This window comes from Oryctolagus cuniculus, chromosome 6, assembly GCF_964237555.1.
Source record: "Oryctolagus cuniculus chromosome 6, mOryCun1.1, whole genome shotgun sequence".
In the NCBI taxonomy this organism is placed as follows: domain Eukaryota; kingdom Metazoa; phylum Chordata; class Mammalia; order Lagomorpha; family Leporidae; genus Oryctolagus; species Oryctolagus cuniculus.
In genome coordinates, this window is record NC_091437.1 from 14,622,462 (window position 1) to 14,766,640 (window position 144,179).

The following is a 144,179-nucleotide window of genomic DNA, read 5'->3' on the forward strand; positions in this document are numbered from 1 at the left end:
TCCGAGGCCATTATTAGAGAGCTGAATTGGAGGTGGAGAAGTTGGGGCAAAAACGGGCAATTCTATGTGATGCTGGCTCCACAGGGGGAGGCTTCACCATTTACAGCTCATGTTACTGGGTGTTTCTTGACAACTCTACATCCAGTGATGTCACGTTGGTAGCTTGAAAGTGGCCACTGGGAGTATCTTTAAGCCATGGAAAAACTCACAGGGAAACACTAGAAATCAGGAATTTTTCCCCTAACCCTGTTGAGCCCATTAAAAATTTAATGCTATCTTAGTCTACTTTTCCTGCTATAATGGAATATCTGAGACAGGCAATTATAAAAACACAAATAAGTTTTCATTTATTTTATTTTTTAACTTTTATTTAATAAATATAAATTTCCAAAGTACAGCTTTTGGATTACAGTGGCTATCCGCCCCTCCCCCCATAACCTTCCTCTACCTGCAACCCTCCCATCTCCCGCTCCCTCTCCCATCCCATTCACATCAAGATTCATTTTCAATTATCTTTATATACAGAAGATCGATTTAGTATATATTAAGTAAAGATTTCAACAGTTTGCACCCACACAGAAGCACAAATCGTAAAGTACTGTTTGAGTATTAGTTATAGCATTAATCCACATTGTACAACACATTAAGGACAGAGATCCTATAAGGGGAGTAAGTGCAGAGTGACTCCTGTTGCTGATTTAAAAATTGATATGCTTGTTTATGACATCAGTAATCACTCGAGGCTCTTGTCATGAGTTGCCAAGGCTATGGAAGCCTTTTGAGTTCACCAACTCTGATCTTATTTAGACCTAGGCCACTGATGGGGGAGACATGTGGATTTGTGTGTGTGTGTGCGTGTGTGTGTGTGTGGCTGTGGATGCTCTTCAGCCCTGCCTTCTTGGCCTTCATCGCCTTGGCTTTGGCTCTGGATTTGGGAGGGGCAAGTGCGTCCTTCTTGACCTTGGGTGCCGTCTTGGTGAACAAGCGCACCCTTCCTTGTGAGCCACTCTGGAGCTATAGCAAGCTGAGTGAACTTTGGAGCTGGCTGTATTGACACAGTCACCTCCCTGTGTAGTCATTGGCTTCCATGCTGTGGAATTTGGAGTAACAGAGCTGTTGCCCCGGGACATTGGGGCACTGACTGCTTTCTTTCCCACAGGAAATAGTTCTCTCTTAGGACCTTGGCTCTGTGAGCGAGTTCAGGAGCCAGGAGTGCCCAAGGTTGTAAATATCGCCTTAAATGGAAATGTTCATTGTGGAGAACACATAAAAGCCTTTGGAAGAATAAAGGTAGCACTATGAAATCTCTTATGACCTTCTTGGTACAGCTGATCTCACTGGCAGACAAACATGCCCCGTAAGAGATTTCCAGGAACCAAGGAAGTAGTCCGATGAGGGTGGCATGTCTCCTCATCCTTATGGCCACTCCCCTGGTCCAAGTCTGTATTTTCAGTCCCAGCAGTTTCTAGTGGAGTCTGGATCCACTTATACAGGTAGTCCTGCTCAACTGAATGTCTTGCTAGTTTTTTTTTTTTTTTTAAGATTTTATTTATTTATTTGAGAGGTAGAGTTATAGACAGTGAGAGGGGGAGACAGGAAGGTCTTCCTTCTGTTGATTCACTCCCCACACAGCCGCAATGTCCGGAGCTGCACCGATCCGAAGCCAGGAGCCAGGAGCTTCTTCTGGGTCTCCAATGTGGCTGCAGGGGCCCAAGGACTTGAGCCATCTTCTACTGCTTTTCCAGGCCATAGCAGAGAGCTGGATCCGAAGTGGAGCAGCCGAGACTAGAACCGGCACCCATATGGGATGCTGGCACCGCAGGTGGAGGATTAACCTGTGCCATAGTGCCCACCCCTCTTGCTTGATTTCTAAATGCAGTGGTGTGGGTATAAGCCGTGAAGCACCGAGTTGTTTTGCATGATAGATGTAGAAGTGTCTGACTGTGGGATCCAGTAGGAAGGGAGTGGAGGCTGGGGAACAGAAAACTCTGTCCTCCATAGCATTCTCCCCTAGGTAGTCCCATCAGTCTTGAGCAGCATTGATTAAAACTCTTGGAATGACTGGTGGGGGTGCCTGTTATTAGCTGGTAAGAGACGGCACTTCCTCTTTGGGCTGATCCAGTAGAGAGGAGAGAAAGCATCTGTCGAATGAGGAGATGAAAGCAGAGTTGTGGGGTTGGCAGCAAATCTAGGGCTGGAGCTGACCAGACTTGCACAGACATCCGAGTCCCAAGGGCTATGCATGTGGTGGCCGGCTATGCACATGGTGGCAGGCTATGCAGGCACCAATGCGCCCACTGTTTTATCTTTGTAAGTAGGTGCAGTGTTCTCTCTACGTCCTGTGAAGACTCTTAGCTTGCTTTAGGAACCGTGTCTGCAGAGATGAGCTTTGCTAATTCTGGAAAGAATCTGATGAAGTATTAAACACACTGAGATCAGTTCAGTCTCAGGAATTGTGGGGGGACTTCAGTGGAGGTGCAGTGGCCACTCTGAAAGTGTAAGTTCAAAAGCTGCTCTAGCACAACCACTCTGGAAAGCTGGTTGGCAGTATCTACCAGAAAAACATCAATGCAACCAACTGTTCTGCAGTTTCACTGCCAGGTGTGTGTCCAGCAGAAGTGTGTGCGTGTGAGCGGACTTGAAAAAAGAAGTTTGGGGCTGGCGCCGCGGCTCACTAGGCTAATCCTCTGCCTTGCGGCGCCGGCACACTGGGTTCTAGTCCCGGTCGGGGCACCAGATTTGTCCCGGTTGCCCCTCTTCCAGGCCAGCTCTCTGCTGTGGCCAGGGAGTGCAGTGGAGGATGGCCCAAGTCCTTGGGCCCTGCACCCCATAGGAGACCAGGATAAGTACCTGGCTCCTGGCTTCGGATCAGCGCGGTGCGCCGGCCACAGCGCGCCGGTTGTGGCAGCCATTGGAGGGTGAACCAGTGGCAAAAGGAAGACCTTTCTCTCTGTCTCTCTCTCTCACTGTCCACTCTGCCTGTTCAAAAAAAAAAAAAAAGTTTGTTGAAGATGGGAATTAAAGTCAGTGCCAATTTCCATGAACTTTTTGATGATGCTCTGTACATTTACCCAAAAACAGGAACGAAAACATTGAAAAGAGTTTTATTCTTCAATACCCAAAAACCTGGAAACAGCATGCCTGTCTTCACAGTAGTTGGGCAGATGGATTGTGGTATTGTTATACACTGAAACAGCACATAACAATGACCGTGAATGTTCAACATCTACATGAATCTCACACGGTGGTCGCACAGTGCTGCGGGAAAGACTGTGAATACCAGTGTCTTCCTTTGCATACATTTCCAAAGAGCAAAAGTAGCAGTCGTGGTTGTGGTCATGGTGGTGCTGGGAGGGGGTGCGAGGGAGCCTCTGGACTACTGCTAATGTCTTCACTTGGGAGATGGTGATTTCTGTATTTATTGTGATACACACCCCGTAATGGATGGACTGTTGAGCCCCTTAAATGTACGTCCACATCATAACTCGGAACCTGTGAACAGTACTTTCTTTGGGGAAAGAGCCTTTGCAAATGTAGTACTAAGGACTTTGACAGGAGGCTATCACTCTGGCTTGTTAGGGTGAGTCCCAAGTCGAATGGTATGTGTCCATGGAATCAGGGGAAATACTGTGAGGAGGGAGGCAGAGATGGGAGGGGGGTGGCATAACCAAAGGAACACTTGGAGCCACTCAAACAGGAGATAGACGTGGAGTGGCCGTAGCCTTGGAATACCTTAAGGCTCTGACAGTGCCAGCCCCTTCATTTAGAACTTCTGGCCTGCAGTGATGGGAGGGAATACATTTCTCTTGTCTTAAATCACCCTGTTTTGGGTAATGTGTTAAAAACAGCCCTGGGAAATGAATACATACGCTTTACCGTGTATGTCCTGTGTTTCAGTAAAAATGATCTTTAAAGCCTATCCTCCATTTAGCTTGTGGTTGACAGTGATGTTGAGATCATTTTGTCTTGACCAATTTCAGGTACTTTACCTGCTTCTAGTAGGTGGGCGTGTGAATTTCTACCTGTGCACGTGCGTAGCATCCTCGTCCTTCGGGGACGAATCCAGCCGCTGCCTATCCCAGAGCTGTGGGCAGGTGCTGTACCAGATTCTGGAGGGACCAGCTGGCTCTTGTCTTCCTTGGTCTCTATTGATGTTCTTAAAAACGAGTAAACTATGTACATGTACGTCTTTGCATGCCAGTTAGAGTTGATTTGATTATTCCTTCCTGTATCAAGGGCAGTCTCAATGTGTTCTTTCAGGAACTTTTTATGTAATTTGAAAAAAAGCCTGGAGCAATAGGACATTCAACTTTTGGGTCATGTTGCACATTAAGACGCATGTATCAGCATCTTAAAAAGGACTAAATGTTGCTCCATCTTTGCTAAAATGTGTTGGAAAACATTGAGACATCAGATTCATGGCTTACTCCGACAGCTTCAAAACCTCTTAGCTTTTTTTTCCCCCTATAACTGCCAATCACTTCACTTCTCAGGCACCCAAGTCTTGACATCCAGCATTCTTCATGAACTCTCTACTGAACCCTCTCTTAAATGGAGCTCAAATGACTCACTTTTTTTTCTTTAACCTCTGCTCTGTTTTCTAACCTTTGTTTTTCTCTGTTCTCCGATGAATGAACTTGGACTTACTCCTCTGCAGTTCTCTCCTGTTTTTGCTTTTGTCTAAACCGACACACTCAGGACCTGAGCTCATGGATTCTTTTTCCCTCTGAGAAGGTAGAGAAGAGGCCATGTGGACAAAGGAAGCTTTTATTTATTGATGTGGATAGAAGAGGTAGGAAGAAAAAGATTGCAAAGACTTGGAAACTAGAACTCTCATTTCATCCATATCCAGTTTGTATCCCTGAGCTTGTAGAGAAGGGACTGTGGTATCCAAGGCACTGAGTGGCTTTGGCTAACACTTTGATTGACTTAGCATCTTTTTTTCTCTAGAATGTCGGCAAAGTGAAATGTGTCTTCTATCTTAATGGTAATGACAAGGTAAGGCAAACGTGGTTTCTGAAGATCTAGGGAGATGTGGCCATGGATATTTGGCCTATGTAAACTTTATAGAGACCTGACGATGATAGGATTTTACTTTCAGTTTTGCAAGTGGATTCTAACAAAACGATATTTAAGTTTATGTGGGTAAAATTGACCAGGCTCAGATTCAAATGCAAGATTACTTTAAAAGCCCAGGACTGCTCAAAGCTTTGAACTCCCACTCAGAGTCACCAGGCAGTGTGCTTGGTGTCAAAATAGAGCAACAGATAACGCCATCCCTGGGACTTAAGGGGCTTTAGGGTGCATATATTTTGACTATACTTTCTAGATTCTATTCCATGGTCCTTTCAAATTCTGTTCTAAAATATTATGTTTGGAATTACATCCTTGTGTTTTGCTTGTTTTCTTTCATAACAGAAAGTATCCCATAAGAATATAAATTCTTGCTATAGGTGCTTGGCTTAACACAGAACACTTAAACACAACTGAATATTTTTTAAAAAGTGCCTTTTAACCAATTTCCATTGGATTGATCACTGGGTTAGGTAGCACCAAATGGCTACCAAGGAGAATAAGCCCTGCTCTGTCTGACCCTCAGGAAGCCAGCCATGGCAGAAGGTTTGAGAACCAAAGGCTGCCGCTAGGGAAGAGGGAAGATGTGCAAGGAGCAGTCAGACCACTGAATAGTTTTCTACATGCTCAGTTGCTAGCACATACAGGTAGTGGGTGGGTTACACTGCAATTACTTAGACAAATCTGGAGAGTAAGCAGGCACTCAGATCCACTGAGACTTGAGCAGTTTAATATTTTTCGGGTTGAAAAAAAAACTCATGAATTTTTATCTATTTTTATTGCATTATTCACCTGGAAAAGTCTGTTTTTCTCAGCTGCAGAACCTGGCTTTTCTTGAAACTGTTTTTTCATATCCAATTTTCCAGTTGAACTGATGGCTTGCGTTTCAGACCTTTTACACGAGTTTGGAAGAAAGCAATGATCATAAACAGAATACCGAGACAGAAACCATAAAGAGGTCATCCCAATAGCAGAAGCAGACTGCAGAGAGAGATGAGCTGATTCCTGTTTTATTTCCCCCCCAAACACCTGATGCACCCTTGCTTAGAGTTTCTGGAAACAAGCCTTGACTTTCTGAAAATGTGGTTGCAGTAAGGGTGATGTTGTGTGTGCGTATGAAATGTTTTGTGCATTAAGTACCTTATGCAGAATGCCTCCATGAATAGATAACATTTTTTTTTTTTTGATAGAAGTAGCGCATGGGTGAGCTCTTGATGAAAGTATTTGGCGGTTTGTTTGCTTTTCATAGCCTCCTCGCTAGCAATTTATTTTCTCTCTCCTCCCCACCATATCTCATTCTATCACTCAGCGATAACCAGAGGTAATAAATGGGCATTCTTCGGGGCCTTTTTCCTATGGATTTGCTTATTTATAGACACACCTACACATTTATTTTCACTTTATTTGAGAGAGGGAGGGAGGGAACACGCCAGCATGCATTCAATGACTGCCTCTTCACATACCTGCGATAGCCAGGGCTGGGCCAGGCTGAGGCCAGATGCCCAGAACTCAGTGCAGGTCTCTAGTGTTGGTGCCAGGGACCCTGGGCGTACAGGTGTGGAAAGCTAGGATCAGAAGTGGAGCCATGACTTGAACCCAGGCGCCCTGGCAGGGGGTGTAGGCATCCCAGGTGGCTTGTTAGTTACTTCACCGAATGCCTATTCCACACGAGTATATAATATGTAACCTTTAATTACTATTTTTGTAGAAATGGGATTGGACTGTGCTTACTGTTCAGTATTTTTTCATTCAGTGGTATAGCCTGAAAACTAGTCATTTTAGTGCATATGGATAGATAATCTCTCCTGCTTTAAGCTACTACGTCATGTGCTGTAGCCTGAAGATAACATAGTTATTTTTAACTATACCTTCACAGATGAAAAACTGAGTTTCTAATGTTTTGCTAGTACATGCTGTTGTGTCATGATTTTAGGAACAAGTGTAACTATGTTTTTCTAAGGTAGTACTTTAAAGTAAAATTTTGATAAACACTACCAAATTTTCTTCTGAAATGCCATGTTATGATTTTTACTCCTCGGTAGTATGTTATTGTTCTTGTTCCCTAGATCTTTGCTAACATTGTTTATGGTAATATTAAATGCCTTGGCAATGTGATGAATGAAAATAGAATCTTTTAAAAAAATTTTATTGATTCTTCCAATCCATGAGCATGGAAGATTTTTCCATTTTTTGGTATCCTCTTCTATTTCTTTCCTTAAGATTTTGTAGTTCTAATCGTAGAGATCTTTAATGTCCTTGGTTAAGTTTATTCCAAGGTATTTGATGGTTTTGTGGCTATTGTGAATGGGATTGATCTTAGAAGTTCTTTCTCAGCCATGGCATTGCCTGTGTATGCAAAGGCTGTTGATTTTTGTGCATTGATTTTATATCCTGCTACTTTGCCAAACCCTTCTATGAGTTCCAGTAGTCTCTTAGTACAGTTCTTTGGATCCCCTAAATAAAGAATCATATAGTCTGCAAAGAGGGATAGTTTGACTTCTTCCTTCCCAATTTGTATCCTTCTAATTTCTTTTTCTTGCCTAATGGCTCTGGCTAAAACTTCCAGAACTATATTGAATAGCAGTGGTGAGAGTGGGCATCCCTGTCTGGTACCAGATCTCAGTGGAAATGTTTCCAACTTTTCCCCATTCAATAGGATGCTGGCTGTGGGTTTTTCATGAATTGCTTTGATTGTGTTGAGGAATGTTCCCTCCATACCCAGTTTGCTTAGAGTTTTCATCATGAAAGGGTGTTTAATTTTATCAAATGCTTTCTCTGCATCTATTGAGATAATCATATGGTTTTTCTTCTGCAGTCTGTTAATGTGGTGTATCACATTGATTGATTTGTGAACGTTGAACCATCCCTGCATACCAGGGATAAATCCCACTTGGTCTGGGTGGATGCTTTTTCTGATGTGTTGTTGCATTCTATTGGCAAGAATTTTTATTGAGGATTTTTGCATCTATGTTCATCAGGGATATTGGTCTGTAATTCTCTTTCAGTGCTGCATCTTTCTCCAGCTTAGGGATTAAGGTGATGGTGGCTTCATAGAAAGAATTTGGAAGGGTTCCCTCTTTTTTGATTGTTCTGAATAGTTTGAGGAGAATTGGAGTCAGTTCTTCTTTAAATGTCTGGTAGAATTCAGCAGTGACTCGTTCTGGTCCTGGGCTTTTCTTTGTTGGGAGGGCCTTTATTACTGTTTCAATTTCTGTCAGTTATGGGTCTATTTAGGTTTTCTATGTCTTCCTGGTTCAATTTAGGTAGATTGCATGTGTCCAGGAATCTATCCATTTCTGATAGATTTCCCTGTTTGCTGGCATACAAGTCCTTGTAGTAATTTCTGATGATTCTTTTTATTTCTGTGGTGTCTGTTGTTATGTTTTCTTTTTCATCTCTGATTTTATTGATTTGGGTCTTTTCTCTTCTTTTTTTAATTAGTTGGGCCAATGGGGTGTCAATTTTGTTTATTTTTTCAAAAAACCAGCTGATTTTTTGTAATTTTTTTTTTCGGATTTAATTCTGTTGATTTCTTCTCTGATTTTATTTATTTCTCTTCTCCTACTAGATTTGGGTCTGGTTTACTGCAGTTTTTCTGGATCCTTGAGATGCATTGAAAGCTCATCTGTTTGGTGCCTTTCCAGTTTCTTGATGTAGGCACCTATTGCTATAAACTTTCCTCTCAAGATCTTTAGCATCTGACTGGGAATGGGGAGGAATTCCCTGCCTAGAGTTCTACATAGTACCATGAAGAAGACAATTTCCTACTTGTGGGAAAACTGCACACTGTTAGGAGTAACTTCCATCTCTCGGTAATTTTTTAATACTGAAATAAATTGTCTGTTAACATTCAAAACTGTTGGTCAGCGTTACTGCTTTTCTACTGGCTTGGAGGTTTCGGGGACCATTCTTAAATACTCACTTTGAAAAGTGAAGAATTTTTTAGCGCCTAGAGTCTGACTCCTTTGCAGTGAAAGACAGTCAGTGATAATTACCTGCTAGTTTGTAACCTGTGTCAAGCCCAGAACATTCCTTGCACAAATATAAGCAAGAGTTAGTTGTTCTTTTATTCCCTGCCACCTGCCCTGCTGCACCTGCTCCTACCCTCTTCCCTGGCTCCTGGTCTCACCTGTGGTCCTTTCTCAGATCTCTGTCACTCATGGTTACTCTACAACCGGTGCCGATATGGGATGCCGGCGCTTCAGGCCAGGCCTTTAACCAGCTATGCCACAGCACCAGCCCTGAGATTTTAGCTTTTCATCCATAGTTACTAAGAAGCTAGCACCAGCTGCTTGGGCTCTGCCTCTTTGCCTAGTCTCAGGGTCTCCGGCCAGTAGGCAGCCTTGCCTGAGTTGTGGTGAGCAGGTGCTGTGCAGTATCCCCTCCATCACCTACTGACGTTATGGTAGGCAGCCTCCAAGATGACACCTGCTGATTCTCCCCTCCTAGCAGTGCTGGCCTTCTGTACCCAGGAACTCTGTCTCCTCAAATTCAGCCAACGGCTGCATGGAAAATATAGAAGAAAACCACTTCGGTGCCTGACATGTAGAGTTTTTGCCCTTGTGATTATTCCCTAAACAATGAAATAACTATTTCTACAGCAGTGAGGTCATGCTGGGTATCAGAAGTCAGGTAGAGATGACGTCGAATAGATGGGAAGCTGCGTGCCGGTTATCTGACAATGTGACACCATGTTATATAAAGGACCTGAGCAATTGCAGGAAGGCTGGGGAGGGAGCGGTTAGGAGAGCGATGTCACGGAAGCAGTCATGTGCCGGTACCAAGCGACCACTGTGTTCTTGCCTTTCTGTGGTGTCCGCCACGGTGCAGGAGGGCTGGCGGAGCTGGTGTATGTGACCGACAGAATAGGATAGAAGGGACCATGTGACAGCTCGTCTAGATCAGGGCATTGCGACTCCCACTTTGCTTCTTCGGCTTGTTTTCTCGTAGGGAAGCCAGGGCACGGCACGAGAACACACACCCAGCTTGGGGGAGGGGCCCACGGGCTGGCAGGCAGCACCCAGGACCACCTTGAAGTAGTCTTCCAGTCCCACTCACACCTGTAGATGACTTCAGTCCGGTGATATTTGACATCTTGGGAGAGACCCTGGTGCAGAACCACCCAGCCAAGCTGGTTTCAACAAGCAGCTCATAGGCTTTTAGACATTTAGAGGATTTTTTAATGCAATACTAGGGCATCACCACAAGCTTCGTGGCCTTGAACAGAATCCGCATGTGTAAGATGTAACAATAGCAGCTACGTGGTAGAATTGTTGAAAGGATCAAATGAGTCAGACATGTCAGATTCATGTAGTAATGCCTGCATCTAGCAAATTCTCTGTATTTGCTACATATTAGCTATTTTGTTTCAATGTGCCCATCTGCACTCCAACCAACCCTTGTAGGAGCTTTAATTCCCAAGTCTGACCCAAGAGCTTGTTCCCATCTGTCACCTATGGCTCCTAGTAGCTCATTCCCTGCAGTTTGGATCATGGGGACGAGGGAATTACAGTAGTTACTATTTTGAAAAGAAATGTAATTATCCTTCAAGATGCTACGATGTAAATCTCTGTTTCCCTAGAGACGTTGATCCACGATGAATTCTCATCCTTCGCCTTCTTGTAGAAACTCAAAATACTGATCCACTCACTTAGCCGCTTACTGACTCCGGTGTGGTCCAAGAAGGCTGACATTGACTTTGCAAAGCAAGCAGCCAGCATAGTACCTGGACTCCTTGAAGGCTGCAGGGTAAAGAATCTGACAGGCTGAAGTTGGGGTTGAGAAGAGCATGTGCAGCTCCTGTGTAGGTGTCTGGGTGTGCGCCGTGCTTGTGGTCCTTTGTTGATTTGACAGCAATAAGATGGTGATGATAACCTTCTGGGAAATTTGATGATGGCCAACTGGGCTCCAGTCAGTTGGGAGCAACCTGCAAGTGGTTGTTACTTTTTTTCAGGGCCTGGAGTTACTTAAAATGTCTGAAGGATTAGGGCAAATATCAAGATGTTATTTCTAGAAGAGATAAAGGACCTCAAGATCTTGGGATCTGTGACCCCGTGGATCTGGCTTGACCCTAATGCGCCTCTCCCTTCCTTTAGTGAGTTACCTTGAATAAGAGGTTGACTGGCAATCGTCAAGGCAGGGCAAAGAAAGGTTAAGCCACAGGAGGGAGACAGGGAGACCGTGGGAGATGAGGGTCTGATAGTTCCTAAGATCTACATAAAGGCACTGCACATTACACATGGGCTTGGTTTCAGCCTTTGTCTGTGCATGCCCAATTCTCATTACTTGAATACAAGTGCTTTCCCAAACAGACCTTTCTATTTCTGATCCTGCCCCCTTGAAATCTGCCTCTGGATCTTTGAAGATGTGGAAGGAAGATGGGAAGCCCATAATCAAGGGACACCTGTTGTGGAGTGCTGGCCTTTGTGGTTTTCCATGTCCATTTGTCTGCTTTCCAGAGGCAGACACTGGGCACCTGCTTGACTGGCAGAAGACACGATTGTAAAGTCCAATTATCCTGACCTGTCATTTTAGAGATGTAACTCAAAGTCTGCGCTGATGGTGGCTGGTGACCATCAAGGCTGGGGCAGAAGGTTCTTGAGCTGGGTTTCCTTTTGTCATACCCTTAACCCTTCTTTTCACTAATACGCAGTGACTATAGGAAAAATCTTCACCAGCAATTGCACCTTGGCTGTCTTGCCTATTTATTTCATGACAGAACTTTTGTCTCTTCCATCCACAGACTCAGGAAAGAGCTAGGAAAGAGCGAGGCTGACATCTCAATCTGCTCTGGATCCCTGCAGGATTGTTAACTCCTAAGATGCTTTCCCAATGTACGTCCAGTGTGTTCCGAAATCTTTGAAAGCCAAAGAGACTTCTGTTGGCAGCTTGCTGCTGGAACAGTGCTTTGCGGTTGTGCAATGTTCCTTGGACTTGAAATCTGGCATTACTCAGACATGTTTTTCCTTCCATTTTGGAACGCTAATGGGAAAGGTGATTTGTTCTTATGACCCTGAACGTTCCACACGTTTTTGTCTGCCAACTTAGGGGTAAATTCTAAAAGTGGCTGATTAGTAGATTCTTCATCCAGCGGCTCCCTGTGCTATGTGAAAACATCAGGTGTTATTACCAGGCTCCAAATGGGATTTTTGCAATTGTTCAGGAAACTCTAAGGAAACACCAGTCTGAGTGAACTAGCAGAAACTTGTCTTTGCTGGAAATCAGAGTCAGCATCTGGCTCCAACATTTTGAGCCAAAGCTAAAAGATGGCCTAAAAATTATGTATTTACTTAATGTATTTGATCGGGAGAGATAGAGAAGGACAAAGCGAGGGAGTGTTCCCATCTGCTGGTTGACTTGGCAGAAACCCACAAAAGGGTCTTAAGCCAGAAGCCTGGTTCTTGATCTGGGTCTCCTCTGTGGGTGGCAGGGTCCCAGTCACTTGAACCATCACCTAGTGGCTTCCAGGATACATGTGAGCAGGAAGCTAGAGTGGGGAACGGAGGTGATGCTCAGAGCCAGAAGCTACTATGGAGATGTGGGCGTCCCAAGGGCATCCTCACTGCTAAGCCAAATGCCTGCCTGCCAAAAGGTAAAATTTTGATATGCACACACACAAAAAAAGGGGAAACATTTAGATTACCCCTTAACAATAGAACTGCAGTGCAAAAACAGGAGGTTTCCTTGGGTGTAGGGAAGCAGTAAATCTAAGAAGCATGAAACACATGAGCGCAGTAGCTCTCCTTTGTGGCATTGTTATGTAAAGTTCAAATGTCTTGCATGCGATTAAATTCATCTTTTTAGGATACTGCCACATTGGAAGAGCCACCCAAGGAGGCTGAATGAGCTGAGAGGAAAACACACATGGCTCAGCAAGATGACAGCTGCTACCCCGAAATCTGGGTTGTTAGATGTCACTTTCCAACCCGTCACACAGAATTCAGACAGGGACATAGCTTTCTGTCGGCCTCGTTATGAGTTCCCTCTGTCTGGTGAGGTTTGAGTCACATCTGTTGGCTGCATTCTTGTCTTCATGAGATCTGCATCGACTGATGGTGTAAACGCGGTGTTTATCTAGGTCTGCGGTTCTTACTTTTCTTCCAGGGAAGTCTCCCGAGAAGCGCGGTACCCTCTGATGTGGGTGTCTTGGTTTTATTAATCAACAGTTGGTACCCACATTCACGTAGTTGTACTGCCTGTTTCTGGCTGGGATATTGGATACATTGACAATGTACATCTCTTAACACTTAGTATCTTGGAAAAAGATAATTTGTTAGAATGCAAATGCGAGCTTATTTCCCGAATATCTCAAACTGATTTGAAACAGGACTGTGGACAACACAACAACGCGAGCTCTTTGTTTGACTTCTGCGTGTTTCCAACTAGGGGGTTATTCTGTCTCTCAGAAGGAAATGATTGAAAAACACTGCATCAGAGCTTGCAACTCAGCTCGTGTCTACATCAGGATTCAAACTTTAGCATGCGTGTCTATGCACGAGCCCAGGCGATCCTTGTGCGTTTCATCTGTTGCGAAGGTTTCACAACTGCACATTGGGTCCAAACCCTTGATTTCTTCTGTAGACATATGGAATCTGAAGGCATGCAGAATTTTGTAAACATTGGCCCATATTTTTATTTCATAAGGTCTTGTTTTGTCTGTTGACCAAGTTTTGATTCCTTCCATATTGCTCTTAATAGTGTTAATATCCCCAAAGACTTGGCTATTTTGTGCCTCCCTTTATCTTTGCTTCTTTTATCTGTTGCCGTGAGAGTCTGAATTGCTGACATAGTCAATGCATTTAAATCCTCACAGTTGCAGAAGAATATTCAAATCTGTTTCAATTTTCTGATACTCCGCTTAGGACCATTATGCATTCTGTTCAGTTAATCTGTTTTTAATCAGATCTACAAATGCTAAAGTTGTACATGAGAGAAATGGTGTGTAAAGTAAAAGCAGACCAAGTGCTCTTTAGCATTTGTAACGTTAAACTCTTAGCTGATTCTACCTCTTCGTTTTCTTACCCCCTGGTCGGATGATCTTGACCTTTGGCAGGATTTATTGATGAGTTTATTGATACTCCACTGAAAAAAGTTAGCTTTTCCACAATTAAAATGTTTTCTAAATAGCAGTCATCCCCTTGATTTAGCAATAGAACTGATGAATATGTGCTTTCAATTCTATTTTATAATATATTAAACTCAGGTATATTCAGCTGCAAATAACTAATGACTGTGGCGGCATTGGCACTGACAGTGAAGACAGTAGCTTACTCGCCAGGAATTCAAGGTCCAGGCTCCTGCCTGCCTTCGGTCCTTCCGTTTTCTCTCTGTTACTCTCCATGGAGTTCCCCTGCAGGCACTGCACCGTAATGCTACCATGTCTGTGTGGAAAGGGAGGGACTATGAGGATATTTTGAAAGTTCATGGAGAAGAGGTATTGCAGGAAAACTATGCATAGGTCTCAACTTTTTTTTTTTTGACACCCAAGTAGATCTTCTACTTCTGTTGTACCCACACACATTTTGAAGTGTACTTGTAGGTGCAAAATGACTGTCTCTCCTGCATAGCTGTTGCCCTTTATCAGTAGAATCTTTGGTAGGAGGCTTCTACAGTCTGCCCCATTGTCTGACATAAACTAGAATTGGCCACAGCATTAGCCTTGGTCTGATGCTGAGCAAGATGGCAAGAAGTCCTTATGACTGGCTTCCCAGAAACATGACTTTCCTGGCCTCAGGCTGCTCCTTCTCAGCCACTGAGTTGTGTTACTGAGGAATAATCGGGCTGGCTGGAGGACAGGAAGAGGGGCTAGTTGTCTGCCACATTTACTAACTGTTCGAGGCTTAAGCTATGTCCGCGCGGGTCTTGAGTGGTGCAGTTAAACCTATGAAGCCAATTGAAATGTCCTCAACAATCAGCTATGTATGCATTGTTCCTTGAATTTTAATAGAGCTTATTTGTTATAGTATTTCCTTTCTGTATACAGTGAGCACTATGAAATGTACACTTCTACACATACCACTGGGAAATCAGCAGAAGCTTAAATGTGGGGAGAAAAATTCAAAAGGGCAAGAAGGGAAAAGACAAAAACTGAATTGTAATGCATTTCACTTGCAAAAACCTGTTTCTCTCTCCCTCTCCCCCTCCCTCTCCCCTCCTCCCTTCCCCCTCCCCTCCTCCCTTCCCCCTCCCCTCCTCCCTTCCCCCTCCCCTTTCCCCTCCCCCCCATCTTCCTTCCCCTCCCCCCTACCTCTCTCCCTCTCCCTCTCTCGGAACAAATGCAGTGTTTTGTGTATGAGTCTACCAGCTGCACATGATTTCCTCAGAATAAAACTGTGGCGCTCAGTGGGTGAACGGTTACAGTCAGTAGAGTATAATTCTGCAGCAGAATCTCGCCAGTCATCCAAATGAATAAATGCGGAAATGTGGAGAGCTAGTATCTTCAGTCATTAATCTTCTCACTCCTCTCATTCTTTGTGGGAGTGCGGTCCTCTGTCGAAAAAGGTAATGTAGAGTAGTAACATTTTTATTCTTAGGGTAGACTCTGAGTTGACCATGAACTACTAGCTGCCTATTCGAGATTGGAGAAAATTATGGGCCAAGACAGTCTCTGGTTTTACTGTGAAATTTAAAGGAAATAGCAGCCCCTGTCTTAGGATTTTCTTGGGTAACAGAGACATTCATTTCAAGATAAGGTAAGCGAAACACAGGAGTGGTGAGAAACATAGTGAAACACCCCAAAGACTCAGTGGGGAAACCAACAGCCGAGACGTGGGAGCAGCGTTGCGGATCCTGGCCAGGGAGCCTGGGTGGAGCTGCCGGTCCCAGGTTCCTGATTCCTTGGGTGTATGCAGCTTTCTCTCAGAGCTCAGTCTTCTCCATACAGAAGGGTCAGGCTCGGGCAGCCTCTGCGTCACATCCTTAAAGCCGCAGGATCAGGGAGCAAGGCGCCCTGCCTGACCAGGTGAAGTCTTACGCATTCTGAGAAAGGATGCTCCGCTCTCGCTGGCCTGAGCCGTGTGCGCATGCTTGGAGCAACCGCTACCCCTGCAGGTGGAGGGACGGGAGACGCAAGACCGCAGGGTAGAAAGTCCCCGGATTCCTCTAGAGCCGATTCTGTTCTTCAGTGGCTGCCAGCACAGATGCTCCCTTACTGAGGATGGGGCCACCCCAGTAGGCTCATCGGAAGTCTGACGTGCGTTGAGTGCACCTGGCCAACGGAACCTCTGCCAGCCGCTCGGCACCTAGCCGAGTGTGGCTTATCTGCCTGTGCACTGTGCGGCTGCCACCCAGCAACCCCAGTGAGGACTCACCAACCCAGGAAAGATCAAAGTTGGAGATTCAAGGAGCAGTTTCCACCAGACGTGAACCTCTTCTGTACCATCGTGGAGGCCAAAAGTCTGCAATGGACCGTTACAAACTGGGGCCGTTGCATAGAATGGCACACTCCTGCCCCACCCCCACTACGTCCATGGCTTTGAAGAAGGGGAGTTATTCTCAATGGGAATTATCCACTATAACACAAGCTCTACTGACTTAATTAAATTTATTTAAATAATTTGAAAGCATAGGAGCTGGGACCAGGCCAGGTCGCCCGCATGACTGGCACAGACTCAAATCCTCTCTGCCTCTGAGAGTGAGCTTTGGGAGCAGAGCTGGGCCTTACACCCAGAACCCTGAAAGGTAACTTATGAATCCATAGTAGCATCTTGTTTTTAAAAGATTTATTTATTTATTCGAAAGTCAGAGTTACACAGAGAGGAGAGGTAGAGAGGTAGAGAGGTAGAGAGAGAGAGAGAGAGAGAGAGAGAGAGAGAGAGTTCTTCCATCTGCTGGTTCACTCCCCAGTTGGATGCAATGGCTGGAGCTGCACCAATCCAAAGCCAGGAGCCAGGAGCTTCTTCCAGGTCTCCCATGTGGGTACAGGCGCCCAAGGACTTGGGCCATCTTCCACTGCTTTCCCAGGACATAGCAGAGAGCTGGATCAGAAGTGGAGCAGCTGGGTCTTGAACCAGCGCCCATATGGGATGCCAATGCTTCAGGCCAGGGCATTAACCCACTGTGCCACAGCGCCAGCCCCCCAAAATAGCATCTTAACTGCTATGTCAAATACTCCTTCTGAGAATGGATAATCTAATTGCTCCTTATGGTAAGCACTATGACGGAAATAGGATACAGAGAATTAAAGTGTTTATGAAAGGTTGACATGAATAGACTTTATTTTTTGTGTTTTTGTTTTTTAAGATTTATTTACTTGAAAGAGTTACACGGAGAGAAGGGCAGCAGAGTGGGGGGGGGGGGCGGGGAGAGAGAGAGAAAGAAAGAAAGAAAAAGGGGAGGTCTTCCATCTACTAGTTCACTCCCCAAGTGGCTGCAACAGCCAGAGCTGCGCTGATCCAAAGCCGGGAGCCGGGAGCTTCCTCCAGGTCTCCCATGCGGGTTCATGGACCTAAGCACTTGGGCCATTTTCAGCTGCTCTCCCAGGCCATAGCAGACAGATGGATCAGAAAAGGAGCAGCCGAGACTTGAACCAGCGCCCACATGGGATGCCAGCACTGCAGGCAGTGGCTTTACCTGCTATGCCCCAATGCTGGCCCCTACTTTATTTGTTCATAACTCTGTCTCCTACTCTACATTCAGACTCTTTAACCCAGCTTCCTCTGGCTTTGCTTTCCTCTCCCTCTTTCTGGGACAAAAGCAAACTCCGAGACCAAATTAAAAGTCTTCAGTGCTCTGAATTCCCCACTGTGTACTCTGAGGATCCTCCTCATTTATCTCCTGTTTCCTATGATTTCTCTTGCTATGCATGGAATTACACTATTGATCTTCATCGAAGCTCCTTTGCCTAAATGAATGCCTAGGAGAGAGCAAAGATCCCTGCTAGAAGACAACCGGTTGGTGAGAAGGGGGCTGGTTGGGAAAGAGGTCGCCCCTATGTTGTCCATATTTTCAGATCAACAACTTAGTGCAGAGAAGCAGTACACTGGGATGAGACAGTCTAAGTGTTTCTCTTTGCATGCATTTTGTGTTTTTTAGTTTGCATCTAGCACACGTTCTTGGCTAGAAACGTACTGATGGGCTTATAAACACACATTATCGTTCAATTCCTTCAACGTAGAACAGCAGGTCAGTGATGGTATTAAGAGCATCTCTGAGCTGCTTGGACTTGAGATAATTTCCTCCCATAAGTAGATGTTTTTAATACTCTTTTGATAACTTTCCTTACCCTCCTGTGTGTGTTCGCTAGGCAACCAGAGTCCAGGACATGGGCCAAGTCCACTGCCTCTCGGTTGCCATGTTTTCTCACAGAATGCGTTGGTATTAGTCTCCTTGCCAAGCTGGTCCTCTGTTTTGTAAGGATGGCAATCTATCACCAACATCTTGGTTGGGCTTCCCAGAATCCAGGCTGTGGTGACATAAATTATGAGGCTGAAAGAAGTTTGTGGCTTGGCAGACATAACCTTTTATTTAACAGATTCTGGTAATGTTTATAAGGCACTGTAACCACTTTTTCAATATTTCAGAAATCAAGGAAAAATTACTTGGTGATAAAACATGTCTTCCAAGGAAATCCTGTTGAAACTTGTGTTCCTGCATTCCTAAAAAAGCGGATCATTAGGTTCCGAGCCTAACGTCCACAGTGGGATCAGCCTCTCCGGGAGTGAGCTTCAGCTAATCCCCCTCTTAGCTCTCCTCCTCGGGCTGTTCCTAATCCTTTGTTTTCCTTTCCACTATTTCCCATTCCCACAATGGGTTTTGCTTGCAGATTCGATTCTCCAAACTGTTGGCGAGTGGGTCTTCCTTTATCATGATGGACTTGCCTGGAATTCCTGGACTCCTGTGTCTCCTAGGGCTTTCCTGGAAGACAGCCCATCAAACAGACAGTAGAAGGAATTTGTGAATGTTCCCTGTGTGAACAGGAAAGGCCCATTAAGAGGCAGAATGACTTGCAGTCCAGCTGGGAGATGGCCCATAAACAGTGAAAGCGACCAAGGGACAAGGATGAGGTGAACAGTATCGGTAAGTGGGTGCAGTGTCCCAGAGGGGTGGCGGCGGGATGTCCACTTGGATCTGGTTCATCAGGCGAGAGATTGCAGAGTATAGCATTGAGTAGAGCATAGAGGATGGAGGGGAGAACTGGGGAACACAGGAACCGTATTGCTCTGCAGAGAGTTCAGTGAGACCGACCCATGGAGTTTGATTTCTAAGAGCCACATGAGTAGTTTTTATTTTACTTGGGCTCCTGGGTGCTGAATTGGTTTCTAGCCTCTTGGTATGAGTGTGAACCAGTGCTGTTTACTGTGTGCGCCTTCAGTAGTTCATCAAGTCTTGAGCTGTGCCCGTCTAGGGATATAGATGCAGACAGGGATGGGCTGATGGGTGGGTATCGCCTGGCCTGTGGTAGCCCGGTTCACGTAGGAGCCCAGCCTGCTCGGCAGCCTGGCCTGTGCCGTCCATGTCTCCAGTCCCCATCTCCCTGCTTCTGTGTGTCTGCCCAAACCCCTTTTCCATGCACTGCCTAATGCCCCGTTCTGTGTAGTGGAAAAGCACAGTGTCCAGGAGTTTCCCACTTAGAACAGGCGCCAACTCAAAGTATCCAACCTGGTTGCAGGCCACATCCCCACGGACACGTTCAGCTCACTATACTGTCGCTATAATACAATTACCACGGTTGACGCGCTCACTCCCATCACGTACCTGATGCCGTGACACTTCTGAGACCTCCAAAAAGGGGCAAAGAAATGGGTGATACTCAGTCTGTGCCCGAATCCCACTCTGTGGATATCGAAGTAAATCCCGCCCCAGACACAACCTCCTGTCCCCTCCAGATATAAAGGGACAGCCCTCACCCATGCTAATCACGGCTCATTCTCTCTGAGCTTGTCCACGCTTACTCCTGAATGTGTGCTTTTGCTTTAAGTACCTGCTTCCCATCCTTCCTTCCTTGGTTTCCTTGTTATGTGGAGACAGAACCTGGACCAAACCTAGCCAGGGGCCACTGACAACAAAACCAAGCAGTGCATACGGTACGTACATTCCTTTGCTAGCATATTTGGAAGGCGTAATATCTTTGTTTATTTGCTTTTAAATTTGAGAGGCAGAGGGACCGAGCTGTCATCTCCGGGTCCACTCTCCACATGCCCTCATTATCTGGGGCTGAAGTTGAGAGCCAGGAGTGGGATCCAGGTCTCTGAGTGGGGGGCAGGGACCCACGTCCCTGAGCCGTCACCTGCTACCTCCCAGAGTGTGCATCCGCAGGAAGCTGGCATTGGAAGTGGAGCTGGGATTTGAACGCAGGCACTCTGATACAGGATATGGGCGTCCCAATTGATGGCTTACTTGCTAGATCAAAAGTCCTCTCCCATAGTAGCTTTCGACTTGTTTTTCTTTGCCGAAAAGATTTTGCATCTGAAATTAATTCTCTGTGAAAAACATCACATTTCCCTGTTTGGAAAATCAAACTGAATGCAGGAAGTGGCAGCTTGCAGAAACATACACTCAACCTGTGTCTTGCTTTCTCAAGGTGATAAACAATAGTCGTTGAACTGCAGATCTCTGAATTACACGAGCTCTCTGTTCACCCAAGGGGGATTTTCAACAGATTTTAAAGCTTCTGTCTCTTAACTCTCTTTTTCTTCCCATGGAAAGCAGGTAGCAAGTACAGTGCCCCTCGCAATCAGCACACACTGGCTGGGAAGCTGCTAAGGTCCATACCACAGTTTGTAGGATGCACCAGGCACCCTCACGCCTTAGTGCTCTGCCTGTGCTGCAAAGGTGGTGGCCTTGAATTCCAGGCACACGCCTCCTGCTGATACTCCAAATGGCACCCCCCCCCCACCTTCTGACAACAGCCATTTCTCTCTCCTTCTGTGACCGCATGGCTTCCCGCCATGATCTGCAAACACACTGATCAGATCTCTAGAGACGTAGTCGACTATATCATCATTTGCGGAGGGTGTGCTTAAGTTTCTCCAGGCTAGACCTGTGTGTGTTGTTGTATTTACACCTCTCTGATGAAGCACCCCAAAGGGCAGAGAGCAGGTGCCACAACAAGTTGACTAAATGGGAGACAACAATTGACTTTTTATGTCCCTGCGTTCCCCTGGGCCATCAGCACACCTTTGGGGTTCTGGACAAGAGGGGAGTTTTCATCTAGGCGTGCATCACAATCGTTAGATTCTGGAAGGTCTGCTGAATTCGAGGTTACTGTTGATCCCAATTCTTTAGACACTTCTTTCATCTGATTTGTTTGGGGCTTTAAAATACACACTGATCTATGTTAATGATGCCTCGACTTCCAAAGACACACTATTTTTTTCTTTTGTATGTTCCTTAGAGTGTATACAAATACAAACGTTTGAAAGATATTTGAAGTAAAAATTGGTGAATGAGTTTGGTATTGCAAGGCAAAAATATATGAGAACATTTATATTTTTGTGAATTGCTTTCTAGGTAAACATCTATTTAATTCTTTATTTTCGCAACACACATGAAATCAATCCTATGCATTTCATCCCTTACCCTCATTTTGGATATTTTGTTTGCATTTTCTATTTATTTCCTAAAAGCCTGAAATGTAAATGTTCTTATAGTTTATTAGTGAGCTTATAGCAAGAATTAGAATGTAGATAATGTTTATACACATATATTTAGGTACAATTTACGGTTTATATAGAATGCTAATTCATGGTCAATCAGGATGTTTTAGAACTAAATATGATGAGTTCTGTTTTTAAGGATTTAGTTAAAAGTTGCTCATATGTTCATTGAAGGGGAAACAAACAAGAATGGTATGAGAGTGATCCAGGACAAGAATGAGATGGGAGGTCCGAGGGTGATGTTACTCTCTGTCTGGGAGCCTTGACACTCTGACTTGTACTTGAGAACATGAGGCCATGTCAAAAAAGAAAAGGACTTGAAGCCTCGCACCAGACAAGATACGTGTAGTCTGGTATGTAAATAATAGCAACCGTATTGACGATGGATTAAAACACAGGGAACAAAAAAACTCCAAAAAATTAGGGGGGGGGCACATGTTTCTGTGTATAGATGAATGCTAGATAATCAATATAGATGCAGGGATAGGATCAGTAAAACCTTCATTTTGTTTCCTCCCAATTGATAACCTTAATGGATGAATATTTATTGAGGAATAAGATAGCCACACAATCTCAAAACATTAGTTCTCAAATTACCTGTAAATTAGAAAGAAAATTGTGCCCTGCTACGGAGACATCTGGGAGTCACCAGTTTAACAAAACCATCCAATTTGCTTTGCTCGTAGCCGGACAGCCTGACCTGTGTGCCTCTGGAAGTGTTATAATAAAAAGAGCACTGTCTTTATGTCTAACATTCCAGAGAAAAGTCTTTAACCTGAGTCTAACCATGAGGAATCCATGACACTAATGGAAACTCTTGATACATTCCGTAAGATAACGGAAATCTTCAACAAAGCCGTTCTAAAAATCAGAGAAAGCAGGTGCACTACTAGATATGAGGATCAGTAAGCCTTTTCTGTAAAGGGTCGATTTCAAGTGTGTTCTGCATTGTGCATCCCATAGGATCTCTCTTGTGTATTCTTTTGGTTGTATTGCAGTGTAGTTGTCTTTTTATTTTATGGTGAAAAAACATATATTTAGAATTAGCCATGTGGACTTAGTTTAGGATATCTGAATTTTGACATCTGAAGTGTCATAGTTGGGAGCCAGAGGAACACATTCCTTCTTCTCCCCATCGGGTCTGCTCAGGGTGTTGACCTTGGCCACATCAGTGTCACAGAGCGTCTTCACAGCTTGTTTGATCTGGTGCTTGCTGGCCTTGGTGTCCACATCGAACACAAGTGTGTCGCTGTCATCTGTCTTCTTCATGGCAAACTTGGTTGTCTGGGAGACTTGATGATGGCATAGCAGTCAAGCTTGTTTCTCCTGGGGGCACTCTTAGGATATTTGGGCCACTGCTGGAGGCTAACAGCCTTGGGATGCTGGGCCGGGGTGACATGTGGGTCTTCTCTCTTTTTGTGGCTGTGGACGGCTTTCAGCACTGCCTTCTTAGTCTGCAAAGCCTTGGCTTTGGCTTCTGCTTTGGGAGGGGCAGGATCTTCCTTCACCTTCAGGGCCATCTTGGTAAAAAGACTCAGTGGAGTTTTTTTTTTTTTAATTTTTTAAAATTTTTTTTAATTTTTGACAGGCAGAGTAGACAGTGAGAGAGAGAGACGGAGAGAAAGGTCTTCCTTTTTCTGTTGGTTCACCCTCCAATGGCCGCAGCGGCCAGCGTGCTGCAGCCGGCGCACCGCGCTGATCCGATGGCAGGAGCCAGGTACTTACCCTGGTCTCCCACGGGGTGCAGGGCCCAAGCACTTGGGCCATCCTCCACTGTACTCCCTGGCCACAGCAGAGAGCTGGCCTGGAAGAGGGGCAGCCGGGACAGAATCCGGCGCCCTGACCGGGACTAGAACCCAGCGTGCCGGCGCCGCAAGGCGGAGGATTAGCCTAGTGAGCCGCGGCGCCAGCGATTCAGTGGAGTTTTAACATCTCTTGACATTTTTAAACATTATCCTTGAGATACAAGAGCAAACTGTGCAGGATTGGGTTGTGGCCCGTACTTTGATCTTTAGTACGTTTCTAGCTAGAAATGAAGGTACACAACAACCAAATGCAATTTGTGACCCTTATATCCTAGACCGAAAAACAAGGTGACCATTGAAGTCATTTTGAGAAGAACGGGGGAAAATAAAATGCGGTCGATGTATCAGAGGTTGTTTTTGAATTTTTGCTGCTTTCTTAAGTGCGATCATGGTGGAAGATAGCCTTCTTAGGTGTCATCTGCTAAAATACCCTGAAGTGACGCATCATGGTGACAACTTACTTTTCAATGTTTTTGGGGGAAAGTCATAATAAAAAGTAGTAGGAGTCAATAAGTGTTCTCAAGTGATTGAGTGGATTCCACTCAGTTCTCCCACTCTTCTGCAAATGTGCTTGGAGAGTTCAAAGAATATAAAAATCTGTTGCTGGAGTCCACGCAGGAGTGGGCGAAATCCTGCCTCTAGAACTGAGTATAGGTTAGATTCATCTGTGTTGGAAGAGTTGGGTTTTATGTGAGTCATCAGAGAGGAAAGAATGATTAACTCTGGTGTATAATGGAGGTATTTGTATTAAGGGAAATCATAGTGACAAATGATTTGTTGAGTTTCACATCAGAATACTGGATCTATAAGCGCACGGGAACTGTTAGTTGAATCTGCTCACCTTGCAGAAAAGGAAACTCCTGCCTAGACCGACGTTGTTCTGCCTATCCAGGGCGTGGTGCATCTGTCTTTGCTCTGTGCAGTAGTGTTTCTGTGGTTCAAAGTTACATGTTAGATGAAGTGCTTATTTACCTTAATTTATTTTTTTATTTATTTGACAGATAGAGTTATAGACAGTGAGAGAGAGAGAGAGAGACAGAGAGAAAGGTCTTCACTCCGTTGGTTCACTCCCCAAATGACCGCTAAGGACGGAGCTATGCCGATCTGAAGCCAGGATCCAGGTGCCTCCTCCCAGACTCCCATGCAGGTGCAGGGGTCCAAGCACCCAGGCCATCCTCCACTGCCTCCTGGGCCACAGCAGAGAGCTGGACTGGAAGAGGAGCAACCAGGACTAGAACCAGCACCCATATGGGATGCTGGCGCTACAGGCAGAGGATTAACCAAGTGACCCACGGCGCTGGCCCCCTATTTACCTTAATTTATAAGATTAGATTTCCTACCATTTCCTTCAAATAGGGAAGTATTTAATAGATTGTCTTAATTGTGACTATCAGTACGTTAATGACAACAGAATGAACAAGAAGTGGAATCAGTTTTTGAAAAATTTATTTATTTGAAATGCAGAGTTACAGAGAGAGAGGAAAAGTGACAGAGAGATTGATCTTCCATCTGCTGGTTCACTCCCCAGATGTCTGCAGCAGCCAGGCTGTGCCAGATTTTTCCGTTTGCCGATGCGCTCCGCAAATGGCCTCAATGGCCAGGGCTGTGCCAGGCCAAAGCCAGGAGCCAGTAGCTCCGTCTGGGTCTCCCATGTCGGGGGCAGGGGCCCAAGCGCTTGGAGCATCTTCTGCTGCTTCCCCAAGCACATTAGTAGGGAGGTGGATCAGAAGTGGCAGAGCTGAAACTTGTAACCAGTGCCCTCATGTGATGTTGGTGTCGCAGGTGGCAACTTTACTTGCTACGCCAGAATGTCAACCCCTAGAATAATTTTTTCATTGGAAGTTACATAGTAGATTCAGGCTATGTGTACAAACTTTTGGGTCAATGTGTTCTCAAATGTAAAGGCCCCTTCCTCTCACCTAAACAAAATGAACAAAGCACTACAGATCAAACTCCGTGAGCACTCTGAATTGTGAGGGCAGGCAAAGAGAACCTGGTGTTTCGCTTGTTTATTTGCTTGTAGTTTACATTAAAAGCACTGGAGTACGTGCAGAAGGGATCTATTTGCAAAAATCTGCACACCTTATTGAGCTTCTGCCTTGAATCAGACACGCTTTTCCCTCTTGTTGCAAAGAAAGTAGAACTTGATGGCACCCAGTGGCAGAATAAATATATCACACTCAAAGTAAAGGGAAATCAGAGGCAGGATCATGGGAGAGGGAGGCATTAGAGGAGTATAAAATACAGAACATCACAGTGAGAAGACACTGCAGAGAGGATATGAAGTGGGGGAGCTCCCCCCACTTCTAAGGCAACAAAAGGGATGATTCCATGGTTGGCTTTGAGGGAGGGGGGCGAATGAACAAACCCAGGAGCTTTGAAGACCCACTTGCATTTGATGGATGTGAATTCCCTCCAGTTTGATATTCAGAATTACTTCCTCATTTGAAAAAGGTGTTGCAGGCATTTGTGTGTTGATAGTATCCTTAAATCTCTGGTAGCTGCAATGATTGAAGTTCCAATTAGCTTCTATTGCGGTCTGACACTCAAGGACACCACTGGTGAAGAGAGGTTGCTGTGTGGTTTGTTGCGCAGATACTTTGATGTCTTCACTGAAAGCCCTCTCTTCAGTGTAGAAAGAACGGAGCAGTGGCCGTCCACAGCTGCCTTTAGTGCGAGAATGTGCTGGAATATTTTATTGTTGGGTTGGCATTGAAGTCTGCTGTGAACTGATTTTTATGAATGCTATTTCCTGGGAGGCTTACAGAACTGAGAATTGCATGTCACGAGGCCACGATCCCAGGGAGCAGAAATCAAATAAATAAAGGTCTTGGGGAATTATGGTCTATGGGATATATTTTCTTCTCAAAATGAGTCCATAGTTCACTTTGATGGTGAGTTTAAATGGATCATACAAGAGCCAAAAAATACATCTATCTTTAAGCGGTAACAAAGTTCCTTTTAAGAAATTCTCCCATAAAAATGCAATCTGAGATCTAAACAGTAAGAGACAAAGTAAGAAGAGATGGTACAATAGATAATTTTAAAGCATTTGATTTTATGATGCCATATTGATGAGACGGTCTTATATAAGGTTATCGGTATTTGCAATGAACATGTTAATTTTTGATCCAGGTTCTTGTCTTCCACAGCAATGGAAATACTAAGTGGAGACTGGTACCATGTGCAAATGGGAGCAGAGTTTATTTGGCAGAGAGGGAGTAAATATACTTTTCCATTCAAGTATGGGCCGCCCCACAAAGAGAAATACCTAACATGAATGGGCCAAAGAATTTCCCCTAAACAAAAGAAAATTAAAAACTGGAAATGGTACCTGCAGTCAGGAGGGTCCATTTGAGAGCAGGTTAGTGGGAGAGAGAGAGCTTTGTGGCGGAAGAGCACACACTTCAGGGGTACATCCTGCACCCCAGAGTGAAAATGAGAGCAGTATTTCTAAGAAGGGTCTATGGCAGAGAAGAGAGCAAACAAGAGTGCTATTTCTAACTCAAGTTAACGGTGAAGAGACTTGTCTCCCCTTTCCACCTCTATGTATAAGGAAGGGGATGGTACCCCAGTTGCATATGCAAACAGTGTGGGGTCTTAGCATGAACCCTGGTTCCACGAGCAACAGGCACATCCTGGGAAGTTGGCTGTATCAAATCCACAGTTAAAGAGGCAACATCATTTGCATGCATACAAGAGTTCCAGCTCACCACACCTAGGTACCTTCCAGCCTGTGTATCCCACACCAGTATATGCTTGATGGTTCTTGGCTAACAGCTATGTTCAAGAAAGTTTTCCTTAAGGAAATTAGGCTAATTTTAAGATGGAAAAAGCCCAAATCAGTTGCCTACAGCTGGAGAGGAAGGAATCAACTTTTCCTGGAACATCATGGAGAGAACTAGCTGTTACGTTCTGGGCTGGTGCAATCCCTCTGTTGAACAATGATTTGAGAAGATTTTTAAGAACATGGATACCCACACCCTGACTCCACGGAATCGCTGAGCAAATGTTCAGGAGGCCAAGGCGCTTCACAGGTGTTTTTGAGGTCATCTTAAGGAGGATGCATGCATGTTCTAGAGCAGAGAGAGAAGAATAACCAACACAGGTTTCCTCTTTGCATATGGGACACAGACTTCCGACAGACTCCTGGGGTGGCTTATTCATGGCCGATAACAATTGGAACATGGAACAATTGTGATATGGACTGAGACTTTAAATAATTGGCACCATGTATGGTCATAAGCTAAACTCAACTGGTTGAAGTCTGAGAGTTACAAATGCAGGTTTTTCATTCTGTAGTAAAAGGATAAAGTTCTAGAACAGTACTGTGAGAGCCACAGGATGAGTTTGATGAGAGAAGACTAATAAAGCCCATACAAACATTAAAAAAAATTCCAAGAACTAGTAAATGTGCAATATATGTGTTTTCGATGGGTGTTTAACATTTGGAATGATCAGTTTATATTTTCCTCTTCTACTTTATGGATACATTCCAAACCCACTGTTAAAATGCAGTGCATAATGGCAAACACAGACATTGCAGATACTAATGGTGGTGCCGGTATTCAAGTGCGTCATACAGCCCAGGGTTGAATTAACCACAAGGACAATGCTAACACACACACCAATATAGTTCTGTACATCCCTATTGAGGAACAATCCCATAGCATATATCCTAAATTGGGATTGTGAGAGCCTGTCCTGCATGCAAGGCTAGTATTTTGGAAGCTCCTATGTTAAAAAAAAATGAAAAAATCCATGATCTTGCTAAGAACCATAATGACCGTACGAGGACATAATGCAAATACTTTATCTGCTTTAACTCCTTTCATTCTCCCAGATCGGTGCAGTCATTTTTTTCTCATTAAAAGAAGGCTAAGTAACTTGCCCAGGGTCAGACAGATAATAGTGAACAGAGCTAACGCTAATTTTACTCAGACAGCTAACCACCACTCCAGTGTTGTAGTTCTCACTCAAGAAGACACAGGGCCCGGTTTCCTGTGAGCTGTGGGGGTAGTCCCTGCATTGCAACCATAACAATCCCCTAGTTCAGTGCTGCTCTAAGGGACAAGGAGTCTGGGTTGTGTGTTTTTTAAAGGTTTATACATTTGAAAGGCAGAGAGATTTTCCATCCACTGGTTCACTCTCTAAATAGCCTTAACGGTTAGGGCTGGGCCAGGCCGAAGCCAGGAGCTTCTTCCAGGTCTCCTACATGGGTGCAAGGGGCCCAAGGACTTAGACCATCTTCTGCTGCTTTCCCAGGCCCATTAGCAGGGAGCTGGATTGGAAGTGGAGTATCCAGGACTTGAATTGGTGCCCACGTGGAATCCCAGCACTGCAGGCAGTGGCTTTACCCATTACACCACAGTGCCAGCTTTGGAGCAGTGAATCTGTAGGTCCTGTTATATAATGGCAGGGACTTGGGTTTTATGGGACTGGTTTTGGAACTCTGTGTCAGTGGGCAAATATTGGAGGTGGTTAGAAAAGGAGAATGCAAGTCCTTGGAAAAGGTGGGTTTGTAGATGCCTCTACCCAGTCTGCCCACATTGGCTTCCCGAAGAATCTTCAGGGAGGCTGAGTGATTGTTACCCCTCCCCATGTCTTTTTGTCCAACTTGCTGAATTGTGTTCATCTTGAGAATAAATGAGGAGAAAAGAAATGTTCTTTTTCCTTGGATCAGACAAAGGCTTGATGCTAAGGAATGTTCTCATTTGGCTGTAATTGGATATTTTAGAATGAACCCAGACTCCTTTTTAAAAGTCTTCAGAATCAAAGACCACATAAAAAAACTTCCAAGTAATGATGCCAGTCGTGTTCCTGTCTACACAGTTCCCAGCTGAGCCGAATGGCGACCGAAAGTTTGGAGAGTGGAGATGTGGTTTTACTATTGTAGTTCCCAAAGAGCTTCTCTAAGTGGGGGTAGTAATAGAAACAGCCAAATGATCATCTGGAATTTCTATTGTGTATTGAAATTGAAGTAGAATACATAATTACTTTTTAATTACTGTGCTCCAAAAAGTCAAACAGGAAATGGTAAGAATGTAAGATTTCGGGGAAAAAAAAATCAACATTGTGTTTGACCTCTGCTCTACAATCTGGACAGAAAGCTCAAGTTCATCAGACCGAAGTCTACCCTACTCGTGTCGTCCCATCGCTCACCTCACTTACTGACTTGTAAAGTTTCCTCAAGTTCTCGTTCCATGTAGAAACGGTTTGAACATTCAGTTCAATTGGACAATTAAGATCCTTTGGCTTCTTACATCTCTTGGGATCGAAGATAGCATCCACTGGCCATTCCACATCCCAGAATCCTCTGAAATCCGTCTGTTCTCCATTCTTGTGGATGCTGGCTTATCCATGCCCCAGGTTCCGTTGAATAGGATTTTTACAAGTCTCTTACTTGCTCTTTCACATTGAATGGACCCCTAAACTGCTACCACAGGCACTTTCCCTGGAGCGCTGCTCTGATCACCGTATTCTTCAGTGAGACACTCCGGTGTCCACCCATGGTGAAGAGGACAGGCTGAGCTTTTTTTTTTTTTTTTAATTTTTTTTTTTTGACAGGCAGAGTGGACAGTGAGATAAAGAGACAGAGAGAAAGGTCTTCCTTTGCCGTTGGTTAGTGCGGCTAGTGCGCTGCAGCCGGCGCATCACGCTGATCTGAAAGCAGGAGCCAGGTGCTTCTCCTGGTCTCCCATGGGGTGCAGGGCCCAAGCACTTGGGCCATCCTCCACTGCACTCCCGGGCCACAGCAGAGAGCTGGCCTGGAAGAGGAGCATCCGGGACAGAATCCGGCGCCCCGACCGGGACTAGAACCTGGTGTGCCGGCGCCACAAGGCAGAGGATTAGCCTAGTGAGCCGCGGCGCCGGCCAGAGGCTGAACCTTTAAGTAAGTTACTTGTGGCCTCGGTCTACAAGCACATCTTCTGTGCACTAAGCTCTGAGCACAGGGAGAGGAGACCACAGACTCCAGAGCCCTGCCCCAGCACGAGTGCCTGATTCGGGAGGCCTGGGTTTCCGACCAGCGTACAGGTTGCTGCAGTTTAGATCTAGTTTGAGCTCGTCCCTCAACAGCTTGTGTGTGGGAGGTCTCCTCCCTGGGGTGGTGTTCACAGGAAGTGCTGTGAAGTCTGTAGGAGGTGCAGCCTGGTGGGAGAGCCTGCGATCCATGGGGAGGGGCGTCCTAACAGAGAGGTGAGAGCGCCATCTTCTTCACTCCCTGTCTGCCTCTGCGGCCCCTCCTTCCCATACCTTTTTTGGCCTTTGTTGTACCACCTGCTGCTTGGCCCTCACCGGAGCCTGCAGCATTGGTGCTGCCTGATGGCACACTTCCAGTCTCAGACGCTGTGAACTGAGTAGACGTCTCTTCCTGATAAAGCGAGCCTGCCGGGTAGTTTGTCACAGTCATGCAGAAAGCACTAGCGCTCGTGTGATGCTGATGACGCTGGCTGGAGGAGGACGCTTGGTCATCCCGCCTCTACAGCCTGCAGGGTGATGGAGCTCAAGTTACTCGGTGGTGGTTTTTGGTGCGGCCTCTTGAGCATTGTTAAAGTGTACGTACACCTTCTGCCTCTGAAAGCAGTATGTACAAAACAGACGTGTACTTAGTTCACCTTGCTGTCTTCTTCCTTATCAGCAGTCTCTTTAGGCGAGAAGTGTGTATTACATTCATTTTTCTATTACTAGACTTAGCTCAGTGGAGAGGGAGCCAATATTCTTTGCCAGAGGAATGAATATTGGCAGTATTATATCTACATTCTTGACCGGGCCATTTTCAAGTTGCAGAATCGGCCATGGTGTCTGCTAACATTGAAAGCTACTGGGTACATGTATTTCAGTGACCTTTCGGTAACATTTCACAGCTCTTAGCAATTCACCAAAGGGAATTTTAGAGCAATCCTAATCTTACATTGTAATGAACAAGAGAAACACGCATGACAGGTCGTCAGAAATCAGTCTTAGAAAATTCAGTGCAACATGAAACAAAAGACTGTAAAGTTGGTCTGGAAGTTTTATGGGCTCCTGTCTAACATAATTTCTTTCCTTGAGGTGTGGTTACTTGATGAAAACATAACTGGGATGTGTGTCAGCTGAGAGAGAAGCGTCCAGTGAATGAAAAGGCAGGCAGAGAGTGGCATGGCAGTGTGTTGATTAGGGCTGATTTGTTGTTTCTCCTCCAATTGGTGTTTCCTGTGTTGCGTTGAAGCAGCGTATAGGGAATACATGGATTCATGTGATCCACAGGGAAAGGATTCCTAGGGAAGGTGAACTCCTGGTGCTGTTGAATCCTGATGCACAGTCACTAATTAGGTCAGCTAAGTGCCAATTAAGAAGTTCAGAGCCGAAGTGTTCCACTTCCCCTTGATTGTACACCTAGTAATTGGGACTCTGGCTCTCGTCAGAAGAGCATTGTTGGCCAGCGCCGCAGCTCACTAGGCTAATCCCACCTGCGGCACCGGCACCCCGGGGTTCTAGTCCTGGTTGGGGCGCCGGATTCTGTCCCAGTTACTCCTCTTCCAGGCCAGCTCTCTACTGTGGCCCGGGAAGGCAGTGGAGGATGGCCCAAGTCCTTGGGCCCTGCACCCGCATGGGAGACCAGGAGGAGGCACCTGGCTTCTGGCTTTGGATCAGCGCAGCGCGCCAGCCATAGTGGCCATAAGGGGGTGAACCAACGGAAAAAGGAAGACCTTTCTCTCTGTCTCTTTCTCTCACTGTCTAACTGTCTAACTCTGCCTGAAAAAAAAAAAAAAAAAAAAAAAAAAAGGCTGTTGAATGCGTTTGGGGAAGGGACCCAGCAGATGGGTGATTTCTCTGTATGTCTCTTGGTGCCTTTCAAGAAAAAAATTACAGAATTAGTAGGTGAGAGTTTTCCAGAGAAAGAACCACCAGGGTGTGATTTTCTGTGTGGCTGCGAGTGTGTGTGTGTGTGTGTGTGTGTGAGTGAGAGAGAGAAAGAGAGAGAGAGAGATTCCTTTTAATGAATAGGTTCACTCCATTTTGGAGGCTGGCAAGGTCCCCATGTACAGGGCAGCCAGCTGGTTGGAGACGTAGGGAGGAGTCAGTGGTGCAGCTGTAGGTGACGGCTCTGTGCTGCGGAACTCCTCGGTGCCCCGAGGGAGGTCAGGCTGTGGTTCCATGATGCCTTTAACCGTATAGAGAAGCTCAGTGATGTTACGGAAGACAACTGGCGTTACTCGGAGTCCACCACTTCCAGTGTAATCTCATCAGAAAGACCCTGGAGAAACATGGAGAGTAACGCTTAGCCAGCTGTCTACGTGCTGTGGCTCATCCAAGTTGATGCATACAGTTCATCATCTTGGTGTTCAGTTGCATAGAGCTAAAAGGTGCCGATGATAAAAGATGGGTGTTTATGTGGCTGTTTGTACTCAGCATTTGAGTGAATGGTGATGCTTTTCACTAACACAGAATTCCCAGAAGATGGGAAAATTTCAGTTAGATATTTCTCCTTATTCAAAAACTATGTACTCATCATCAACCTTGCGCCAAGTATTAGACCAAATACTTCTTCATGGCGGTGTCTATGGAGAAAGGAATGAACTCACGATGACGTTTGCCCATTATGGGTGGACACACTGACGTTCCGTGACTTGAACCAGGTGCTTTATCTGTCCGAGTGTCATCTGTAAAATTAGATTTTCTGAGTAGGGATTACATGTATCTCCATCTCTCTCTCTCTCTACCTCTATGTCATCTGTCTACCTACCTACTACCTACCTTGTGCTGCACATAGTAGCTAATCGATTGATATCTGTAGGCAACTTAGCAGTGTTTTCATTGTATTGATTGTTGTAACCAATGTCAAATGTTAAACATATAGGAGCGGATTTTCCCCAGTGCCATGACAGCCTCAGGGGACATGGTTGCTGGGAGGGTACTGAGTGACTGTCTTCTGTGACAAATGCTGAATGGCTCCATTGTGCCTTGAAGCAGATAATGTAGATCCCCAGGGTGCTGTGTTAGAACCAAGGAGAAACTCAGGCCCTGGTCTCATTAGGATCAGCTATTCACTCGTAGAAATGTCTAGAGGACCCAGTAATGCATATATAATATTTTATTGAAGTTCATAAAGGTTACAAGTAAATCTCAGACCCATAAAACAATTTCATACTCATTTAAAATCATTTAATCAGAGTTGCTAACATGACTTGTTAATAGTCACAGTAGTAACTATACAGACTCCTTTGGTCTGGAAGTAGATTTTACCAGTTGGTATGATATCGTAGTCTACACTGACTGTTCCTTCTATGAACAGACGCAGCTGCAGTTGGTTCATAAGCAGAGGTGACATTCCGCAAGTGGGGTCAGGGAACCCCGGGCCTGAGGGTCAGACTTGCGTTGCCGCCTACTTTTGTAAATGAAGCCTAATGGCAACAGTGACATGTCCTTGTTCACTCTGGTCTGTGGCTCTCTTGCCCCCACAGTGGCAGAGCAGAGCGGTTGAGATAGAGACCGTATGGTTTGCAAAGCCTTTACAGAAAAAATGTACTGGTTTTTGGAAACTTGGCTTCATTGTAGAGATCAAAAATGCTCAAGTGCAACAAAAGCCAAGCATAAAGGGTGCTTATAAGGGCTCCATGCTGATGAGCTGGAGAGGAGGATTGGAGGAGCCGGAGACTTGGGAAAGGCAGAGTACAGAGAGCATCAAAGGCCTGGAGCTGGGAACCCACCGCTGTGCGGTGTTGCCAAAGAGAAACACAGTTCCCAGTGAAACATTTCTTCCAAATCTGGAAAGGAAGCTGGGTTTCCATTTCTTGAATTAAATTCCCAGGTTCGAAGTCATTGTCACAATAAACCAAAGAGGTCTGGCCACCTGTGTTTGCCACCTTTGGCTTGGAATCTAAGGAAAACCCAATTGTGCGACCATAGATGATGGGGTAAATACAGGACACAGATGGTTGTGCTTCTGCACGTGGCTTTCCCCTTGCGCCCAGGCCTCAGCCAACAGATCGAATCTGTGCGGTGCAAAGAATGACAGCATGGAAGGAAAAAGGTACCAGGCCCATCCATCAATTTCAACCTAAACCCCCTCACTTCCGAGGGGCTGAGGTCTGAAGAGACGTGGTGAAACCTGCGGGAGGCTGAGCCGCTGGGAGCAGCAGAAAATGCATTTACCTGCGCTGCCAACTCACAGCAGATGCTGAGCTCCGAGGGGAGATGAGCATGAAGCCCTGGAACACAAGCTCTCCATCCTGGCAGCGTTCAAGGGCTGCGACCACTGAAAAGATCAGCCCAGGAACCAGAGAGAAACGGCGACGGGGCAGTGTGTGATGGCAAGCGAACCTGCCGTCGCATGGGTGATGGAGAGGCAACCTGCTGAGGGGAGTGGAGTGCATGAGCAGTGGGAAGCAGTCCCAAAACCTCCTGGAGTTGGAAGAGCAGCAAGGAGGCAGGTGTGGGGCAATGGAAGGAAGCAGAGTGTGCTGGTAGACCAGGAAGCGGTAGCCGTCTTCGGGGGGAGATCAGGGGAGTGGGAGGGCCTTGGGCTAGGAGGGGTCTGTGCATTCTGAGCTGTTTGGTTTTAAAATTTCTAATTCCCAAGATGACACTGAAGATCTTTTTCTTTCCTTGAAAAATCATCTGAGAAGTTGAGAGACAAAAGGAGAGAGATGAGAAAGAGAGAAGGAGGGAGAGAGGGAGAAAGAGAGAGAGAGAGAGAGAATGAATCTCCTCCATTATTGTTGCAGTATGGCTCTGAGAGGCTACCACCGTCCCTGTATGAGTTTGCCATTCATTTATACATCATCAGTTCTCGCTTGTGATCATTTGCTGATGGCCAGCGCAGATGAGTGGCTTATGTGGTAGGCACTGTGCTTAGGGCTGCAGGAGCGCAGTGAGCAAGTTCAAGTCCCTTAGCTCCTGAAGCTTACATTCTCTTAGGGGAAATGCCTCTTTTATAGATGGAATATAATCATACTTGTAGTTACTGAAAGGCTGATGTGGGGATTATTGAGAAAATTTTTAAAGGTACAGAACCAACCCCGTCAGAGTTACTATAATTAACACTAGGAAGTCTGTTTCCCCTACTTGCCCTGTGTCATCTCGCTCATAAACGGATGGGATGATGCTACTCCCTTTATTGTGTATCAAAGGACTCAGGAAACTGTGTAAAGTAAACTTCTGTGGCTTTGTCTTTGGCGTAACTATCCCACATTGCAGTTGTGCAAGAAAGTGCCACAGCTGTGTGAGTGTGGCTGCTCGTGTTCCAACGCAGAATGCTGTCTTCACAAACAGAGGGTGGGCGTCAATGCTGAGCTCCGGCTGCTGGAGGCCAGCTCCTCATCGAGCCTAGGAGCAGACCAAACGTTCTAGGATATCACTCCTTCCATCGCGTCTTGCTCCACAAAAATAGACAGTTTAGTGTTTTGTAGCTGTTTCTGGAAATGTGTAATGGGCTTATTGTCAATGACTCAAATAATGCGAAGGTACTTAAAATGGAATGAGAGCCAACTATGCATAATATTGTATATCCCTTATTTTCCATTCATAAATATACATCATTTCTATTTTTAATGTTTATTTTAATATACTTGGAAGGCAGAGTTAAGGAGAGAGCGTGATCTTCCATCCGATGGTGTACTACCCCAAGTACCCCCAACAGTCTGGGCCAGATTGAAGTCACCATGCTGGAACTCTGTCCAGATCTCCCATATGGATGGCAGGGGCCCAAGAACTTGAGCCACCATCTGCTGCCTCCCAGGGTGCACAGCATCAGGAAGGTGGATCAGAAGCGGAGCGGCTGTGATGTGCACAAGGATTCTGATGTGGGGTGACCCAAACGGCAGCTTAGCCCCCAATGCCACAACGCCCTCCTCTATCCTGTTTTTAATGGCTGCTTATTAACTCTACAGATGAATCGCAGTTTCCTCAATGACGTATTCTGCCCTTCCAGCATCCTCAGTGTAGTGTATGCCCAGTCTATTTGACAATCTTCTTGAGTTCAAAAACCAGGCTTAAAGTAACTTTCCTGTAATATCTGTCGCTCTGTGGCTTCTCAGTTTATATTTAGCTGCATTGTAGCCCTTTTAAGAGTCTGGGGGTGGAGCGTGGGGTCATATGCTAGAAATAATAGAAGAGAAAATTGACTGAGGGTTACTGGACACAAAGTACTTTTTAAAGCACCTTCGTCTGTCTGCACCAGCTACCTAAGGAGTCTGGTTTCTTGCTGCTATTAACGAAGCGCTGATTATGATGTGTTTTGCTGTGGTCGTATACACATTAAATAAAGTAAGCAGACTTTGCCTGCTGCAGGAAAGGAAGGGGCTCCTACCTTACGCAGCATTCAGGACCGCTGAGCACTGTGTGTTGAACCCAGCAGGTGCAGTGGAAAAGCTGCCTTGTCTCTCCTTGCAAGCACAGTCCCCTGACCATGTTCACCAGACCTTAATCACTTCCTATCACCAGGGGCCAAGGTAGTAATTTGCTCATGGTGGAATCTCAGTAAATATCCGCCTGGCGAGTTAATGACTCTGCTGCCGAGGGGAGATAATTTACTCAATGGGAAAGGAATGGATGAACTAACACTTCCCTGAGCTCAGCTTCTTCATCTTCTAGGGGTGTGTTGTTCTGACTGCTGTGTTGCTCTAACAGACGAGGGGTAAAGGAGGTGGTGAGACCCCGAGTTGCGTGCTGATAACTCCATTGCTAGTTCTCCCATGGCTGAAGGTTTTCAGAACTCAAGCGCTTAAGAAGAGATCCTAATTGAAAGGACAATCATAGTCTGTACTGTATGAAACAGAAAAAGGACAGCGTCCTTTTAGGTTGTTTAAAAGAACTCGCGCACCAGGATGTCTGTAGGACATTTGTGAGTGATTGAGCGCTGCAGGGACCCGGTGTTCCGGCAGCTCATCCGTGCCTATAGGCATTGCTCTTTGACCCGCTTTACTCAAATGAACAAAGCTGGCATCTGCCACTCGTGACGTGGAGTGACTCCGGTCGAGCAGCACACGGCCTCACACATCTCCATGATGCTGACGGCAGAGCCCTCTGGGTTTGCTGGCAGCTCTGAGATTGGAGCTCAGGACAGGGGCTGAGTCAAGGCCAATGTTCTACTTGCAACATTGTATGTTAAGGCTTAACTGGAGTGATGGGAGAAGTCAGTGGTAATAACTATTACTCACACAACTAGGTGCTCTTCAGAGCGCCACAAGTATCTTCTACAACCTCTCTGAGAGCCCTGGGAAGTAGATATTTTCATCCCCTGTTTACAATCGACTAAACTGAGACTTAGGGTATGGTCATGCATATAGTGGTAGATTTGTCTATCACTCTGTTCTCTTTCACTAGGCACTGACCTTTGGAATTTGAGCAGAATTTGCCTTCCTGTTTTCTTGGGATAATCGGGATGCAGTTTCACGACATACATCATCATTTAGGAAGGGAAGCATAAGCTGCAGTTGGCTAATTCTGTATCCCTGAGTCCCCAAGGGGTTAATCACTGGACCTAGAGGACAGTACGAGCTATCTGCAAGCCCATGGGACCGCTCTGTCCTCAGCATCCCGATCTGTGGGTGATGACTGCTTCCCTGAGAAATTTCAGGAACGAGAGCATGCCCCTCCATGGCATCTGAGACTGTCTTGGTGTTGCATTTACAGAAGTACAGCCTAGCAGACAGTCTTATTCTTTTCTATGTCTTGATTAAACCTGTTTGGTTTTACTGGTCATAGTGAGAATACCTAACACCCAACAGATTTTATTGACACTCATTCTCATGCCCTTGAACACCACCTTGCAGCTCCTCATAGCTTCTCATCTTCTGAGAGCCAACAAGTGTTTTCTTAGCCATGTGCCATGTTAGGCACACCGGTCCCTGTCCTTGACCTTCACTCCCTATTCTGAAGGACATCTACCATTTCATCATGTTCCCAGGACAATCGGTCTCACTCTCGCCCCTTCCTGTACACACTGCAAGCATCCCCATGGAGTTTGCAGCCTCTCTTATGTTACATTGCTTTTTCTCTTGAGAATGGGGGCTTTGAATCATGAGCGCTTTCTCTCCTCTGAGATGCTAGGTTGGCTGTTCCCAAATGCTTTGTGCTAAGTGCAGAGAGGGGGCAGAGCCTGACCTCTTTGCACTTTTTTTTAAAAACTTCAGTGCCAGCCTAGTATTCAACTCTGCTAACTCTCAAACATCTTGTAACTGATGATGTTATCACCTGATACTTAAGGCCAACTGTGCCGTGTTTGGATTCTATATTTGGACCTACTCCCTAGCTCTGTTGGATGGAATTTCTTTTTCACAGCTTGCCTTCCCATGGAGTTTATACAAGCTTTCTCAGCTGGTTCCACAGGACAGTTAATTAGCACAGTCACCTCAATTGTGCTGACATTGGTGGCCAGTAGCAGCCTAGAACCAGACATACTTTGGAATGATAGGGCGTGTGGACGGATGCCGAGAGAGAGCTGCTGCCTGTTTCTCTTCCGTTCAGAATATGTTTAATTGTAGCTCTTCTTCTTCCAAAGTACAGATAATACTAGTGATTAAACACACACACACACACACACACACAACTGGTATTATAGCAAGCCAGATAGGAGATAATCACTGGCCATTAAACAAAATTTGTTTCCAGAGAGACAATATAGAGTTGTATGGGTTTGGAAGCAAACGAGAATGTTATTTTTATCTTGCAGCCAGTTCCACAGATGGCAATCCTGCTGAGCCCTGTGACCAGGCAAAGTTGAGGGACTTGTTACAGTGAGTTTATTAGCTGCAATGGGACCTTTTTCCATTTAATTTGTGCCAAGAGGCTGTTATATGCAAATCTCTAACATGGTGCAGAGTCGGTTACAAAAGAAATAGCAAGACAGAATGGGGAGCTGTGTCTCTAGTAGACTAGAAGAATCTTGATCTTCGTATATTCACGTGTGGACATACAGTGCAAAGGTAGCTGCCTCACTGGGCTCTGTCACTGGAAAAGGAAGTGTGTGTGTGTGTGTGTGTGTGTGTGTGTGTAATTCTAGAAACACATAAAGTGATTACATGAGCACGTTGGGGAATGAATTCGTGCGACTTTGACAATTGTCAGAAAGATAACCCTTTGTTAGTTAAGCAGAGGTGGTTCTGTATCCATAGCCTGGTTTGCACTGTAGGATTTGGCTTCAGGGAACAGACAGGTTCGCAGCTCTCCTGGGAGTGCATGACATTTGTGTTTTTCCACAAGGCACAAGGCACTTCTCTTGGTGGGGAGTACTTTCTGGTAGGAGATAGTTGGTCAAAGCAAGTCCGTGTTGTCTTTAGATTGTTGACTGTGACACACTTTTAAAGAATTAGCAGAGAAACTTGGAAAATACGAGATATACAGGAAGAACATGAAGTGGCAAAAGGTTGAAGTTAAAAAAAAAAAACGTAGAGATACGAGTGAGCAGGGCAGTGAGAGGACTGGGCTGAGGTACTGGGAACAGTGGATGCCTGGTCACAGCGCAGCTGACCCTCACCCTGGTGTGCTGTGAGCTGATTGGTCATGGGGTGGCTGCAGGCAGCCTCACTGTCCCTGTACTGTGCTCAGGAGCCGCAGTTGTGACTTCCAGTCCCCACCTGGTCCCAGAGGCTTCCTGCAGTGCTTGGCTCTGTTTTCCCTTCAGCCAGCACTCAACCACTTCAATATCCTTGAATGCTGGCCCCCGAGCGTGGCTCCCACGTTAGTAATCTGAGTGTCCGATGAACACAGACCTCGGTCTTCCAAAACCCTCCGCGGATTCTTAGCTTGACTGAAACAGTGGTTTTCTGAGCCATGTTGTCTAATCACCAAAACAGTCTCCATCAGCCCAAAACACAATGATTTGTCTCTACCTGGGGGACTGACGAGGCAGGGGGCTGTGTCCAATCAAATGGATGCCGCACAGTAGGGTCTGTGTTTTTCCTAGGTGTGAAGTTTATGCTCAGACTCACAAGTTTCCAGTCAGGTGTTCCCTGGCATCATTGAAAGATTCCGAAGGGCCATTCCTACACTTTAGCTAGAATCGCCATCTCTTCGGCCCAGCACGGGCCAAGCGCGAATGATCTGTTGGAGGACAGGGTGTGGCTGGCTGGCCACATTCAAGGACTGCCCAGATCTCTGAGGAAACACTGGTCCTCTTTGGGGGGGGAGGGGGAATGCTACTTCCCCACTGACCCGTGTCCATCTATGCCAAAAAGAAATAAGAGCAATCGTTTGAGCTGAGAAAGAGTTAATGATTTGTGACTTACATAAGACAACTAAGAGAATTGTGTGTGTGTGTGTGTGTGTGTGTGTAGATAGCAGACCTGGAAGATACAAGGGTATTTCAAAGAGTTGATGGAAAAATGGAATTAAAAGATAATCTGTGTTGCAGAAAACAATGACATCCATGCATATTTTTTTTCATGATAGGCATTTTCTGCAACCATTGTCAAGAGCTCCTGTCTCCGCAGGTAAGGGGTCAATTTCCACTTCCCAGGCCACAGACGCTTTGCAGAGCCAGTGAGATCTGCGTGTGATGAGGGTGTATCTCATAGCCCTGCATGTCTGCACGCTTTGAACCAGCTGAGCCACTCAGGCAAACATAGTGCAATGTGCAGAACATCTCGTTTCTCATAATTTTTTTTCCCCAAGTGTGACACTCGTGTGCACCTGGTAGCTTCATACCTAATAATGATTTAAAATTAGAAAGTAAACAAGATACCGATACAGCCTAAAACTAGGACTTCTGGCCTGCTTTGAAAAAATTATTCAATCTCCATCAATTGGATGCTTCCTACGTACCCGGCACTGTGCATGATGCCTTGTCACGGGACAATGCCACTAGAACAAAACCCAGGTGTGTGCGCACAGGTGGAGCAAGGCGCTTTGTGTCTACTTGTGAGTTGTCAATCCTCCGGTGAGGAATGTCCCTCTGACTCCCTGTGACACTGCTTTCTGGATCCATGTGGCACTAGGACTAGTGCAAAACGACTCGGGCACCAGCTCTGGCGGCATGCACCTTCTACCCTGTATGCTCTGTAACCGTGATGATGCTGTAGCACTGGTGGTAATGGTGATTTGGTCTTGGAACAAAGAGGACTGCTGACTAAGCCGGGGAGGAGAATGTTGGAACACGGAGCAGAGAAGAAATGCTTGGTGTAAGGCTCCCTTTGTCTGGCGAGAGGAATTAGCTGTATCCCATTGTGAATTGGGGTTTTCACAACCTCTTGGCTCCAAGCGCTATGTGTTAGCTTGTCAAAGACCACTTCGCATTTTCAGTGTCTGCCTGAAGATACAATTGGACTGACTTCCTGTTTAAATTTACTTCCCAACAAAATGTAACCCGACCGGATTGTGAACAATTCGGATTGATTTAAAATCAATTTAGGAGGCTGTCATAAATATATGACGAATGAACATCGCAACATAGACATTTTTTGAAAACTTTTCCTATTTGGATATGGCGAAGGAAGGTCACTATTAACCTGTAGTTTAATAGTAGCCTTGTGTGTATTTATCATGGAAGAGATACATACTTGTTTTTCTTTTAAATCTCATTTGCAAAGTGATTCATGTCCCAGAGGAAGGTTAAGTAGCGTCGCATTAAATTGTGACCTTTCGAGAAATATTTTGTTTAAAGCATCACATGGCTCCGTATAGCTCTCTATGAGAAGTGGCTGTTTGACAAATGCTGAGCGACTGAGTGAGACCGAGCCGAGGAGTAATTACCTAAGGTTCTGCACTTAGAGAATGTATTTTCTCCGGTGGACCCAAACTGTTCGATGACGTGACAGGTAATTTGGCCTGAAAGCAAAGCGGCAGACTTGTACAAGGGCCAGAGTGACGTGGGAGGGCTAATGTGCTACAGAGCTGGTGACAATCACTCACGCCATCTGTGACTATTGGAGACATGGATCTCCCAGTATTGCAAACATCTCGCTTCCCAAGTATTCATGTGTGTTTCTTGGCTGCGTTTTCATGGAATGAGGTGTATGACGCTGGTGCGTCAGATTGCCAGTTGTGAAAGGATGGGAGAAATCGTTTTGGGGAAGATGAGGGACAAAGATCCTATTAAGCCTTCTTCCCGCCTCTCCCCAACCCGCTCCGCGCTGCTGTCTTGCTTGCTCTGTGTGCGGTGCCTCTCCCATCCCCCTCCCCCTTTTCTTCCCACTTCCATGGAGGGGCCCCCTCTTTCCATTTGCACATGTTAAGCGCTGTGCCTGGGCCTCGGATTACAGGAAAGCTATATCTCTGTGAATGGCCCGAGGGAGGGACAGGCTCACATTTCATTCGCCTGGAAATTTAGAATTACAAATTAATCTACAGGAAACAATTGCTTGAGCAGTTAACACTGATAGGGCCAGCAGTCCACAGCCCCTTCCCGTGGGTGCCCCGGCCGAGTGGAGTGGCGAAGGGCTGGACACTGCCAGTGTGTTCCTTCTGCCCCAGCTCACTCAGAACGTTCCAGACGTAGCTTCTCAAAAGGGGTCAGCAAGGTAATGGAAGATGTTTCTAGCACTGTGATTCTTACACGGTGACGTTCATTCTCCGCTTGATGAAACTCAGCCCTTGAACAGCCTTTTGGTTCGTTCTGGCTGCAACATGTGCATTTATACCTTGGTGCAGGGATGCCAGCTGTAGACCTGCTGTTTGTTGAGAGGAAGGGTAGTGCAAAGGAGTTTAGACCATGCGTTTTTTTTTTTTTTCAAGAGTGTCTCTCTCCTTTTTTTTTTTTTTTTTTTTTTTTTGGACAGGCAGGGTGGACAGTGAGAGAGAGAGACAGAGAGAAAGGTTTTCCTTTTTGCCATTGGTTCACCCTTCAATGGCCGCTGATCCAAAGCCAGGAGCCAGGTGCTTCTCCTGGTCTCCCATGCGGGTGCAGGGCCCAAGCACCTGGGCCATCCTCCACTGCACTCCCAGGCCACAGCAGAGAGCTGGCCTAGAAGAGGGGAAACCAGGACAGAATCCAGCACCCCAAGTGGGACTAGAACCCAGTGTGCTGGTGCTGCAAGGCGGAGGATTAGCCTAGTGAGCTGCGGCGCAGGCCCAAGAGTGTCTCTCTTAAGACCACATGCGACTTGTGACTCTTGAAACTACTACAGCAGTAAGTCCCTCCCTCCCTTCTTTCTCTGTATTCTTCTTTCTTCCCTTTCCTTTCTTTCTCCAGTTTTTCACAGTTGCAGAAAATAATTGGTCCCATGAAAAGGCCCCTCGTTTCATTATTATGTTTAGCTCAGTACGTTATGTAAAATTGTCCACTGTGGTGGGATGAGATATTGTAGTTGATGGATGATGCTTTGAGGAACGCAACGGCCAGTGTGTGAAATAGTCATTCATTGGTTTGTCAGGTCAAACGGTGTTGAGGCTCCGCATGGGAGTGACACGGCACCTCCTGCTGGAGCGCACAGGCTCACGCTCTGTAGGAAGGGCAGAAGCACGAATGCCAGTGACTCGGATATTAACGAGGGCCCGAATGCAGTGGGAGCATTGAGTGGTCGGAGACTGTTCACGACAGAGAGACCCGGAAGTCCTTGTCATGGCACTGGACTGGAGGAAACCAACATGTCAGGGATAGGATTAGGGAAGAATATTTCCACCGCAGCCGGAACAAAGTAAAGGCACACAGGAAGCTGTGCGTGCGGCTGGGACCGGAGCCGAGCTGCTTGGGGTTCGCAGGCACCTCGGATGCAGGGCGGATAGAGTTGGTGCGGGCTGGGGAAGGTGGGATGTTTGAGACTTTGCTCCAGTTAACCAGGAGGCAAGGAGAACACTAGGACACAGTGCATCACGGCATGTTGTTCTAACCACATGAATTATCCCAGCCACAAAGAGCGAAATACTGCACAGAGAGCTTGCACAGGTTGGGCCAGCATGATGGACCCACGGTTGCTCCAAGCACCAAGCCTTCGGTTTAGATTTTTGTTCTACAGCATCATCACATGAGGGTCTCCATGTTGGTGTTTTTGTCTTTTTCCACGGAGTACTTCCTTCTCCTTAATCTCGTAGTGGTGTCACCATCACCGAACTCTTTGGAGCCCACTTCAGTGTATTTTTCTTAGATCTGAAAATGCTCTCATCTAGATGGGAGTGTGAGACAGTATAACCTAGCTGAAGTCCTTTATCGCCAAACAACTACTTGTGCCCCGTAGCTCTGCAGTTCTGCTCAGCTCATCCTTTCTGGGAATGGTGACCCCCAGCTGAAGGAGCACGGATCTGAGCTGATGGGACACTGACCCATTCAAGGAACCAATATTATTACGTGCCTCTGATAGGAAATTAGTAGCTGTCATCAGTGGAACTGGTGGCTTCCAGGAGTCAGCAGTTAACCAGCCCCCTTTAATGCCTGAAGGTTACCGAAGAGTACAGGGGATTTTCACTTGAAGCTCAAAGCCATGTTTCAAAAGAGCAGCGAGATGTTTGCAGGATTGGGTGCACGCGTCTCAGCCAGAGATAGATCTCTGCCTAGGAAATGTTCTTGCTTTTCTTGCGTTGTTATTTATGTGCTGACGAATTCCCGCTACACGCTGCTTTCCGTGGCCAACTCACCAGTATATTTAGTCTCTACCTGGAAAAGAACATAAAGTATAACATGACTTTTCTGCGGTATTTTTTATTTATAAAATTGACCTTTTGCTTGAATGGACAGTTTTCCTCTTTGTAGTGGATGCACACACCCGGGAACACAATCAGAAGATTCCTATTGATTGTTCTGAAGCAATTTAGTTCTGGTCATGGTTGTACTGGATTTGCAATTATACTGTGGATAGGTGTTATTGACTGGGTCTGGTAATTACCACACTGACATCAGATTCAGCCGGAGGTGAAACTAACCTACATCTCCATGTTGGTGTTCCTGTGATAAAAGATTTGCTCTGACCCTTCCATTCCCGGGCCGAACACAGCACGTGACGTTCAGTTTTAGTCACAGCAGTTTATTTCACTATGCAGTTCATGTACCTTTGGGTATAAGCAGCGTAAGGTCGTGGCTTAGGGAAGGTATACATTGAGGAAGTTAATTACCAAGACATGTCATAGGTACTTCCATCTGGGGAGTGGGGGAATCCAAAAAACGGAACCCGTCACCTTTTGTGTTGCAGCAGTGACTTCTAGACAGGTTTTAGAAGTAAATGCATTACTCTCTTGCGTGTGCTTATCAAATCAAATGACCTCTTAAAGATTGAACCTCTTTTTAATAAATTGACATTCTTAGATAATATGAAATATTTATGCAGTGTTAAAACAAAGACCCTGTTTATCCTTAGAAAACAAAAGTGTTTGGCACACAGTAACCTCAGGCATAATGGATACTTTTGGGTAAATTCAGTGGAACGTGTATGTAAATAGGGGTTACACGGAGCTGGTGTTGTCTTTTACTGAATTTTGAGCTTGAATAGAAAGAAAAAAAAAGTGCTGGTTGAACAACGCATCAGCCCCTCTGCAGAGTAGCTTGGCTTAATGACAGACTACAAGGTGTGCAGGCAGAAATCAAGATATGAAAAATGTATTGTTCATACTTGGCGTATAGTTAACAAAAATCTATTAAGTAATTACCTAATATGCATATCTGCTTTTGCATTTTTCATATTATAGTTACTTTCACTTCCTAATTGAAATGGATGGAACCAGAAATCCTTACAGCGTAAGACTATTTCAAGTGGGCGCCTTCCTGTGTGGAACACAGGATTTAAAGCAATTCTCCATTCAGCACTGGCTCTAGAGACCCTCTATGGAATTTGTTTGTTTGAAAGTATAAATTGTCCTGATTGTAATTGGGAACCTCAATAGGAAAGCATCATCATGTACTTCTGTCCTTGGAACAAGATTGTCATTGTCTCGAAACCCAGGTTTGTTTGGGTCTGTTGGTTAACATAGTGTTTAGATCTTTTGTACTCGTATCAGAAGATTCAATTTACACTGTGAAAGACTGCTGCTTTCTCATTGTCTCTTGGAGTGCAGTAATTCCAGGATCAATATAATACCCTTAAAGAGGTTGCATTCACATCTTTCTGGCCGTAACCGTTATTATTTTCGAGTTTAGATAGGGCACGAGTGCAGTGGGAGATGCATCCCGCGAGTCTGGATTCTCTCCTGGAATTAGGGATTTTGATCTCAGGACATTTCTGATTGGATATGTCCAGTCGCTCAAGCCGTAGGCTTCTTCCAGAATATGTAGCCCGACTGTCTGCAATTGTCGAAACTCTCACCTGAGCAAGACTGTAGAGAAGCCACCCTGAGACCACCTTGGAGGATGCTAGCTCTGAGGGGCCAACCCAGGTAGTCAGAGGTCAAGGTTGCTGCTCTGATTTCACTGTAGTCCAGGTCGCCCAGGGAAGAGTGGTGCTCAGCTCTGCAGTCATGGGAGGCTCAGACAGACTCAGCTTTGCAGTCAGTGGATGCACATCCGTCTCTCCACGGACACCTGTACCGAGCGAGCCTTGGTCTCCCAGGGTGCGTGCAGCAGAGTACAGATGTTGCGGTACAAACCCATCAGCACCGCTCAGAAATGGTGTGCATCAGGGGAGACATCAACAGCAGCTGCTGGAAACCCTGCAGCGGAAGAGGCAGGAACAGGCAGTGTCACTGCCTGTGCTGAGTCGGGAGAGGCACTAGCCAGGCTGGCTGTGCTGGTGCACAAAGTACCAAGCCCTGAGTAATGGGGGTAAGCAAAAGTGCACTCTGAAGTATTAGGAAAATGTGGCAAAAGCACATGCTTGGTTTCCATAGAGCGGGCAAGAGACTCATCTCTTTGTTTTGTTCCTGTAGGGAGGGCTGGGTGGATGAAGTAAAAAAACTGTTCTTGTGGCCTGTGTCTTGACATAGTGAGTTAAGCTACCGCCTGTGATGCCTGCATCCCATATGTGAGCGCGGGTTTGAGTATCTGAGTTAAACAAAACCAAACTTGGAGTGGAATCAAAAGTTCCATGTGAATTAAAAAGAGAGATGAGACTGGAGTGAGAGCAGAACGTGCTGAGTCATTGGAAAGGAAACGTACACCTGAAGTGAAGCTGCAGTGGGCACAGAGACCAGTGCCCCATGTCTTCCCACTTCATCTAAGCGTCTCTGAGATGTGCAAAGACCATGGCGGTATCGGGGGTACACACAGCTCTCTCAGCATTGCGGGTATGATCTCTTCCCGATGATCTGTTAGTGAGTAGCACTGTCCTGGGATAGCTCTGTGCCTTGTGACAGGTCCCTGATCCTGGAAGACAGTAAGCTTCAATCTGGAGCCAGAGCACAAAGGAGATGCAAACACGCAGTTTTAAAGATGTATTTATTTATTTGAAAGTCAGAGTTACACAGAGAGAGAGAGAGAGAGAGAGAGGGAGAGAGGTCTTCCATCTGCTGGTTCATTCCCCAATTGGCTGCAATGGCCGAAGCTGTGCCAGTCTGAATCCAGGAGCCAGGAGTTTTTTCCGGGTCTCCCACATGGGTGCAGGGGCCCAAGGACCCGGGCCATCTTCTACTGCTTTCCCAGGCCATAGCAGAGAGCTGGATCGGAAGAGGAGCAGCTGGGTCTTGAACCAGCACCCAAATGGGATGCCAGCACTGCAGGCAGCGGCTTTACCCGCTACTCCTCAGTGCTGGACCCAAATGCCCAGTTTTAAAACCAACAGTGAAATTTTCATTCTAGGAAAAGCATCAGATGTATTCCATGATAATACAGAAGTATAGAAATGAAAACACTGTACACCTCTCCCTCCCGCCTCCCTTTCTCTCATGTATTCCCATATCTGTATGGCTGTCTACCTATCATGTATCTAACCTCCCTATATAGAGATAAGATGCTACACTTTAGTTTTGAAGTACAGTTAACCGCCTGTCTGAAAGCATCAGGAATCTGACTTTGACTTTGCCCGAGTTTTGGGGAATGGGTAACTCTCACACTTGAAAACTGAGTTAGAATAAACATTGCAGTGAAATAGGAAGCTGAACCAGGTGAGCCTTTTCTTGATACGTTAGGTGCCTGGAAAACTCTGATTACTTTCGGGAGCGACGCCCTGTGAGTTTGCTCTGCCACACCTCTGCGAGTCCCCGTGGCATGCAAGGAGCCACGAGTTCCAGGAATGGTCACAGGACATGGCACAAAGAGCCTCCCTGTTCCTGCTGCCACATTTAGTCACTGAGACGGGAGCGAGCCCGAAGGGCCTGAGGAACGTGAACCGAACTCTTGCTCCTGTCATTACAAACTCAACGAGGCAGGAGGCTAGGAACCAAGCAGTTGACGAAGATAAAGCCGAGAGTGCGGCAGCTTATCCTTAATTAGATGTTGGCCTTGGCTCTCGTTAGAAGAGTGGAGAGACGGTTTGCTGCAGCACACGGCCGTGCACAGACAGCCCTGGTCACAGTGGCAGGGGACAACAAGTGCATTGTAAGGGATTTGGATAAGTACTTGAGGTAACAAAAATCGCAAGGGGTGGGCGACAGCAACGGAAGCTTTAGGTGACTTGCAACTGAGTGCACCTTTGTGGCAGCTTATCAGGCTCCAGCAGCCTTCCCAATGCATCTCTCCTGGTGTTCCCCTGCATGCAAGGTCAAAAGCATTCAAGTGTATACGTCCTGTCGCGCCGTCTCATATGTACGTACCACGTACATGCCGGGTTTGACACCCAGGCTAGCAGTGTCTACCACGCGAATGAAACAAAAGTCTTTCCTCATTCCGGAGGTTCCATTTATTTAACAAAATTGTGTCACAGGCAGGGGTTGCAAGTAGTGCAATAGTAAAAGGTCACAAAAATGGTAGTGGCATAAATACACATGCGGCGATATGCCGGCTCCAGGCTGTCTCGTCCCTATTTTGCTGGTTAGAGTTTGCATGCATTTGACATATTCCAATAGCTAATATTCTGTGTTATTAGAACCCTCTCTATATGTGTTCTCAACATACACAAAAGCTGTGTGTTTTCATAATATGTGTAAGCACTTCCGACGGTAAGCTGTGCACATTGCAGCTAGCAGATGGTTGCTCTTATCACAGATAAAAGCACATATAGATGTTGCTGTAGCTACACCCTCAGAGAGCGCGGCTAAGAGGAGGATTCTCTCCACCTCACAGCTTACATTACCCATCTTCTTTGGCAGCAAATAGCATATGGTTTTCTGTCGTGGAAAGGCAGTTCGTAAGGGAGATAGGATTGAGATAAGCTCAGCGATAACCTGACACTTAACTGAAAGTTAGTTTGAGGTCAGGAAGACTCAGAAAATGGGACAATAAAGCATGCAGCTTTTTAGGTTGCAGATGAACAAGGAATGATTTTTCAGTAGGATTTTTTAAAGATTTATTTTATTTATTTGAAAGAGTTACAGAGAGAGGTAGAGACAGACAGAGAGGTCTTCCATCCGCTGGTTCACTCCCCAGATGGCCGCAACGGTTGGAGCTGCGCCGATCTGAAGCCAAGAGCCAGGAGCTTCTGGGTCTCCCACATGGGTGCAGGGGCCCAAGGACTCGGGCCATCTTCTGCTGCTTTCCCAGGCCATAGCAGAGAGCTGGATCAGAAGAGGAGCAGCCGGGATTACAACTGGTGCTTCAGGCCAGGGCTTTAACCCGCTGCACCACAGCGCTGGCCCCCTCGGTAGGATTTTGTCCCTTAGTAGGATTTTATATGTCACATGAAATGTTTGGGACTTTGTAACAGTAGAATCAGGAGTTGTTTATCCGAAGTTCAAAATCATATGGAAGTGATACACACACACACACACACACTGCCAAAACTGGCAACCATAGTTTTCAACTGCTGTTTAAATGTTACGATTTTTTTAAACTTGAAAGAGAGAGAGACAGACAGAGAGTTCCCATCTCTTGGTTCATTTCACAAATGCCCACAACAGCAGGGAATGGGCCAGGCAGCAGGGAGCAGAGACCTCAATCCACATCTCCCACATGAGTGGCAGGGGTTCAACTCCCGGAGCCGTTACAGCTGCTTCCCGGGGTCTGCGCCCGCAGGAGGCTGGAGTCAGGAGCCAGAGCCGGGGATCTCACCCGGGCCAGGGATGTGGGAGGCAGTTTCTCACTGCCAGGTTAAACACCTGCCTCGTTGTTCCAGTTTTTAACCCATGCTCTCAGTGTGCTAGGTGGCAGGAAAGCTGTCACCAGGTATATGTGGTGGAAGAACAGGAAGGCAAGGCTGCTTCCAGGCAAAACCAGGCAGCGTCTGAATGGCGCAGTCAACCAAGGAGCCGGTGTGGATAACGGGGGTGCAGCACTCACCTCTTCCTCTTAGAGCTTTTGATTCTGGCTTATAGCTCTCTGGATAATTGTTTCACTTTGGAGACGTAAGCCTAGCTTTTTATTTTTTTTTTTTTCGTTTATGAATTTGGTTTATTATTTCAGACTAAGATCTATTTGCACTCATAAAAAGGAGACAGACTTTAAACACTCCACATGTACACATTTGTATTCGTAGGGTGAGATCAGCATTCAGCCCGGAGGTTAACTGGAGTTCAGATAATTTCTGTTTTTATTCTCCGCTCTGGCTTTTGTCTCACGTCTTTCAGCAAAACTGAATAAAGATGTCTCCATGTTACACCAGAAGATTCAATTACTTTGCGAACGCCAGCTAAGCATCTGCAGATGGATGTTCCTAATGCACGGATTTTGATTCCACACAAACTTAGGTGACACTTTTGTGTTTTCTCTCCCAGAGCAGGGAAGACATTGAAACGCGCCCTTCGGAGCTGTCGCTTCCAGGGCCACGAGCATTGGCTGAGCTTTTGGCCCAGAGCCAGCCAATCCTGCAGCCCTGCACAGGCCTGACTGCATCTGTTCCACTTCAGGTCAAAAGCGGGGAGCCGGCAGTATTAACATTACGCTAACCTGGAAAGACGTTTGCACTGGGCTAGATAGGCTAATGTTACACAGGCTTTCAAAGCGCCAAGGGGCAGGAGCAACAGAACCGTCACGGGAACAGAACACAGGCGGAGGTTTCTCAACCAGAATGTTCCAGGATAGGCTGGATGGACAGATGCAAAGGATGAGGAGATAAAGAGCTGCCTTTTCCAAGAGGGCAGTCATTTGTGCACCGCAGTGTTGCGGCTCGCACCCCCCTGGACTCCCCTGCGTCTCCACCCAACCTGTCTTTGTCATTTCATTGTCTAGGGAACGGGCTCAGTTTGGGAACACAGAACTCCTTCTGTAAACAGACCTGCCCAGAAACTTCTTACAGGCCCTCTCTGGCAAAGATGTTGCAAGCAGATTAATGGATACAATAGAACTGTAGCGCCAGTTCACAAATGTGATCCTTTGCATTTCTTTGGCTCTAGGTTGGGGGCACAAAGACAGGTTTTTTTTTGTTTGTTTGTTTGTTTTTTTTTTTGACAGGCAGAGTGGACAGTGAGAGAGACAGAGAGAGCAAAGACAGTTCAACCGTGCTGCCTTTAGGCCTATCAGAAACCATGCCGAGCGACATTTCAGGAAATTGGGGTGCATAAAAATTCCACTGAACCCCCTTGATGTTCTTGGAGCCAAAAAAGAAAAATGTTTAGTCGGAAAATCCACACATTTAGGAAGTATACGGCTAGGTTTTTGCTGTGATTTGAAGTTTTGCACAGTTGATGGAAAAAATTTCTTTTGTGCTCAAATAACGGATTGCCCTCTGCACAGAAATACGTTTTCCCTGTCGATTAAACAGTAATGGAACCTACACAACTTTTCAGTTTCCTTTCCATATGAAGTAAGTGAAAACACAGGGCTATGTATTTTAACATACTTTTTTTTAAAAAAAAAAAATAGGGAAGCTGCAAAGTGGCAGAAGCGCTGGACTTTTTCCGCTCAGACAGCCATCAAGAAAATTTGGCAGGCATTTTTATTACACGGGTGTAACACTTCCTGCTCTCCATTCCTTGTCAAAAAAATTTGATCTAAATGGAAAATTCACACAGGGCACAGGTTAATGAATATGCATGAGCCTTCCTGCATTGATATACATATGATTTCTCATCTACAAAGAGCCGTTTGGAAGACTTGTTATCTGACCAGAAAAGCCTGTAGTGAATTGAGATAAAGGAGCCGGACTCCAATCCCCTCAGCCTTTGCGATTGCTTTATATTCTCATCGCCACACTGAGCATCTGTCCCCGGCAGGCAGCTTGTTCAATCTAGCAGATAACGAATGCAGCCGATGGTGACGGCGCGGCCCCTCCCCACGCACGAGGAGCCAGCGTTCCAGTCCTCTGATTACACAGGCAGTGGGAAAGAGCCCTCAAAGCTGTAATTGCCTGCGTTATGAAACATCTTCACCTGTTAGCCAAAGCGAAGTTGAATCACAGCAGAAATTATTAACAGGGGCTGTTTTCAAGCCAGCTTAATTTGAGCTGATGCTGCTGCTCACTTAACACAGATGAATAGGTGTGCAGGACGAGCCTCTAAGTGGAGATGACACCCCAATGACTACGTGCTGGCAGCCCTACTGCGGGGAGCCGGCTTGGCCAACAACAGAGGATGGTTCACAAGCCAAACTGGGGGCTGGGCACTGGACGGGACCCGCGCCTCGCCTCGCCTCGCCTCGCCTCGCCAGGTACCCTCTGCTCATGACGACAGCCCTGCCCGGCACATGGCAGCTCTTGACGGCACGTTCATTCTTTCAATTAGTTTCTGCAAATGCTGGCAGACACACAGAGTGTGTGGGGGTGTTCACCACGGTGTGGGAAGCGCTGCCCTGCGCCGGACGAGGCCAGAGATGGCGTTAGTCAGGGAGCTGAATGGGCCTCTGGCTGTTGGATGGGGTGCTTTGCTCTCTGCTGTGATGATGATCCGTCACAGCGTTCGGCTGACTTTGGCCAGAGTAAGTCATGCATCGGCATTGGATTTAGAAGCAATGGGGGTCGGACACAGGAAATGTATCTGCAGGTGTAATTTATCACAGGGATCCCTGTTGGGTTTGTTTCAGGAGGAAATAGCTGTACAGGGGAGTCACAAGCAAGACAGGGAGAAGGAGGCCGGGACTAGGGGGTCACTGTGGGTTCAGATGGTTGAATCTTGAAAGTCCAAACCAAAGGGACACTTTGTTATTTTTCAAATGAGGAATCCTACTGTTTGTTCTTTTTATTTATTTATTTATTTTTGACAGGCAGAGTCGACAGTGAGAGAGAGAGACAGGGAGAAAGGTCTTCCTTTGCCGTTGGTTCACCCTCCAATGGCCGCCGCGGCCGGCGCACTGCGGCCGGCGCGCTGCGGCCGGCGCACCGCGCTGATCCGATGGCAGGAGCCAGGAGCCAGGTGCTTGTCCTGGTCTCCCATGGGGTGCAGGGCCCAAGCACTTGGGCCATCCTCCACTGCACTCCCTGGCCACAGCAGAGGGCTGGCCTGGAAGAGGGGCAACCGGGACAGAATCCGGCGCCCCAACCGGGACTAGAACCCGGTGTGCCGGTGCCGCTAGGCGGAGGATTAGCCTAGTGAGCCGCGGCGCCGGCCTGTTTGTTCTTTGAGGCTTAACATTATGGCCAAAGATCTCACCTTTTTTTTTTTTTTTTTTTAACTCTGCTGGATAAGCATGAGTGAAGCCTTACTAGACGTGGGAAGCATCTCCCTAAGCTGGATGGAGGGGGCGCACAACACCCACCCTTCTCCTGGGGCACCCCGGGAAGCCTCAGGGCTGCAGGGTCTCAGATGTGCTGTGACTGACCCAGGAGGGGGCTTCAGAGCACATAGGGGACTAGAGGGCTGGCACGTCCAGCCAGCACCCTGTTCCTCCATCACCTGGTATAGTTCTGGGCTTTTGCGGTTACACCTGCTGGCAAAATGAGCTAGGCCAGAGCCTGTCCATTCATCTCAGTATCTCTTTACAGTGCTGAATGCTGCCGCCATAACAATCGTGGGAGAACCCATACTGATCATTAAATGGCTTAACCTATGAGCTGGGCCACAGTCTATTTATCAAGACCAGTGACTAGCACAGGGCTGCAGACATTTCACGTGCAATTTCAAAACTGGGGTTTGCAGTGTAGCAGGGGCCCTGGAAGCCCGTGCACTGCCTGTTGCTCCATCCTGTTGCACCTTCCGTCACCTGCCCTACATAGCTTTCTCTGCACCTCCAGTTCGTCTTTGGACCTTTCATGTCTGCTGCTTGGGATGCTGTGACACAGTTATGCGTCGTTCTCCCTCCCCTCTCTCTCCTCGGTCGCCAACACCACCTTGCCTGGACCCCAGGAGGTCCTCATCCATGTTGCCATGTGAGTTGACCTTGGATGAAGGGAGAAAACTCATTCCACCTTGGTACATGGACTCTTGGAATGGAGACTGTGTTTCCCAGCCTGCCTCGTCACTGAGTGTGACCGCTTGCTGGATGTGCTTTGTTGGTGGAAATGGTATGCTAACTCAGGTAGTGCTCTTCTTCTTGGTTTTTGTGAATTTTTTTAGGATTTATTTATGTATTTGAAAGGCAGAACGACAGAGAGGGAGACCTTGCATTTGTTGTTCACTCCCCCTAAGTGCCCACAGCAGCTGGAGACGGGCCAGGCTGAAGTCAGAAGCCAGGAACTCCATCCCGGTCTCCTGCATGGTGGCAGGAACCCAAGGACTTGGGACGTTATTGAAGATGCTTTAGCTGGAAGCTGGGTTGGAGACACCAAGTAGCGGGGACTTGGAGGAGGAGCTCTGAGAAGGGTTGCACGTGTCCCACGTGGTAGCTGAATCTGCACCACTGGGCCCGCCTGCAGGCCCGGTTCTTGATCAAGACCAGAAAGGGCCTACAATAGCTGGTGCTCTCGCAGTCGCTTTGTACTCCGGAGTGCTTCTGGGACTGAAAAGTCCACACAGCAGATCAACAAGATAGAAGAAATTGAAGACTCTAACATCGATCGTAGACAGCCCCCCAGCCTGGGCCCGATTATTTCCAGGGGTCTTGAAGGTGGAGAGGGAAGAGAAAACCAAAGTCCAACATCATCCAAAGTGTGAACTGAAATAGTTGCTATGGCTTTCCAGTACGACTGGCTACACTGCTAGGGTCTGGTGTGGAGTGAAAACAATGAGTCCAGCGTTCAAAGGTTATTAACAGACCTGAAGACAGCAACAGCAGAGAGGCGAGCAGGTGCAGTCGTGACCCTGTTTGAGCACAGGATCCCGTGTGGGGGAACTGACCTTGTTTTCCTGGCCTGCTGTCATCTCTCACATTGTACCAATCCCAGAAGCACCTCCTGCTGTGGACTCCTTTCTGGTTCCGGGACGTACCAAATCCTTTCCCGTCTTAGACACTGGCCCTGGGCTTTCCCCATCAGGAGCACTCCATGACAGAGGCTTCCATTGCTTAAGCTCCCTGTGGGGGCTTCTGCACGGCTCTGGGAAAGAATGAATCAACGTTGTGTGGAGAAGAGCCCCTCTGGGCACTTCCTCTCCCCAGTAGGACAGTGTCTTCCTGTTCTCTCTGCAGTACAGCAATGCAGATTCCGGGGCTTCCTTTGTAAATTACCCCCCCACCCCGACCTGACAAGGATGTGTGCTCCCTAACCCTGCTGCTCTTTGAGTCTTTTTTTTTTTTTTTTTTTTTTTTTTTTTTTTTTTTGACAGGCAGAGTGGACAGTGAGAGAGAGAAAGACAGAGAGAAAGGTCTTCCTTTTTGCCGTTGGTTCACCCTCCAATGGCCGCCGCGGCCGATGCACCGCGCTGATCCAAAGGCAGGAGCCAGGTGCTTCTCCTGGTCTCCCATGGGGTGCAGGGCCCAAGCACTTGGGCCATCCTCCACTGCACTCCCGGGCCACAGCAGAGAGGCAGCCGGGATAGAATCCGGCGCCCCGACCAGGACTAGAACCTGGTGTGCCGGCACCGCAGGCGGAGGATTAGCCTAGTGAGCCGCGGCGCCGGCCAGCTCTTTGAGTCTTATAGCCTGGTCCTGTACTTACTGTTACCCGATGCATCACACTTCGGCAGCACGCTGCTGACTTAGAGCATTCTAGGAGGAGTATGGTCACTGATGACAACTTCAAGCATATGGGCATTTGACTGGGATTCGTTGGGTGTAAAGGTAGGATTCGTCACAGATTTTAAACACTTGGCCTGATCTTAGAAAGTTACCCCATTATTGGTTCTCTAAATTTGGTGATATGGAAGTGGCACCAAAGATAGAACTGAGTCGCATGAATACTTGCCAGACTTGTCAGATATGTGAAAAGAAGGATTCCCTCTGTGCGGTGTGTGTTTGCACTGCAGCTCACACACGTAATTCAGGAAATAAAGGACTTTGTTGAGTGCCCCTTCTTCTCATGAACACAACTTCACTACTGCAAGTGCGACCTTTCCCTGGTGAACACCTGGCTTGTGCACCACACAGAAAGCATCCACAGAGACCCCCCCTCCCCCCCGGATCGCTGAGGACCCTGCTGCCTGTCTGCCCCTCTAGCCCAAAACTGTGCCACCGTGATCCTAACCCAATCCAGGCACGGCTGTGACTTCGAAGAGCCCAGCCACCTCTCAGGGAAGTTCCAATTCTTAATACGGCTTGACTTCGCTTTCTCCTGTCCACGATGCTACTGACAGCTGGTAAACAGTCAGGTCGACCTTATCTTTCATGGCTGTATGGCTGGTATTTGAGAGTGTGTGATCAGTAGTCTCAATACAGTTCTTTTTTATGACAAAACACATCTGCTTATAAACTTGATTGTTGAGGAGGATTAGTTTGTGTTAGGAGACAAAAAAATCACATAGTATATCTCTCAAGAAGTGGTTTGTTTCTTCTTGTTTTTTAACAAAATTATTTTTAGTTGAAAGGCAGAAAGACAGATACAAACACAGAGATAGCTTCCATCAATTGGTTCAGCTCCCTAAAATACCCACCATAACTGGCACTGGGTCAGGCCAAAACCAGGAGCCTGAAATCGAACCTGGCTCTCTCACTTGTCTCAATCTGGGGGGTAGGGACCCAAGTATTGATCCTTACAAATGTAACCATCACCCACACTTGCAGTATGTAACGTGTGCTTAGCACACGGGCACTCTTGGTCTACTAGGTGTCAGTGATGGGGATTGCCCTTAAGAGTTGAGAAGTATCTCCAAGTTACTGCATTCAGAAATTGACTCTTCAAGGAAAATCTTCTGTAGCTGGCTTTGGCAGCGACATTTCAACTATCAGGGAATGCAGAAGGCAGCTCCAGCCTTAATCTTAGGGTGTGGCAAACGACAGGGGGATGTGCAATGGGACAGTGTCATTGGACAGTGCTGAGCGGTAGCAATGCTGTGAGTCTGTCCTAGGAATGGCTCCTCGGTCTGCTGCCAATCGCTGGTGGACACTTCATGGTGTGCTGTAGAGAGCACTGCACACCCACCTTGCGTGGCTGTTTGTGTAGATACCACAGTAGGGTTGCTGTTCAGTCTCTTCTTGGAACACACTTGGAGTGAGGGTGAGAGAGGTGACCATCGACCAGAGGCTGGGGCAAAGGTTCCTGATACTTGGGGGAAAGGAGAGAGTCTGTGCTGACCAGAGTACGTGAGTGACCGTGGAGGAGGTGACCTTGTTTGTTACCACTGAGGCTGAGAAGAGCCGAGTCCGTAGCCACTTGCCCCTCTGCAGCCTCAGACCCGGGCGGTAGGGCAGTGCCCTCGTGGCTGGGGGACGGAGGTGCTTTGTGGCCGTGTGTGCGTTGTGTCTCCTTTGGAAGCTGCTTGCCCTCTGAGGCCGTCCCCTGTGTCTGACAGGCTTGGCAGAACTTTGCAAAACGTTGACGTTCTCATGCCTTGCTGCTGTGCCATGAACCACAGTCTCAAAAACGTGGCATTTATCAGCTTCTACCTTTTTAAGCGGGATAATAGAAAATGTCTTGGGACCACGTGGTACAGCACCTTCGACCTTTAACGCCTCATTTCAGCCTTTGACCAAGTTGCCAGCTCTTTCCTTGATGAACTTTGCTCCATACTGCATCCTTGCCATGGACAATCAGGAAGAGAACATTCTAGTGTTCCGACTGACAGTCATTTCCCAAATTTTTCGAGAGGTGGAAACACTGGGCATTCTTTGGAAAGCTTTTCTTGAATTTTCTAGATGACTTCAACAGTGAACATAGAAGCTGAAAGAAAACTGAGATCTACATGATGACTAAATCATGAGATCTAAATAATGACTGAAATACCACGACCCAGTATGTAGAGTCGATCCTGTCTGAAAAGATGAGTAGCTGCTACTTCCTAATCGTCTGTGCCTAAAAGATCTAACAAAGGACCACATTGGGATTTTCACCTTCATCTAGGGATCGGGTTTTTGCATCACAAGAATTATGTGTCTACCAGAGGAGGTCCCTTGGCTATTTGTAGGGAGGAGAAATTAGGGTGCCGTGTTGATCTAAAAGACCTATTTTTTGTAATTCTAAAAGGAACGAAAAACCGTGGCTGGTCACACAACTCCGAAATCCTTGTTTTCAGCTTCCCTCGTACTTCTGGGTCCCAATGACTTTTGGCTTCTTGTTTGGAAGAAAGAAATGTTTCCATTGGTGCAATATTTGTATTTTGTCTGTTTTCTGTAAGTGTCTGGGGATCCTGATTTGTTTGAGATTTGAAGGGAGTGATATTTCAGTTGCTGGTATAGAAAAAATGCCAGCATTTAAAAAAAATATTTATTTACTTCAAAGGTAGAGTTACAGAGAGCGAGTGAGCTTCTATCAGCTGATTCACTCACCAAATGGCCACTACAGCTAGGTCTGAAGCCAGGAGTTATTTATTTTGAGTTCTCCCCTGGGGAAGCAGGGGCCCAAGGACTTGGGGCCTCCTTTGCTGCTTTCCCAGGCAAAGTAGCAAGGAGCGGGATTGAGAATGGAGTAGCTGGGACTTGAAGAGGAGCCGACAAAGGCTGCAGTGTTGCAGGTCATGGTGCTACACCACAGCACTGGCCCTGTACCCAGCATTTGTAGTCAAGTTCTGAGGGTCACTTTGATTGGACTGGCCTCCTTCCTGGGCCACCCCTGAGCCCTGTGACCAACAGCACTGAGTAAGTCTATCGGCCTCAGTCATTCTGGGCTTGTCCCCCTCTAAACCACAGGGCTGAGACTCAGGGAGAGGATTCTCCTGAGGAAACAGGGGTGATCCAGGCACCTGGCAACCATCTGCTGCCCACGAAGACACAATGGCTGCAGAGAGGAACTATGCCACGTGCCGGGCAGGCCTCGGTGTGGTCCCCGGGTGAGCCTGGTAGAGTAAACGGGGAATACTCTCAGGGTGAGGTCCATCCACAAACACAGGTTTTCCTTTCATCACATTGTGCTTTCCTTGGGGTGCTTGGGCCCTCCCTGTGTAGCTGGAGGGTGGAGACTTGGACGAGCAGTCAACCAGGAGTCACCCATGTACTGCAGCCCCTCTGGTGACAAGGGCCAGCCGCGGGGAGGGCACTGAAGGGCTGTGGGAGGAAATGGAGGAGATTTGCTGCCCACCAAATAGCAGACGCCTGAATGAAACTCCTCCCTGAGGGTCAGCGGGGCCTCTGCCCCCGGCCCTGGAAGGGGGCTCTTCCTGGGATTCCCACAGTGTGGGAGCCCTCCTTCCCTCACAGCACTGGTCCACCGTCAGCATCTGCATCTCTCTGGGCTGCTTTTCTTCTGTTGTCCCCTATGCTTGCCTGATTGCAGGACATTCAGCGTCGTATTGCTTCTCGTACCTGTTATCACTGACAACAGTGCCTGCAAGATAGAAGGCACAGGATAGATTCTCAGTGAACAAATGCCTTTGTCTTTCTACCTGAACTGTCTCTGCAGTAGTCATTCGGTCTCCTATGGACCTAGTGTCGAAGACGACAAATGTGTACGTGTAGCATACACATATGCGTATGTGAGCATGCTTGCACTCACACATTGTCTGTGATCCTATGAAATCCATCTCTCTTTTTTTTTTTTGTCATGCCCGCTGGCTGTGATCTTCCTCAAAGGCACTGTTGGACTTCCACCGTCTGTAAGTAGAACAGAATTTGAACATTGGTGAGAACATTGGGTTTTGCTTTTGTGGTTCAAATCCAAGTCCTTCTGCTGCACTGTACAATATCAATCAGCCATCCTCCACCCATAAGACATGGCCTGGTGCTGGTGCAGGTGCACTTCCTGGAACTCGTCTGGTGCTCGGGCCAGAATCGCTGATCGTGTCTGTCCTGTTTGAGGAGATGGGAATAAGCATGAAAAAGGTACAGCCAAGATTTCCTAATGAGATGCTGGAGAACTGGGCCATCCTGGGTCTCTCTGTTAGTGCTATACCACAACGGATGGCCACCACCATGTAAGGGTAAAGCCAGCATTCACAATTATCAGTACCTGTCACATTCTTGGAGGGCTCGGCAGCATTGCTGGATCAACTTGCCCAGTAGCCATGCCACCAGCTGCATCTCGTGTGCTGTCTGGAGACTGGGGGACCGCAGCAGAGCGAGCCTTGCTATTGGCACATGTGCACTGCCTGAACACTCCCCTCTCCTGAGAGCCCTACCACACTCCCCCAAGACTACCCTGCTCTTCTAAAACAATTTCTTGGTCATGGTTTCTTCTAAAAACAATTTTAAGACTAGTTGTTGTTTTAGTTTTCCATTGCCATGTAGGCAACTCTTAGCTCCACTGGCTAGCAAAAGACCTCATACCATGTTCACAGATGTAATTATTCCTTATGTCAATGAAGGAATCCTATATGGAGCTAGATTTATACAATGAATGAAACTGAAGCTACAATGCGAGTGCACACTTGACATTCATGAGGTTTGTGTATGTGGACGGTATCTCTACGCCCTGAGGTCAGATTTGTTGATACAAACCAGAGGAGACCGCAAATGTTGCAGGGATCCTTTATCCCAGGTGCAAACAACGCTAATCACACCAGGCATGGTAAAAATGACAACAGCAGCTACTTGTGTAGTCTGGATAATTTGCATGTCAATCAAGATGCTCCTGCATTTTCCAGATACTATTGCATGTGATTTTTCTGCGGAGGACACCGAGGCTTATGGTTCAGGACTTCGCCAAGGTGCACAATGCTGGCCAGGTGCCCAGGATGGGACTTTAGGAAGCTACGCTCGTCCTAGTTGATAGGCAGCAGCTGCTGTTGATATTTCAGGCCAGGGTAGCTACTGGTATCTGTGCTGGACCGCAGAAGCACAGATGGCCCCATGACCTGACATCTCAATGGAGCTGGTACAATCCGAACAAAGGGTGCTTGGGCTGTTGTTGAAAAGGAACGGAGAAAGCCACGGGAGCAGCTGGGAGGGTGTTGGTGGGAGCAGCTTTGTCACCAAGAGCATCTATAGGAACTCGCGTTTTTGGCTTGACCTTGGGTGCAGAAAATAATGAGAAAGTTGGCTGCTGATACATGCGGGCTCTCCCCATTAATGAGCCCATGTCTTGTATTATCTCCCTTACCTTTTGTTTCTCTACTTGATGAGGTGATACATCTGATCCCATTTATCGCGGCTCTGCAACCAGCTATATAAAGCGCATAAAGAAAATATTAGGTCCCGGGAACTAGTGTTGCAGAAGATGAAGTTGTTTTCCGAGTAGTCAGACTCCCGTCAGTTCCTCTTCCCTCCACTCCTGCACAGAATTAAATGTTCTCAAAAGCAGGATCAAAGTCAAAAGCGAGGACCAGTCCTCACATCTAGGAATCTAAGCAGCCTGTAGTGGATTAGGAGGTTAAGAGTTCTGGAGAACTGTGGATGTCCAGGAAGCAAACTGAGCCAAGATGGGGAAGCTGTGCCTGGTGGCTCAAGGACACAAGCTTAGGATTTCATTCTCATTCATTCATTTGCTCATTTTTTCATTCTAGGAATCAAATATGTAGTGAAGGAAGTAAAAATTAACACTAATTAGGCAGAGAGAGGGAATGCAGATCATTAAAGGTTTAGGGGTAAAAAAGGGGACATCGGTTAACAGGAAGGTATGTTTGGAGGCAGACTCCGAGGATCCAGCTTAGGAAACACCGCCTAGAAGCTGTGTTAGGGTTCCATAGCCACGTGGAGGAAACAGACTTGCCAAACCCAAGGATGCTGCTTTCTCTGAGACCCAGAGACAAGATGGTTTTCTCTTTTTGAATCTGTTGGCAGCTCTTCTTCCAAGAGATCCACAGTATGTGGCTTCTTCCATACCTCAAACGCCAGTATGTCACAGTCAGGGACTGCTCATGCCGTGTTTGCCGTGGCACAGGTGGACGGGTAGCCACTGACTTTTCCAGCAGGCTTCCTTTAGAGTAAGATTTTGAGATATAAAATTAAAACCCAGTCTATCAAGCCGGCGCTGCGGCTCACTAGGCTAATCCTCCGCCTAGCGGCGCCGGCACACCGGGTTCTAGTCCCGGTTGGGGCGCCGGATTCTGTCCCGGTTGCCCCTCTTCCAGGCCAGCTCTCTGCTGTGGCCAGGGAGTGCAGTGGAGGATGGCCCAGGTGCTTGGGCCCTGCACCCCATGGGAGACCAGGAAAAGCATCTGGCTCCTGCCATCGGATCAGCGCGGTGCGCTGGCCACAGCGCGCCAGCCGCGGCGGCCATTGGAGGGTGAACCAACGGCAAAGGAAGACCTTTCTCTCTGTCTCTCTCTCTCACTGTCCACTCTGCCTGTCAAAACAAAACAAAACAAAACAAAACAAAACAAAACAAAAAAAACACACACAAAAACCAGTCTATCATCGCAGACTTGCTTTTCATCAGAGGTAGCTGGTATGTAAATGGGTCTTTATAAAGGTATTTGTTAAAGGATCAAGAAAGTGCATCACAAAGAAGGTTTTGACTAGTTTGAAATTAGAGGAGCCTAGGTAGCTGTGATGCCTAAAGGGTGCATCTTTTTTACATTTTTTACATTTTACAATGCACTTAAAATATTCACTTGTGTCTGTGGTCACCAGCATGGCCAGAAGTGGCCCAGATAAGCCATCTGAGAAAGCCCACCTGGGCATAGCTCTGAAGGCCAACCCCTTTGCAGGTGCTCTCATGCCAAAGGTATTGTGCTAGAAGAAGTTGGTGTTGAAGCTCCACAGCCAAACGCTGGCCTCAGGAAGGGATCAAGGTCCAGCGTCCCAAAACTGGCAAAAAGATCGCAGCCTTCGAACCCCAGGATGGTTGCCTGAACTGCATGGGGGAAAACAATGAAGTTCCGGTTCCTGGATTGGGTTGTAAAGGTCTCCCTGTTGGTGACATTCCTGGGGGACAGCCCATGTGTCTCTCTGACCTATTGGAAGGCAAGACCCAGATGACAAATTCTGATGGTAAAAACACAGTAGTAATACACTTTCATATTCCATTTTTTTTATCTTTCTCCTTCTCACCACCTGAAAGATGCACTTGCATATTCTACTTATTTCAGGAGTTGGGGAGAGCACTTGGTCATGACGTAGGACCAAGTTTCTCTCCAGACATAAGCTATAAATCTTGAATAAACGCACAGTATTCTAGTAGAGAATACTCTAAACGCCCCCCCCCCATTCAGGTTGATTATGGACAGGTGTCTAAAGGAACTTAGAGGGAGTGGCCTTTACTGGACACACAAGTATAGCATCCCCCAAGGAAAGGGTCCTGGGCTCTGACCTCACATTGGCTTGCTGGGGGTGTATGTGACTTTGCCTTCGGACATATTTTATCCGTTTCCTCTTCTGAAAAATAGACGGGCCTCCAAGGCTCTGTCCCACTGCGATGGTCGCCGAGTCTTTGAAGCTAAGTACAGATTAATATAGCGCCGAGAGCATAAGTGATTGCTAATTGCCAGAGTGTGACAATTGAAAACCAGAAGCCAAAATGGTCTCTCTAATTAGCTCTGACACCTCTCTCCCTCCATGACAAAGGTCAGTCATTTTAATTTCCTCGGTCCTGCTAGTCCACTCGCAAAACGTGGCTAACGGTCCGGATATCTGCCTTTGCTCCATGAATCTTTTGTGGCGATTAATAAGGAGCTTACTCCTCCCATGCAGGAGGTATATTAAATCTTTTAGCACATTTTGGGATGCGATTTGCTTCATTCTGCTCCAAAGCGACAGCCCCATGACCCGAGATGGAGAAACAAGAGCATCCCTGAGCATGATGTTTCGTTCATACCTGTGGATCCCTTTACACACGATCATGCTGTTAGGGAAGCAGCCCTTAATGTCTTCTTTGTGTATCATCTAGCAGATGGGTGATCGATCACAAGCCAGGGACATGGGGGGGGGGGGGCGGTTATCAAAGGTCAACTCTCATAGCGAGCCATTCAGATTCACCTTAGGGTGCTAGTGGATACACAGCATCACCCCAGAACCATTGCTGGCAGCATTGTCTCTGCTTGCGAGAAGTATCAAAATTGGACCTTGGGAGTTCGGCCTGCTTCCTGGAGCTGTGACATTTGCTCAATGGACTCAAGTCCAAGAGCATCAGTTAGTGCGAGCCACCTGCAAGGGAGGCCAAGACACTGAAAAGATCCACACTGCAGCAGGATAGAAATCGACAGTGCCTTCCTGACTCTGATAACCGTCTGCGCAGTGGCCTAGAGCGGTGAGAATTCAGAGGAGAGGCAGAGATAATGGAGAAAGCGAAGTCCTTGAGTGGGCCTTCGAGCAGGGACAATAAAACATTGCCATTGCAATCCTGCAAAGAGCCTCCTGGCGTTTGCTTGCACTGTGTGAAAACAGGACAGCTTAACTGTCTATAGGACGACCTGCCTTTTTCCAGCTCCCCAGACTGTGTCCCAGAGGTACTCTGCGCACGTACCAGCATTTCTGTAGACGGAGGCACTACCCAGTCACCCATCCCTTCCTTCCACTGGGTCACGCCGCCAACGTGGGCCCAGATCTAGGGTAGAAATGAAGTCTCTATGCAAGCACTTTCCTACCGTAGATGTGCCTGCCTCTTGGTGAGGAACTGAGAGCTGGAAGGAGAATGGGTGGTGAAACAGAGTGCCACCGTTTCAAGTCCCAGGAGGCTGACTTTGCAAGGCAAAGCACTAGAACGTGTGAAAAGATAAACAGGTTTTTTTAAATTGTTGAGAAATAAGTTAACTGCGCTGGATGGCAGATAACGTCAACTTATTCTCCATAGTTCTATTTACCAAAAGCTCAGTTGTAAGGACAAAGTGCTTATTTTTAATTCTTGCTTACATTTGCTGGTAGGTGTAAAGTTTGGTTTTATTCCTATAGACTTAATCCTCACCTTTCTGATTATAAAGGAAATAGGACACTTTTATGTATTTCTCTTCTAATAGTGCTTTCAAAAATTGATTTTTTTTCCTTATTGATGAGTAGGAGTTTCTCCTATATTCTTTTTTTTTTTTTTTTTTTTTTTTTTTTTTTTTTTTTTTTGACAGGCAGAGTGGACAGTGAGAGAGAGAGACAGAGAGAAAGGTCTTCCTTTGCCGTTGGTTCACCCTCCAATGGCCGCCGCGGTCGGCGCGCTGCGGCCGGCGCACCGCGCTGATCCGATGGCAGGAGCCAGGAGCCAGGTGCTTTTCCTGGTCTCCCATGGGGTGCAGGGCCCAAGCACCTGGGCCATCCTCCACTGCACTCCCTGACCACAGCAGAGGGCTGGCCTGGAGGAGGGGCAACCGGGACAGAATCCGGTGCCCCGACCGGGACTAGAACCCGGTGTGCCGGCGCCGCTAGGCGGAGGATTAGCCTAGTGAGCCGCGGCGCCGGCCCCTCCTATATTCTTGATTGTAATGTATATTGGTAGTTTTTTCTCTAAATTTGTGGTGTGTCTTTACATTTTATGATCTATCTTGCTAAACAAATCTTTAAATTTAATGAAGTCAAATACATCCACTTATAAATCAGTTGCATTGCATCTCTTATAAAACCCTTGCCTTTCCTGAGATCATCATGTGATTGTGCTACATCGTCTTAGAATGTTCTACGGTACTGCTCTTGGCATGCAAGTCTGTAATGTTTCTTGACACTTACCTTTGCACACCATAAGAACAGAGCCCATTTTGTAGTTTTCTGGAAAGAGAAAAATTGACTACTGTAGTTGTGTGTATTGAAAGTCAGCAGTTTATTTTCTCATTGATCTGCTAACCCCAGCACTGAGAGATAGCAAGTTTCTGTAGAAAAGCGAGTATTAAAATATGCCTCCAGCAAATCACCAAACAGAGAAAATTAGGTGAGTTTATGGCATACTGGGGTGACCAGGGAAGACGCTGCCTCACCATGCTCGGGCAGCGTCTTGGTGTAGGAAAAAGAAGGTTGCAATTACTGAGAATTTTCAGTACGATTGAAGGTTGGTTTCCTAGCCCAGGGCCTTGATTAGTATGGCGTTAAAAATCATGATATGCAAGGGTGAGTGGGAAAAGCCAAGGAAGCATTTAAGTAAGGAATTTAAAGAATCTTAGGGGTAAAACCTGTTGAGTTTTCCAGCGAAGGAATCATAGGCCACTGCTTGGGCAAAATAGTCGTGAGACCGTAGAGAGATGTATTGAAGACAGTCGTGTTAGTATGAGGGGTGTTCAGAAAGTTCACGGACAGTGCACATTACGAAAGCAATGAGGCATGACGCTTTTTGGTGTGCCTACATAATCTTAACTCACCTTTCCTTGAACTTAAAACCCCTTTGGGTGACCACTAAGGCGTAGGGAGCTTCAGTGCCGCAGCAGAACAGGGAGGGAGGTTTGAGGTCATGCCCTGGTGAGGGGCTGCTCGGTTGCGTTGGCGAGCTTTCCACTCCTGCTCCCCCAGCATTCTCCCGTGCCCGAGTAACATGCAGCGAGCCCGGAGTATCTGCCAACATGAAGGCCACCATCTTGTTTCTCTGGATGACTTTCCAGGTGATTCTTGGCTCTTTTCATGGTAAATTGATTCAGCTTCCCAAGTTCCTTACCCATACATACGTGTACAAGCCCAAAGCTAGTCATAATGGGGTTTCCGCTGCGGCAAACGGGGGTACAACAGACTTCTCCCTAATACAGCAAGCACTGTGTCTCTTCCATTTATCCAGGTTTCCTTTCATTCATTAAAATTAAACAATTTCCCCTAAAGATCTTAGCCATTCATAGTGTTGTAAACGTAATATTCAACATGTAAACAACTAAGATTTATATTTTAACATTTCATTTTGGCAACTAAACGTACAATTCTTATACACATATTTTTGACTAGCAATGTCATTTACTTTTTCATTAATGCCCGTAATTTTCTAGCACATTCTGAATTTTTTAAATATCATCTGTGTATAATGATAGTTGCTTTTTCTAGTCAAACGTTTATACTTCTCATTTTTTCTTTCTTGCTTTGCTATGTGAGATCTGTATTGAACAGAAATGGTGCTTTGGAGGAATCTTCAAGTTTTTTAGTGAGGAGAGTAGTTGCTATGCTTTGGCATTATGTTTGTATACCTTTGTTCTTTACTATTATTCCAGACTTGCCGAGAGTTTTATTAGAGACTTATATTTTACCACATAAATTCCCCATACCGATTGGGGTTATATGATTTACTGTTTTCCTAAGACTGTATCTATTTTCATGTGCTTCTCTAAGTCCTACTCTGCCAGGTTTGGTCATATTGTACAGAATTTGGATGACTTGTGTTTTATACAGCTGACTTTGGCATTTTTCTTTGAAAACACTGAATTCAGAATTTCAGAACTTTTGGTATTTTCTTTGGGAATTCTCAAAATCCATCTGGTCTTTGACTATCATCTTCTGCTTGATACCCACTTTTTCCTCATCTTGTTCAGGCGCTTTCTGCAAAGGCATTCAGTTTATGGTAGCATGTACTATGAGACAATCTGGATTTGAACCAATCTGTTTTAGAGACCATGAAGATAATGAGGAGGTCATGAAAATCCTGAAGACCATTCAGGTCCAAGTGTCTAGAATGTACCTTACTGAGAAAGTTGGACCATTCGGGAAGTTCTCAAATAGGCGACTACCGGGGCCAAATTTTGGTTTTCAGAAGGCTACTGTATATCATTCTCGTTGGTGAGTGGTTTGATAGAATGGGACTAGAGAGAGTAAAACCAATCAGGCACCCATTGGTGTGATCTAATTGATGAAGGCCTCAACCTAGAACAATGTAAATGAATCAGGGAATGGCTGACTCACTGGAGTTGGGTTAGGGAGACAGGTGAATTCAATTTGAGTTTTGTTTGCCATGTTGACTTGGAGGTTTCAGATATTCTATTTGGATAAGAATGTTAAATAATTAACTTTTCCACAACAACATGAAAGTCTGTCCCAGACTCTATGTAATCTTTGTCCTTTCTCTCTTCCATATTTATCCTTGTCCTGTAACCATATCTTGTGTAGTATAAGCCACAGCAAGGGCTTGTAAACACACCCTGACCTTACAGTAGCTGGGAGTCTAGGGAAAGTACATACGACTCCAGTGAGATACAGAAACACTCTTTTACAATGTAACCAGATGCCTAGGAGGTTTTACAAGGGAGTTTCCATTTCCCTTTCAGTTTTCAAGTTCACGTTAATCCTAGGGTTCAACTAGAGCTACTTCTCTGCACCGCCACAGCCCTGGAAAAATAAGACCCAATGAAGTGAAGAACTGAAAGTTTCTGTCTCAGAGTCACTTCTCGGAGTTTGTGCCCACAGAGTCTGTCTCACTCCCCTCCTGTCTACGCATCTTGTGCCCTCCCATGCATTTCCCTTAAGATGCTTCTTCCCAGACTGGAGCCAACGGAGGCATCCTTGGCTTCTCTTTAACCCCAAATTTTGTTACAGTCCCTCTCTTCTCCCTTCTTCATCCTACTGCCTGGACACAGTGCTCTCCAGGGTATGTGTCTTGGCTTGGGAGGTAGATCCATCATGTAAAATACAGTTTGGGTTCAATTAATCTTTCCACAACCAACATGGCTTTGGGCAGAGGGCTTTGTGGAACACCATGAGGTTAGCTCGTGGTTCTTGGACGTACCATGAGGGATAAAAAACGTTTGGGTGCTGAGCAGTAGTATCTGGGCTCTGGTCCAAGTTTCACTGTAGTCTGGCTGGCTGAGGTTAGGGAAATCATTCATCCTGATGGACCCTTGAGTCCTCACGTGTCTGAGTCCTCCTGACATTTACAGTTACAGTCAGTCTGTCTGATATTTTCTTGCTCTCCCAGGTCTGCGAATGTTGCTCTGGTAGAAAACAAGCCAATCGGGGCCAGCGTTGTGGTGTGGCCACCTGTGTCGCCAGCATCCCATCCAGGTGCCCGTTTGAGTCTGGGCTCCTCCAATTCTGATCCAGCTCCATTCACTGAGGCCATGTTTGGCATGAACCAACAGATGGAAGATCTCTGTCTCAACTCTGCCTTTCAAAGAAAATGACCAAGTCCTTTTTTTTTCCTTTTAGATATTTACTCTCAGTGAGGATTCTCTCACATTCTCTGGCACACTCTGGAATACCCTGCTCATTCCAGGCTTGCTGGGCATACTATTGAAATTTATCTCTGAGCAAAACTGCCAGGTAGTTCCTATTGTGGCATTTAGAGCTCTTCTCAAAAGTTATCCACACAAAAAGCAAATCTACATATGCTGAGTATTTACTCTAAGGTACTAAGGTTTTTTTTTTAAAGTGTGTGCTCTAAACATGGAAATAATACATGCAAATGGTGTCGTTTTGATCATTCTAAAGAAAAACTTTGCTTCTCTCTGTGGATTTCTCGAATATTTGGGACTACGACCTCGATGTGGATACTTTATTTACATCATTCCTCCTTCTAGATGATCAGCATAGGATGTGATGTCTCACATTCTGTAATGGAGGAAAGAAAACCTTAAGCCCCATAAATTGTACTTGCACTTCAACTCTTAGAAATCGTGCTGTAGCCGGAGACCACAGCTCCTCCGTCAGGGCTGGGTGGGATGAGAAGTGGTTTAGTCGGAGGTAATGAGAAGCCTTGACGCAGTTGCTGTGAGACTGACCAGAACTGCAAATACCTATGAAGGTTGTTTTGAGAGAGGAAGGGCACTGCCCTTGGATTCACAGCCCGAGTCATAAAAGCCCAAGGCTGGGGGTACCAACTTCGCTTAGACGTAATGGACCTCAGTTTCCACACTATTTGGAGCAAAACAAAACGCTTTGGATTTTTTTTTCCTTTAGGCATGTGTGCAATAACTGGCTCTAACAGGGTCATTTCTTTAAAAAAATGACATAAGCTGGAAATTAAACAACACTCTCAAACATGGAATGGGCAAAGCAGAAATCATGAGGGAAATTAGACAATGTCTTCTTGAAACAACCCAAAAATGAAAAATCCAATCCCCCCAAACTAATGGGATGTGGAGAGAGCAGGACTAACAGTGAGGTTTACAGTGGCACATCTGTGTTAAAACAGGAGACAGATTTCAAATCCACCTTTATATCTCAAGGGAACCAAAGAGATAGCAATGAACTAAACCCAAAGTTAACAGAAGAAAGCTAAGAAAGATCAGAGCAGGAAAAAAAATATCAGGAATAGAAAAGATGAAACTGGGCTGCTATTTTGGAAAGATCAACAAAATCCTTAGCGAGACCAAGAAAAAAAGAGAAGACTCATGCAAAAGGAATCAGAAATAAAAGGGGAGACATTCTATCTGATGCCACAAAAATAATCACAACTATGAAGAAATACATGCTAATACATTGGGAACACTAAGAGGAATGGATACACTTATAAAAACAAATGCTCTACAGTCTGAATTATGAAGCAATAAAAAATGCAACAAACCTCTACTAGCAAGCAGATTGAACCAGCCATCAAAACCCTCTCTTGGGGCCAGGGTTGCAGCTTAGTGGGGAAAGGTACAGTGTGCTACGTCAGCCTCTCATAGCAGCAGTGGCTTTGTGTCCCGGCTGCTCCACGTCCTATCCAGACCCCTATTAATAGCCTGGGAAAAGCAGTGCAGGATGGCCCAAGTGTTTGGGCCTGTGCCACCCATGTGGGAGACCTGGAAGATGCTCTTCACTTTGGACTGGCCAGACTCGGCCATTGTAGCCAGCTGGGGAGTGACCCAGTGATTACAAACTCCCCTTTGTCTCTACCTGTCCTGCTGTTTATAACTCTGACTTTGACATAAATAATTTTTTTAAAAAAAGCTCCTCAGTTATGGGAGATGTAGATGATATATACTGGGGGCTGGGGGAGAGCACCTGTTTGAACTCATCCACTGGTTAATTCCCCAGTGTCTGCAGTGGCTGAGAATGGCCCAGCTGAAGGGAGGAGCCGGAATTCAACGCATGTCTCTCACGCTGGTGGCAGAAACCCAACCAGGTAACCCATCCTCACTGCCGCCCAGAGTCTGCACAATGAAAGCCTTAATGCCAAATGGTTGCTGTGGAGAACTACACCAAACTACTACAAGAATTAACAAGGGCAGGTACGCTGGGAAGAATCACTGTATTCCTAAAGTCGTACTTATGCAATGCATTAGGTTTGTAAACCTTCAGTAAAAGGTCTATGGGAAAACAATGAATTTCACATTGCAACCTGAAAAAAATTGAACAATAATCCTTCTCCTACTCTCCCTAAAAGCAGAATATTTGCAGACTAATTTTAGTAGGCCACTTTTTCCTCCATACCAAAATCTTTGTCCAAAGATGACATGAGAAAAGAAAATCCATAGACTAAGATCTCTGATAAAAATGGATGCACAAATCCCCGAGAAAGTAAAAAAAAAAAAAAAAAGTAGACAGGATTATACATCATGGCCTAATGGGGTTTATTTCTGTAATGCATGGGTGGTTTGATATAAAAATAAGTGTAACACATTATCTTAACAGAATAACAAACAGTCACATTATCATCTCAATTGATGCAGAAAAGCATCTGAAACACTCAACACACTTTCCTGATGAAAATACTCGAGCAACTAGGAAAGAAGGACATTCCGCCAACATAAGACAGGCCGTATATAGAAGGCCCACAGCTAATGTAAGACTCAGTGGGTAAAGCCTGAACCTTTCCTTCTGAGACTGGAACAAGACAACGATGCCGACTCTCACTGCTTCTATTCAGCACGGTAGCAGAGGACCCAGCAGAGCAATTAGGGAAGACAGAGAAAGAGAGTGAGTCCAAGTTCAAGGTCAAGAAGTAAACCATCTCTGTTTGCAAATGACAGGATCTTACAGCAGAAAACTCCTAAAAATTCTTCAATAGACTCTTTCAGAATAAACACATTTTTTTTTTTTTTGACAGGCAGAGTAGACAGAGAGAGACAGAAAGGTCTTCCTTTTGCTGTTGGTTCACCCTCCAATGGCCGCCGTGGCCGCCGCGCTGCGGCCGGTGCACCACGCTGATCCAATGGCAGGAGCCAGGTGCTTCTCCTGGTCTCCCATGGGGTGCAGGGCCCAAGCACTTGGGCCATCCTCCACTGCACTCCCTGGCCACAGCAGAGAGCTGGCCTGGAAGAGGGGCAACCGGGACAGAATCTGGCGCCCCAACTGGGACTAGAACCCGGTGTGCCGGCACCGCAAGGCGGAGGATTAGCCTAGTGAGCCGCAGTGCCGGCCAGAATAAACAAATTTCATAAAGTTGTACGATATACAAGCAACACACAAAGTCATGTCTCTATACAAGGACAGTGAAGAAAAGCTAATGAATCAAACCCATAACCAGTAGCATCCAAAAGAATAAAACACTTAGGAAAACACTTAGCCATGAGCCAACAGACTAGACCATGGAAAGTTTAAGACATTGTCAATAGCGATTAAAGATACACAAGACCAGCGCCGCGGCTCACTAGGCTAATCCTCTGCCTAGTGGCACCAGCACACTGGGTTCTAGTCCCATTCGGGGCGCTGGATTCTGTCCTAGTTTCCCCTCTTCTAGGCCAGCTCTCTGCTGTGGCCTGGGAGTACAGTGGAGGATGGCCCAGGTGCTTGGGCCCTGCACCCCATGGGAGACCAGGAGAAGCACCTGGCTCCTGCCTTTGGATCAGCGTGGTGTGCCGGCTGCAGCAGCCATTGGAGGGTGAACCAACGGCAAAGGAAGACCTTTCTCTCTGTCTCTCTCTCTCACTGTCCACTCTGCCTGTTAAAAAAAAAAAAAAGAATACACAAATAAATGGAGTGCTATCTTATGTTTGTGAGTTAGAAGACTTATTGTTAAAGTTACTACCCAAAGAGACCTACAGATACATGGAGTCCTTATCAAAATCCCAGTGCCTTCATTTTCTTTTTTGCAGAAATTACACATGAATTTCATAATTTAATGTCAAATATGCAAGTGTAAAAAATGACCTTGAAAGACAAGCCTCAGGCCTTATACGTCCTGGTCTCCAGACATATCATTAAGCTACGGAAATGGAAGCAGTGTTGTGCCAGCATAAACACAGACATCTAGACCAATGGAACACAACTGAGATCTCAGAATTAATCCTTACATTTATGGTTAAATGATCCCCAAGCAGGGGTCCAATGGGGAAAAGATAGTATCTTCAGCAAACAGAGCTGGGAAAACTGGATATCCACACGCAAAAAATACAGTTGGCCCTTACTGTACACTGTGTACGAACATTAACTCAATGCATTAAAGACCTAAATGTAAGACCTGAAATTATAAAACTCTGCTAAGAAAACAAGAAAATCTTCATGGCATTGGGTTTGACAATGAAACTCAAAACATGAGCAACAAAATAGGAATGGACCAAGGGGACTGCACCAAACTTTAAACTTTCTGAACAGCAAAGGAAACAATCAATGAAGTGAGAAGGCGGTCTACAAATAGGAAAATGTATTTGTGAATCAGATGTAAGTTAATACCCAGAATACATAAGGAACTCTTAACAATCCAACAATGAAAGCAAATACTCTAGTGAAAACACGGGCAAAGAATCTGAACACACATCTCTCCAAAGACCATATACAGAGAGACAACAGCATGTGAAAAGACCAGTCATGATCAGGAACTTGAGGTCAAACCCACACTGCATAGGATGGCCACTCTTGAAGCCAGACAAGACAAAGCCCTGAACATGACGAATGGTGGTGAGGATGCGGAGAAAGTGGGAACCTACCCACTGTTGGTGAGGATGAAAAACAGTGCAGCTATTACTGAGAGCAGGATAGTAGTCCCTCAAAAAATTGAAACGGTACTTATGTCACAGGATGCAACAATTCCAATTCTGGGCTTTCATCCAAAGTAAGTGAAAATGGGAACTTCGAGAGCTACTTGCCTAGGCCTGCTCACTCCAACACGCTTCACACGGGGCAGCAGGTGGAAGTGATCTCTATGTCTACGGAGCGATGAATGGACAAAGCAAAGGTGGTATTTACATACAGTGGAATACTATTCAGCTCCAAAAAGAAGGGAATTCTCTTGTACTTTATAGCATATAACAAGAATGAACCTTGAGGACCCCATGGTAGGTGAAATAAACCAGTCACTCAGTCACTAACACAACTACCACATGATTCCCCTTACAAGAGCTGTCCACAGTAGTCAAGGGCTTGGTGCTATGGCGCAGCAGGGTAAGCCACGGCCTGTGACACCAGCATCTCCTACTGGGGCGCTGGTTTCAGTCCTGGCTGCTCTGCTTCCAATCCAGCGCCTTGGAGATGCACCAGGCGAAAGTGGCAGAGAGAGGGCCAAGCACTTGGGGCCCCGGCCACCCAGGCTGGAGACCCAGATGGAGCTCCAGGCTCCTGGCTTTGGCTTGGCCCAGTCCCAACCAAGGTGGCCATTTGGGGACTGAAACAAGATCTCCTGCATTGCTCTGGTTTTCAAGTTCATTAATTCATTACTGTTTAAAAATAACAGTGAAGCAGTGAAATTCTTAGGAATATTAAGAATGCCAGGGCCAGGACAATGGGGGCTGTTAGTGGATGCAGAGTTCAGTTTGTAAGACGAAAACAAAACTTGCAGGTGGAAGCTCTTGGTGCAAACTGCATAGAGTGTGCGGCCCAGTGGCTTGACCCCATGTGCTGCCCTGTGTTTGAGTCGCCACAGAATAAGGGTACTTACGAGTCTCTAGGCTGTGGCAGTGCTGTTCAGAATTTCACAATGCACTGCCTTCCTTTGCCAAGCACAAAAGCTGTCAGCTGCTTTTTCATGGTGCTTGTCCTTTTGAAATAAACTTCATCGCACAGACAAACCTCTGGACAGCACTCAATTTCTGAGTCTGTCTCATCTCTGTGGACATGGGCTCATCCTTTGGCGCATCTCAACTGCTCCTCTGGTTACTGTGGGCGCGAGTTTGGAACTGCTGCTGGCCCCTACAGCAGGGATGACCCGTACAGGCATGCGTGCTTGTCACTCTTGCCCTTTGCAGCCAGGGGGGCCGTGGTCACGCCACGTCCTTTGCTCTTCCTTTCACAGCTCAGCGTGCAGGCTCACTGATGGACTGGAGTTAGCACGCAAGATGAGATCGACTTTATTCCTTGCTGTAAGGGGAAATTTAAGTTACTGAATTCATGTGTAAGAATCCATTAATCAAAATAATGTGCTTGCCAAGGTAGCATGTAGTACAACTATACAGAGCTCTGAATGTAGGAGTTGCTTATTTACCCGTGTCACCCTCAGTATTCAAAAGTCGGCTAGTCCCAGCAATATGTACAATAACAAAATAGTACCTGTACCTTCAAATCATCTTTAAAAGAGGATAAAATTGAGTTTGTGGAAAAACTGAACCTATAATGTGCAAAGTGAACTCTTGATCGTTTGCCATACGCAGCTCTACTTTACCCAGTACAAAGAATATACAATGGGTTCTGTTAGCCTCATCATCTCTCCCCACACGGGGCTGCAGCCACAGAGCCCGGTGGAATGTTGGCGGGATGCGTTGCATGGTCACGTGCTCCACACTGCTTGCGTCCTGCTGGAATAGTGTCTCAGACATCACTTGTGTTTAAATACCTGCTTATCTGTGGCTTGTTCAGTGACAGCATCTGCCTGATCTATATTAACCACCAGGCTTTAAAAACACATTCAACTAGGGATGTGTGTGTGTTGACAGAGTAAGAAAATGCCACCCAATATAAGCCACTGTGGCATCTTAACTCGTTTGAATTGCAGACACCTGAAAACCAGCAGGTGCAGGCAGCTCATCTTGACCTTCCTTTCTGTTTCTTCAAAAGCAAAGGATGAAATTCGCCTGTCAAATTATCTTTCTGTACTGGAAGCCAAGTATCACTCTTATCAAAGATGGGGAGTTGAGGCCGAGGGAAATCCGTACAAGCAGACCTTGTTAAACTACTCCTTATCTTCCCGGCCACTTGCGTACCCAGTTAACTAGGCTCAGCCCAGCCCCCTGCATGGCCACACTTCCCTGATGGTGTTTGTACTGCCACTGCGTGCCAAAGTGTGCATTATCACGTCTTTGGAAGACAATTGTGGAACTCAAAGCTGACCTTAGAAATGTTCAATGCTTTTCTCATGTTGACCCACCTTATGCCAATTTAATTCCCAGGCCTGCCCAAGAATCCCAAAGCATGTAGAAGTCAAATTCTGCCTCCCTTACATTGCATGTAGCTGCTTCTATGTATGCCTGTATGTATTTCCCCTTCTTGGAGTCTTAACGGGAAACAGTTCATCCATTGGCACTATGTCACGTCTCTTCCCGTGTCTCATCCTCAGAAAAGACACCAGGCAAAGGCAGTGCCAGCAGTTTCCCTTTCTGCAGTGGTCACACCCACTGCCACGTTGGATACATGGAGAGGGCGTGGCTGTGGAAGCAGTAAGTCGTCTCCAGGTCTCCAGTGCTGACTTTCTCCTTGGCATACAGGTACAGGTCCCTGGCTGTACTCCCAGGTGAACCTCCACAAGGCCTGAGAAATGGGGTCACTCCCAGGGAGAGACACTGAGCTCCAGAGCCACAGCCAGGGCAAACACTCTCAGACTCTCGGCACCCTGTGGTTGTCACAGAGCGGCCAGGCTGGGAAAAACACTGTAGGCTTTAACCCTGCTCCTGTAGCGCTAACCAGGATGGATTAAAGACTGATGGAAGCTGTGGATGAACCCAGAGATCACAGAGACAAAAATATAGAAAATTAACTCAGGTTAATAGCTTACCACAGTGACCTTTCAAATTCAGCACCCAGTATGTTTCTGTTTCTCTAGGAATAAAAGACAGAGACTGCTAGTTCTGGGTCCAAGACGGAAGCCCACCTGCGCTGGGGGACTCCCCACTGCTCCCGCTATGGTCAACCAAGACCACACCCATTTCCAAACTGTGGCCAGGCTACTGTTGTTCATTTAGCTTTTTATTTTTTATTTACTTTATTTTTTTTTTTTGACAGGCAGAGTGGACAGTGAGAGAGAGACAGAGAGAAAGGTCTTCCTTTTGCCGTTGGTTCACCCTCCAATGGCCGCTGCAGCTGGTGCGCTGCAGCCAGCGCACTGCGCTGATCCGATGGCAGAAGCCAGGTACTTCTGGTCTCCCATGGGGTGCAGGGCCCAAGCACTTGGGCCATCCTCCACTGCACTCCCGGGCCACAACAGAGAGCTGGCCTTGAAGAGGGGCAACCGGGACAGAATCCGGCGCCCCGACTGGGACTAGAACCCAGTGTGCCGGTGCCGCAAGGTGGAAGATTAGCCTAGTGAGCCGCAGCGCTGGCCCATTTAGCTTTTTAAACATTTTTCTTTAACTTTACTGGAAAGGCAGAGAGATCAGGAGGAGAGAGTTTGTTCTTTCCCTGAATACCCTCAACAGCTGAGGCTAGGCCAGGGCAAGTGGAAGCCAAGAGCTCAGAACTCAGTCTGGGTCTCCCACACGGGTGGGAGGAACCCAACGACCTGAGTCCAGGGGTAGTAGTAGTGGGCAACAAGGTGGGCGTGGAGCTGGGACCTGAACCCCACATCCAAGGAGCAGCTTACCAGCTGTGCTGAATGTCCATCCGTAGTTTTACTCTATCTACCTATCTGTCTGAAAGGAAGAGAGCTCTCATCCAATGATTTACTCCTCCAGTGCCAGCAATATCCACAGCCAGGCTGGTGTGCGAGCCAGGAGTGGGAAATTCAACCCTGGCCTCCCTCAACGGGTGGTGGCAGGAATACACTTACTTACCCCTAGGGTCTGCATCAGGAGGAAGCTGGAGTGAGGAGCCAGAGGTGGGATCACACCCAGGCAGTCCACCTTGGGACACAGCAGCATTCCCGGCCTCTGAACTGCTAAGCTGAACGCCCCCTTTCCCCCCAAACATGACAGTTACTACATGTAATGTGTTTCTAACCCTGGGGACGTTTGTTCCCACCTTCACTCCAGCTTCTCGTCCTGCTGCCAACATTGTCACCAGCAGCTGTCCCCTCGCTGAAATGTACAGAATGGTCTATGCTGTGTCTCTCTCATCTTCACTGCATACTCAAAGCCTTAGATTCCGAAAAGACAGTGCAGGCTACCAGAACCAGCGTTCCTGCTAGCCCTGCTGCCATCCCCTGCCTAAGGATTCCACTGTGGGCCACTCACGGATTGAGAAGTGTGCATTTCAACAGTAACGGTGGCTCTCTTTCCCTCTGCACACATCCCCCTGCATTTCCAATTTAACTAAGGATAGAAGAGCGAGACAGAGAGATTTAGAACTGTCAGACCTTTCATGGACAGACTCTTCCACAGCAAGAAAAGAAACCAAAACCACCCTAAGACTTGATCCGGCTATAATTTCACCGAAGGGAGCTGTCATGGTATTTTTTTTTTTTCCTGTTGGGTTGTTTTGCAAGCTTGCATTATAGAAGAAAAATAGAATGTCAATACATTCAACCTGGAACATCTATTCCATGAGTTATTTCCTAGTAGGAGGGAAAAAAAAAATTGAACCAGCCTAGGCAGTCTGGAGGGAAACCGTATAAATGACTTGTAACTAAGAGGATATGACCCTCTGCATAATTCATAATCATTAGTCTCGGTGACACTTCTGCAGTCACTCTGCCAGGGCACTCTGATGTGCCGGGGCGGAAGCCCACACAGCCCGACCACTGGCAGTCCTGTGTGATCAGGTTGCAGCAAAGACAACTCCCTGAAAGGCTATTTTTGGGTTGCAGGATTTTTTTTTTTTTTAAGCAGAAGATGCTGGCTCAGCTTCATCATGTGTGCAATTTAAGGGTTGCTCAAGTGATTCTTTAAAACTACATAAAAGCAATTCTGCCGTGCCTGGGAGACAGTACTGCTATAATGTTCCATGCATACATCTGCATGATTTGTCTGAGCTAATTCAAATTTAATGCATTGGTAATTCGTTTTCCGCCAAAGCCACCCAGCAGTAATCTGAAGGTTACAGAATGATCTTCCTGCTCAAATAACACTTTTAGCCCAGCATAAATGGAGAGGCAGGGATATAATGGGCAGAATTAGGCTTCCAGTGATACATTCCACTCTCATTACTACTCTTAGAGAGGTTGACCAGAGTCGAGAGTGTTTTTAGAGGGATAATCATAATAGAGTTTTAATATAACAGAGAGTCAAGCTATAGTAGCCTTTTATCAGAGATTGTGTAATAACCCAAACGACAGTCCATGAACAACTTCGAAAGTAGTTCCCTCACAATTGAAAAGACTATTCCCAGGGGAAAATCAAAGCTTGGATTACAGCGCCAACCAAAGAAGAGCCAGCTCACAGATCTGTAGGGCATCTGAGAGCGTGTTTGGATGCTCATAAAATTGTTTGGATGTCATAAAAATATTGCCATCCTGTTACAATGCTGATAAACAATACAAAGTAAACTGAGGACTATTTCAGTATACTTTCAGAAGCTTTGAATTTTTTAGGATAACATTAAATTTTTGTATAGAAAAACAGAACAGGCAGTTTCCCCAACTGTTATCATCCTCCACTACTGTGGGAATGTCTGTTATAACAGACAAGCCGATATCAATATGCTATTATCAGTTAAAATCTGTATGGCGCTCAGATCTCATTAGCTTTTAACCTACTGTCCTTTTCTGTGTTGTGTGATCCCATCCAAAATGCCCCCTCATATTTACCTGTCAGGTTAGCTTGGGGTCTTCTTACCTGTGACAAATTTTTTTTCAAAAATATTTTGTATTCATTTCTATTTTCTTGTTTATCTGAAAGGCAGACAGACCTTCTATCCACTGGTTGACTCCCCAAATGCCCCGAATGGTCAGAGCTGGGCCAGACCTCAGCCAGGAGCTCAGACCTCAGAGTATTCCTCACGAGTGGCAGGAATCCACCACCTCCTCGAGTGCCCAGTAGCAGTGAGCTAGACAGGAGGCAGAGCCATTGGGACTCCAATCAGGCTCGGGATGCCGGCGTCTCGGGCAGCAGCTCAACTCCTTGCTCCAAACACCCCCCCCTCCACCCCCAGCAAGGTTCTTAGACTTTGTTCCTTTTTAAGGATTTGGACAATTTTAAAGTGCACTGATGAGGTAATCTGTCGATTGTTCCTCAAACACTTGCCTGATGTTTTCCTTGTCGTTAGACTTGGGTTTTGGGAGACTGTAGAAAAATGCTTTTCTCACCACATCATCTGAAGGGCTCTTGCTATCACCAAGACTTCCTGTTAATGCTGCCCTTAACCAAGTGGCCCAGGGAAGGCCACGTTGAGCCCCTTTTCCATCCTGCATCCACTGGGAACACATCAGCCCTCCAGTCCATGGTGAAGGAGGGCAAAGGAGAGAGAGTGATGCTCTGTCTCCTGGGGGTAGAGAATCCACCTGAATCCTTTAGATTCTGCTAACTGGAGGTGGCTCTATTTTCCCTCCTTCCTTTGTGCATCATTTATTGTTATCAACACAGGCTTAGCTGTGTCTTTTTTACACTTTTCAGCGAAGTCAACCTCACTGTAGAGGTTTGTATAACTTGGGCCATGTGGACTTTTCCGGGTGGATTCGATGTCCCTTTAGGTCTCCAGCATTGTGAGGTGTTTTGGTTTTTCACACTCTCTTACTCTCTGGTGCTACAAGATGCTCCTGCCTCATTCTGTAGTCTTAGCAGCAGCCATTTCTTCAGGGAGCCCTGGTCCCTTGTATTGGAGATTACATTTCAGAAATTAGAGGCAGGGTATGCTGGTTGCTACCAGGTGTCATTGTGTCCAAGTCCTCTCCGTTGCTGGAGCAAAGAAAGCCATCTGTGCATAGTAACCCATCACAAATTCCCATTTCTGTAAATACTTGCTTATGGAACCATCTGTGTCTAGAGTAAGGCAGACATGGAGGGCTCCAGGTCAAAGCATCCCAGATCATTGCAGACTTCTGCCTGACCCACGTGTAGACTTCCACTCCGAGTGAGTAACTCTGGCCAGTTTGGGAACATGCTCACCATTCATTTCGAAATGTAGGCTGCATAGTTAATAACTCCTGACTCTGCTGGTACAGTCTTTGCACTTCCTACTCGGCGGACTGACAGCAACACGAAATACACAAGCAACTACCTCATTGGTGATTTCTGAAAAGGCTTCCCGCCACGGACTGAATAATCTCTTTTCTCCTTTACTAGGATTCCCTCGAGGCTTCAAAAATGGTCAAGGAGACTGCGTGACCATCTCTGGCTCTTTGGTGGTTGCACAAAACAATATGGCTGCAAGCATCAGCCACCTAGTACATTTCATTGGAATAAAGTACAAAAGGCCGTTCTTCCCCGAAACCAAGTATTGCAAATTGGCAGGTGTCACTTGTTAGTGCAAGCTTTGTGTCTGGTAAATGCTGAGGACCGAGGTCCCACGTACTGCAGAAACCTGACATCATCCGCTCACTTACAAACCTGGTATTAATTATTTGATAAGCTGCGGGCTGGTTTTCAAAGACATTTTGTTGTATGAATGGTGAATGTCAAGGATGACTTATTACCCTGAACACATTGAAACGGGCGGCTGATATGACTTCTTCCAGGACAGGCCTGATGGCAGCTGTGCCTGTGAGGCGACAACACAGTGGTGTGTGGTGCACAGACTTACTTTGCACAGCTGGGGAAGAGGGGGAGGGTGGTGCGTGGGCATCTCCGTGGTGATGCTGCCATGGCTCCTCTGGTTTCCGGATGACAAGTCTGAAAGAGAAATCAAACACGATTCCTGCTTCACCATCTGAAATTGGGGTCTGGTAGTCTGCACGAACATGATTTTAAAAGTCCACCAGACACTGTTTTCCTAGAAGAGGAAGTTGTGAGGTCATGGAGAGGGAAATCAGCATTAGCATCACTTATCACAGATGGATGGCCCAGCCTAGCAACTTTATAAAGAGAAGGAACAGGAGTTGCTCAATTCACTGTGTCTTTGTGTGTGTATGAGAGAGAGAGAACCTCAGACATACTGAATGCAGCTCATTATTTAAAAAAAAAGAAACAAACTTCCTGACAGTGACAAGACGACCTGCTATGAAAATATTCTCTTACATCCAGTTTAAGCTGTAGGTATTTACGCCAACAGGAGGCACAGTCTTTGAACAAAGCAGGTAAAATCTCTTGCTGAACTGCAGAAGCGCAATCCGCAGAAGGAAATGGTCTTTCTGAGCGAACCAATCCTCTTCTGCCCCTGATGGATTTGCGCTGACAATTCAGTCCTCCGTGTCCTGTGTTGACAACTGGCTGAGGACGCTGTCGCTGAGAACACAGTTTGTTTCAGTAGACTCACACAGCGTATAGGCTAACTGGGCACCTAGGGTTTGAATGTAAGCATGTGTTTGCATAACGGTCTAGGGAGGGGTCTGCAGACAAGGTGTTAACAGCATGTTCCCAAATACTTGATAAAACACGCTGATCGTCTGTCTGTCCCAGAGAGCTGCTGTTAGAAACACAGATGATGTCATAGGCAGAGTCTGTGATGGATTCCGTCATATCTGGTACAGCAAGGCATACCTATCTAGGTGCATGCAACAGGGATACTCGTGTTCCTTTGGGAATACTGTTCCATCTTTGTGAGTTTCTACACCACTCATTACAGTGATGACATAGTGGACAGGCATGTCACTGCTGTACATTCATGCTGTGATGCATACTTGAGTATATAAATGACATAGGAGTTAACCACAGTTCTTGACCCAACCCTTCCCTCGCCCCATTTTTTTAAACTCAAGCAAAGAAAGAGGTTGATTTGGAATAGAAGAGTTTCTGTTGAGAAACAACCGACGAACACACTGATGTCAGTGAGCTGACACTGCTAGGGACATGGGGTAGCCCATTTCCTAGCGTTGCTAATCCCTACGTGACAGCTCCCATCCGCATTCCCCGCAAGTTCCTTCGATAGCCTGAGAGTAGAGCTTGAAGGAATGGTTCCTCATCTGCACACCTCTCATTCCATAGGCCTCCAGAGTGGAGCTGACACTCCTATATATTTATAATGTGGTAATTAAGAAGAGTGATCATAAACTTCGAGGAAAACAAAAGGACAAGAACAATACAACAAAAATTTTTCATTTCTTCTTCTGCCTACCATCCAGAGAGTTAATCACACAAAACTTTTCTGTCCCGGGATGATGTCCAAACCTCTTAGAGTAGGAGAAAAATCTCTTTAAAATATGTGCTTCTAGGGCTGGCACTGCAGTGTAGTAGGTAAAATCCCCATGATGCCAGCATCCCACATGGGTGCCGGTTCGTGTCCCGGCTGCTCCACTTCCAATCCAGCTCCCGGTTAGTGTGTTTGGGCCCCTACCACCCACGTGGAAGACATGGAAGAAGCTCCAGGGTTTAGCCCAAGCCAGCTTGGCTATTTCAGCCACCTGAGGAGGGAACCAGTGGATTCAAGATCTCTCTAACTCTGTCTTTCAAGTAAGTAAGTAAATCTTTCTAAAAAGTATCTAAAAATGGCTAGCCAAATATGCAGAGATTTTTCCATCATTTTTAAAAATAAAGTAATCCAGGTATGACTGTTCTACCTTCTACAGCATAGATTTTAAGACGTTTGATTATACTCGTGGCTGACAGGCTCCTGGGCACATTGGATAAATGGTTAATGGAAGGTTCAAAAAAGATTCTGGAGAACGTTTGATCAGAATACTTATGTAACATTTTAGTGAGATATTACACCCAGAAAACTATCCAGTCTGGAATAAAACCAGGTAAATTGCTTCAGTCCCACAAAGGGAATGTTATTTGGGTGCCAGAAATACCAAATTAGATCTATATATCTATTTTACCAGGGAAGAACACCACAGATGTATCAGAATCCCCTCACCCCTGAGCCAGCAAGATACAGAAAGCATGCATAGTAAGGTGTCTTTAATGTATACACTTACATTATTCACAGTAACATTTTCTTTAAGAAAACTCCAGAGACAATTAATAGCAATTCCCTTAGGAAAGCGACATCAGAGACAGGGCTTTTGCTCTGTATTTTCCTGTATTTAATCAGCCTTTTCTACGTGCAGTTTTGTTTAGAAAGTTGTTAACAGGGTTAATTGAGTCGTGAGATTCCATTCCCTTCTTCCCTATCCTTTTCTCTACTTAAAGAAACTGTTTCAGGTTTGCTATTTCAAACTGCAACAAAGTAAGGTCCGAGCTGCCCCTGTAAGCTCCATTTCTGGCCAATCTTTCCTCCCTGTACTCCTTTCCTTGCTCCTCTCAGAATGGGTCATATATTTTCATTTCTCTGCACATAATGTTTTCTGCTGGGAAGAGCTTCCTCCCCCGTGACCCATCTGGTAAACTCCCCATTTCACAATCCATAGCAACTCAACAATACTCCAAGTCCAGCATGCTCTTTGGATTCGCAGTTCTTCAGCTATTCCTGGAAGTGCTACTTGGCACTATTTCTCCTGAAATGTTTTCAGTATCATGGCACTATTTAAAAATAGGCTTAATAAATACTAGGAGATAAAGCACACTTTTTTTTTTTTTTTTTTTTTTTTTTTTTTTTTTTTTTTTTACAAGCTTCCATTGATGAAGTCGCAGATAGCAACTCTGGCTTGTATCCTGGGTCTGTGCTAGTCTGAATTTTGAGGACAAGCAACAGCAGCAGGGTAACAATATTCATGACCTTACTCATACCCACCTTCGAGATGCCCCTGCATACCAAGCCTGCGTGCGTATCCTCCCCCATGTCAGCATCTTTCCCGCTGTTAATGGAATCTGAGCCCATCAGCAAGAGCTCTTTTTTTTTCCCCTTTAACCTACAGGGCAGAATATGCTAGAGCAGCTAAGGGAGAAGTAATTGAATGTACCACGTGAACAATTTGCATGATGATCCTGCAGTGGCGCTGGCTTGCCCTGGCCTCACCAGCGCTGTCCCCTGACAACCACCTTCACACTCAGCTGCACTTCATAGCTTGTTTACTGTACTGCCATCATGTTTACTCCCTCCATTTAGTTGCTGCTGGCGATCTGAAAACATTATCATGGAAACTGGTTCCTGTAACTAATGAGCATATGTTTCCGACGCGGGTCTCAGGCAGGAGCCAGTGGGATCCTCAGCGTGCCAAGACTGGTTCTCAAGGTTGCCCTTTCAACCATGATATGACGTCACATTTTTGACCTGGGCACCAAAGGGGGGACGTCCACTGGCCTAAGATGATAAACAGAATTTTGTGAGGATGGCATGTTCAGACAACTGAACCCAAAACTGATGATAGCTATAAAGGAACCTAAAAGAAATGTTGAATGCAAAATGCTAAAGACTGGCACTGGGACATTTGGAATCTATTGAATGAAATGATTATTCCCTTCAGACTCGCTGGAGGAACCCTGCAAGAATGTCGTCTTCTTTCCCACAGCCACGGATGGCTGTGCTGGGTTTCATCGGGTGAGAGGCTGTGGAATATACGCATCTGTCACGATACTTGGAGAGTGATGCTGGCTAACCAGCGCCATGGGATGTGCATAGCTCCTACACTTTGAGAACGTGAAATAACTCCACATAGAGCAGAAAGAGGAAGGATAATTAAGAGTATGATTGTAGAACTTGAGATGAAATTCTGTAGAAACAGAGGAAGGGAAAAACAACAAACTGAATTGAAAATCAGCCGCTTGGGGGCTGCTGCCGTGGCTTACTAGGTTAATCCTCCACCTACGCCAGCATCCCATATGGGCACGGGTTCTAGTCCCAGTTGCTCCTCTTCCAGTCCAGCTCCCGGCTGTGGCCCGGGAGGGCAGTGGAGGATGGCCCAAGTGCTTGGGCCCTGCACCTGCATGGGAGACCAGGAGGAAGCACCTGGTTTCTGATCGGCGCAGCACCAGCCATAGTGGCCATTTGGGGGGTGAACCAATGGAAGGAAGACCTTTCTCTCTCTCTCTCTCACTGTCTAACTCTGTCAAATAAATTAAAAAAAAAAAAAGAAAGAAAGAAAATCAGCCACTTGGGATCCATTCAGTGCTTCTGGTGAACAATGTCCTCAGGCTGAGCTGAGGGGACGTGGGCAAGGTGGACGTGCTCTCTGGCCAGCGCTGGGCAAGTGAGCAGGATCTCCTGGGTCAGACCCTTGCATTCTCTCAGCCATTGTGATTGGCCCTGGGATGCGCATGCGGACCAGTCAGAGCCAGCAAAATGCGGGATATTGAGCGGGGATCGCTGAGAAAACTGCATGCTCCTTTTCCTCTAGCCCTGAATCACATAGTGTGCGGTTCTGAAAGACATCAGAAATGACTACTAAGCAAAGCTTAGGACAAAGTCCAAGCTCTGAGACCCTGGATCAAGCCACAGCTGAAGCGAGATCAACCTAGGAGTGCTCAGTGTCACAACCCAATCACTAACCTTGTGTAGTATTGTGTAGTAGACTTTAGGTTTTGCTTTTTTGTTGTTGTTGGTTTTTTTTTTTTTTTTTTTTTTTTTTTTTTTTTTTTTTTTTTTTTTTTTTGTCAGTGCAATGGAAAGAGTTCTGACACATAAGATCGGTAATAGATTGCTTCATTTCACAATGTACAAAATTGAGATTTCACACTCTTGCAAACAGTGACCTAAGCTCAAGTTCTCTGTTCTCTTATGTCTCTGATGTCTCTTAAGGACATCAGAATCAACAATACAATTGTGGGCTGGCGCTGTGGTTCAATAGGCTAATCCTCCACCTTGCGGCACCAGCACACCGGGTTCTAGTTCCCGTTGGGGCACCAGATTCTGTCCCGGTTGCCCCTCTGCTGTATCCCGGGAAGGCAGTGGAGGATGGCCCAAGTGCTTGGGCCCTGCACCTGCATGTGCTTTGGATCAGCACGATGTGCCGGCCACAGTGGCAATTTAGGGGGTGAACCAACAGCAAAAGGAAGACCTTTCTCAGGCCGGCCCCGCGGCTCACTAGGCTAATCCTCCACCTTGCGGCGCAGGCACACTGGGTTCTAGTCCCGGTCGGGGCGCCGGATTCTGTCCCGGTTGCCCCTCTTCCAGGCCAGCTCTCTGCTGTGGCCCGGGAGTGCAGTGGAGGATGGCCCAGGTGCTTGGGCCCTGCACCCCATGGGAGACCAGGATAAGTACCTGGCTCCTGCCATCGGATCAGCGCGGTGCGCCGGCCGTGGCGGCCATTGGAGGGTGAACCAACGGCAAAGGAAGACCTTTCTCTCTGTGTCTCTCTCTCACTGTCCACTCTGCCTGTCAAAAAATAATAATAATAATAAAGCTAGAAATGAACACTGAGCTCTTTGTGCAAATGCATCAAAAATTCCGATGGGTGGATCGAGGTGGTGAGGTGTGGACGGAAAGACAGAGGGGGATAAAGTAGGTGGGCGACACTTGTGGTAGAGCCTAGGTGAAGCTGTCTATGCAGCTGTGCACTGCAACATTCTTTGGACTCTTGTATGTCTGAAATTTTTCACAATAAAATATTGAACAATTGGGAAAAAAAGGACCAGTGTTGAAAAAAAAATCCACACTCTCTCTCTGTCTACTCTGCCTGTCAAAAATAAAAAAAAATAAAAAAATAAAAAAACAGAAAAACAAAAACAAAAACAAAATACAATTGTGGTGCAGGAGATTAAGCCACTATCTGTGCTGGCAGCATCCCATACACGTGCTGGTTCATGGCTCGGCTGCTCCGCTTCTGATCTCGCTCCCTGCTCATGTGCCTGGAAAAAGCCACAGAAAATGATCCAAGTACTTGGGCCCCTGCCACCCACGCGGGAGATGCTGAAGCGGCTCTTGGCTCCAGGCTTCAGCTTGGCCCAGTACTGGCCATTACAGCCATTTGGGGAATGAACCAGTGGATGGAAGGTTCTTCCTGCCTCTTCTCCCCCTCCCCCATAATACTGTCTTTTTTTTAAGGTTAAATCTCTTTTTTATTTAATTTATCTGAAAGGCAGAAATACAGACAGAAATGGAGGGAGAGAGGGAAAGACAGAGAGGTCTTCCATCCACTGGTTCACTCCTCAAATGCTCCCCATGGCTGGAGCTGGGGTGATTTGAAGCCAGGAGCCTCTTCAGGGGTCTCCCACATGGGTGCAGGGGTCCAAATACTTGGGCCACATTCTTCTGCCTTCCCAGGCACATCAGCAGGGAGCTGGATCAGAAGTGGGGCAGCGAGGATCTGAACTTGTGCCCATATGGGATGCCAGCACCACAGGCAGAGGCTGAACCTTCTATGCCAAAGCCTGGGAACCAACTCTACCTTTCAAATAAGTAAACCTTTGATAACAACAACTAACTCCTTCCCCAAAGTGTCAACACATAAAGAGAGAGGCTACATGGTAGCCCTAGACAATATCCTTGGTACCATTCCTAGTTTCTTCTCACCTTTTTCAGCTTTGGATGACATTTCCATTACCTATTCATATGCACGTATGTGTGTGTGTGTGTGTGTGTGTGTCTTTATTCATTTTTGTTTATTTGAAAGGCAGAGCCACAGGGAGAGGGAGAGTGTAGGTAGGCAGAAAGAAAGGGAGATAGGTTTCATGAGTTGTTTTACTCCCCAGATGCCCACAACAGTCAAGGCTGGGCCAAGGTGAAGCCAGGTACCAGGAACCCAAACCAGGTCTGCCAGATGAGTGACAGGCACTCGGCACATGAGCCAATATCTGTTGCCTCCCAGGTGCATTTGGTGCCAGAAGCTGAGGCAGAGGCGGACTCAAGCCCAGGTGCTGGGATAAGGAATGTGGGGCCCAGCAGTCGCAGCTCACCCCCCTGCGCCCTCAGTGCTGGCCACCGCAGGTCTGTGCTCACTGGTGAGCGTCTTCCTTTTGCTGGAAGGAGTGTGGCAGCAAACACCCGCTGCCCATGAGCACACGCATGTGGTGTGCACTATCAAAGCCTTTTAACAGTATTTTAGTTTTCTTACTTGGTTAGAAAGGTCACTAGAGCTCCGATGGTATTATGGATATTTTTCAGCCTCACTATTTTGTGATAGATGAGATTTCATTTAATTAATTCATTGGAAACTATTCACGGCTAGAAGAACACTTGCATTCTGACTTCAGACAGTAAAGAGAAGGTGCACTGAATGCATGCATGTCATTTTCACAACAGGGAAACTTCTGAAAGTTCATGGAAAAACGCAATTGAAAGAACATGCCCACCATCAATGGAGCGAAGAGACTGACTGGAGTGGGGAAAATATTTGCGAGCTACCTATCTGACAGAGGATTAACATCCAGAATTCATCAGCAACTTACACAAAAAACCACCCATCCAGTTAAGAAATGAACAAAGGACCTCATCAGATATTTCTCAAAAGAAGAAATACAAATGGGCAACATATATATGGAAAAATGCTCCACATCACTAGACATCAGGGAAAAGCCAATGAACACTACAGTGCCGTATTACGTCACTCCTGTCAGAATGGCTGAAGTTCCAAAGACAGAGAGTACAAGTCCTGGCAAGCATGTGGAGAAAGGGGAACACCAATAGCCTGTTAATGAGAATGTAAATTAGTGCAGCTACTGTGGAAAACAGGAGGGAGATGCTTTTAAAAATTAGAAACAGACCAGCCACGTGATCCAGCAGTCCCACTACTGGGTAATCCCAGAAGATACGAACACAGTGCATCCGAGAGATCCCTGCACCACATCCCAGAGCCGCTCACAGTAACCAAAATAGGAAGACAACCAGAGAGTCCATCATCAGATGAGTGGATAGACGATTTGGTATACACACAATGGAATATGATTCAGCTATGAAAAACAGTGCAGCTCTACCATTGATGCTCATAAAATGAAATTGCCTTGAAAAAGCAAAGGACTGAATGGAAGCAAATGGAAAACATCAGGTTGAGTGAAACAATCCAGACCCAAAAGGACAAATACTCCACGTTCTCCCTTATATACGGGCGCTAACATTTATGAATACGTAAATAAAAATGGAAGAAGACAAAGAAACGCCTGTGTGTATCAGTACTGCTGCAAATGCAGTTTTGTCAATCTTTGTTTTAGTGCTCTGTCAAACCAATCATTAAGGACTTTATACTACTATAGTTTCAATGATCTGTGATTACTTTAAGATTTACCATATATGGGGAAAACAGTCATCTTTCCATTCGGTTACTTTTATAGTCCTTGCCTATATTCCTGCTGTACTAGGGTCTTTTTGCTTGTTACACTTTTTATTTGGTAGAGCATTAATTCCTTGATTGTAATGTAAGTTAAAAATCTGTTATCTCAAAAACTGAAAAAGGGGAGAGAGAAAGGGGGAGGAAGTGGGGATGGAGAAAGAGAGGAAGGAAGTATCGTTACATTAGAATTATTTCTACAAACTACACTGACGCTGTTAAGTAAATCAACTAAATAAAAAGTACTGAAACTTATTAGAATAAATCCATCAAAAAAGGATACTGACCTTTTTCTACAAACTCTTTGAAGAAGCCTTACACAATGCAACTCTGCAAATGGGTAAACCACAAAGCATACAATTAAACACCAGTGATGACACCAGCAACCCTAAGACCTACAGCACCCCCTACCAGGGGTGGGAAACCTTTTTTTCTGCCAAGGACCATTTGGATATCTCTAACATCACTTGCCGGCCACACAGAATCATCAAGTTCTAAATTAGCCTGCAGGAGCCATTGACTTTTGAGTCCCAGCTGCGGCGGCCTTGGGAGAGCCAGACCAGATGATTTCATGGCCTTGTACGGTCTGGGGCTGGACCGACTTTTCCCACCCCTGCAAGCTTGGGAAGTTAGCTGTGTGCCCTCTCACCGTGCCCTGTCCAATGCCCACCAAAAAACCACTTAGCTCCCACCCTGGCTTTCCGTTCTCAATCCTTTGCTTTTTGAAGGCAATTGGATTTCACGAGTGTAACTCCTTCAACAATATGAGGGTACTTCAAAGAGCTCACGGATAAATGGAATTAAAATTAATACACATGTATCAAGTGTTTCACAATAAGGAAGCTGATAGCTGTTTGGTGAACAATGGACATGTGCAAACAGCTTTGACTATTACATGCAATAGTTAGGGGATTATTTGCTGACATATATGCGATTATACACTTGGAGTTAGAAAACTCCATCAAAACCCATTCCTGTGTTCGAAACATATGAAAATTCCAGCTTTAATTTGGGAAGAGACTGGTTCTCCAATTTAGGAATGTTCTAGCACCTCAAATACTTCCTCTCCCATTTTTGAACATGTATCAACCCGGTGGTTGGAGAGACAGAATATATGAGAAAACTCAGTAGCCACATTTTCCTTCTAGATTTGACCTGAACTGTGAATTTACCTTGGACTATGTCTTAATAGGCCAGTGTAGTCTTTTCTCTCTCATTTCCCCAATGAGGAGTCATGTCCTTGTGAAGGGTAGTCTAGAAGTTCAGAACAGAGTCTCCACGTGAGCTCCTTCAAGACCCTCGCAAAGCTGAGCGGCTCACTGAACTGGAATTTTGTCACAAGTGATTTAACCTTGTTAAACATCGCTCTCTTCACCTGTAACAGGAGCAGCAAAACACTACCTATCTTACGGAGCTGTGAAGATGAAATGAAAAAAGAAATGCCTATAATAAAAATAAAACATCTCCATTACACTTGGTCGTAAGCTGGCAGCTGGTAAACATCCAGCAGATGCTAATTACTATAATTATTGTGTCAGCACAGATTCTCACACAGTAGTAAAAGCTGGTGAAAAAATTGTCCTTAAAGATCACAGAGAAGAAAGTGACTAGGTCTCTCGATGACCTTGCGTGTATACCTATGTGTGAGTTCCAGAACGTGCAAAACGACAGCCAAACACTCCCAATGAGTGTCCACCCTCTCAACCAGCAACACTTCCCTTGAAGGTGAGTGTGTTCCAATGCAGTAGGAAGCAGGTGTTTGATACGCCCAACAATCAACATATCTATAGTTGTTTGTTGTGACATACTGCAGTTGAAACAAAGAACTAGCAGTGGAACTCTATGTACTTGAGATTCTATGATAGTTCTTAGAATCTACTGCATCTGAAAGCACAAATCCCTCCACTTTGTAAACCTAACACACGTGTTTCCGTAACTACAGATAGACACTTTCCTTATAACTTTGTTCACATTCTACTATTTCCCTCAGCATAGAGCTCACCCGGTACGTTGAAATTACTCAATAGTCAGACCATAACGAAAGCACACCAGCATAATTATGAGTTTGATCACAGAGACCTAAACCTCAATAATTTAGTATTCCATACTTGATATCCATTCTCATTTAGAGCACCACATAACAAGGAAAGACATGCAAATAATAATTTGGTAATTATATTCCAATATTGAAAATACTTAAGTATAGACTTGCTAGTATTTGTGAAAAATGTGAATGTACCAAGTTGTAAAATTTAGATGTTTTCCCTGTGTTTTTTTTTTTTTTTTTTTTTTTTTTACAGGCAGAGTGGACAGTGAGAGAGAGAGACAGAGAGAAAGGTCTTCCTTTGCCGTTGGTTCACCCTCCAATGGCCGCCACGGCCAGCATGCTGCGGCCAGCGCATCACGCTGATCTGATGGCAGGAGCCAGGTACTTATCCTGGTCTCCCATGGGGTGCAGGGCCCAAGGACCTGGGCCACCCTCCACTGCACTCCCTGGCCACAACAGAGAGCTGGCCTGGAAGAGGGGCAACCGGGACAGAATCCGGCGCCCTGTCTGGGACTAGAACCTGGTGTGCCCGCGGATCAAGGCGGAGGATTAGCCTAGTGAGCCGCGGCGCCGGCCTTCCCTGTGTTTTAAACACTTGGTAACTTTCAATGTCTAACTGAGTTATCACAAATTACCTTCAGGGAAAATTCTAACAACTGAATACAGAAATATTTAATCATTTTTGCAACTGAATAGTCTTTTTTTTTCTTCCAGGTGGTGAAGGGACCCAACTATTGACTTGACAAAGAGCATTAAGGCAAGAAAAAAAGAACTAAAAATATTCAACTACGTCATCCGCCACAGTGCCTTTCTTGTGGGATCACAGTACGTTCCTTTCTCACATTCATCAGATCATCTCTTCGGCACTTTTATAGTCTGTGTATTTAAGCTGTGTTAAGAGACAGACAGTGAGCCAGGCTCTTTAGGGGTCCCCTTGTTGTGTGACATCTATGTCATGTGTCCCCCCAACAGTTCCCATGCTTTGTGACTTCCCCAGGAACAGGCACATTTCTAAGGTTGGAGACTCGTCCTCCACCTGCTACCTCCACCATACAGCAGGGATGCCTGGCACTGGCCCACAGCATTCACCACTTTACACAATGTACACGACACAAGCAAAGCCAAAGTATGCATTGCCCATTGTTTCACAGCAACCCCAATTCTCAGCAGTGACTAGAAGGCAGAAAATGACCTTGAACATACAACTGGGAAACCCATATAAAAGTCAGGGTCTATCCAAGCGCTTTCACTGCATGCCTGGTGCACAGTAGGCACGAGCTGGTCACACACACCAGCGCTTTGGGTCTCAATCACGTGCACTCACGGTATGCCATGTGATATGAAGACCCCTATGTTATCTTTTCAAAAAGGGTTTGAAAGGACAGGGAGATAGTCAGGGGTCTCCATCCTACTGGTCCACTCCTTAATGTCCACAATGGCCACAAAGTCTGTTCCTGGCTGAAGCTGAGAGCTGCAAACTCAGCCTTGGTCTCTCTCCTGAGTGGAAGGAATCCGATTCCTTAAGCCCTTACTGCTCCCTCCCAGGGTCTCCATTAGGAGCCAGATCCGGGTATTGACCGCAGGTATTTTGATATGACGCATAGGTGTCTGAATACCCATCTTAACTGTAAGCTAAATGCCAGCCTGCTGTTTGTCATGTTGACACAGAGCCAAAGAAAAATGTGCCTGATCCTCTCTCCCAAATCAACATTCACTTGAGCTTTCCTTCCTGTTTCTGACTCCTGAGTTCATGAAAGTTTGGTTCCACGTAGAGTCAGCGATTTTAGGAACCCTGTATTTCAATCTCATGCTGGCCAAGTCCAGAAGGCAGATTTCAGTGTGAGTTACAGTGTGAAATCTACCTCATTGAGCATCGTAAAAGTGGCGTTGTTGGATGCTTGATTCAGAATTAAGTTGTGGTTGCATGTTTTCACTTCCGGGTTTCCAGTAAAAAAATCAGTGGGTCATTCGCATTTTCACAGGCTGCCCAAAAGCTGTTTACTTCTCTGTGGCTTTCTCATGACCACAGTGGCACCGGGGTTCTGTATGTTGGGCTCTTTCTCCATGAATGACATGGTGAGCTTCAGCTATTGGTCATCTCCTTGACTCTGGACACAAGCTCATTGTGCAAGTGTGTGGTTGTATGTGCCTACGTCTTTATGTATCTGTGAGTGTGAGTGCGTGCATCTATTTGTGTACACACCTGTATAATCTAATTCGCCTTCTGAGCAGAAGGAACCCATCCAGTTGGAATTCTGTTCCCACTATCCGATTTCCACTCAGGACAAGAGGGGAAACACCACTAACTTGAAAAGCTCTGCTCTTCACTGACCTGGATGAGGCTGAATTAGGTGATGTTTTCATAAAATAATGGAAGAGGAGCATCCCTCTAGGGTTCTGAACACTTTGACTAGACCCATATCGACTTAGGAAGGCTTTCCTGTTGTGTTCCCCAAAGATAAAATTAACTGGCAAAGGATTATTCACATGCAACGTAGTTCGTCTCTTGCCCTCACTCAACTCATCTCAATTTCAATCCTTAGGTCCCTCTCCTATGGTGGGGTCCAGGAAGTCTCCACACTGAGCCATTCTGACCACACATTCCCCACTTGGATGACAGACGCATCTGTGACCAGCACCTGCACACTCTAACGTCTACCCTAGAATTCCCCTAAGATGTGTAAGTCGAATCTAAATCAAATGATAGAATTACAAACGAGCCATCTATTTACATAAGCCAGATCATCATACCTTTGTAAGTATGTTTAGAAATATGTTTACAGCTATATAAGGCCTTTTTCCCCCTCTGAGTTATAGGTAGCATGATATATGGGCGTGACCTAAAAGCTCTTAGTGTGACTCCTACTTGTCTTTCTGGGAGTAGGATGAGCCTGTGGAGGCCCAGGTCTTCTCCTGCAACAGGGCAATGGGTACCAGGTTATGGCTGCCTAGGATATTGCAGCCAAGCTTGGCCAAGCTACCAAGGCAACTGTGGATTCAGTAACACTGGACATCATGGGAATGTCTGATACATTTCCCCACATTAGCACTCTTCCTTTCTTGAATGTGATCTATGGTACATTTCTCTAAGAGCAACTTCTTTAAAAAACAGGCTTCAAGGTTTCTGTTGCATTTATGTGAACTACGTGAGTCCCAGTGCTGGAAGGTGCCAGGGGGCTTTTGTGAATGCCAGGCACGCCTAGGTGGGTGCATTGGTTGTCTCTTCCACACCCCACACTGCTCTGTGAGGCTGGAAGACTTCTCACTACGAAAGACGCTAAAGATTCAGAGTGAAGTCACCTCCTGAGGTCACCTGGCACTCAGTGGCACAGCAGAATCCGAAACTGTGTGTGATGGATGAGCTGGGATTTCCTGAGCACACTTCCCGGAGGTCTCTGCTGGGATTTTAGGAATATTCTCCGTAGGAAGATGTAGCGTATGAAAAATCGGGCTGTTTGAGGATAATGGTTATCATAATTTGTAAGGCAGAGTGAAGCGATGCTTTTCTGACTGAAAAATGAAGGCGATACCTCAACATTCAGGCTCACGCTGGGCAGAATTCACGACAGAACTTCAGTTCTTTATATTCAGGGGTTTGGTTCTGCAATCAGTCACCAGAGTTAGCACACAAATAAGGAAGAGGGAAGTAGATGGTATGATGCAAACCATAAGTCATATAGATATGTTTTTTTAAGAAAACTACAGTGTCTTATGATTTTTCTTCTTTCCTTTTTCTACCCGTGGGAGTCATTTTGGTCACTGAAGATGTGCTTTTCACCAAGAAGACATCCTTCTCCTTGGCTTACCCTCTTTTGCAAATGCACGTAAACACACGCACATTCTTGGACCTCACTTTTCAGAGAGCCTCAAAGCCACCTGGAGAGAAGCAGCGCAGGCAGCCAATCAATGGGCATAATGAGAGGGACAGAGAGGGCAGGAGGCTGCCCACCACAGACCTGAGGGGCACTGCTGCTGGACAAACCCGACAGGTTTCCAAGACACTAATCGAGTGTATGAAAAATTCATACCCAGTCTGAGTGAGATATTTTAAAACGGACCTTTACGTAACACATCATCTTCCTTCTGGTCAGAAAGCACACATTTGTTTGGATCGCGAGATGAGGAAGTTGTCTTGGATGACCTGGGCCTAAGCTCAATCCCATGAGTGCTTTCCAGGAGAGGACCAGAGCCCAGAGCTGGGAGAGGGAGGAGCAGCAAGAAGGAGGTGACCTGCTCTTGCTGCTTTGCAAGAGGGAAGAACCAGATCAGAGAAGGAACACAGGCAACCTCTACCAGATGGAGCGGCCCTCAGCCGACAGCCACAGAAAGCTGAGTTCTGGCCAGCCGCCTAAGCCGATGAGCCAACAGCAGCCCCTGTCTGAGGCTTCCCCGAAATGAGTTCTCTCCCAGAGTGTCCAGTGAGGAGCGCAGCCCAGTCCACACTTGGACCCCAGCCCTGTCCCACTGGTCCTGGCCTTCCCATCCACACAACGGTGAGCTGAGAAACCGATTGCATCAGTCAGAGCAACAACAGAAAATCACACTCCTTCTACAGGCTCTGTGCTACTCCAAGCTGTACCAGCAGTGGCCAGGGCTGTCTTCCGGCATCTCCATAGGCAGAGATGTGCACCTGTCGGCTTTGGGAGAACATGCACCCGGAAGCCTAAGTTTCTGCTTGTCTCACAACATGCATCTTTACATTGGTGGGTATTTGATTCCGCTGATTGTCTGTTCCTGGCTTTTGCCCACATTTCTACAGGGTTGTTGGTCTTTTTTTTCTAATAGAATCCTAAGGGCTGTTTGTACATTGAGGAGGTGAGAACTTTGTGTGTGAGAACTGCAACTTAAGTTACCAATTGGTTCATTTGTAAGTAAATTGAAGGGTGCACACTGGCCTCCTTTTCATTGTTTTCTTTGATTCCCATGAATCTTTCATTAGATGGTGGTAGGTCTCTGGATAGCATGAGCTAAGATAACACCACGGGAACACATTTTTGCAGAAAGAAATAAACAAAAAGCAAAGACAGAGGAACGGTTGACAAAGATCTTTCTGCCTTCACCTTCTCCCCTCCAGTCTGAATTACTCTGCTCATGGCTCATTTCTAATGCTGCGACCCGAGGTCCAGGAGTAGCTCCCAATGCTGCAGTGGCCACTGCCCGGGGGAAAAAGACAGCGCATTATAATACCACGGTTGCAGCAACGAGAGCGTTTTGTCACACATCCTTCAATTAAACGTGCATGCTTCGACGTACAGCTGTCTGCGACACACCGCACGAACACTGGGCGCTTCATGTCAGCAGAGGCGTGGGTATCATTATTCCCAGGGAAATGCTGACAGGCCCTTCTCTCCACTGACACCAGCCAGCTCAGGTTATAATTACCCAGGATGCATCACTGCTTTCCCCTGCTATCCACGCAGCCAGAGCTCTCGCTTAGGAGGCAGTGCTGTGTTTATAGGCAAAGAGTTGCTCCTTTTTAATTCAAACCAGATTTGCTGGGAGCTGGGAGGGGCAGGGGGACTAGCGAAGAAAAACTGTTATAATTAGAAGATCGCAAGGAGAAACAATAAACATTTAAAACGATCAGGAGGTGAGCAGCATCCAGCCCGAAACCCAAGGCCAGCGGTGAAGGCAGGCGTTGCTGACAAAGATATCAGACTAGGTTCATTAACTGCCCTTACTGCTTTCAGAATATTTTAAATGCGGCAATTTACATTAAAATGGATTTAGTGGCGCCATCTTCTCATTACTGTCAGTTTACATTTGGGTTCATAAAGTATAATTGTAAATAAAATATGCTTTTCATTACAATGTCTATTTAGTAGAAGATGGTAGGAAATTAGAAGCATAATCGGGATTTAAATTATTAATTCGGTGATATTTTTCAGGTGCCAGATGCAGGCCCTCCACTGTGCATAATGAATACGCATGCTGGGGTTGCGTTGGGCCTCCGTCTCCGTGCCCTGACTCCCTTTCTTCCTCGTCATTTGATTTTGTCTTTGCTTCTTGACCTCGTCACAGCAGCACAGGGTAAAAAGGGTTCCTTGAGCAGTCAGCTGCCTATTATTTTCATCGCATCTCTCCTCTAGAGTTTCAAGGGGGCCCTGATACATAGCACCGGTTTCCCTGGTCTGCGTTGAGAAATGAGAAGTAACCGACTGGGGCATTGAAATAGCAGCTTTATTATGGACAGAGATTGCATTGGAGCATGTCGGCAAGGCTGCGGGACAAACAGTAGAATTTCGCAGATTCAGGGCTGTCCAGAGCCTACTGAACCTGGTTTCCCCACACGTAGAGGGCTGAGTACCAACTCTTCGAAGATACCAGGTCCTGATCAGCCAAACCTGTGGCCATCACTTTATTTAGGAAAGACGTGACAGATGTGCTAAAGAAAGAATCTTGAGAGGAGAAGATTTTCCTGGACTAGCAAGCACAAAATAAATACCCTTAGAAGTGTCCTTATGAGAAAGAGGCAGATGGAGAGGAGACAGACAGAAGGGAAGACGGTGTGACTGGGCAGAGACGGGAATGGTGCAGCCCCAGGCCAAGAGATGCCAACAGCTGCCAGAAGCTAGAAGCGGTCAAGGACAGACTCTCCTGCACGGCCTTTGCAGGGAGCGTAGTCCTGCTGACACTTTGATCTCACCCCGGGGACACTCAAGTTGGACTTTGGGCTTCCAGTCCTGGGACATCAAGCATTTTTTGCTGTCTTCAGCCAGTAAATTTGAAGCAAGTTTTTACAACATCCTAAGGAAACTATTATGCTCCCCAAGCATCTCTGGCTGACAGCCCTAGGAGATGCTGAGGATGAAGACTCCCAGGAGGAAGAAGCCCTGGGAGGGTCACTCGGGCCCATGATGCCTTGCGTCCAGGCTCATCAAGCAGGCGGCTCACCCAGCTTCTAGGGAGACACAGTGATTCAAGGGCAGGGAGCAGCTTGGATGCATCAGAGATAAATCTCTCTTCATGGAGCCACTCCTCACTTCAGATCCACGGACATCCCCAAATCCCAACAAATGCAATGCTCAGACAGCTTTTGGCATTCAAATATGATTGTTATTGTCAAATGCAAGCAAAGACTAACTTTCCTGTCTCTATAAGAGAGCTTCGAAGGCCAGGAATGACATCTATGGTAGCACGAGAACAAAGGTTGTCCATAAAGTCTGCTTCACACCCACCTTCCACACTGCACGCCAGCAGCAAAGAAGGGGAAGTTGTTAATCTCTCATCCTGGTTTTATTATTTGTTACTTTTACTTATTCATTTGAAATGCACATCCATGGGGGGAGAGAGAGAAAGAGAGAGAAAGAGGGGGAGAGGGAGGAATGGAGGGAGGGAGGGAGCGTGAGAGGGTGAGAGGGAGGGATACAGGAAGACAGCTCCCATCATGGAGGAAGTTTGCTTATAAATATCACTTGCTATGAAGAGACAGTAATGAAGCCACTGGAGCAATTGTGGCATTGGTCCAGGAAGATACAAATAGGCCAACAGAACTGAAAGCCTTTGTGTACATACAGCAGGAAAAATCAACTGAATCTCAAACTCTCACTCACTCCCTCCTCCAATGCACTCACAACCCACGTCACTTGCATGACCCCTACATGCGTGCAGGTTTCTTCGCATCAGCAACTAAGCAATGATTTCTAGGCAGGTGTGCAATGCAGGTCTGATGTTCTCTACCCAGGAACAGCTTCAGATCCTTTGCAGCACCAGTCCCAAGCCCTACACTCCTTGGAGTCAATGAATTTACTTGAATGGTTCACAGGGCTCAGGAAAACATACATCTTTGCAAGTTTACTGTAAAGGCTCTTACACAGGTTCCGGTGAAAAGACGAACAGGGCCAGATATGGGAGGAGGAGCTTGGAGCCGCCTGCTCTCCCCGTGTGCACTACTTCCCAGGAACCTGCACATGTCCTGCCACCTGCTAGCTCTCCAAACCTTGTTCTTTGGGGGTATTTATGGAGACTTTAATGTTTGATCACAAACATGATCAAAGCCTGGATAATTGTGATGTGATGAAATCTGACGGGACACCAAGGTCATCAGCCAAAGTCAACACACCAGGTGGGGAAACCCCGTAAGACTCGTCTGCCCGGATTCTTCAGCAGTTGTTTCTCCTGGCCATGAGGCCGAACCCTTCTGAAAGGCAGGCTTTATTGTCTACTCTCAAACAAGGCAGGTCAGAGAAATGCGCCGTGGTCAGCAGCTCCAAGGCGGGGTGAAAGGGTAGGGTGGGGTGAGAACGGAGTTTCTATGACTCACTCCCCGGGGAGGAGAAAGGCAAGTCTCTGTGGTTTCCCTTGGGGAGGGAGTTATGAGCCAGGAACCGTGGGTGAAAACAAAAATTTATATAACAAAGTCATAGCCTTGAGACAGCCCAATTTACATAATGACATTTACTGTATTATAGCTGTAGTGTTGCGGATCAGTGGGGAGTAGAGTCTTCTAAAAAATCATGCTCAGGCCGGCGCCGCGGCTCACTAGGCTAATCCTCCGCTTTGCGGTGCCAGCACACCGGGTTCTAGTCCCGGTCAGGGCGCTGGATTCTGTCCCGGTTGCCCCTCTTCCAGGCCAGCTCTCTGCTGTGGCCCGGGAGTACAGTGGAGGATGGCCCAAGTGCTTGAGCCCTGCACCCCATGGGAGACCAGGAGAAGTACCTGGCTCCTGCCATCGGATCAGCGCGGTACGCCGGCCGCAGCGCGCCGGCCACGGCGGCCATTGGAGGGTGAACCAACGGCAAAGGAAGACCTTTCTCTCTGTCTCTCTCACTGTCCACTCTGCCTGTCAAAAAAAAAAAAAAAAAAAAAAAAAGAAGTCATGCTCAGACAGTAGATGTCTATCTCAAAGTGGTTACTACAACAGGACCCCCAGGTCATGCAGTTGTTGGGAGAATTATTTTTACATGCCAATTACTTCTGGGTAAATGAAGGGAAGTAGCCTTATATTAATTTCATTAATACTATTGACAGGCAGAGTTAGACAGAGAGAGAGAGAGAGACAGAGAGAAAGGTCTTCCTTTCCCGTTGGTTCACCTCCCAGATGGCCACTACAGCTGGCACGCTGCGCCGATCCGAAGCCAGGAGCCAGGTGCTTCTTCTGGTCTCCCATGCGGGTGCAGGGCCCAAGGACTTGGGCCATCCTCCACTGCCTTCCCGGGCCACAGTAGAGAGCTGGCCTGGAAGAGGACCAACCGGAACAGAACATTAATACTATTTCTAACGCTAAGGAGCCCCATTCATGGTGCTAGGCTTTTTCCCAGGGGATCATTTTTCTTCTTCAAGGATTTAGAGAAATTCTTTGGAAACTAAGAAAGTGAGCTCTTTTTCATAATGAATAGAAAAATGTCCTTTGTACTTGCCATTTAACATAATTTCATTTTTTAATTTTACACAGTGTTTCTAATTTCTACCTAGTCAGTCATCATTTGTGATGCCTTGGTATTGTATTATATTGGAAACAGAGGCTCTCCTATGTTGTGTTTATAAATATAATTTCCCATTTTTTCCTTCTAGCTTGTGTGTGGTTCCACTGCTTATATCACTCGCTCATCTGAATTTTTTTTCTACTGTATGGAGGAAATATATTGTCAGTTTGTTTCTGATAGCTCAATATATTTCTTTTCCTAGGTTGGTTTCTATTTTACAACTTTGCTGAATATACTATCACAAACTTCAAAGATAAATAGTTTCATTTAAAATCCGGGAAAAGTTCAAAGAACTGAGTAGTTTTATATTTGGAGAGAATCAATGGTCTTGGTTGCTAAAAATTGCTCTCTTCAAACACCTAATTGTGCCAATGGGAAGCAGTATTTGGGTCTTCTGTGTTTGGAATAAAGCATTTCTATTCCCTCACTAGTTCTTAGGGGTTTACCAAAAAACATGCACGGTGCTCTTGTAGCCTTGCGGAGAAAAGCAACAGGAAGCAGTGGATCAGAAATGGAGGAAACAGGTGAGATTTAACTATGTTTTTGCATTTGAGTCACTGTTGAATTCCTCTCTACCTCTATTTTTCAAGTGGCTCAAAGTATCAGAACCCTGCAGATATGAATTCATAATTTTCCTCTGTGCTGCTCATTTACTAACTCATTTTTCTTCTTTATTTTGACAGCCCTCAAATATCCTAAAAGAAAAAAATGTCTGCATATTGCAGAAGTGCCATTATCATAGATGAGTGTTTGGGACCACACTACAAAGGGCTGTCTTTTGTTCTTCCTGATTCTGACGGTGACTTTGAGTGTATGTGCGTTCTTTCAACATCTGCAATTTGGCTTCTTAGCGTTCAACATTCATGGTAGCTGTGCCACGTCCCTGAGGTCACACAGCCCAGAGGCAAGCATCCGGGGAGCCCACCCTGAGCTCTGTGCCTCTCTCCTTTTTGTAGCCATCTAGAAAGTGCCAAGCTCATTTCCTACTTCTGGTTACCCCTCTGCTTCTCATTCCTCCAGCTATCAGTTCAGCACTCTACCAAAACTGCTTTCCACTTTAGACCACCTGGCTCCATTTTGTAGCAGGTTGTGTGTTCTATCAGAGCAGGGACATTTGCCTGTCTTCTCTTCTGTATCCAGTGCCAAGTACAGAGACGTCCCTCCAAGGGCCCCACTGTAGGAATGTTCACGCCTTTGGGAACCTTCAAATACTGTTCTTAGTCTTCATTGCCAAAAGTCTTGGTTTTTCTTCCTTCACCTTTGAGTCAGATGTCAGATTTCACCAAGGTCAAGTTCTGCCTCTCCTCCTCCACACACTCTGCCTGGCTGATGGCTTCCACAGTTTTATTTGCTACAGATACACTGATCACTCCTATTTCTCCACCTGCAGCCCTGTTCTCTTTCTCAAACTTCGGACAGGCATTACTCCACGTGAAGCTGAGAAGCGACCATATTCTGAATCAACTGGAGTATTTGTTTTTCAACATAGATTTCCTCCTTTTCTTTCCTGAGCAAGAACATTTAGGGTTGTGTCGGGATGAGCATTCTCAACCGACTTCACGCATGCTTTCATTTCTTGCAGGAGTGTTAGATGCACAGCTGGCTAGAAGTAGATCCAACATGATAGTTTCAATTCTAGCCAACTGACCGCCAGGACAGGTGTGCTGAGGAGGAATTGACTGCTGCCAAGGAAACATCATGGAAAAGTCGGGACAATGTGGACTTCAAAGATGAATAGGAGCCGGCACCACAGCTCACTAGGCTAATCCTCTGCCTTGCGGTGCCGGCACACCGGGTTCTATTCCCGGTCGGGGTGCCGGATTCTGTCCCGGTTGCCCCTCTTCCAGGCCAGCTCTCTGCTGTGGCCAGGGAGTGCAGTGGAGGATGGCCCAGGTGCTTGGGCCCTGCACCCCATGGGAGACCAGGAGAAGCACCTGGCTCCTGCCTTCGGATCAGCGTGGTGCACAGGCCGCAGAGCGCCAGCTGTGGCGGCCATTGGAGGGTGAACCAACGGCAAAAGGAAGACCTTTCTCTCTGTCTCTCTCTCTCACTATCCACTTTGCCTGTCAAAAAAAAAAAAAATGAATAGGAACCCCCAAACCATTTCCCAAATCCAGTGCTAATATCCTACTTCCCTCTATCTCCAGTGCTAGTATCCTAGTCCAAGCCACCATCACCTCTCAGAGTTACCATGGAAATAATGGCAATTAGGTGATCTTTATCATCATCATCATCATCATCATCATCACCATCATCATCAGAACAAGGAGGAAAAAGCAGGAGACAGACCACCCTGATGTCTGATGTTCATAGGATACTGAAAGGATTTAAGTCTTTACTACATGCTTCCTACTTATCACACAACGAGGACAGCAGCCTCCTCACTGATACCCTTCTTCTACTGGGGCTTCCCATAATCCAGCTTCCACACAGTCAGTTTGGAAATGTAAATGCGACGATACCTCCATGGACTCTGTGATGCACAGGGACTAATGCTCCCATGGCTCACCAGGGCACAGAGAGTAAAATCCAAGCTTCCTGCTGGGGCTCACGTCTCTCTCTCTCTCTCTTAGATTTCTCCATTTTCATTTTCCCCACACCACTGGCCTTTGATCCTTCTTCCGTGTCACCCTTGGGGCTGCCCTGGGACCTCAATGCTCGGAGTCTCTTCCTCCGTGCCACCTCCTGATTCCCACTTGCCCCTTCTTCCTCATTGCTTTGCCCCCTCCCCAGTCCAGAGAGACCCTGCAGCCCCTAGCCCATCCTCTACAGCCTACATTCACCCTTCCTGGCATTCAATATTCTCCAAAAGGAGCTTCCTCACTGAGTTACCAATTTTTCCATCGTCCCTACTGCAAAGAGATGGTGTCTCTTCGTACACACTGCTGTCTTCCTGACCACCCTGTAGAGTGCTTATCCACAGGAGACACTTGTTGGAGGTTTCTGGAATGCACGAGTGAGCAATGTTTGGACACTTGGGGTGAATACACGATCATCATCTTGAAATCTGACACACGGAAGTGCAGGGAACTGCTCTGCAGGGTACAAACAATAGATATCGTTCCTTCCTCGGTGCTGTGCTCTCTTCTTGAAGTCACTGTGGCATGAGGGTACTTCAAAAACTTCATGGAAAACTGATTTAAAAGATAATGAACATGTCCTTGAGTTTTTTCCAGTATCCTTACAAAAATGTGGATCGTTTCTACCTCTCTGAAAAGTAAGCAACAGTAGGTGGCACGTATTTAAACTTGGCAAGGCCAGTAAAACCAAAAAACTTCCCTTTGAACCTTCATTCACTTGAATATTCAAGAAGCTGTTGGCACTTCTTTTTTTTTTTTTTAATTTTTTTTGACAGGCAGAGTTAGACAGTGAGAGAAAGAGACAGAGAGAAAGGTCTTCCTTCCGTTGGTTCACCCTCCAAGTGGCCACTACGACCGGTGCACTGCACCAATCTGAAGCCAGGAGCCAAGTGCTTCCTCCTGGTCTCCCATGCAGGTGCAGGGCCCAAGCACTTGGGCCATCCTCCACTGTACTCCCGGGCCACAGCAGAGAGCTGGCCTGGAAGAGGAGCAACCGGGACAGAATCTGGCACCCCAACCGGGACTAGAACCCGGAGTACCAGCTGCACAGGCAGAGGTTTAGCCTAGTGAGCCATGGCACCGGCCTGTGGGCACTTCTAAATTGAGCATAGTAATTCTGTAGGTATCTTCTTCACACCACAGATGGACAGAGAAGCACCGATTCCTGTGCTTTACGTAATGGTAATGTATGCACGTTACACATAATGTAAACATCATGTGTTTACATAATGGTTTGCATTAAGTGTTATTATTTACCTAACTATGGCTAATTCTTACATAGCATAGTTTTTAAAAGAAATTGTTCTCGTTGAAAAATTATTTGTAATCAAAATGCCCAGAACAAATAATTGAGCATATTCTTAGTCACTGACAGTTTAAGAATGATTTGGCCAAAAAATCAAAGAAGGAGGTAGAGGAAGAGGGAGATATATATATATATATAGAGATAATGATAATGGAGATGGAGAATGAGGAAGAGGAAGAGGGGGAGAGAAGGAAGGAGGAAAGAGGCAGGGAATGAAGAAAGCTCACAAGGAGGAATCAAGAAACAAATGGGAAAAGTGTGCTTCTGCATGCCCAGTGTTGTGCATGGCTGTGAAGGCCCATGTGCATCAGTCAATGGAGTGGAAATTCTGCCTGACTGCAAAGGTGCTTAAAAATCACTGGTCTCCGTCTTGCTGGAAGTGCCTGATTGTGACTGCACCAGGGGAGGAGAGACTAATACACATTTGGCGATTAGGAACATACGGGTCTCATTTGAGGGCCAATGAGACTAAAGAGTTAATTGTGTATCCATGTCAGTCATCATCAGTCAGTCAATCAGGCAACTAATACCTTCAGGGGTCATGAATCTAACAGGACTGAAGTTGATGGGCGAGCTGACAGCGCAAGGCCTCCTTCCTGATAACAGGGTGTGTGAACCAAGCCATTACTTGCTCGGCAGATGGCACAGAGGAAGCTTTGCTCCTGGGTATTTCTGATTTGACAGTGACAGCAAAAGCTGCACGGGTAACCTCTCATGCACTTGGTAGAGTTCTGTTAGCAGCTGCCAGTCCCTTTTACGCGGGGTCAGAGCGTGAACAGGGTCTCATGTGCTAAATCCAAAAGGGACCCCAGGGCTGCCCTAAACCAACCCCACATTTAACAGTGCAGGCACAGAGTCCTCACGTTGTGGGCATGTTCTGTTCAGGACTCACATTTCTGCTCATAACCGAGACTTCTGTTTAGTGCACAGCCAGCCATGCACACATGTGTGTTAGTGCATCCATGTATTCAACCAATTGGTGTTCAGAAATCTTTGGGAAAAAAAAGTTGGCATCTATACTGACCATGTACAGAATTTTTCTTGTTGTTCGCCCCTAAACAACTAATGATACAGCAATTGCATCATATTAAGAGTTACAAGTAATTTAGAAATGATTTCAAGTATATGGGACGATGTGTGTTGTTTCTATGAAAACGCCATGCCATTTTTTCTAACAGACAAGCGGCCAAAGGTTTTGGTATATGGGGGTTCTGCAGTCAATCCCCATGGATACCAACACAGTACATGATTTTAGAGGTGATCATTTGACAACAGGAATTTTTATGTCTGCATTCCAATTGATGAGATGGAGAAATCCAGTTTTGCGAAGCACCATGAGTACAGCAATCAGATTCTTAACATGCAACACAACAAGGCGTATCTTCTGAAAATTTCACCCAAGGAAATATGAAAAGCATTGCAATGATTCCCAAAAGTTTCTTTTTAAAAATGGCTAGTTGAGAAGCAACTAAGAAATAGGTTCTACGTAAACTATTTTTAAAAAAGCAATTATGCAAATCAAGTCTTTCTTTCATTGCTTCTTATCAGAAGTCTAGCATAGAATCCCATGGAAAGTTCTAAAAATCACATATGCCCTGTCCCCATCACAGACTACTCAATCAGAATCTCTATGCTTGGATACCACATCTGTGTGCTTTTAAAAAAATCACCACAGGATTTCAATATCTACTTCATGTCAATAATGTGGAAAAATCCCACTGTGTTACAAACGCGGGATGGAGAAGTAAAATTACAGCATCCTCAAGTGTTAGAACCTCTGTACCAGATGTTCCACCACTCCAAACATCTTTGCAGCCATATTGCATAAATAGACTGCAACGTGACCAGATGCTGACACATGGAACCGTTATATTTCAATTATAAGTTTGGGTTAGAAATTGAGACAGCAAGAAAACAGCAACAAAAATCAACCGAGAATTCTAAACCCTTCTTAAAGCAGCCAAGGGGGTTTCTAGTATTTCTTCCCCCATTCAATCATTGGCCAAGCCTGTTTCCCAGGAACCCCTCTGCCTGGTCCAAGTCCTCTATCTTTGATCTCCAGTTGGCATGGAGTGAAGAGTGAGGTCAAGGTAATGGGCCAGGAGAGACAAAGCAGAGGAACAGGAGGTGTGGAGAAAATTCAGAGTGGATAATTCACCCTTGGAGATGCCGGAGTCGCCTAGAAGGAGCAACACAAAGGCTGACCCTGAGCAAATGGGAAAGGTAGGTGGACTGGGGGTGAGTCACAGCCACATCACCATCGGAAGCGGCCGTCTTCAAGGTGTCTTTCACACCGAGTTGAAGAATAGCATACACTTCAGAAAAGCAGATTATAGAGAGGTCTCCGGGACAGTGTCTTTCTTTTTTTTCTCCCTCTTTCTAAGGTCAAGGCTTTCTTATTTTCGTCTGAGCTAACAGTAAGCCAACAGCTTACTCAGAAGGCTCAGCTAGGAGTTGAGGGTTAGAAAGGTCGCGAACGGAACTCAAGCTTCCACCCCCATCTCTCCCGTGTTTTGTCCTCTGTGCTCCTGATGGGGATAAAGTTCTCTTGCTGAGGACAACAGAACAAAGAGAGGAAATGCAAGGACACTATGACATGCTCGCTTGCCTATCACAGTCTGGTTTCCTGGCAGCAATCAACACCCTTTGTTCCGACCTGGCATTCGGCTCCCAGGGAAACCCAACCCAGCCCCGAGTGCGTTCCCCAGCGGATGCCTTGCTTTTGGAGAGAAAGCAGTGGAGTGCACTGTTTTGTATCGGGTCCCTCTTTTAACAGCCTGGCCTTCAACGACAGCACTCAGAGCCCTGAGATACGCCTGTGCTTTCCCAGCTGCCGGCAGGACAGCAAAGGTCACCTTCTACTTTGTGACAGCATTTTCATTAAAAAGCCCTCTTTCATGGACGTGACACCACCACGTATGAAGTTTCCACCAAACGTGCACAAAGGCCAAAGCGACCTGTACAGCAGAGGAACCAATGATACATCCCGATTCCAACAGCCTCCCTAGTGGCAAGTGCTTTGAAAGCCCCTGATGTCATCCCACCCTTCAGCCTAGAGTCTCTGCGTTGTGTCTAACCTTATCCTGCTTTTATTCTGAGACTCAAAACAGAAAACAGGATCATGTACTCGCGATGAGCAGAATACAGCTGTCCACTAGCCCTGTTCTTCACGACAGCTTCCAGTCCGCAGAGGACTCGTGTCTCAGTCTGCTCTCTGCTGCTCTAACAGAATCCCACTGACTGGCTCATTCATAAAAAGAGGTGAAATGTGTTTCAGAATTCTGAAGGCTGGTCCGACATCGAGGTGTTGGCCTCTGTGGAGGGCTTCTAGCTCCATCCTGACATGGCAGAGGTGTCAGACAGGTATAAAGAGGGGAGGAGAGAGAAAGATCCCTTTGTAAAAACACCAGTCCCATGATAACAAACCTACTTTCACACACAGGCATTACGTCATTCAGGAGGGTACCCGCCTCTTGGAAGTCCCACGTCTCAATACCCCCACAACGGCAACTGCAGTTCAGTAAGAGTTCTGGAGGGGACATGCAAACCACAGCACTCGGGGAACCTGATGGAATGTTAAGGAGAATCATTATCAGGATGTTAAACTCTAAAAAGAAGCACATTGGGAAACACGCTTAAACCCTACTTAAAATATTCTTCCCTGTGTCGCTGAAAGTTTACGGGTGTGACACGACGTCGCTTACTGATGGGAGTCAATGACCAGCATCCAGCTTTCTAGTTGCTGAGACACTGTTCTGTCCCTCAAGTAATGACAAGGATTTCAGAATGGAACCCGAAGCTCGGACGAAGTCTCGTTTAAGAAGTGAGGTATCCAAGCGGCTCAAGAGAAAAAAGCTGGGAAGTGTTGTGGGCAGAAGATGCTCACTCCTGTGGTTCCGTGGTCCAGTTTTGGACAATATTTGCTTTTGGGGGAAGAAGAACTCTACCCTGCAGCATTCTCAAATCCCCTTGGCAAATTGCAAAGAAGCCAAAACCTCTCCAAAGTCCATTCTTCCTGTTACCATGATGAGCAGGTTCTTACAGGAAATAAACACGCAAGAAGGCAGGAAACTTTCTTGCCAAAGACAGTTTCACAGAGGCAAATGGGGCAAAAGTGACTTGAGAGTAGGTCTCTCTGGAGCACTCTCATGAGAAAGCTGAGGAGGAAAGGAGGGTGTTGGCTGGCTCCCAGGGCGATTCACCGATGATGGGTGCCATGCGCCCAGGGAGTTTTCTTCATCCCTCAGTTTGCTGTCTCGCTTGTTGGTGGCATTGTTGGGTTTTTCTATATAGACATTTTCCCCTTGGGTTCCCTTGCATTGCATGTAAATTTCCTACTTGCAAGCCCTGATACATTGTTCTGTTCTAGAAACTAAAGAGATGGTTTTCCTCTGGAATGTGTCTTTCTTCAGCCTTGCAGTCATCCACATTTTGCAACATCTAGCTGACTTCCAAATGTGCCCACTTCATACAGCTCCGCATCTCCCTTATTCTGTAGGAGAACAAGCACAGTGCAGTGGAGAATAGGGGCTTGAGATTCGGAACTCCTTCCTGCTTTTTAGAGGTGTTTTCCTGAACAGAAACCACTTCACCCGCTAAGCCTCAGTTCCGACAGCTGGGAAATGGAGATGCTGTGAATGGCTTTTCTGGTGATTCCTAAAATCATTTAGTAAAAAGTCCCTCAGAACAACTGACTCATAGTAGGGAAGCTATGCACGCCCTTCCCTTTCCTTTTCCCAAATTCTCCAGTTCTGTTTCCCTCCCCTCCCTCCCCTCCCCTTCCTTCTTTCTTTTTTTGCATTATTTCCTGATAAATGCCGATTCCTTGGAAGGTGAGGTATTGGGACCAGGTTGCAGACAAGGAGGAAGAGAATTGCTTAGCCATTTCTTTGGGTGTGTGTTTCCTCCTATGATCTAAGTATCTGAGCGGCAACTGGCATTTTGAGAAAGAGTTCTCACATCACTCCACTCGTGATTTGCATCTTAAACTGCACGAGAGAGAACCGGGAGCCAGCCTGTTAAACACAGATACTGCTTGGAGTCTCGTATTTTAAGACGGCTTATAGCTCTTCCTTGAGGCAGTTGACATCTAGACGTAGCTCCTGTCTTAAGGGCTAGGAACACTATTTTAGCATTGGGGCTGTTTGTTGCAAAATTAACTGCCCACTTGCAAGCTTCCAGAGAATGGAAGAACAGGGCCCCCGCTCATCCTTTCAGGCTTAAGGGTGGCCAGGTCTTCCTGCTGTTATTCCACATGGACTCCATCATGATTGGTTCCTCCTGGCCAAAGGCCCGTGCATTTAAAGCATACTTTTCAGTCGTGGTTATCCATTATGGTTACCTAAGTAGACATCAAAACCCTCTCATATCATGATTCCTCTGCAGATCAATCACACTGGATACTCTTGAGACTGACCTTGGGAATGGGCATTTTTTAAAATTATTTATTTGAAAGTCAGAGTTAAGCAGAGAGAAGAGAGGCAGAGAGAGAGAGAGAGAGAGAGAGAGAGAGAGAGAGGTCTTCCATCCGCTGGTTCACTCCACAATTGGCTGCAATGGCTGGAGCTGCGCTGATAAGAAGCCAGGAGCTTCTTCTGGGTCTCCTGTGCAGGTGCAGGGGCCCTAGGACTTGGCCCATCTTCTACTGCTTTCCCAGGCCATAGCAGAGAGCTGGATCGGAACTGGAGTGGCCAGGACTCGAACAGGCACCCATTTGGGATGCTGGCACTGCAGGCAGCAGCTTTATCCTCTACTCCACAGTGCCAGTGCCAGGGATGGGCATTTTTAAGCTCGCCAGATGATACCAGCCTGCTTTCAGGACTCAGAGCCACCACATTAGACAGCAGAGCCTCACCCCTGCAGTGGACCACGTTGGGGTTCTAGTCTCACACTCAAACCCCAACCTGGCAAGTAACAGGCTCTTTCCCTTTGTCTTGGGGCTCTGCTCCCGTTGCCCCTCACTCCTGAAATTATCAGTTGATTATTGCAGGCTGCAGAACGTGATAGGTTATTCATACATCACGACCCACAACCAATTCAAAGACAGTCGAGCATCGAGGCTCTCAGCTGGGAGAGTTGGCTGTCAGGCTGGTTTGAGTCAACAATTCTCACCTCCGGTTCAGGAGTGCGATTTTAAGAGATGAAAACTGAAATGCAAAGCAGCAGCTCCGCCTCGGGAAGTGTGCACTCAGGTGTGGGGAGAGCGGCGCGCAGCCCAGTAATGGGACTTCTGTGTGCACTTTTCCCTTACAGTCTCATTTCCATACAAAAGCCAGAGTGATCTTCTAAAAATGCAAATCATGCCTCTGCTGAAATGCTACCCCAGTAGCTTTTCCTACACACAGAAGGAAACCCCAATTCCGTTCCCTGGACAATGGGGCTCTGCTTACTTCCTTGTGCCCAGCTTATATGGCACCGCTGGCATTCTGACTTTCAGGATAGCAAGCTTTCTCCTAGCTCTGCATTTGCTCTGGTCTGACCACTGTCTTTATCCAGAACACATCAGGGACCCTGTGTTGACCTGAGCTGCTGCCCTCTCTCTACCTCCGTCTTTCTCTCATCTTCTCCCTGGCTTTGCTTCCTGATGCTGCCATTTTTTTCCAACTACCCAATTATCATACACATCTTCTTCCCTCCGGGGAAGGTAAAAATCTGTGACCCCGAGTTGTCCACACCTGCACCCTGTATGTTCGGCATACAAGGAGGACCTAGGGCCCTCTCTTGGGGTCCAGAACGTCCCTTTAGGTAAATTTGGACAATAGTCCCTCTGGACTAACACAGAGTTACAGCCTTCACCCCACAGACCCATAGTTCCATGATCCCTTTCGAGAGATTTAGAAAATGTGTTCCTTCTTTCAGGCAGATGTAGGTCTCTGTTGAGGTAGGGATGGACACAGAGGGTTGGACGTCTTAGACCTTACTTGTCCTGCACAATGGTCAGAGGTAGCCTTAATGCCTGAAATCGAGTAGGCAGGCAGGCAGGCAGCGCTTGTCTCATAAATGCATTGAATGGGCTTGGATGCAGCTATGTTTGCCACTGGAGCACCCTGCCCTGGGTCTGGAGGAAGCAGAGGAGACTTTGCAGCATCCACTGGTGTGCTGGAGGGTGGTCAATGGGCAGATGCCCAGAGGACACAGCAGCCAGAAGAGCAACCTGATTTGTAGTGTCGGCCAATCTGTAGTGTTGGGGAAGCAAATGGCTATGAACACGATGTCACTGGGTTTAGCAGCAGCGAATGCGATCAGATATCAGCCAGCTCCAGTGCACCAACTGCAGCCCCACCCCAGAGTTGAACCCTGGGAACCTCAGCTGTCGGGGCAGAGCTTGTTCACCCACCATCCACGGGCATCTTTGTGGATGTGGGGGCCTGGAGACGGCTTATCTTCCAGGTAGACAGGGAAGCCCTCAGATACTTTAGGAAACAAAGATGACAACACAGAATCTTGCTTTCATTATCTACAAACTGAACAATCTGGACCAAATTGTCTCTGTTCCAATGACAGAGACCAGTACTTCATGTGCCATGTCTATAAAGGGAAAGGAACTCTGAAAAGCTATGGTTTCTATGCACAACTGTGTGGTATTCATATAAGGCCTGTGTCTCTCTAGATTGGTGAAGATTGAGCATACCTTCTTTGAAATTAAAATAAAATGGTTTAGATTAAATTTTCCCTGAAAGTAAAATAATGCTTAAGGACTTTCACAAATGCCAAGGACATGCCTTAAGTTGGGTAGAACCCAAGTCACGTTATGTATTTTTCCTTCCGTGAGAGCTTGCATCCGATTTTCCTCCTTGCTTCCCCCACACATCCCGTTTTACAGCCTTTGTCTGGTTCTGGATTTCAAGCAAACGTTAGGCACATGCCCAGCAACCAAGATGACACGGAAATCCAAGCCATCTAGTTGGAGAAGCATAAGCCACTGTACCAGGGACCCTGCCGCAGTTCTAAGAGTTATAATTTCTGCCGCTGAGCTACCACTTTGCTGGGCAAATATCAGTGCTGAAATCTGTTATTACTACCCCTCGCCCCACTCCCAACACTGGAAGAAACGTCCAACGCCCCAGAGACCTGCACGTGTGAATGGGAAAGCAGGAGCCCTTGGCAAAAGCGTTTCCACCCTGGGCACCAGTCTCTAACAGTCTGCCATCCTCACGTGAGCCACTGAACCGTGTTTACATGGAACGCGCACATTCAAAAAGCAACAGCCAATGTCAATGGTGCCGATATAAAAATATCTTAATAGCTAGTAACTGACTAATGAATACTACTGTAATAACAGTTTAATTTGAGGAATTCTGACAGCTGGCTGCTTTGATGAGAGTGGTTTCCAAGGAGTCCTCATCCCATGCTGTGAACATCTCCAGCCTGCTGATCTATAGCAGCAGTGCAGAACTGTTTAATGTCACCACCTCTCAGCTCAAGGAATAATAAACAGGAATGTTATGGTTTATTTTTCTGTATGAATTGTTCAGGCTCTGTATGGTAAGTACCAACTCAATAGGGGATAATAGCTGCCATTCCCCTGGGAGCTGTAACCAGAGGCGAGCCTTTCTCTCTCTCACTCTCTCTCTCTCTCTTTTTTTATCAGCAACATTTATGCATCAGAAGCAGGAATGTAGATGTTCTTGGTTTGGTGGTGGATTTCTTTGATTCTTTGACATCGTTCTGGCTCATCCCACTCTGCTTAGCAAATGTGATCACTCTGGTTAAGAAGCAGCTTCCCTATTATCTCTGTACTTCCCAAGATAGTTTAAAGCAGACAGCTAGGCAAGAAATATATGGTTCTACAATTATCTTAATTATACTGTGTGACTCTGTATTTGATACGCAATAGCAATGCCTGAGAAGTGAATTTAATCTCTACAGATTTAGGACGATTGCCAAGAAGATTCATTGATTTTTTTTTTTTACAGAAATGCAATCTTTTATTGTATAAATGTCAGAAGCTTCAAATTATTAGGAAATGTGTCAAGAAGCTCAGGGTATAATAACATTCTTTAGAGAGCTTGATTCTGAAGCTAGTGCAATGAAATGTTCAAAAAGAAAACATGTCTTATGTTCTTAGAGAAGAAAGCTCTGGGATTCGTTTTAATTTGTCATTTTGAACAGGCTGAGCCCTCCTCTGGGCTCTTTGATGTGCAAGCCCTGGGGATGATACAGAGCTTTGCCTTGGTCACCCCAGCGCCTCGATCAGCTCCAGATTGCTGAGACATCGGCAGTTCTGGGAGAGAAGAGAACTGATGTGGGATTTGAGGCTTCAGAGCTGACTATGAAAAGGCCCTGGGATGGGCTCTGGTGAAGAGGCCCTCAGAAGAGAACCAGGAACAAAAGGAGTCCAGATCACAAGCCTAGGTCACCTCACTCTGCTAGGGCTTCTCGCTGTCCTAAATCCAAGGTGAAATCCTTAGCACAAGGCAGTGAACAGCTTCAAATAACTTTTACTGCAAGGAATAGGAAAGCTACTCCAATGCATTTAACCAAAAGGAATATAGTGACTCTTCTATGTGAAAAGTTGAGAACTTGGATGGGCTTCGGGCCTGTGGGATTCAACCCCACTGACACAAGCGTCTGAGCTCTGTTTCTGGTTCTCATCACTATTCTCCTCCCTGTGTGTGGTTCCTTCTCAAACCAGCTTCCAGGGTTTCAGATCCAGACCCTCACGCCATCCTCTGTCTAAAGAACTCAAGGAATGGTCCTAAGGTTAATTTGTCACAAGGTTCAAAGTCACCGATTTTCCTAGCCACGGTCACCTGTGTGTGTGCAGCCTCATGGATAAAATAAAAATAGAAACTGGGTCCTTAGGAAGAGGGCACCGGATGGCGTAAAGGCAGAGAAAGCAGAGTTCTCAGAGTGGGACAAGCTCTTCTTCAAGGACAAAGGCACGGCAAAAGCTACAAGGCACAGGTGATGTCACTTCTGCACACCACTGCCTTCATGTGTTCAAACTCCACTGAAAACTCAGTAACCAGTCTGTGCTGCCCAAATCATGCAGTCTGGTTATTCAGCTTATGTTTCAGAGCTTCATAGTGAGGTCCTCTCAACTTTCCAGATGAGACTTTCACTATTCCTCAGCTGTCAACCCCACGTTCCACCTGAGCTCCTCTTGCCCCAGCTCCCTGCCTGTGCTCCTACTCACCTGTTGGATCCTCTTTCCCTGGGTATCTCAACCCTGAAGGTCATGCTGGAGCGGGCACAGTACTGTGGTTCAGAGTGTAGGCAGGAAGTACAACTGTGCAGCTTCAGACTCTGCTCTTTGAGGGATTTTGCAAGTTACTTAACCACACTCAACTACAAGTCCCCTGTATTTAATATGAGACTACAAGGGTAACTAACTCAAGGGTTAACATATGCAGAAGCCTCAGATCCATGCCTGGCTCTTGGCAAACAGTCCATCAATGTTAGCAAACGGGACGGTGGTCTGGGGAAAAGTTGATCGACAGGTACCGGGTTATAGCTAGATAGCAGAAAGTTCTTGAGTTCTATTGCACAGTAGGGAGGCTACTGACAATGGTAAGGTGCTGTGTATGTCTGTAATTTAAAACATCTAAAATATAGGATTTTGGATACTTCACAATAAGGAAATGTTGAATGCTTTAAAGGATAACTATAGATGATACATTGGATACTACACACTGTATACACGTAACAAAACGTCATACAGTTCTCTAAGTGCACACTTTCTGCATGTCTGGTAAAATTTTAAAAAAATAAACATTAGGTATTTTCCAAATGTTCCAGGAAGTCATCCCCCCAACCACTCCCTATTTCTCCTTCCTTTAAACTACTCTGCTGTTTTGGCTGGACCTTCTCACTGTACACTTAAGACATGTGGTGATTTGTGGGTCAGATAACTTCACCCAAGATGGGAGGTTCCTGTCAGACAGTTCTTCTTTCTCTGCACAGGACTGAGTTTGATGCTATAGGTCTATACTGCAGATATCTGGAAAATATATATCAAAGAAATGGCATGTGTCTGTATTACTGCAATGCATATTCAAGAAAGATCACAGGTAACCAAAAGTACGATCGAAGAAAGTCCACTGGAAATTAACCTCCCCGATCAAATACTGTGTACAATAAAAAATATGACAAGGTGATTAACTTATTATACCATTCAGGTTAAAAAATTTCATGCTTTACTTGGTCAGAGAATATTTATTGAGAACTAGGCTGGTTGTCCCCTTTCAGTATATCCTTGGACAGTTTACTAGCTGACTGGAATAAGGTAATAAAGAAGACCATCTCAGACCCACACAGAAGCAGCATTAAATATTACCAGTTTGAAACATGGAAAAGAAAAAATATAGACATGATGTGAACAGACATTAGGCTTATCAGTTTGGGATACACACAAGCCTCCTTCAATCCTCACACGCATAGATGAACATCAGTGCTATGTTTTCAAATAGAAGGAGTGATTATAAGTGCAAATGAAGATTATAATAGCTTCTATCTGTACAGTGCTACATATTTTCTACAGGATTTCCTTTTCCCTTGTTTGTTATTGGCTGTTATATTGTAAAGAAATTTTTCTCACTCAGAGGTTGAACAAGCTGAAGTTCCGAGGTGTTCAACAGTATTTCCAGTGTCAGGGCCTTAGGGAGTGGTGAGCTGATAGTGGGTTTCCTCTCTAGTGTACCCCACTACTGCCCCTCCTATCTCTTCTATTGCCAGTTGATGCTGAAGCATCATTGATGAGGGTAAAAAGGTAAAGATATTTCTGAGAGCAAGCGTGGCAAAGTCACATCTTTGGAACTATCCAGAAAGACACACAGGAGAGGCACAGGTTATCACTCCACAGGTTGATTTTCCCTATGGAGAACAACACTGTGGTTTCCTTACTCTGTTTTGGGAATGAAGCAGCCATGCCTCCAACTTCAGAATTTTTTTTCCAGTGCAGAACCAAAAACAGATGGGAGATTTACTGGCTTGACTTGGAGCTGCTGCAAACACTATTTATCCACTTAGATTGCTCTTCTGTCCTTTATGTGCTAACACGTATAAATTCTGGAAGTTTCAGCTTAAATACGAGCTCCTGCAGGAAGCATTTCCAGACCACTTTAAGTCGCCTCTCCCTTACTGAATGAGGTGCCGGAGCCCTAAGCTCACACATCGCACAGGTTTATTTTTCTGTCCCCCTAAAGAAACACGAGCTCCTCAGAGCTAGGCTTCAAAGCCTATGCCTCATCCATCTTTGCGTTTTTAGTGTCTAGTATTGTACCTGGCACCGAGTACATTCCTTGAATACTTGTTGAACAAATGGATGATTCCTGTCGGCAAAACTCCAAAAAAAAAAAAAAAATCACCCTGCATCTCAGCTCCTCAGCACTATCTAAGAATGTCTTATCCAGGGGAACATACGGAGCAGTGAGAGGAGCTGAGCATGTGTGTGCCAGTGGAAGCATGCATCCGGGACATATACGCCACCATGGCTCTCAGGAAGAAAACACAGGAGGACTGTGCTGGGGTCATGATGCCATGCACTGCTTTGCAGGGCTGTGCACGAGTCAAGAAGCAATATGGCTCAAGAGTGGCAAGGCTGGGGGAAGAGTGCCAGTCAGCTGTGAATTACACCAGGGACAGAATTTGTCCTCCTGACTCTGGAGACCCAACACTGGGAGCTCTGGCAAGGCAGGGCGGGAGACATGGGGACAGGCAAAGAGGAAGGCAGAGAAGAGAGACAGGTAGAAGGAGAGAAGACAGGGAGAAGAGAGGAGATAGGTGAACTGAGAGAGGGGAGGAGAGAGAGACCTGCGAAGACAGCTCGGCTGGCAGTCGGGGGTGTGGTAAGGCCTCACCGTGCTGGGGCCCTCTGCTTGTCATACAGAGTCCTGCTCCACGTGACTCAAGTTCCCCTTCTAGTTTTAACACAAGCTATGAAAGCCAAGATATTGATGGGTACAGAATATAAAAAATGGGACATTTCTTACGGATTAAAAAAACAATCATAAAAACACAATTTGCCAAAGCTGAGGTTCCCCAGCATACCAAATAATATAGGGAATAGAGGCCCTGGACTCCAGATGGCTAATTGAATAGGAGATTAGTGTGTATGCACATGAGAATGTCACGCACAGACATAAACTTGCCATGAAACAATTCAGAATGATAATGCTGTGTTTTTTAAAGGCCAAAATTTCTTTTTAAGGACAAGGAAAAAAGAATAAAGGACAGAAGAAGATAAATACATGGGAGTCATTTTTATACTCCAGGCTCATGGCTTTAGTGAAAATGCAGGTAAAAAGGACTTTTTTCCTTCTTGGACGCATTATAATCTTTTGCAAAAACTGAATACTACTTCAGCTCAATTCTATGGAAGCCTTCACTTTTCCTACTGAAAAGTCACTTGTTTACAGTTTGGTTTTTCACCATGGAGGAGGTGAAACGGAGCATGAGTTGTTCCTGTCTCTGACACCCCAACTGCCTTATGTATTGAAAAAAGACCCCCCAACAAAATGATGTAAACTTCCTATCTCATAAACAACTATTCAATCTCTATTTCGGCTGCTCCATGTCACTTTTTCTTCATCCACTCAGACCTATCTCTGTGGCAGAGAACATCTGGGGGAAACAGGGTAAAAGGACAGCAAACATCAAGTCAGTCCTTTGTTCAAGATCCACACACGCAAAAGAAAAAAAGGCCAGAGACAAGTTAACCGCTTAAATGCCTGGGCCGCAGGAGCAGAAAATGATACAAGGCAATTATTACCATGATCATGTATTGGTATCTGTCAATTTGTATAAAATTTCTTAGTTGTTGATGGTATTGCACTGAATGTTAGGTTCAATCTTCAAGAAATTAGGTGACACCATTATATATTGTTTATCCCATCAACAGCAGACAGTCCCAAACAGAGGGGACAGGTCCCAGCTGCCGCAGAAACAGCTCCAACCTTGACCTTGCAAGGCAGGATCCTAGCTCTGGGGCAGCCAGAGAGGTCAACAGGTCAGGGACCACATTATAGGAAGATTTTATGTTGTACATGGCAAAACAAAAAGATCATTTATTCAGCAACAGAGATATCTAAGTCCAAACAAACATCGGGAAGGGGCAGGGTTTGCTGAATTTTACCCACCATGCACAGTATCTACAGAGACTTGTCATTCTTGTCACCAGCTTGCAGAAATGTGACTCTACTATCAATCGGCTCAAAGCCAGTATACATAATGTCCTTCATTTTCCAAAAGCTATGAAAACTGCAGATGGCAACAACCTTCAGAAAACGCAACAGTGACTTAGTAACAAGGCGTCTTAAGGAATGATGTTGAGACAATCCTAGCTCCAGAAAAACCAGCAGAGGTATCTTACTGCTGAAAATCCCCAGGACCAGAATTTCTCAGAGTGCAAAGAACTAACATTTCTGGATAGTTGCTCTTGAATAGAGAGTGAATAAAGTGTTTTGCTTTCTTCTAGGAAGCCGAATATTCATTTTAGGTTAATTAAAATATCATTTCTATCGGGAACAATTAGAAGATTTCAGCAACTAAGACTGCTTCCATTTCCTCTTGGTTTCTAATGGTGAGGAATCACCAGTTACGGATCGGCATTGCGATACAGCAGGTAACGACGCTGCACATGACACTGGCATCCCATGGAGGTGCCTGTTTGTGTCCAGGCTGCTCGACTTCAATCCAGATTCCTGCTACTAGCCAGGAAAAAGGCAGGGAAGTAAGCTCAGGCGTTTGGGCCCCCACGACCCATGTGGAAGACATGCATTAATCTCCTGGCTTCAACCTGACCCAGCATTGGCAGCTGTGGCCAACTGGGTGTGTAGCACCAGATGGAGGATCTCTCTCTCTCTCTGTCTCTCTCTCAGTGCAGTTTTTTTTTTTTTTCAAATATATAAATGAATCTTTAAAAAAAATCAGCAGTTAAACAGTGTGAACTTTGAATTCTCAGAAAGTTAAGGTTATGTTTGTACTGTGAAAAAAAAGGCTTTCTGATGTTTTAGCTCAGTCATGTTCCAACTCAAGCACGCACAGTAAGGAGTGAAATCTAACTATCCTCCGGTGAGCATTGCTACTTGCATGCTGTTTTGTGATTTCCGCATATATTTCAAATACATGCAACAACACACCAGCAGGCTAAGGTTTCTTGAGAAAATGGTGAGCAGATTGTAGACTTTTTTTTTTCAACACTGGTCCTTTTTTCCCAATTTTTCAATATTTTATTGTGAAAAATTTCAGACATACAGCAGAGTCCGAAGAATGTTGCAGTGCACAGCTGCATAGACAGTTTCACCTAGGCTCCACCACAAACGTCGCCCACCTACTTTATCCCCCTCTGTCTTTCCGTCCACATCTCACCACCTCGATCCACCCATCGGAATTTTTGATGCATTTCCACCAAGAGCTCAGTGTTCATTTCTGGCTTTATTCTTGGGATGTAAAACTGAGACACAGTGGAGGGCATACGTCTTACGTGTGCATTCTGAGTTCGGACCAACGTTACGTGTCCGGGATAGCAGAACCCTCACCCAGCAATATGCGTCACCCCATGACGTTCCCTTCCCAGGTCGTGCTTGCCCTCACCCCCCAGAGGCAGCCACTGAGCCCATTTCTGTTACCTCGTTTCTCTACAACATCACATGGATGCAATCACACAGAACATACTCTGGTCTAAGTTTTCTTCCCATCAGCAGATTGTTGTACTCACCAAAAATTTTCTTTTTTTTTTAATGGAGAGATACATTCTGTTATGTTGACTATGATTTCCTTATTCACTTGCCTTTTTAGCAGCAGTAGGGCTGTTTAAGTTTTGACTGCTGTAGATAATGTTGCTGGGAAGGGTCCTTCACCCACCTTAAGGTCCTGCACCTGTGCTAAGGGAGAATCAGTCTCCCAACTTGATACTCAGAGTCCTGTGAGTGTGGAGGACCTCGACGTTAGACCACCAAGTGCATTTCAATTTCAGGCCTTGCTTGGACTGGATAAATTCAGAGCAATGTTCTTTTTCATTGAGCACAGATGGAAAAGAAAATTTTAAAAGGAAATGATGACTTTAGGCGTATTCTTAAAGGATGAATTCACTGTTTTCTTCAAATAACTTATAGTAAAATATCAGCTTGCAATTCTAACAGAAAAAAAAAAAGAAAAGAACTGCTCTGTAATATCTCTACTTCTTCTATCAAGTCTGACTGTGACTTAAAATAGCCTGGAGTTATTAATGCAGTAAATCTTTCTGAAAGAGATTTCACTACTTGTTCTTCTTGCTCTCAAAGAAAAAAAAAACTCAGTATATCATAGATCTCACATCAAGTGACACCATTTCAAACTCTATCATGACTACACTATTACTAATGCCCAGAGCTAAAATGAATTGTGGAATGCTGATGTTTCTCTAAATAACTGAATACATTGAAACAGAATTTCTTGGTTTGGTCAGATAATGTCAAACAGCACCTGAGTGTTCAAAGCTTTGACATTTGTAAGGCTGCACTAGAATAATGACTGCATCATGCTCTTCAAAGACCTTAGGAACAGCCAAGTGCGACTGGATGCTGCACAGGGGTGTCTGGGTAGGAGTGGGCAGAACGGTTTCTACTAATGCATGCAGGTTTTTGTTGCGATTTCTTAGGCTGTCACCATAAATGTTCTTTTCGGGAGCAGGCATCTGACTGAGTAGGTGAACCACGGGGTAGGATGCCCGTGTCTCACCCTGAAGCGCTGGGTTGGATCCCCGGGTCTGGTCATCACTCCAGCTTCTTACTAATTCAGGCCCTGGAAGGCTACATTGATGGTTTGAGTAGCTGGGATTCAGCCGCCCATGTGGGAGACCGGGACTGTGTTCCTTGCTTCCCAGTTTGCCCTTGGCTCAGCCCCTGCTGCTGTAGGCATTCGGGGGAGTGAACCAGTGTATGGAAGCTACGTCTCTTTCCCTCTCTCTCGCTCTGTATCCATCTGTGTCTCTCCCTTTGTCTCTAAAATAAATGAAAACAAAATGTTCAATTCCTTTTTTCTGGGGACCTCTTACCATGTGAATGTGCGATTGAGTAGTCAAGCACTCCAGTACACAGTGTGAGTGACTTAAATAACAGATCCAACACCTGCCCTGGAATTATATTTTTAAGAATAAAATGCATATAGAAAAATATATTTTGCCATCTATTTAAAAAATCAGTGTGGTTATCCCTTTCATTTTATCACTATCAATTTCCCTATCTTTCTAGTTGTTTTCCTTAGAATTGGCAAATGTACACTAAGTTATTAAAAACAAGATGAGAAAACTTTTTGAAAAATTGGTTAATATCAAGAAAGATAAATTCTTCTATGATACTTGGTATCTACAGAATGATAAAAATAATAGTCTTACCGAAGTGAACAGCTTCCTAGCATATGAAGTGACAGCAACAACACGGCCCTATGACGATTTTTCTGTCATTATTAATATTAGCATTAAATGAGAACAGAACAGAGGAACAGGGAAAGACTCACTTGACTTTCTAAGTCAAAACAACCACCTGGCACTCATTTGAACTGCCATGGAGGGACCAATAAGCCTTGAACTAATATTCTAATCTATTCACTAATGGTGCTAATCAGAACATCTGGTTGGGGCTTCCCTTTACCAAGGTCTCCTCCAAGGATTATATGAAGGACCAGTGGTCCTACGGAGCTGTGCTGACTATCAGCTTCCCCCACGCTATCTCCCTACCTGTGGCAGTGCACCCCTTGCCTCTGCCCTTAACTCAAGCCAAGCCACATCGTGCCACTCATCTAGCCCAAGGAGTCCACCACTGATGAATTCCAAGAAACAACTTCAGCTTCCATTACTATTGCTCTAATTTTATAGCTGTTCCCAAACTCTCTGCCTCAACTCGGACTTCTGTGTGTCCACATTCTGTCTTGGCTTCCTGCTGCCACATCCATCTGGTCTACCCTGGTAGGTGATCCCTGTTTCCTCAAACACCTTCATGTTTCTTGTCTGAGTTCCATGATCTCCTAGACTTGAGTGCTTGTTTCCCAAGAACCACTGATTCTTTCCTCTTCCCTGCATTTCTGGAGCTCCCTGGGACAGACTCAGTAGTGATAGACACACACACACACACACACACACACTCACACTCTCACACTCTGGCCAATCCAAATTCTATACAGAATAAATACCGAGCCAGAATTCAGGGCTATGTGGGTTCTGGCCTAGGTTTATCACTGACTAGCATTCTGGTCTTCTGGGATTGTAAATTCTCAATACCATAGAAAAGCTATGCATCTAAATTTGCTTCCAGTTCTAGCATTCTGTAATTTTATAGATATATTCATGATGATGATAATTATAACCCAATAGGTGCTAATAATTAGGCTCAAATGAATGTAATGTTTCCAAGACAAGATGACATCCTCAAGTACCTGAGCCTGTGTAGGCAATAGGCAACAATACTAGTTGTCTGCTTATATGAAATATATGGAGAGCTTTTACAGGCAATATTGACTGGGACCCATTCAGACAAACTAAACTCAAATCATGGGGGAGAGGAGGCGTCTATTTTGTAACATCCCCTACATGTGATTCTAACAGCCAAGAGTATGAACTACTGTAGTTGTCAATAGTAGTCATTTTACTGGGCACAGGTTTTTAAAATGCCCATTTTAAGGAGTCATTCAAAGTATTTCCTGTAACAATGTAAGGTATTCAGAATAACAATGTAAGATATACAGCAATTCATGAATATGTCTTGTCAGCACAGACAAATCTTAGCATTTGGAAAATGTAAACACAATGATTTGGGGCTCCAAACTGTTTTGACCCTTATAACTACATTAGCTGACTTAAAAGATACTAACTCATCAGTCTTTTAAATATGACAGAGATGCTTGTCTTTTGGAAGTTATTTCCCTCAGCCATCCGGTGACATTCATTCTTGTGAATCACAAAGTCATCAGTAGTGACCAGGAAAAATCACCTGGATTTCCTAGACGGATTACGAATTAATCTCATCACCTTCCCACTACCGCTGTTTCCAATGCAATTTCACACCCATTCACACAAGAATACAACAGTAAGATCAGGGGACAAAGCTCACGAGATAAAATGGGTAAGAGAAGTAATCACCGCACATTGCTACTGCAAAAATCAATAAAGCAAATCTGTTATTCTTTTTAAGTGTCACATTACAATAATGTTTTTCTGTAGACTGTTGTCTGCATCCAATTTAAAAAGGCATCTGCTTATGTTTGCTTAAAACAAAAGGGTGGTTGACTTAATGAATTATTTACAGGCGTGCAATATGGCAACAGTGTCATTATGAAGTCGCTTCTAAGATCTCCTCTGGCTACTCCTGGCAGGGCGTCAATTTGCTTGTTTTTATGGTAGGTGCATGACATCACGCAGCCATCCAAAGAAATGAGATTCTACCATTGGACTTAAGAATGCACACAAACCCAGGAAGAAAGCCATGCTGACAAGAATGGTGGAAATACTTATTTGGCATTTAACCAAATGTTAACATGGAGTTCAATGAATAAGGAATCATTCAAATTACAGAAAGCCAAAAGCAGCCCTGAAAATAGGCCCCAGGCCTGAAAGAAATCAGGATAGCCTGTGAGAGGAGCCAAGGAGAAAAGCACATGTCCTGTGTCAGCGCTTTCCTCTCCCTGTTCTGTGTGGTACCTATCAGTACCGCAGTGCAAACGCACTCCCAGGGATGCTTCCACTTGTATTCCTCTACCACAGCAAAGAAGTAGAAGCAACTGAATGAACCTGCAACTGACAAGAAAGCAAAACAGAAAGCTGAAGAAAAATCATGCATACAAAGCATCTTGACAGATGACACTTTAATCTTTTTTTTTTTCCCCTGGCAACACCTTACCAAGCCCACGTTTGCTAAGACTTCCTTCTCTTAAACCTGTACATATGTCAGCTTATGAAGACGGTCAGAACCCCACGACGGCCAAGAACACACGAGGTCAGAGCGACCTTGAGGTGACAATCAGGTGCATTGTGGCATGATGCTTTTTCTCCGATCACGGATCAATGATATTGGCTGATGGGTGATGTGACTGAACTGAAACTCCATTTTCTACAAACGGTTTTGCGAGAAAATTTTATGAACAGAAACCAGTTACCGTGGATAATGTCTTCCCCATGAGCCTAGATGCAATCCCAGAATATAAGAAAGAGGCCGTGCATAGAGCAGGGCTGCTTTGTAGGGCTTCCCAGGCTGTCTGCCTGCTATGATGCCCTGGGGTAGCCTGGGGGATTCAGGCACAGGGCCATACTGTCCCTGCCCTCACAGACACTGCAATCTCAGGCGGAACTTCAGTTAAAAATCAGATGGGCTTTCTACACAGGGAGTCTGCTCAAGTACTAGTATTTATATCTTGAAATGTTTTATTCCACTCTCAGGGTTATCATCATTTGAAGCTATAATTTCATATTTGAATCAAAGAGACCCAAAGATAAAAGTAGATGGTTTTATTAACTCTTGAAAGATGAGTTCTCAAACGGAAATGAAAACTGAACAACGTGTGCTAAGTGTAATTTACGCTCACCGCGTGGGCTACACACCCTCTTGTGATGACACGAGGGAATTTTATTGTGAAAAACGTAATTCAGAGGAAAAGTGGCTGCATGTGCATTGGCAGGGCCAACATATAAATTCAAATTGCAGCTGCAGCATTTTCCATTTTGCAGGAAGGAGAAAAAAAAATAGGAAATTCCCTCCCTCCCCGGTGGGGGTAAAGCGTCCTCTAACACAGCTTTGGGACTCTCTTCAAAGCAAAGAAGAAATTACTGATCATCAAACCAGTGGGTAGGACTGCTGAATTGACTCCAGCTATAGTCTCAGAGCAAATTGGCCCAAAAACTGCCCAACTGAATTTGCCCCTTAGCAGTCCCAGATATAAATTCCAAGTTGGGATTACCAAATCTAGCAGGCTTCTTAATCTTATTATGGCTCCTATAGTCCTGCTACATTGATACTCTGAACGCAGTGGTTTTGAAAGGGCTAAGGGTGTGTACTGTGATTTTCAGGAACCCTGGGCCTAAGTCCTGACCATGGGTGTGTGTGACCTGTACAATACTGAACAAGCTATTTAACATTACTGAGTTTGTTTTCTCATCAGATTTGAAGATATTATTATTATAATGCCTAAAACAACTGATTGGCATCAAAGCTAAGTAAGATAATTAATGTATGTAACAGATCTTAGTCTACTAAGTGCAATGCAAGCGCAAAAATCACTAGGCTTTTTATTATTGTTGTCATTATTTCAGTTCTCCTATCAGCGACACACTGGCAATGCTGTCACTGCATACGAGAATGCAGATCTACCAATTGCATACCCAGGAGTGTTCACACAAGAGGAAGGACAAAAAAGAATGAACTTGCAATCAGAAAGGTACGGATCTCGACAGTACACACCAAGTACCATGAAGAACTCAGCTTTGTCTCTCCTACCCGTGACTTATTCCACCTCCAGCCAAGGAGACCTGTGCTATGTGCATCCAGAGCCAGGACACCGGTGCCACCACCCAACAAGGAATGAGAGAAGAAAAGAGGTGCAGGCTCTTGCCATCAGCAGACCACCTAGGCTGGTTTCCTTGATGGCTACTGTCTCAAACGCGTTTCCTTTTTGCTTCAAATTCCTTCGTGTTACTTGGTCCTTCAAGCACTTGTAGGAGAAGTCAAACTGCCCCCTGTTTGGGAAGAGCCTTCTGAAATGGGAGGCTGTGAAGAACTCAACTGGGACCCACTGGAAAGGAACCAGGACGGCTCTGCTGCACCAAGAAGATATGTGCCCCAGTAATGCAGGGCGGTCCCTTACTGGTTGCTCTGGCTCAATGACCAAAACCGAAGACAGAGAGACCAACAAGGTCTCTCTCTTCTTATAGCCAGCAAGGCAGGAGGCCACAGCTCAGCAGACTCTAGAATTCATTCAGAGTTTATCATCTGCTGGAAGGATCTTTCCTGTATTAACTATTCTTTCAAAAACACCTTGGAATTATATCCAGTGAGGTTATATTTCTTCTTTTATATTCTAGAGTTTTCGGGAACAGAGGTGATATTCCCAACACCATAAGTACCGAATTCCATTTAAATAAATACTCTCTGGAAAACCACATTTGACCTTGTGCATTTAATTTTAACATTTCCACTGAGTTGACAATGCTATTAACAGTACTATTTACGGAAAGCCTGTAATCAGAACGGCTGAGAACTGTGGAATCAGACATGCACTATTATTTTTTACATTCTTGTAAGCTTAGTTTCATATTCTTTTTTTTAGATTATTGTATTCATTTGAAAGTCAGAGTTACACATAGGGAGGAGAGGCAGAAAGAGAGAAAGAAGTCTTCCATCTGATGGTTCACTCCTCAACTGGCCACAATGCCTAGAGCTGCGCTGATCCAAAGCCAGGAGCCAGGAGCTTCTTCTGGGTCTCCCACATGGGTGCAGGGGCCCAAGCACTTGGGCCATCTTCTACTGCTATCCCAGGCCATAGCAGGGAGCTGGATCTGAAGTGGAGCAACTGGGTCTCGAACTGGCGCCCATGTAGGATGCTGGTGCTTTAGGCCAGGGCATTAACCCACTGTGCCATAGAGCTGGCCCCTATATTCATTTTACATCTTTAAAAGTCATTTTAAAATAAACTCATTTAAGATGTATTTATGGATGATAGCAATGCCTTTTACTTAGACAGGAGCTTATTATTTAAAAATATTTGCCCATCTATTATTTTCTACAATTAAAACAATCATCATGGACAGGCTCTTGGTACAGTGTGGAGGTGACACTTGGGAAGTCAACCTCTCATAGTCCCATATTCCGGAATGCCTGGTTCAAGTCTCAGCGACTTTGTCTCCTATGCAGTTTCCTGTAACGGGCACCCAGGGAGGCAGCAGATGATGGATCAAGTATTTAGGTCCCTGCAACCACCTGGCAGACCTGAATTGTTGAATTCCAGGCTTCTGGCTTAGGCTTCATCCAGCCCTGACTATTGCAATCATTTAGGAAGTGAACCAGTTATCAACCTAACAAATAAACGCAGAAGTGTGAGTGCGCGGCAGAGTATCTCCTCGATGTCCTCATTTCTACACTGCTGAGACCGCTGAGGGACGTCCACTGACTCCAAGGAGCCTCTCAGGGGGTAGAAGGCACGTGGTGTCTGGATTTGTTTCTTCACCTTGGGGCAGGAGCACACGTGCACAGGTCACCTCCCTGGGAAGCTGGTCTGGTGTGTGCACCTGCATTCACCTTCAGACCCCTTTGCTTCAACAGGTCATTCCGCTTCCCTCAGGGGCGCTTGCCAGTGCTCCAATTCATTCTCCTATTTGTATTCATACTGGAGAATGGTCACTAACACTGCTCCATTGTGTTTCAATAGAGCTATATTTTTGCATTAAAAATATTTCCCCCACCTGCACACCAGGCCTTCCCTCTACCCCACAGTAGACACATATTCCAGTAGAGAACAGTATTTTTTTAAATACAAGCAACCTGATGTCAAAGATTCTCAGCTTTGATGTGGATGGAGGCTTGCGACTCGAGATTGAGTATTTGAAATTCCCCAGCGTTACACCATCAACTGTTGGTGTCTGTGGGCTCAGTAAATCTACTACATCTCTACATCACAGCAGAGACCACACCCTCTGGACATCACACCTTTCTCAAATCCCTCCCGGGCACGTGCAGAGAAGTCATTCCCTGGTATTTCTTGTAGTTAAGTCGTTGAAGGGATGAAGACAGAGTGATGCCTACCACCCCTGTGCCTGCCTGCCAAACCTCTATGTTCCTCCAAGTATTCCTACCAAAATGCAGGGGATCTGCTGGGGAAGTAGACAGCCAAGGAGATGCCGGACTGTGATGGAAATGAGAATACATACATACTCCATCATGTGGGCACGCTTTGCCGTGGTCGTTACAACAATGAGAATGACTGTAGAGAAGATAGTTCTGACATTATTGAGGCTTGTGGGAGATAAGAAGGAAGATATGAAAAAGGGTTTGACATAAAGATCGGTCTTCTGATGCCAGGAGATCTGTGTAAGGAGACAGAGCAGGGTGCAGCAGCAAGGTCTGCCCGCCTAAGTGGTTAGACAAATTGCCCAGGTGGCAAACGAGGGACTGGCTAAGATGAGACTACTACAGCTGTGGCTGCACTGCACAGAAGTCTGCAGAAAGAACAGAAGTGTAAATGAGGCGGAAACCTCAAGAGAGGGCCCAGGGGCCTGACCAAATTGTGTCATGATCCAAACAACCCCAGCCAGAGTTCAGCTGTGACTGGCAGCATGTGGAAGCATACAAGACAGAACGCTGTTGGTACCCCAATTCTCCTCCATTCGGGAATGCCTCAGAAACCACACCTTTCTGCCCAAACACAACACAAAGAAACAAATAAGGATGGGAGATACTGGCAGAAAGGACCAAAGCAAGCCAATGAGCTGTGTACAACATGAGAAGGTAGGACACTGATGGCGAGTCAGTGGTGAGTGGATGGGGGCTGGAAACCCAGGTAGTTTAAGACAAAATCAAGGCCGGCGCTGCGGCTCACTAGGCTAATCCTCCGCCTAGCGGCGCCGGCACACCGGGTTCTAGTCCCGGTCGGGGCGCCGGATTCTGTCCCGGTTGCCCCTCTTCCAGGCCAGCTCTCTGCTGTGGCCAGGGAGTGCAGTGGAGGATAGCCCAGGTGCTTGGGCCCTGCACCCCATGGGAGACCAGGAAAAGCACCTGGCTCCTGGCTCCTGCCATCGGATCAGCGCGGTGCGCCGGCCACAGCGCGCCAGCCGCGGCGGCCATTGGAGGGTGAACCAACGGCAAAGGAAGACCTTTCTCTCTGTCTCTCTCTCTCACTGTCCACTCTGCCTGTCAAAAAAAAAAAAAAAAAAAAAAAAAAAAAAAAAAAGACAAAATCAAGTATAATGGTATTTCATAAACTCCATGGAAAATAAAATTGCAAGTTAAGCTTATTTTGGTACAAAAATCAACAGTAATCCACATATGATTTTTTCATAATACATATATCCCATGAACACCTTAAAACACAGAAAATGTGTATCTTTTAATTCCATTTTTTCCCCACAAACTAAGGTGCCCAGATACTTACATTCTCTTTGCACCCCTGAGTTTTGAGTTACGTTCGGTCAATCTTCTACAGATGATTTACAAAAGAAAAACACTGACTCAAACTCTCTAATCAAATGCTATAGACCTCAGCACTCTGGTACAGGGAAGGGTGGGCAGTGACAGACTGTGCAGACTGATGTCACTCCCTCTCTTTGAGGTGGCCTGTTTTTTTTTTTTTTGTTTGTTTGTTTGTTTTTTTTTTTTAAAGTATGCTGTTTTCCACCTTTATTCTTGTGAAGGATGACAACGAGGATAGAAAAGCACATGAAGCGGTGCCAAGGTTTTCATGTTTTCTTCCCAAGCTGTGCCCTGGAAAACCAAGCCTGCCAAGAACAATGTCAGAAACATCCAGTGACTACGGTGATAACAACGCGGCCAGAAGGGGAGTCGTGTGACAATGAAGTTGCCAAAACAGAAATTGCTGTACCTGTGGAGATGTGGAGTGGCTGCAGGAAGGTGGTCCATCCCTGGTAAGAAAGGCAGTACACAGCAGCCAGGCACCCTTCTTTCAACCCAGTGGGAGTTTCCAGAGGATTCGGGGCCATTTGGCTTTGCGGGATCACGTCTAGAAAGATGTGAGTCTTACAAACCCAAACAATGACAGTCTTACTGGGAAAGCAGCAACAGCACTTCTTCGCTCATAGGTCTTTAGAAATTTCATTTTGGTTAATCAGTGAAGCTAAATTGTCTCTCCTGATTACCCGGGTACTGGTCCCAACCTCATGGGCACAGCAGGAGAAGTTCTCCTTTGGAGTGGGGTTTCCAGGAATGCCCCGGGTTGTCGTAACTGACTCTTCTCACCAACGCTCGAGTACACCCCAACAGCCTACTACAGTTCTAAGTGGTAGGAGGAACCTGAGAGCTTGAACAGTTCAGAGCTGATCTGTGAAGTGAGAATAAAGTCTCTGCACAGACCACAACAACTCAGCTGGATTAGTGACGCCCATGTCCAGGGGACTCGGCAGACAAGGGGACCTCGTTGGACTGGCTGGCAAAGGCACTTAGCATAAAGAGCAAAAACAGAGATAGTATGTGGAGACCCTGGGACGGATGACAGGGGTTGACATGAGGCCACGTCCAGCTTTTGAGGGGGATGCAGCCCTCCATGGTTTTCCCTTTGCCCCTCTCTGTGCAATCTACTAGTAAGAGATACAGGGTTAAAAGAACACGGACTAGACTTTCTGATTCTGCCACCAGCTGAAGATCTATGCGAGTTCATATGTGCTACTGTTGGGGCTCCGAGCAAGTTACCCAAAGTGCCCTCGACTGAAGAAGATGAGGAGGACCTCTGAAACAAAGGCCATTTGAGCGTCCCCTGCCTCGTGGCCATGACCGAGTTCTCTGACCTACCTTGCTTGATAGAAGTCCTAAGAGCTTCATTCCAGAGGGGTCCTGTCCCACTGCTGGGGACAGAAAGCTACCCAGAGCAGCCAACAAGAATCTGAACATATACATCTCTCACCTGCTATAGGCGCCCCCGCCTTGGCCCCTTGTGATGAGTGAGGAAGCGTTCCTGCCTCTGAACCCCTATGCTACCTCGCTTGCACAATCACCCAGGGCTTGATCTACTGTGTTATGCTTTGTTAGTTTTGTCTGCCAGACAGCCCATAAGCTTATTTAGGGAAGGGATTATGTCAATCAGGTTCCTAACAGGATGGCAAACTCAAACTAGCTCAAGGAGGGCTTAATAAAGGATGTTTTCAGGATTGTGTGGGCAGCTGAGAGGGAGATAAAGGGGGATGGCGCCACACTCCTGGGTAGTAACAGAGGGGCTGCTACCACCCTTGGCTCCAAGACAGTCAGCAGAAAAAGTCCTAAGAAACGTCCAGAGGCCCAAGAAACAGAACAGAGTGCTTTCTTTCCTTCCTTCACGATGCTGCCAGGGGCCCCATGGGCTGAGACCGTGGGCCAGGAGCTCTGAAAGCTTTGCTGAGCTGAGAGTGAGATCAAGACGGGCTGAGAGTGGCCCCAAGAAGAGAAACTGCAGGCGACCATTCCTCCCTTCGGGCCACAGCACCTGGCTCTACAGGGCTCAGGAACCAGCTGAGTGAGGAAGAGGGTGCTCTCCGCATCTCACTGCTCTATTCCCTTACCTGCATAGCAGTACTGCACCTGCCTGCCCCTGGTACCCACCGCAAAAGGCGAGTTTGTCTATTAGAGGTTCCCTAAAAGAACCTGACGGCCAGGATGATTTGAAAGCAGTAATTTAACCCAAGGCAGTAACAGATCCCTAAAGCCCCAGTCAAGAGCCCTAAATAAATTCTCCTTCTTTAACTGCCAGTACACACTCATGTCTTCAACTTTATGAGCCAACTCCAGCTTCCGGGAGTTCACCTCTCTCCTTGATCAATCTTCAGGAAGGAATTTACTTCTCTAAGCCCACGTTTCCCCCCCTCCCCCGTCAGGCAGGTCCCAGAATGACCATCAAACAGAGGCTCTGTGAACAGCTGGCAGTCAACACAGGTGTGCCTGACAGGACATTAACTGCTTAGCAAGTTGATGGAACCGACTTCCCCTCGTTCAGCAAAGCTTTGTGGTCCCTGAGATGCCACTGCCGGGCTGTAACCATCACGGCGCTCCCCCATCCACTCCTTGGCAACAGTGTTGCTGCAGCACCGGATGCTGTGGTTCAGCTCTATGGTAATTATGAGACCAGCTCAAGGGCTGTGATTTAGAGGCCTGGCTGGGAACCCTTTCAGTAATTCATGTCCCGTAAGTCTGCGTTATTGGCTCCTGAATGCACTAGCTTAAGCTAATTAAAAAATAAGCTGAAGAAATTCAATTCTTATGCAAAATTAAATCTGATATACACACTGAATATTGCACCTTGTCATGTTCATTTCTTGTTCAATTCTGCCTTTTACTGCTCACTTTGTAGCTCGAGAATACCCATCTGAAGCCGGTGTTTGGATTTCTAGAGAGACAGAATCATCCTCTTTGAAAATATTTAGCTATAAAACAAGCTTGATAAAGTAAAAGGGATTTTTTTTAATCTTTCCACCCTGGTATTATCACTTGGCCAGCATCAACCTGAGTTTGACAAATTGATATAGTCTATGCAAACCACCTTTTGAATAACTTGTCTTTGCAGAACAGAATGACGGGCGTGGCAGACTAGGATTCACAAGGGACTGGAATTCCTACCTTGTGAGACCCAATCTACCTAATGCTAGTGTCATGGGTACTTGTATTTATAGAGTAAATGGATGGAATTAAGAGCCAGCTTTTTTAAGAAACACAAATTTCACTACTTTTTGCTATGAGCAGACATAGAAACACAGAAATGAAACAAACAAAAACCTCTCTTGCCTTGTATTTCAACTTGCTCTGAACTTGCAGAGCTACACTTTAGGCATTTAAAGCAATCAGCACTCACTACTTCTCATGGAACATGGTGTTCCTTGTTCATTCCCACAGGTCATGTACCAGAACTTGGGAAAACGCCCATCGGGTTGTGTAGTATCGCTTATCGGGAAAATCTACAAGCTAGAGACAGAAAGAAGTCCCCTCCCTCCCGCTAAGTATTTTATAGAAAACTCAACAACCCAGCCAGTTTGCTAGATACACCATGTGTTTTGTTCCACTTGTTCTCTATGATTGGAAGGTAGGCATGCGAGTGTCATTATCTGTGTGAGTACATAAAGAGGATAAGGACACCAGGCACTGCGAGTTTACATCACAGCTCCTTAGAGAAGCTGAGTGAGAGAAAGAGGTAGCCCTTCCCAAGGACTTTGCGTGCCCAAGCAAAGTTGCCATCCATCCAGAAAAAAGATGGAATCCTAGGGTCTGGGGAAGGTTGAGTTGTGAGGACCGCTTAAAGAACTGCTTAACAAAACAAAAGCTGCGCACTGTGTTAGTCACAGCCCACTTTGATCACGTGGCACAGGGATTCAGTCAGCATGGCTACAACCCATCAGCTTCAAATAAAGATGCAGTTAATTGTCAATGGTTTCAACTTCAACAACACATGCATCACATAGACCTTGTTGTTTTATTTAAAGGAAACGCCACTGCTCTCTCAATTCCCTTTTCATGGAGGTGACGATAAAAGTAGAAGTAAAATGAACGATGATAAATGGCCTGCCCATACCTTTCTCCTTGACAAAAAAAAAAAAGGCTTATAAATAGAAGTATTAATCAATGCTCTGAGCTTAGTTCAGGTGCTAAGCTATGGAATGTAATACATCCCACAACTTAATTATTATTTTCATGGACGCAGCAGCCCAATGCACCCCAGGCAATGAATCCATCAAGAGGGCCGGAGAGGGTCTAGCATAGGGCTGTGCTGCCTTTCCGCCAGGTGAACGTCTTTGCATTTGAGTTAGGTTCTTCTTAGATTTTCAGCACCGTGTCCTGGATCTTCTTGGTTTGAAATGCACACTCGGAGACACCTGCATTCAGTTCCACGTGGGAACTCGGTTTTGTTCTGGAGATGTGCCCGCTCATTCCAAAAAAGAAGTCAATTGAATGGGGCCGTGTGAGGCATCATAAAGTCAAGTTTGCTACAAAAAGAAATTGACTGAAACAAATGCTTTCATCACATGTGTCACTACCGAACAAGAAATGAAAGTGTTTTTTTTTTTAATTGGCCAAGAATGGTGAATTACGAAGATGTTTTTAGCCTTGGTATTAAATTTTAAAAATGTATACTTTACTGAGAATTTGCATTTGTTTAAGCTACATAAAGCAATCAGATCACGATTTCTCTCTTCTAGCTATGGATCTTTAGAAAAATAACTTATTTTAATGCAGCTTTTGTAGGCAAAAGATAAAACTGCAGGGAAGTCAAGCCAGAGTTTGTTGCCTCTGGGATGTCATTTTGTCACTAATGCATTACAGTCTCCTATTTTGCAAGGTTAGTTCCTACAGGTTAGTTCCCAAAGATGATAAAGTAAATGCTGACAGATCCTGAAAAACTGGAGCAGAACAAAGAAAATGCAAGCGACTTAACTTTAACTTTCTCTAAAATATTCTTTCTATATGTACCCAAAGGGCACTAAAACATTTATTCTCTCAAACAGAATTCTCGACATAATTATCAGGTTCAAATTACTGACTCAACTAGAAAGACAAGGTGGAAGCAACATGCTACCCTGTTATTCAATACTGTTTTATCACTTCCTTTCTGTAAATACTTAACCAAACTTTCTCTGGGATACAACCGATTTTGGTGTTCAGCCCTCTGGCTTTTTACAGATCTGCGCTTTCCACACTGAGTGATTTAAGTGAACTATACACGATAGAGCTTGAAAAAGAAATGCACTGGTACGGCTGCCAATCAGAGCCCTGTCTGCACAACCCACAGACATACAGATGTAAAGGGGAGAATGTTCAACCAGCCAGGTGTGAACCCCAAGAATTCTGAATGCTGCCATGTTTTGTCTACACTGTGTCAATGAGGCTGGTTTTGCTGAGTCCGCAGATGTCCATCCTGTGTAGATAAAACAGATGCGTCATCTGACAGCATCATTCATTTTATAAAAATCCAGATGTTCTGCCATCTTGTTCACAAGCATTTCCACAGCCTTTAGCACTGATGCCTGATGTAAACTTTAAATCGGGACCAGCAGACCCACGTTTGGAGGTAAAACTCTCTGCAAAACTGATTTTTAAACTTCCTGAATATCTACCCATTGCTAATCTAACTAAATACCCTGACAGTATAGTCTCTTCTTATGTACTGTTAATATCCTGTTAATGGAGAAATCATATATACCTACACATGTCTGTATATATAGGACATTGCTGATTTTTTTCATTTCATATATTGGCTTGTTATTAATGGAAGTGACATCACGACATACAAGTAAACAAGTAGGTAAATATAACCAAGAAACTCATTTTGCCATAATGTATGATCAAGTGTTCTTAATGGGGCTCATACTAAAATAATCACACACCTCACTCTTATTTGAAGTCTATTATCTGTAAGGAGACAGCATCTTCATTTCATTTAAAAATTCTCAAGACTCATAGCCCGAGTCGGCCTTTTCTTTCTTCCACAGTAATGACATACATCACGTACAGCAGAAATTTAACGTGTATTTTTTTTTTCATTTTCAGAAGTTCCAACTTAAAATATTATGGTGATAATAAATATCTTTGCCTCAAGAACCCTGCCTCAGATTTAAGAACTTTTAATGTGAAGTAAATAAATAGAAGCATTGTTCTCTGAGATTAGGTCAGAGCCTTTGAAATACACTGTGTTAGAATGTTAATTGAGTTTTACATAAGCACGGAGAGAAAATGCCTCGTGCAGCTTGGCTTAGCAGCAGTGAATCTGATTACCAATTCTAATCGTTATCTGCATGGTGACAGCGTCCCGAGATGGAGATGTTGAATATTTTAGTTGGCGATATTATCATGGTTGTTTAAAGTACTGACTACGTGTTCTGAAACCAATAGAAGTAATTGGTATGCGTGTAAGAACTAGCAGGCTGAGCACATCATTTATTTATAGAATCTTTTGATGTAACTCTATGGGGGAAAAAGTTAATAAAACATGGTTCAAAGATAAATTTACACTCACCACTGTAATATGACATAAAACACAAATTATTGTACTGAAAGACTGCTTTCTCGCAAAACATGTTCTTTATCTTTTCTTACTTCGCCAAGGCAAGCAGAGAAGGATATTGTTGATTCTTGTACACTTTTCTGAAACGACTCCGAGTGACTGAAAGCCATGTGCCAATGCGGAGAAGTCACAGGGTATGACCTAGTTCCTAGGCGGTCCCATTTTCCCCCACGGAGTATGTTTTGGTCTCAAAGCATAGACTCACCAACCAGTCAGTATTATCAGAAGCTGAGAAGGAGAGAAACATGATTAGGGAGCTACATGGCAGCCACCTCTGCCATTGTAGACACAGGGAAGCACTCTGGGTAATCCTTTCTCCAGGGAGGGCACCCACCGGCTCCACGTCTGTTCAGATAGGATGTGTGTGTTACAGTAATGCTAACTAAATGCATCACTGTGGTCAGAGACTTACGGACTTGAAACGTAACATGCCTCAAGCAGAATCAAAACTTACAACCACAACAGGACAATATTAAATATGCGACAATTAAAAATATGTGCCTAGAGCAGGGCTACCGGCCACAGTGTACAAAGGAGCAAGGAAGGAGGATGCTGTACCTGGGCAGTGATCTCTGGCCAGGACGCACTTGGTGCACGAGCAGCTGTCACAGCACACAGAGTCACTGGAGGCCACGTGCAGCAATGGCCAGCAGACAGTCTGAGAATCAGAAGCACTGAGTTTTTTTTTTTTTTTTTTTTTTTTTTTAACTATCACAATTTTTATTTCCAAACAACCACAGTAACAATAATAGAAAACCCTGGGGCCGGCACTGTGGCACAGTGGGGTAAAGCCCTGGCCTGAAGCACCAGCATCCCATATAGGTGCCGGTTCTAGTCACGGCTGCTCCTCTTCCAATCCAGCTCTCTGCTATGGCCTGGGATAGCAGTGGAAGATGGCCCAGGTCCTTGGGCCCCTGCACCCACATGGGAGACCTAGAATAAGCTCCTGGCTCCTGGCTTCTGGTCGGCGCAGCTCTAGCCGTTGCAGCCATCTGGGGAATGAACCAGTGAATGGAAGAACTCTCTGTCTCTACCTCTCTCTGTAACTCTTTCAAATAAATGAAATAAATCTTTTAAAAAATAATAGAAAACTCATATGGAAAAATTCACAGCCTGCACACTGAGATATAGGAAAAAACAATAATCCATCTTGCATTATTGCCAGAGTAGGGGAGCGAGTTCACCCTTTCCAACAAAGGCCCATCTTCCAGCCAAGAGAGCGTTCATCAAGATGCTCAACAAGTAGAAGGAATAATGAGGACTCTCACCCCCTCTCTCAGCTCTCACCCTCAAGAAAACTTGAGAAGCAAACCTTTTGTTCATCTGTTTGTTCCTTATCCCTTTCAAAGGCTGCACTCCTCTCTCCCAATAATCAAGGTCCTCAAAAGGTCCAATGACCTGATCTCACACGCCTGTTTTGTCTGCCTGTGGAATGAGGCTGAGTCCTCCACCCTCAAACTCAAGATTTAGGAAGTTCTCCTCCCCCTTCTCTAATAGAAAAAGGTAGCCAGATGAGGCAGGATTCCAAAGTTCTGGGGGTCTCAGCTAGCAGAAGCGGTGCTTTTCATGTCTAGGGATGAGTGTCTAGTATATTCTATCCTAAAGGAGGCTGGAGGAACAAAGGCAGCACATCATAAATAAACTACTTCTGCCCACAGCCAAGTGGCAGTGCACGTACATTCTCACTCCCAGATGTAGGCTACACTGCACCTTAACTCATACTGTTTCAATGGGCCCATCAAGAAGCCTCAAGTTCCCAGGGCACTTGACACATTATCACCATCACATGGTAACAAGTATGCCTTGACACAGCAACAGACACAGACTTCAGGCCATGGCACTCAGCAACAACACACTTACACTGGCTAACAGTCACTCAGGAAAATGCCTCTCCTAGAGCTCAGGTTGCAAATTCTACTTCACTAGGAACATTATCCTTTGAATTCCTCTAAAGCTATAGGTTAAAACAAAATTAAAGAAAAAAAAAACACATAAAATCTACTAAAGAAGAAAAGGGAGAAATACCGACCCTTTACCAAAATCCCTATTAGGTTTCACATTTGGAGGGCTCCTTTCCAGTTGGGTCACGAGATAGCTACAGGCATGGGGTCCATTAAAAGGGGCTGGAGAGGCCGGCGCCGCGGCTCACTAGGCTAATCCTCTGCCTTGCGGCGCCGGCACACCGGGTTCTAGTCCCGGTCGGGGCACCGGATTCTGTCCCGGTTGCTCCTCTTCCAGGCCAGCTCTCTGCTGTGGCCAGGGAAGTGCAGTGGAGGATGGCCCAAGTCCTTGGGCTCTGCACCCCATGGGAGACCAGGATAAGTACCTGGTTCCTGCCATCGGATCAGTGCAGTGTGCCGGCTGCAGCGCGCTGGCCGCGGCGGCCATTGGAGGGTGAACCAACGGCAAAGGAAGACCTTTCTCTCTGTCTCTCTCTCTCACTGTCCACTCTGCCTGGCAAAAAAAAGGGGGGGGGCTGGAGATATTTGGTCCAGTGAGGGGTGGGGTTTTCTAGAAATCATCTGCCCTTCTCAGTACTCCTCCCAAAATTTGACCCCATCAACTGCCATTAACTACAACGCCCAGGTTAATAACTGGATTTCAAGTAATACTATATATAAACTGTAATGTTAAAGATAAAAGTTCAAAAGAAAACCAGTAGCTGTTTGATAGGCACATAAGCTTTCCCAGAAATAAAATTCATTTTAAAAAATCATCTATTATTTTTCACTTTATGTTTCTGTGTGGGAGCAAACTGTTGAAATCCATACTTAATGTATACTAAGCTGATCTTCTGTATATTAAGATAATCGAAAATGAATCTTGATATGAATGGAAGGGGAGAGGGAGTGGGAAAGGGGAGGGTTGTGGGTGGGAGGGACGGTATGGGGGGAAAGCCATTGTAATCCATAAGTCGTACTTTGGAAATTTATATGCATTAAATAAAAGTTTAAAAAAAAAAAATTCCTTAGAGGCACCATGCAAACTTCAGGCACCATACCATTTGCCCTCCAAGAATGAACTGAAATTCTCCACTTTTATTGCATCTGGACCTCTCCAAGTATTCTACCTTATGACCTCTCTTCAAATGCCTTCCTCTAATCTGAATTCCCTTATGTTTGCATTCTTTGGTAAAGTTACTTCACACTTAAAATTATTTATGCAATAAAACCAGAAGATCAAATCAGTAAGACTCAAGTTACATTGCTGCCAAGAGCTGTATGGAAGTGAGCAAAGGCATTCTCATCATGTCCCCTCCCAGCCCTCCACATCCTCATGTCTATCTACTTTCTGCTAAGACACTGGGGGGATTGTACCCTTACTCTTACTCCCCTCTGTGGTCTGGTGAGACAGAATTAGAACCTAAGGGACGGAGAGCTGGCAAAGCTGTCATGTGCCAAGTTTAGCCAGTCCCTCCTGCAATGAAGGTAGGTTCACTTAGTCTCTCCTAAAGAGAAGACAATGCCTACAAATCGAACATTTACAAAGTCATTGGAAATCTAACTACTGCCAGCATTGGGTTCATCTGAGTACCTATGTATCATGAGAGATGCAAAAGGTATCAGGTTGTAGCATTCAGAAGCAATCCTGTGTCCATCGGAATGAGGTCTCTCCCTCATTCAGGGAGAGGTTACTTTTCCACGTTGGGAGGGAGGTGGAGGGAGGCATGGCTTAGACATGGGTGGTGCTCTCAGTCTCGACATTGTCCATCTTCATCATGGAGCCTTTCCCCAGCTGACTGGCCTCCGAATGCTGCCTTCAAAGGCCCATGCCATATCCTTAGAAGTCCAGCCTTGGTCTCAGAAACTCTGAAGAAGGTCAAGATCAATAAGTCAATGACGGAAATGGCAAAGACCACAAAAGTGCAAGCCCCTAAACAGCAATGCAGCCAAGGGAAGAGCAGCCCGGCACAGAGCTGGAGGTCCAGATGGAAGCAGCAGCCACCGCCGTGGCAGCTGGGCGCAGTCCCTGGCCAGAGTTCAGCCACAGCAGACCAGGCAACAAGCCATGGTCAGATTTCAAAGATGGCCACAAAGATCAAGATGGTGGAAATACAGACCAAGCCCACTGATTCATACTTTTCCGTTAATAACAAAAACGTTGTCATGAGGATAGAAGAAGAAGCCATCCCTCCAGGCACTATGAGATGTAGAATTCTCCGTCCTGCTCTTTTCACCACAAATGCAGGAACTGTAGCAAAGGGAGTATTAGCCACCTGCACACCAATGGGGCCCTACATTGGCTCCTTAACACTTGCATGCTTGCAGATTCCTATTGAGTAGCAGAACGCAGCATGGATCCCAGAGGGCCGCTCAGAGAGCTGCAGCATGATGGAATTGACGGTGGGCTGCCAGCAGCTGGGTGACCTTGGCTTCTAAGACCTGGTTCTTTGGTGACTCCTCTGAGCTCCACTGACCGAAGGACTTCAGCCCACTTCCAGGAGAAGGCGGGCAGTAACAGGGAGCTGTGTCCACTGTTTGCACTGATCTTTGGTATAAATCCTTTATACTGCTCAGGGCTGATTGGTCTTACATCATGACAGAATCTTAACGAACATGATCTGAGTCATGCCCCATGTATAATTTATCTAGTGCTGTATTAACCAAAAACTGTATCCCAATAATAATGTGTACAGGGCCCACCTCTGGACCAAATAGAGCTTAGCTGGCTGCATTTGTGCATCAGCAGCCCTTGGGCAATTAACAAGTCTTAACTAGTGATTGACAGGCGGGAACACTATCCATTTTACATGGAATGGATTTTAAAAACTACTGAGGTCTATAAGCCTTCCAAAGATACTTCGTCAATTGCCTGTATCTACGTTTTTCAATTTTTTAAAGGTTTATTTGAGAGGCAGAGCTACAGACAGAGAGAGGAACAGACAGAGAGAAGGGTCTTCCATCCATGCACTGGTTCACTCCCCAAGTGGCCGCAATGACCACAGTTGGGCTGATCTCAAGCCAGGAGCTTCTTCCAGGTCTCCCACGTGGGTGCAGGGGCCCAAGGACTTGGGCCATCTTCTACTGCTTTCCCAGGCCATAGTAGAGAGCTGTATAGGAAGAGAAGCAGCCAGGACACGAACTGGAGCCCATATGGGATGCCAGCACTATAGGCAGAGCCTTAGCCTACTATGCCACAACACAGCCCTCATGGAGTATTTATCACATAGATTCTCACGCTTCACTCTAGACCACTGGTCACTCTGCTCCGTCACTTGGTGATTATCAGTCATCAATGGTAAACAGTAAGGGAGTATGGGGGGCCCTGACGGAATTAAAAAGTTTGAGGTCCCTTGGATACACATTTCTGTATTCTCGCTCCTCAACCAACAAAGTCTGACCAATGTTTTTGGTGTGTTATAAAAAAGAACCTAATTAATACTTGTGGGTACACAATGAGTACTTAATATATACATGTCTGCCCTTTAAGATAATGTTCCTCTCTTGGACAAACTATCAGAAATGCAGACAACTGCCAGATTAGAATGATAGTTGGCTCTCTTAAGAAAAAAAGAGCATTACGAATAAAAATAGGGCTGGCGCTGTGGCACAGCATGTTCAAGCCCAGTCCACGGCACCAGCATCCCACCCACATGGCCGCCGGTTCGAGTCCCGGCTGCTCCACTTCTGATCCAGCTCCCTGCTGTGGCCTGGGAGAGCAGTGGAAGATGGCCCAAGTGCTTGGGCCCCTGCACCCACGTGGGAGACCTGGAAGAAGCTCCTGGCTCCTGGCTTTGGATTGGTGCAGCTCCAGCTGTTGCGACCATTCAGGGGAGTGAACCAGTAGTTGGAAGATTTCTCTGTCTCCACCTTTCTAACTCTGTATTTCAAATAAATCAACCTTTTTAAAGAAATAAAAGGTTTACAGAAGAATTTCACAAACTGAATGCTGTAGCCCCTCGAAGTCAATGTTACTGAACTCCCCCACTATTATTTTCTGTGTTTACATTTCCAACCCCCTCCCCTTCTCTATAACTGTGGGAGGTTAAAGAGCTTTTCTTCTGCAAAGCTTACTTTGAAATACAAATTTTGATTACAGTGCTCTCACTGCACTAAAATTCACTTAGAAAAAATTGATCAAAAGCAAATTTTTCAACCCTAGAAAACATAATTAAATATGACCAAAGAATAATCTCATGATTTTAACAAAAATACATTTTTGAAACTAATATGAAGTATTCAAATAAAACACCTAACACAAAAACCACATTAGACTATTAATTTGCTGAATAATCTGTTGCCAGGTACTATTTGCAGGTACCGACCTATCCATCTATCTGTGTTTCCTACTTGCAAAGACCAGCTAACTATCTAGAGAAGAGAGAGGTTGGGTAAAATTTTCTGTAAATGGCCAGATAGTAAATATTTTAGGTTTGGGGGTTGATACAACATCTGTCACAATTACTCAACTTCGCCATTGTAGAGTGTGACAGATGCCCTCATCCATATGTAAACGAGTGTGTATACCAATAAAACTTTATTGACAAGAGACATTTGATATATTTGGCTCATGATATATAACTTGCCACCTCTTGCTCCAAGTGGTGGTAGAAAACTGTCATGAGTTACAGTAACAGACAAAACTTACATGAAAGGTAGTCTTGCAAGTTTACTCCCCTCGCTGTCTGTCTACAGCATTTCTCAGATCGAAAGCCAGTACTCAGTTTCCTTCTCTCTGCATCTTGCATTATTAGTAGAAAC

The 144,179-nt window shown here is 45.8% G+C and overlaps 1 long non-coding RNA gene across 3 annotated transcripts; it reads left to right on the top strand.

The window, feature by feature from the left end:
* The first annotated feature begins 16,006 nt into the window (after nt 1-16,006).
* LOC103347858 (uncharacterized) lies at nt 16,007-99,846 on the top strand. Of its 3 annotated transcripts, none has more exons than XR_007918928.2 (5): nt 16,007-16,752; nt 18,836-19,089; nt 40,847-40,887; nt 93,239-93,349; nt 95,068-98,406. It is a non-coding gene; the product is annotated as an uncharacterized lncRNA (long non-coding RNA). The 3 variants fall into 3 exon arrangements; XR_007918930.2 differs by lacking the exon at nt 40,847-40,887 and adding an exon at nt 98,413-99,846 and having other exon boundaries at nt 16,014-16,752; nt 95,068-97,227; XR_007918926.2 differs by lacking the exon at nt 40,847-40,887 and having other exon boundaries at nt 16,027-16,752.
* The last annotated feature ends 44,333 nt before the right edge of the window (nt 99,847-144,179 follow it).